Below are 144,179 nucleotides of genomic sequence, written 5' to 3' on the forward strand. Positions count from 1 at the left end.
AAGTTCATCAGGAAACACACCCGTTCCCACATATCCTACTATTGAATTATTTAGACTTGCCATGTGCCACATTACAAAACTTTGCTTCACTTTGTAGCAGCCGTTTGTACCAATTGTGTGTGGTTATGGCAATTTAGATAAACTGCAGTTTGAGTTTGACTCATCTCTCAAAAATGCACCAATGCATGTTGGATTAATTTATTTTCAATGGAGGTCTTGTGGCCACTTTCCCTGTGTGGCTCCAGAAGTCCTCAGCGTTTTTTTGAGGGGACGACGACATATTTTTCTTTTGTTCTTTGACATTTTCAGTATTGTTTTTACACAGAAGAAGTTGTATTGGTGTGGGGGGAAAACACAAACTCCTACTGACTCTACACCAGATTTCTGGGCGTAATCTTTCTCTTCTTGTGTGTTCTTTACTTGGTGAAGCAATGTCTGTTTTAGTTTGTTGAGCATCTAAGAGACGCGGCCATCTGGTCTTCTCCATGTTTTTGTCTTTAACTAAAATCAGAGTTCCCTTAGCTGACTTACTCCTAGCGGTTTGCCACTCCCTGTTCTTCTCTACAAACATGCAGAATGTTATGACTCCCTCTCTGTTTACTGAATCCATCTACTGTTTTCTATTTGCTGTGCGCTTCATTGAATTTGGGCGTATCATGGATTTGAGAGAGAAATTTGTTCAAGGGCAGATTAGGCACACGTACACCTACGCACACACCCTCTTGCACCACACCATTCTATTTTACACACCTACACTCAGACAGACAGAGAGAGAGATACACTCCTCAATACTATTGAAATGCACACAGCTATTGGACCATCATCTGTTTTTTCGACAGCACTGAGAACATAACATAACATAACATTCCATATTCTAAAAAAGAGAATGTTATAGAATCATATTTCAAAACGTGTTAGAACTTGGTAAGGCATCAGAGTGTTTGTTCTCCAGGGGTTCTGTCCGGGGAGTCGGATAAGAAAGTGTGACAGGTATGCATTAGTCTGGGAGACATTCAGCAATAATTATTGTCGCAGGGGCAAGCGCTGTGTCCAACTGAAAACATTTTGCAGCCCTGTTCAAGACATTTAGAGCCCTTTGGAAGAGATCCCCTGCTGACTACATTGTATAGATTGTGAATTCTTTTGTTCAATTGACTTTTTATATTGTATAATAGTGCATCTTTATGTGCAGGATGGGCAAAAATAGTTGAAAATGTATTTTCAGATAAAATATAAAATACCCCAATTTTAAGTGCATCAAAATAAATTATAAAATAGAGTACCACATATCAAATCATATATCAAAATAAAATACTGATTTTTGTATTTTGAAAATACTAAAAAATACTCTGAAAGGGAGCATGAACTCACATTGTAAACCCTCTGTGTATTTAAGCTATTCCTTCATCAGTACACTAACTCTGTTGATTAAGTAGGCAGTGTTAAAGAGCAACAGCTTTCCTCTGCCTACGAGACACACCACAAGTCTGTAGTCAACAGTCAACAAGCAAATGGCAACAGCAAATCAATAGTGAACAGATCAACTATGCTGACCTGCCTGTAACATCTCATAGCCTACCGTAACAGAAATGTGCTCAAGAGGTCACAACTGAACATGTCAAGTGGTACAAACTAATCACCAAACCTACTGAGAGCCACAGAATGTGGTCTTTAAGCAACCCAAGGCAACAACAGCTTCAAACTCATGGCACACTGACATATAACACAGAGAATGAGGTCTCTGACATTGTCATGCTTAGAAAGATATTGCACTACATGTATGTAAAGCTGTTGATCAGGTAGGATCTTGGCCCTTTACATAGGTTTTTGAACTGGGTACTGCGTATCGGAGTTATATTGACGCCAATGAGCAGATATGAGGGACTTTTTTAGATAGTTTTGGAGGGGAACCACATAATGTATTCCACTGATTCAAGAAACTGATGTTCAAGTTCTCAAGAAACTTAAGATTGGTGTGAGATAGGAGTGTAGTGTGAGAGCAACTTACACATTGCTCTTGCATTTTGCACAGGATCTACTTCCCGAATCTCAATATTCTGATCACAGGGCAAATTACAAGGTCAGCACCAGTCAGAGGCGGCATTCATTATTTTGCTCTTTTATGTCATCCCATCACCTACAAAAATAAAATAAAAACGACAACATGCTATTTTGTATTTTAATAATATTGATTAGGCTATGTGTACTGGAATCTGACCTATTGTACAAATACACAGATACAAGCTGAAATGGTTATATCAGTGTTTACATTACAGAAGCTGTGTGTGCAGCACCCTTGTTAGTGTCTGAAGTACAAGACACACATTCATGGTCATCAACAGCTGCAAATGCATGCCTGTAACTTGCAACATTTGTTTGAATCTTGACACTGCAGTCTGCACCAGTGTAAAGGACAGTGACAAACCCTTCACATTAGAGCTGTTTTAAACCTGAAGGTATAGGTCTACTCTACTGTTGCCATATAATTATTATTAAGAAAAAGATTCATAGTAGCTGAATGTAGCTTAATTCATTTAGCAAATGAAATATGATGACAGAAAGACAGCTGAATTATTTTGAATATATTAGATTTCTGCCATGGTAACTGCAGCAAATATTAGCTGTGAGTGAGGGACTATGTGTGGGCTGAGCACAGATGACACGCGACCACTCCCTGTTACACCGTTGATCCCTCCCACCTGACTGAAGAGTCCTGCCCTGCCCTACGCCCGACCATTCTCCATAGCCCGGAGTTACAGCCACATAGCCCTGAAGAACAGACGTTCAAAGTGAGAGGGAGAGAGAGAAAGAGAGAGTTTCAAAACACTTAAGTATAAAGAGGCATCTTTGCCTTGCAGAGAGAGACCGAGAGAGACAAAGAGAGAGAGAGACAAAAAGAGAGAGAGAGAGAACTTAACAAGAAAGTTTTAAACAACGACAATTAAAGAACTAACTTTGGGGCTGTGGCGAAGACGTGTGAAGTGTCAGTGATGCTCAAGCAGTGAAGTTGAGGTCTGGTCTGTTTTCAGGTAAGCTGACGTTTTTTTTTATTTATGAATTAATTGTATCACATTTATAATGCTTCTTGGACTAATTCAATAGCATATGCCTATTTTGAGCATCCATGTGCATTGAATTGAACTTCACAAAGGCAATGTCACATCTTGGACGACATTTAATATTTTATGAATTAGCATAGATTTCTTGACATCTGTAGGGATGCATAAACACCGTTAAACCATCCCGTTTCGCGGTGGCGCATGAACTTGTATGGTTGAACATGTGGAGAGGTGGGTGTGTATCGTCACTCCCAACAAACGGTGCTAGTGCTAATGAAGGCTCCTCAGTCTCGTAAACTTTGTTAGGCTATATGTGTTAATAAGAGACATGTGACTGTTTTCTTGTGATGTACGTTGAACTGTGGGCCCTACTGTGTTCAAGGGTGTATGTCAATTGATGTAAATGTCAGGTAGCTTTATTAAATGTAAAAAGCATCTTTTTATGTTAAATAGAGACGGAATTCCTAAAGAGACACTGAAACCATTTTACACATTGGCGAACAAAAGTTTATGAACAAAACGACCTGCGTCAAAAGAAAAGTTGTGCGCAGGCACATTCCAGCAGACAGTGCATACAAGTTCAGCTTTGCGACGTGGATATTTACTCGCCTTAACTGACTCACAAAGTGCGCAAGCTACTCTGTCGACGTAGTAAGTTCAAATACATGTTTTCCTAAAATGTGCCACCTTAGTTAGATTTGCTTAAATGAGTTTAAAGCTGATGTTTGCATTTATTCGCTGTAAGAAATGAAGAATTTCGGTTTTGTTACGCATGGAGCTTTTTAGGGTGTGGATTTCTTTCAGCGCTTTCCTTTCCTTCCCCCGCCCTCTAGTTAGGGAATATCACCCAGCCCTACCATATGTAGAATTAGAAACCTACGTTTTGTACGTCGGCAGTTATGCACAGTCTCTTTGTGTAAAACGCACGTAAACAGCCTGAAAAGTTTCACTGAAGTGTTGGGGCTCATTGGTTTAACAGACTCATTTTCAAGGCGGGTTGCGAGTACTTACTCTTGAGCTAAAAGTTAAAACTTTTTCTGAGGGGTGGAGTTCGGGGATTCACTCAAATTTGCTTCGATTTTCTTAACCTGGGATCCCAGCCAGAGTGTGGAGAGGGGAGGTGGAAGGGTGGGGGTAGAGGGTAATGGAATGTGGTGGTTTGGAAAGACTAACTAATTGAAACCAGGTTTGAAGCACTAGAGGAAAAGCAAGACGCTCTATGGAGTTGGAAGAATTAAGGGTTTTATCTACATCAGACCTCCTTTCTGTGGTTGGCTTCAGCATGAAGTTTTATTTCTCTAAATTGTGATGGCAAAGTAACAGCCAGTTCCAATGTACAATAGGCTACATATGGACTGATAGGTTGAACGTTGTAGATATTTTAGCAGTTCTTTAAGTTTGTTAGTATATGGATAGCTGTTGGTTTTAGAAAGGCAGAGAAAGAGAGAGAGAAATCCATCCATGGGATGGTTGCAAGGAAACTACAAATTTGGAAGCCCATCCCCCTGCTGCGGCCACACCCTAGACTTTCTTCTGTGGCGTTGTAGGCAAAGCAGTCGACTAGTCAGACATTCTCATCAAATAAAGCTCTAGCCTACATGCAGGATTGCAGTTTTGCCCTCGTGGCACTGTCAGTGTCAAAATCCTGTTGCTGGCTCTGCCATTCGCTAGACATTTGTTGTGATACATACATAAAAGTCTTCTGATTTTGTTTTTAAGCATAGACAGCAAATCCTTGCTTTCCTAAAGCAAATTACGTCACTAAGTAAACAGTTTACAGTAACAGTTTATCCATGTCCATTGTCAAGCTCAGTCATGACTCATGTATAATAGCCTATTTACTGTTATAACAGTACTTTGTCTAGAGTAAGTGGCGTAGGTCGTCATTTCCAGGGATGGTGGGGTCCTGGAGAGGAACCTTGACTTCTCTTGACTTCTCCTGATAGAAGAGACGTGAGTGGTCCACTCATTGAGTGTTTGCTATGGCAGTGTGAAACGGAAAGAGCGCAATCTCTCGCACACTTCCTCTGTCATTTCCTTGCAGGCTTTTTTCAGAGGTTTCTTTCTAAACTAAGTCATGGAAAATATGAGGGAATACTTTCTAGCAAATGAGTGCCACGTTTGAAGGTTTTTTTTTTTTTGTTACTGAATGTTTGTGGCAATGGTCTTAAGCTCCACTGTATTCCAGTCTCTAATATGATGTGTGACATGACCTGCTATTTATGCATTCATCTACAAAATTGGTCTCAAATGACTTGTGGAGTGAACCTCTGTAGATAAGCAAAGATCAGTTCAGAGATATCACCCCTAGAAACAGCTGAGAAAGGGTGGATGGATTTACTTTGACTCACTCAACCATAGAGCTTTGGTGTCGATTTGATACACCCAGATTTCACAACCACCAATTTTATTGTTGCATTATCAGTCGTTGTTTCAGCTTGCCCCTGCAGGGGCTAGGATTGTGTCTAGTTGTTGAGAAAGACTGAGTACAGGAGATGGAATCTGGATGAGCAATTTGCGTCGCCTCTGCCAGCATCCCAGTGAGTCATGCCCCATCAGAACATCCATCTTACCCAATTTTCCGCTCACCACCAGGAATATTACCTCTCAATCACTGAATATGCTGAATTCGTTAGGAAGTCCATTGAATGTATTGAAATAGTGCGGAGGTGTTTTAGCCCACAGACTGTATACATGCAGTTTTATGTAAAGCTTTTTTTTTTTATTATTCTGGACGGCCACTATATCAGACTTAGACCATTCAGTTGGTCAGGTTCCCTGTGCTATGTGAATGTGAGGAAACATGTTGTAATGAAAACTTTGTTGGGAAAGCCACAGGGATTTAGACCATGGGGCACGAGGCATGACATGAGCCTTGTGATGGGGTTGGTCCATCTCGGTGCATGTGAGATAGAGTCTTATGATACTGCTCAGTCAGACTCAAAGACAAAATTAACATTGTTTACACCCAGAGCTGGAAATGGAAGCGACTCACATCTCCCTAAGGTGTGAGTGAGGAACAGAAAACAGCACCCTGCAACAAGCTCTCCTCTGAACATTCTGACCGGGGGTGTTAAATAGTGAATAACTGTGTTGAAAGCAACAACCAAGATAGTTCTCTGTGCAGAATGGGAGTTGCCTTGTTGTGGCAGTAGTGCCCAAATCAATTGGCAAATCGACAGATAGGATTGAGCATGAACGGGTGGGATCAAATATCAGCAGGCGTGTTTCCCATGTGTTTCTCTGATTTGTTCTTGGAGTCTCTAGTTACTTGCTGTCACTGTGTAGCGCTGAACTCCTGATTTGAATAGTTGTGCTCAATATACTCTTTAACAACCTTTTCATAATGTACAGCATTATATCAGTGCTGCATATACTGTACAGGCATGATCATGTCATTAAGCAAACATTGACATATTTGGTAACTGATTAGAATTATTTTGCATTGTAAAACAGACAATTTGGTGGTACTTGAAAGAGGTCTTGTTATCTTGGTTTACTTGAATCAACAATCCCTGATTGAGTTTAGAAAGCGCAAGCTTCGATAAAATGGGATTGCTATGACCTGAATGATCTTATCAAAAGGCAAACACATACTGTCAACCATCAGGTCATTGTGTGGCCTGTGGCTCCAGCTTTATATGGACGTTTCTGTCAGTTTGTAATTCATGCAAATCACCTCCATGGCACCTCGCTCTGCTACTTTGTTTCGACAGAACTTCGTTGTTCTCAAGATCCTTTAAGAGTTCTGCTATTTTGATGCACCACACAGCCTCGCCCATTTTCCTGAATTGCTAGCAAGAATTAAATAAAGGATTTGAAACAAGGAATGCAGCCTTGTGATCACAATGACTTGGCTGTGTTTTCATTTGCCATAATTTGGAGAGTTACACTCATATTACTCTGGGTAAAAATGTACCTACCATAACTTCAAGTTATGTATGTTTCAATGGTCTATTTAGTGGTCTGATAAGACTAAATGTATTATTTAGCATGTGCTTGTTATTGCCTAGAATGCATAGGGTGTGTTGACTCAACAGACTTGAAGCAGGGAAGTGAAAGTTTTGAGAAAAGACCTTTTATGACAGGCATGTTAAAAACAGCCGTTAAATTATGGCCTGTTAGTCAGTAATTGTAAACAGATTATAGACCTTACTGGTGTCACTTCAGGTTGCCAAGTTATTGGGCTGTAATGAAGTCTAGTGGAGAGTGCCTGAAGTGTCAGTGTGAAGCACCTACATGTGTGTTCAGTATATACCCCCAAGGTCAGCAAGCAGTTGACTATCCTGCATGGACCAGTCTGGCTTGTAGGAAGAGTTTACTTTCTCTCAGGCGGTCTAGTCTACATATTCTCTCTGTACCAGACACAGGCTGACACTCCCTCCCCTTTTCTCCGCTCAATAATTATGACCCTAGAGTGAAATCTTTTCCTTTAACCATACCTCTGGTTTTTAGTCAAGTTTCGGGTCTGGCAACATGTTATTTTGACTGACTTTCTCCTTCGTCATGCTGCCTCTGCAAGCCCATTTTAGTCCATGGTCTTCTGTTGTCTCAGTTTGATTTTTTTTTGCATTCAGTCACTTCTTAATGTTGTTGTTTTTTCAGTTTAGGCATGAGTTTGGTCTGAGCAATACACAATTCAATCTTCCTTCTAAATAAGAAATATGCACAACTGTTTCTCAGGGGATTTATTGACAAGGCGCCATTGTTTGGGGACCTTGAATAGATGATGTTGTTTGGAATATTGACATTGAAAAAGACAGGCGTCTTACAATCACTAGCGAACTGTAGCCAGTGCTAGAGGATTATGATGAAGCCGTTTTTTTTCAATGTGTCATCAATTAAAGTCTGACTTCTCTGTAGTGTTACTGTACCTTAATCCTTGGCCCTCGGGTGCTTTGCAATTCTAAGCCAGTGAGGCGTGCTGTTTCGCTCACCTGTCTCAAACCAGGTAGGCCTGAGGAGGTCTAGATTGAAGTTTGAGGTTTGGCTCCACTACAGGTACCTCACGGCTCTTCCACATCCCTTTGGCTCACCTCACTGATTGTGATAACCAACCACCTTAGATCCTCTGTTGCTTGCGCAAAAGCTCGTTTTCATGCCAAAAGCCTAAAAAATGGCCATCCTCTTTTCGAGCGCCCTGCTTTGATACTCAGCGTGAGCAGTGGTGTGGCAGACTGGAGCAGAGGACATATCTGTGGAGTTAGTCACTGCGGGAGAGGCTGGGCACATTTCCAGCTGGCCTGACGGCTCTATCAAGGAATGCGTCTGACTAGAGGCCAGGGTGGGGCCTCCTGCTCTCTCTGTGCAAGTTCTGAGATGGTGCGTCCTCTGCAGTTCTCTTGTTCTACAGTGCAAAGGGCGTGTCCCATTGAGAATACTTACAGAAGAGACATTAAAGGTTTTCTTTTTAAATCGTTTGTTTAATCTGGCAGAAGACTTTCATTTGTTTTCAACTAGCTGGGTGAGAATGTCATATAGTATTTGTCTTTTGAAATGTGTTTTTATGGAAAAGGTTTCAGGTTCTGAACCTTTGTATTCTAAGAATAAGCTCAATAAGGATTATTTGTGGTCTAAAGTAACATTGAGCTCTGTTGGAGTGTTATATGTTTGCCAATTTCATCTTGTTCTAAATTCTATCGACCAACTTTTTCCAAAAGCATCATGCCAGCAGGCCCATTAATTTGGCCAAAATAATGTGCATCATTTAGTCATTTAGAAATAAAATAAAATTATAGGTTTTAAATAGAGCACTTTGGCAGGAATTACTACAAATTTCCAATATGTGTTTTGTTTTGCCTGCCAGATGTGAATGAAGTGTTGAATAATTGAACTTGTATCTTTGAGTGTGCACAGCTGCTTCAAGCTCTGTTGCTCTGTGCAAACACAGTGACAACCTCGACCAGCGTGGCCTTTATCAGCCCTTCTATTTCAGTAACAGCTCTGGGTGACAAATTACTAGCAGCATTATGAAGGTGAAGAATAGGGGAGAGTGATGTTGTTCAAATGAATGTTTGAAAGCTTAATAGTCAGTCTGAAACTCAATTTTCGGGGCATCTTCCACAAACAAATAATAGAAAGCATTCTACTTCAAAAATAAGTCATCAATTTAGAGTTCTTTGACTTCCATACATTTCTCTAATGTAACTGGTATGAGCTTGACTGACTTGAGTCTTTCTATAGCCAACCGCCTTTACTGTTCTATATCTGAAAAATATTCCATAGCTCTTTCGCAACAGAAAGAATTGTTCACCACATTTTTGTGAATCACTCATAAACGTGCCTCTGTATTGTGTAAGAGTCCAGAGATGACTGATCACGGCAGCCATCATTCCTCAGTGGGATTTCACTGCTACATACCTGTCTGGGCTTATTCCAAAATTTGTTCTCAATGGTGTCATGACAAGACAGGGACATTCTGTTTTCACAAATTCCCACATTACCTTGTGCAATGCCTCATCATAGCGCCCGTTTTCATTTCTTTGTGTCAGACACTCAGCCTACCTCAAAATATAACAAAGTTGTAAGAAAAGGTATCATGTTTAGGAAAGTCAGATTGTGAGGGCAGTACGTACCTACAACAGGTCTGAAAGGTATTTTATCTTCAATTGAGGCTTTGATCGTGTTAATCTTTTCAAGCCTGTATCTGTTAATGGCATTGCATCATTGCCTGTCATGCTGCAATGCTTTGTAGTCCCTTGGGCAAGTGTGTGGAACTCCAACATCACGTGGATATGTTTACTGCTGAGCGACAGCTCTAAAACAGCCACATCATTGTTTGCAGATATCTGTGAGAATGTGTTGAAGACTGTGGAAGAGATTGACCTCAAGGAGAAAGAAATACCCTCATGAAAAGTGCAGTTAATATTGTATTCATTCTGCAGGCTTCTCAATAGCTTTTACTCTGACAAATCTTTTGGAATTATTCCAGTGTTGCTGCTTTGTTGAAACTTCATGGAGTCTGCTTTAAAAAGCATTGACTCAGATGGCTTGCATAACGTAAACAATAGACATTTGATTTGATTTTAAATCTGTTCTGCTCTGTCTGTTGATTTCTATTAAAAGATGGCAGTGTTTTTTTTTATCGTTCAGTTGGTCTTTCTAAATAGATAATAAGCAACACTGCAAGAATAACATGGCGATATCTGGCCATGAGGTTTTTGTTTCGCCTGAAGGGAAACTTAATTGACCCCTGCTAGCATCTTGTCTGTGAGGAGAGATCTAACTTTGTGCCCACCATAGACTGACTCTTGTGGAATGGAAGCTATGGCATTTGCAGGCACATATCTCACATGTTTGCAATTCACACTTGTCTTAAATTTCCTTCCCAATACCACGGATGGTTGCTCAACTATGGTTTCGTAATACATTTACAATCAACACTGAAACTTATACTTGCTTTCTAATTGAATTTACTTGTTTACCTTTCCATGTTTACATTTAGGTACTACATATCAAACATTTCACATTTTTTTCTAAAACATACTTGTAAGCGTCATGCAATGAACACATAGGGTCTGTCACACTGACTCTGAAGGGACATGGCTGCAGCTGCCTATTTTGAATGAACATTTGGTTATATTCTAATAGGCAATTCGGGTTTGTTGAAAGGGTCACAACATTGTGTTGGTGATCCCATGGTTTGACTCTCATTGTAAACCTTTAAAATAGTTCTGTTGAGCAGAAATGATTGACTTTTTGTCTGAATATAGTCTTGCTTAAGTGCTTGGATGAATTGACTATATATTTCTGGGTGTGTCACCATGATTGGAACCCTAATCTCTAATCTACAGTATATGTGGACTTTTAAGTTGCAATGACTGATTAAACAACACATTTGACTGTTGAGATTGACGAGAGAGGGTTCTTCAGGTCCAGTGTTATCGGTATTGAACATTTGAGGGTGTTTTTGTTGTCTGCTGGATAGAGCGGAAAATGACATCAATCTAATCATGCCCTTCTCCCTTTCAGAAGATAAAAGAAGACAGAACACTGTGAGCCTGAGCTGGTGCTTGAGCAACCAACAGGTATGTTAATCCTTGTAAACTTTAAGTTTAGTCAAAGCAAAATATGTGAATGTATTGTAAACAACTACATAATCGTGACATTTTCTAACCGTCATCGATGAAATGGTAATATTATATCAACATAGAACAGAGAGTGATGATTCATGAGGAATCTAGTTGAGCCATGGGGCCTCTTGGGCCAAATTCTCGAGCAGTTTTGGAATGATTGTTATTAAAGTCTATGTTTGACTCTCGAAGGTCACTTAGTCTGTGAGCTCTGAAAGGCCTGCTTTGAGTAATTTGACTCCTTGGCCAACGTGTCTGTGCCATGCACATTTGCTATTGCCTGGCCACCTGTTCAGGAGCCCCCTCTTCCCTGAGCTATGGACGTGTGTATCAGCTCTGTTCAGCTGGCTGGGTTTCAGTGCAGATCAAAAACAGCTGCGGCAAACTGCTTAGCAAGAGTCAACACAACTATTACATGAATATTAAGCAGTAGCGGTAGCATGTGGAAACTCTGTAAAGTTCTTAAACAAGAAAACATGCGCTGAACTGGTGTGTGATCCAGATCCTGGGAAATTCCCCTTTTCTCTACAGTTTCCTAGCGGTGACACGCATGAGTGTGGTGTTGCATGATGAGGTTCTTATGCCTTTTTCAGAGTCAGGAAAATTATAGATATTTTCCATTTCTTTCTGTCTATTGCCATCTTCAAGTTGTATATTACATGCCTTCCTTGCTGGGTGAAGGCAACATTTGCACTTTCAGTGTTGTGTGTCAGCTTGTTTTATGAACATAAGGTATTATTATGTGTCTACGCCCAGACTAATGTTGATCATAAGATTTTGGGCTGGCTCCAGATCCTTCCTGTGCAATGCTTAGAACATACAGAGTTTAGTTCATTGTGATCATATATGAAGTAGATGATTACTTCATAGGGGATATAAAATACAGGCCTCTGTTTGAATGAATGAATGATTGGAAATGGAAAGTATGTGATTAGACTTTTAGTTTGAGCTCTGTTAGGTGTTTGCTCTGCGGGCCAGTACTGTGATGTTGTGTTTTCACCCCCACCCTCCTCTGACAGACGGGTGGGATGGTCTTTGGTTATGGGGCATCGCAATCAGCACTGAACCCCCCCCCCCCCCCCCCTCCCCTCCCCCCTCGGCTTTCTTCTCTCCCCACCCTCCCACTCACTCTCATGGGTTCCTCCCTTCACTTGCTGCCAAGAATTCGTCAAAGCTGTGAGAACGTGGGCTGCCCAAAGAGTTCTCAAGATCATAAAGTTTGAGAGAAGTAGATGGGTGGATTATAGAGGCAGTGGGAGAGAGGGGAGTAGGAAAATATGTGCTCTGTGCTCGAGTTTATGTTGTAGCTGCTGAGGGGGGGGGGATACAGGAGATAGAAGGAAAGGGTGTGGCACCACAGTCAGGCCGGAGAACATGCCATGAGGATGGCGAGAACAACTCCAAACTCCTCCCCTTTCCTTGAAAATACATAACTGTTGGTTTTTCCCTCCCAGTGCTTCAGTAAATACCACTCCTTGCCAAAAATAATAATGAGACTTGTTTCAGTGTTTTAGTGCGCCGCTTGAGCTTACCTGGAATTCGATCACTGTGTCTACAGCTGATGGAGCTGCAGACTGCGGGATGACATATGGCAAAAATGTTAAATGTGATTCCCAAAATATGATGGGAAATCTGACTGTGTGAGGCAGATAGGCCTGAATTGATACATAAGGGATATGAGGTCTTTTGTGTGTGGCTTATGAGGCAGACTGAGAGGGAAGTGGGAAAGCATGCATGCTGCGCTTGAGGTTGGTTGTGTGTTGTTGGCTCGGAGATTGCCAAAGGATATGTGCCAGGACCTGTTTATTTCAAACGTATATGACATAACATAGCGCTGATGTTCATGGTTCATAATGAAAACTGAAAAAAATGAAACTTCATAAAGCCTACCTTAGAAATAAAACATGTAATCATTCTACCTCTTGTGAAGGGTTTCAAATAGTTGGAAATAATATATATTTTTTGTGTTCGTCTGTGACTTAAATTGCATCACCCTGGAAAACTATGAGAAGAAGTGGGCATATTGTGTTTGGCATCATCTCTGACAGAAACAGGGCACAGGAGAGATTCCTTTTCACTTGGGAAGAATATGCATTTGCTCCCTGCAAGATTTAAATCATATACTACAAGAGGTCATTTGTCATTAGTTTGGTCAGAGTATTCCTGGCAGTTGATCATATCAGTTAGTAAAAGGGTCAGTTTAAAATGTGTCTCTTGCAAGTAGAAACTGTTCGCAGGGCATTGGGGTCCCACTGAGCATCTGACTGGTTAGAAGGTGTGAGGGCGCTGAGGAACTCTTGGTATCTCTGCAATGCTGCCAAGGTCATTCTGTCACCCTATCTTGCAAAAGACTCTGGGCATGTGTGTTGACATGAAAAGGCTTTTTTTTAGCGCAATTGATTAAGAATTCACTTCAATGTCATTAATGTTACATGTAAACAGCGGTATAGTCTACCTGATACGGAGGACTAGTATACCCATTTAAAAAGCATCACCGTCTCAGTATACCCATACAATAAGCAAGGATACATATTAACATTTGGGGTTGATCACAGTATATTCACTACATATTCAAGTCCATATCACTTTATAAGCTTTGAACCCAAGCCGCTTTAGTATGGGAAGGTCCAATCCCTACTTCACCTACCAGTGAAAAACAAATGCTGTTGAATAATTGTTTTTAAAATATTAATCAGCAGTTTCTTTTGTAGGCCTACATGAACAGTGCAAATCTATTCAGCAGATTATTTTGTTGTGTATGCTTACTGAACATGTCTGCCACCTGTCATTTTCATTCATGTATTATATGAAGTATTTTTTTGGATTTGAGTGGGTTTCAAGTTGAGCGAACTAAGCACCTAAGCTTTTCCTAAGATCATAATGGCATAATGCCAGTGGTGTAACTGTGAGAATGTTTGAAGATCTGAGTCATTCCCTGTTGTTGGATTGTCAACAAAACAAATGAACATTTCACTTTTATGAGTCATATCCTGTTGAGTTAGTTGTACTTTCATTACTTACTGCATAGAGGACTGTTTAACTTTAATTGAATTGATTTTTGATCCAGGCAGTTCCAAGCATGTATTAGCACTGTCTGTTATCTGTAATAGAAACAAGAGATGTAAATGGAGCTAAGATAACATATCATATGAAGCTAAAACAGATTAAGATGTAAATTGCATTCAGTGGTCTTTAATCTAAATATACATATTCACTCCTAATTTAATTAATTGAATGTGTGTACTGTAGGATTGTATTGGCGAGGCTGTATATGCAACATTACAATAACAAACTGCATACAAGTGAACAGGATCATCATAGTTTTCTCTGAAATAAAATATTTTTTACCTATTAACAATTCCATTTCTGCCTCAGGGAAGAGACGCAACGCTGTCACTTTACACCAGGGGACTTAAGAGGAGAATAAGAAAACAAGGTTGGTTATAATCCTAATTCTTTTCTCTCTTATCATACATTGTCTGTGGCAATACCTATTTTTGTATTGTTTTTATATCAATAATCTCCCGGAGCATGTTTATGTTGAATACATGTAAACTAATGCTTTACTTTATGGTCTTGCAAAATCACCACCAGATGTCACTAAGGGGCAAGATTTTTTTAGTAGCATCCTTTGTTTTCCTCCAAGCCACATTATTACCATCACAAATAAGACCATGTCTTATTGTATGATATGTAGACGTGAGGCTTCAGTGAAAAATAAGTGTTTGTTGCCTTCTTCATTTTGATTTGTCCCCAAAGTGAACTCTTTCCATTCTCTGACAGAATGGCTGAAGAGGAGGAGACAAGGGAAGTGCTCTTCCCACAGTGGATGGGTCCTGATAAACATGGCTTAACAATTGAAAAAACGGGCGAGGGAGAGATTTACGTGAAAGATGTGAAGGACGAGTCCCCTGCTGCACACACTGGGAGAGTCCACAAAGGTAAAAGTCATAACTGATAAAAAAAAAAAAACTGATAAAAAATCCCATTTACTAATCAAATATCAGCAATTACTCTGTATTTATTGCCCTTCCTGTCAATTTCCTGTTCAGGTGACCAAATAGTGGGTGCAACCATCTACTTTGACAACATGAGCTCAGAAGAAACAGAAGAGTTACTGAAGACACTTAATCGACATAAAGTTGGGCTAAAACTACAGAACAAGGGAGACAAATCACCCTGCCGGTCTCCCATGGGTACACTGACATGGGAAGGCAAGACAAGATTTGGAGGATCAAGCCCTGACATTATCCTTGTAAGAAAACTATTGCTTTCAGCATTGAGTTCTAATGCTAAACATGTGTATTCATGCATTATTAACATATATGTAAAAATGAATATAATTTGTTGGGATCTTAAACAATAAATGTGAGCTAAATGTGACAACAAGTGTTGCTCTAGTTGTGCTTATAAGACTATGTTGAAGTGTAATATTAAGTTAATCAATATCTATTGAAAGTTAATCTATTTTTGCATACTCTGATCTATATTTACATATTATTATACATTTTTAAATACCAGAGTGGAGATGATGAGGACTACAAACGGATCTACACCAAGAAGATCAAACCTAGACTGAAATCAGAGGACCTTGCTGAGGGTGTAGACGTGCGTACGGAACGTCACAGCAGCACAAGCAGTGATGGAAGCACAATTACCACCATCACCCGACGAATTACTACCTACACTTTGGACATGCCAGAGAGTTCTGGGCAGCAGCAATATGAAATAGGTAGTCCAGAATTCAAGATTCAGGTCCCAAGTGATGTCTCTGTCACAGGCCCACATACCACTGGCCCATCTGAAAAACACTGGAGTGTGGGACATATTAAAACAGCAACTGCTACAAAAGATGTTGAGCACAGTGAAAAAGAGCTTAGATTTAAAATTCCTGCCACTGGACTATCGGGGGAGAGGTCACCGACTGAATTTGGGCTATCTGGAGGGATACATCAACATAGCAGTATTCAGTTACCTGGCACTAATGTAACAGACACTGATAAGATTAATATCAGTGGACCTGGTAGAAGTACTCAAGGTTTCTCAGGTAAAATGGGTGTTGGTTGGGATAGAGGAAATGGTAAAGGAAGCAATGGTCCTGAAGTTACTATAGGTAACCAGCAGCTGAAGGGAGCAGGTCAAGGAATCAACATCAATGTGAATGCTCCTACTGCCAGAATATCTGGTACAGATACCACAATAACAGCAGGTGTAGATGGCAAAATCAGAACACCAGAGGTTTCAGGTCCCAGTTTACAAACTCATGCCACTGATATCAGTTTTAAAGGGGCAAAAGTTAAGGGTAATTCTAATGTGTCTATTTCAGGCATTAAAAGTGGAATTACTGTGCCTAGTACAGACATTGCAGGTGCAGCAGTTAATGTTGAAGGTTCTGGTGTTGACATTGATGGATCTGAAATGGGATTTAAGTTACCGAAATTTAAAATGCCATCATTTGGAGGCCAAGATGTTGATATCAACCTCAAAGGACCCAAAATCAAAGGAGATGTTGATGTTTCACTTCCAACATTCAAAGGAGAGACAAAGGCCTCACCTGAGATAGACATAGGAGGACGTGAGGTTAACATTGAAGGTCCTGAAGGTGGATTCAAAATGCCCAAAGTCAAAATGCCTTCATTTGGTATCAAGGGCTCTGATGTTGATGTGAAGCTACCAGAAGGCAGCATTGATGTAAAAGCACAAGGAATTGACATTAAAAGCACAGATCTTAATGTTGAGGGTCCAGAGGGAAAAATTAAAGGGTCTACATTCAAGATGCCATCTGTTTCTGGACCTAAGATCTCAATGCCTGATGTTGGCTTAAATGTGAAAGGACCTAAATTGAAGGGAGATATCGATGTCTCAGCACCAAAAGTCAAAGGCGACTTAAACGCACCAAAGATAGATATTGAAGGCCCAGATGTTAACATTGAAGGCCCAGAAGGTGGATTCAAAATGCCCAAAATAAAAATGCCATCATTTGGAATAAAGGGTCCAAAGGTGGAGGGCCCTGAAGTTGATATGGATCTACCAAAAGCTGACATTAAAATTAAGGCGTCAGAAGTTGACATAAGAGGTCCAAAGATTTCAATGCCAGATGCCGATTTAAGCCTAAGAGGACCAAAAGTGAAGGGGGATATGGATGTGTCTATTCCAACGGTTGAAGGTGATATCAAGGCCCCTAAGATTGACATTGAAGGCCCAGATGTTGGTATTGAAGGCCCGGAGGGAGGATTTAAGATGCCAAAAATAAAAATGCCTTCATTTGGAATCAAGACACCTAAAGTGGAGGGCCCTGAAGTTGATGTGAAACTTCCAAAAGCAGACATTGATGTTAAGGCACCAGAAATTGACATTAAGGGCCCAGAACTTGAGGTGGAGGGACCAGATGGAAAGATCAAAGGGCCTAAATTCAAAATGCCATCCATTTCCGGGCCAAAGATCTCAATGCCTGATGTTGATTTCAATCTGAAAGGACCTAAAGTAAAAGGAGGTGTGGATGTGTCTGTACCCAAAGTCGAGGGTGACATCAAGGCACCAAAGATAGATATTGAAGGCCCAGATGTTGAAATTGAAGGGCCAGAGGGTGGATTCAAGATGCCCAAAATGAAAATGCCTTCATTTGGATTCAAGGGGCCGAAAGTGGAAGGACCAGATGTTGATGTGAAAATGCCAAAAGCAGAAATTAACATTAAGGCGCCTAAAGTTGACATTGAAACCCCAGATCTGGAGGTGGAGGGTCCTGAAGGAAAGATCAAAGGACCTAAATTCAAAATGCCATCCATTTCCGGGCCAAAGATGTCAATGCCTGATGTTGACTTAAATCTGAAAGGGCCTAAAGTGAAGGGAGGTATGGATGTGTCAGGACCCAAACTCGAAGGTGACATTAAAGCACCAAAGATAGACATTGAAGGCCCAGATGTTGACATTGAAGGCCCAGAGGGTGGATTCAAGATGCCCAAAATGAAAATGCCTTCATTTGGATTCAAGGGGCCAAAAGTGGAAGGACCTGATGTTGATGTGAAAATGCCAAAAGCAGACATTAATGTTAAGGCACCAAAAGTTGACATTGACACCCCAGATCTGGAGGTGGAGGGTCCTGAAGGAAAGATCAAAGGACCTAAATTCAAAATGCCATCCATTTCTGGGCCAAAGATGTCAATGCCTGACGTTGACTTAAAACTGAAAGGGCCAAACATGAAGGGAGGTATGGATGTGTCAGTACCCAAAGTTGAGGGTGATATCAAAGCACCAAAGATAGACATTGAAGGCCCAGATGTTGACATTGAAGGTCCAGAGGGTGGATTCAAGATGCCCAAAATCAAAATGCCTTCATTTGGATTCAAGGGGCCAAAAGTGGAAGGACCAGATGTTGATATTGATCTGCCAAAAGCAGACATTGATATCAAGGCACCAGAAATCAACATTAAGGGTCCAGAACTTGAGTTGGAGGGACCAGATGGAAAGATCAAAGGATCTAAATTTAAAATGCCATCCATTTCTGGGCCAAAGATCTCAATGCCTGATGTTGACTTCAACCTGAAAGGACCTAAAGTGAAGGGAGATGTGGATGTGGCAGTTGCCAAAGTTGAGGGTGATATCAAGGCACCAAAGATAGATATTGAAGGCCCCGATGTTGACATTGAAGGGCCAGAGGGTGGATTCAAGATGCCCAAAATCAAAATGCCTTCATTTGGATTCAAGGGGCCAAAAGTGGAGGGACCTGATGTAGATGTGAAACTGCCAAAAGCAGACATTGATTTTAAAGCACCAGAAATTGACATTAAGGGTCCAGAACTTGAGGTGGAGGGACCAGATGGAAAGATCAAAGGATCTACATTTAAAATGCCATCCATTTCTGGGCCAAAGATCTCAATGCCTGATGTTGACTTCAATTTGAAAGGACCTAAAGTGAAGGGAGATGTGGATGTGTCAGTACCAAAAGTTGAAGGTGACATTAAAGCACCAAAGATAGACATTGAAGGCCCAGATGTTGACATTGAAGGTCCGGAAGGTGGATTTAAAATGCCCAAAATCAAAATGCCTTCATTTGGATTCAAGGGGCCAAAAGTGGAGGGACCTGATGTTGATGTGAAACTTCCAAAAGCAGACATTGATGTGAAGGCACCAGAAATTGACATTAAGGGCCCAGAACTTGAGGTGGAGGGACCAGATGGAAAGATCAAAGGACCTAAATTCAAAATGCCATCCATTTCTGGGCCAAAGATCTCAATGCCTGATGTTGACTTCAATCTGAAAGGACCTAAAGTGAAGGGAGATGTGGATGTGTCAGTACCAAAAGTTGAAGGTGACATTAAAGCACCAAAGATAGACATTGGAGGCCCAGATGTTGACATTGAAGGCCCAGAGGGTGGATTCAAGATGCCCAAAATGAAAATGCCTTCATTTGGATTCAAGGGGCCAAAAGTGGAGGGACCTGATGTTGATGTGAAAATGCCAAAAGCAGACATTGATGTTAAGGCACCAGAAATTGACATTAAGGGCCCAGAACTTGAGGTGGAGGGACCAGATGGAAAGATCAAAGGACCTAAATTCAAAATGCCATCCATTTCTGGGCCAAAGATCTCAATGCCCGATGTTGACTTCAATCTGAAAGGACCTAAAGTGAAGGGAGATGTGGATGTGTCAGTACCAAAAGTTGAAGGTGATATTAAAGCACCAAAGATAGACATTGAAGGCCCAGATGTTGACATTGAAGGTCCAGAGGGTGGATTCAAGATGCCCAAAATCAAAATGCCTTCATTTGGATTCAAGGGGCCAAAAGTGGAGGGACCTGATGTTGATGTGAAACTTCCAAAAGCAGACATTGATGTTAAGGCACCAGAAATTGACATTAAGGGCCCAGAACTTGAGGTGGAGGGACCAGATGGAAAGATCAAAGGACCTAAATTCAAAATGCCATCCATTTCTGGGCCAAAGATCTCAATGCCCGATGTTGACTTCAACCTGAAAGGGCCTAAAGTGAAGGGAGATATGGATGTGTCAGTTGCCAAAGTGGAGGGTGATATCAAGGCACCAAAGATAGACATTGAAGGCCCAGATGTTGACATTGAAGGTCCAGAGGGTGGATTCAAGATGCCCAAAATCAAAATGCCTTCATTTGGATTCAAGGGGCCAAAAGTGGAAGGACCTGACCTTGATGTGAAAATGCCAAAAGCTGACATTAATGTTAAGGCACCTAAAGTTGACATTGACACCCCTGATCTAGAGGTGGAGGGTCCTGAAGGAAAGATCAAAGGGCCTAAATTCAAAATGCCATCCATTTCTGGGCCGAAGATCTCAATGCCTGATGTTGACTTCAATCTGAAAGGACCTAAAGTGAAGGGAGATGTGGATGTGTCAGTACCCAAAGTTGAAGGTGACATTAAAGCGCCAAGAATAGACATTGAAGGCCCAGATGTTGACATTGAAGGCCCAGAGGGTGGATTCAAGATGCCCAAAATCAAAATGCCTTCATTTGGATTCAAGGGGCCAAAAGTGGAGGGACCTGATGTTGATGTGAAACTTCCCAAAACAGACATTGATGTTAAGGCACCAGAAATTGACATTAAGGGCCCAGAACTTGAGGTGGAGGGACCAGATGGAAAGATCAAAGGGCCTAAATTCAAAATGCCATCCATTTCTGGGCCGAAGATGTCATTGCCTGATGTTGACTTCAATCTGAAAGGACCTAAAGTGAAGGGAGATGTGGATGTGTCAGTACCCAAAGTTGAAGGTGACATTAAAGCGCCAAGAATAGACATTGAAGGCCCAGATGTTGACATTGAAGGCCCAGAGGGTGGATTCAAGATGCCCAAAATCAAAATGCCTTCATTTGGATTCAAGGGGCCAAAAGTGGAGGGACCTGATGTTGATGTGAAACTTCCCAAAGCAGACATTGATGTTAAGGCACCAGAAATTGACATTAAGGGCCCAGAACTTGAGGTGGAGGGACCAGATGGAAAGATCAAAGGGCCTAAATTCAAAATGCCATCCATTTCTGGGCCGAAGATCTCAATGCCTGATGTTGACTTCAATCTGAAAGGACCTAAAGTGAAGGGAGATGTGGATGTGTCAGTACCCAAAGTTGAAGGTGACATTAAAGCGCCAAAAATAGACATTGAAGGCCCAGATGTTGACATTGAAGGCCCAGAGGGTGGATTCAAGATGCCCAAAATCAAAATGCCTTCATTTGGATTCAAGGGGCCAAAGGTGGAGGGACCTGATGTTGATGTGAAACTTCCCAAAGCAGACATTGATGTTAAGGCACCAGAAATTGACATTAAGGGCCCAGAACTTGAGGTGGAGGGACCAGATGGAAAGATCAAAGGACCTAAATTCAAAATGCCATCCATTTCTGGGCCGAAGATCTCCATGCCTGATGTTGACTTCAATCTGAAAGGACCTAAAGTGAAGGGAGATGTGGATGTGTCAGTACCAAAACTTGAAGGTGACATTAAGGCAGCAAAGATAGACATTGAAGGCCCTGATGTTGACATTGAAGGCCCAGAGGGTGGATTCAAGATGCCCAAAATCAAAATGCCTTCATTTGGATTCAAGGGGCCAAAAGTGGAGGGACCTGATGTTGATGTGAAACTTCCAAAAGCAGACATTGATGTTAAAGCACCAGAAATTGACATTAAGGGCCCAGAATTTGAGGTGGAGGGACCAGATGGAAAGATCAAAGGACCTAAATTCAAAATGCCATCCATTTCTGGGCCAAAGATCTCAATGCCTGATGTTGACTTCAATCTGAGAGGACCTAAGATGAAGGGAGATGTGGATGTGTCAGTCCCAAAAGTTGAAGGTGATATTAAGGCACCAAAAATAGACATTGAAGGCCCAGATGTTGACATTGAAGGTCCAGAGGGTGGATTCAAGATGCCCAAAATCAAAATGCCTTCATTTGGATTTAAGGGGCCAAAAGTGGAAGGACCTGATGTTGATGTGAAAATGCCAAAAGCTGACATTAATGTTAAGGCACCTAAAGTTGACATTGACACCCCTGATCTAGAGGTGGAGGGTCCTGAAGGAAAGATCAAAGGATCTAAATTTAAAATGCCATCCATTTCTGGGCCGAAGATCTCAATGCCTGATGTTGACTTCAATCTGAGAGGACCTAAAGTGAAGGGAGATGTGGATGTGTCATTACCAAAAGTTGAAGGTGACATTAAAGCACCAAAGATAGACATTGAAGGCCCAGATGTTGACATTGAAGGCCCAGAAGGTGGATTCAAGATGCCCAAAATCAAAATGCCTTCATTTGGATTCAAGGGGCCAAAAGTGGAGGGACCAGATGTTGATGTGAAACTTCCAAAAGCAGACATTGATGTTAAGGCACCAGAAATTGACATTAAGGGTCCAGAACTTGAGGTGGAGGGACCAGATGGAAAGATCAAAGGACCTAAATTCAAAATGCCATCCATTTCTGGGCCAAAGATCTCAATGCCAGATGTTGACTTCAATCTGAAAGGACCTAAATTGAAAGGAGATATGGATGTGTCAGTACCAAAAATTGAGGGTGACATCAAAGGTCCAAAAGTAGACATTGACGTCCCAGATGTTGATATTGAAGGCCCGGAAGGTGGATTCAAGATGCCAAAGATCAAAATGCCTTCATTTGGATTCAAGGGTCCCAAAGTCGAAGGACCAGATGTTGATTTGAAAATGCCAAAAGGAGATCTTGATCTGAAAGCACCAAATGTTGACATTGACACTCCAGATCTTGACATTGAAGGTCCAGATGGAAAGATCAAGGGACCTAAATTCAAGATGCCAACAATATCAGGTCCAAAGATCTCAATGCCTGATATGGACTTCAACCTAAAAGGACCAAAATTCAAGGGTGATGTGGATGTTTCAGTTCCGAAAATTGAAGGTGATCTCAAAGGTCCAAAGGTCGACATTGAAGGCCCAGATGTTGACATTGAAGGCCCAGAAGGTGGATTCAAGATGCCAAAGATGAAAATGCCTTCATGGGGATTCAAAGGTCCCAAAATAGATGGACCAGATGTTGATTTGAAAATGCCAAAAGGAGACATTGATCTCAAAGGTCCAAAAGTTGACATTGAAGGCCCAGATGTTGACATTGAAGGCCCAGAAGGTGGATTCAAGATGCCAAAGATGAAAATGCCTTCATTTGGATTCAAAGGTCCCAAACTCGAAGGACCAGATGTTGATTTGAAAATGCCAAAAGGAGATATTAATCTGAAAGCACCAGATGTTGACATTGACACTCCAGATCTTGACATTGAAGGCCCAGACGGAAAGATCAAGGGACCTAAATTCAAGATGCCAACAATATCAGGTCCAAAGATCTCAATGCCTGATGTGGACTTCAACCTAAAAGGACCGAAATTCAAGGGTGATGTGGATGTTTCAGTTCCAAAAATTGAAGGTGATCTTAAAGGTCCAAAGGTCGACATTGAAGGCCCAGATGTTGACATTGAAGGCCCAGAAGGTGGATTCAAGATGCCAAAGATGAAAATGCCTTCATTTGGATTCAAAGGTCCCAAAATCGAAGGACCAGATGTTGATTTGAAAATGCCAAAAGGAGACATTGATCTCAAAGGTCCAAAGGTCAACATTGAAGGCCCAGATGTTGACATTGAAGGCCCAGACGGAAAGATCAAGGGACCTAAATTCAAGATGCCAACAATATCAGGTCCAAAGATCTCAATGCCTGATGTGGATTTCAACCTAAAAGGACCGAAATTCAAGGGTGATGTGGATGTTTCAGTTCCGAAAATTGAAGGCGATCTCAAAGGTCCTAAAGTCGACATTGAAGGCCCAGATGTTGATATTGAAGGCCCTGAAGGTGGATTCAAGATGCCAAAGATGAAAATGCCTTCATTTGGATTCAAAGGTCCCAAACTCGAAGGACCAGATGTTGATTTGAAAATGCCAAAAGGAGACATTGATCTCAAAGGTCCTAAGGTCGACATTGAAGGCCCAGATGTTGACATTGAAGGCCCAGAAGGTGGATTCAAGATGCCAAAGATGAAAATGCCTTCATGGGGATTCAAAGGTCCCAAAATAGATGGACCAGATGTTGATTTGAAAATGCCAAAAGGAGACATTGATCTCAAAGGTCCAAAAGTTGACATTGAAGGCCCAGATGTTGACATTGAAGGCCCAGAAGGTGGATTCAAGATGCCAAAGATGAAAATGCCTTCATTTGGATTCAAAGGTCCCAAACTCGAAGGACCAGATGTTGATTTGAAAATGCCAAAAGGTGATATTGATGTTAAAGTACCAAATGTTGACATTGACACTCCAGATCTTGACATTGAAGGCCCAGATGGAAAGATCAAGGGACCTAAATTCAAGATGCCAACAATATCGGGCCCAAAGATCTCAATGCCTGATGTGGACTTCAACCTAAAAGGACCAAAATTCAAGGGTGATGTGGATGTTTCAGTTCCAAAAATTGAAGGTGACATCAAAGGTCCAAAAGTTGACATTGAAGGCCCAGATGTTGACATTGAAGGCCCAGAAGGTGGATTCAAGATGCCAAAGATGAAAATGCCTTCATTTGGATTCAAAGGTCCCAAACTCGAAGGACCAGATGTTGATTTGAAAATGCCAAAAGGAGACATTGATCTTAAAGGTCCGAATGTTGATATTGACACTCCAGACCTTGACATTGAAGGTCCAGGGGGAAAAATCAAGGGGCCTAAATTCAAAATGCCAACAATATCAGGTCCAAAGATCTCAATGCCTGACGTTGACCTTAACCTGAAAGGACCCAAGATGAAGGGTGATGTTGACCTATCAAGTCCACAGTTTGAAGCTGACATCAAAGGACCAAAGGTGGATATCGAAGGCCCAGATATAGATATCAGTGGACCTGATGCTGGTCTGAAAAAGCATAGATTTAAAATGCCCAAGATTGGTTTTAAAGGTCCCAAGATTGAGGGTGCTGATGTGGAAGGTAGAAGTCCAGAGGGTGGATTCAAATTGCCAAAATTCAAAATGCCTAAATTTGGTTTCAAATCACCCAAGGTTGAAGGCCCAGATATCGATTTGCCTAAAGCAGATGTTGATATTGGATCTGTAGAAGTTGATATCAATGCACCTGATATGCCCAAGGCTTCGTTGGATCTTAAAGCGCCAAAAGTTGACATTGAAACACCAGATCTTGAAATTGAAGGTCCAGAAGGAAGGATCAAGGGGCCTAAATTCAAAATGCCAACAATATCAGGTCCAAAGATCTCAATGCCTGATGTGGACTTCAACCTCAAAGGACCAAAAGTAAAAGGTGACCTGGATATGTCTGGCCCAAAAATTGAAGGTGATATCAAATCTCCAAAAGTTAAAATTGAAGGCCCAGATGTTGATGTTGAAGGACCTGAAGGAGGATTTAAGATGCCAAAAATGAAAATGCCTTCTTTTGGATTCAAAGGGCCAAAAGCTGAAGGACCTGATTTTGATGTAAATCTTCCAAAAGCAGATATTGATCTGAAAGCTCCTGATGTCAGCATTACAAGTCCAGATCTTGACATTGAGGGCCCAGAGGGAAAAATCAAGGGACCTAAATTCAAAATGCCAACAATATCAGGTCCAAAGATCTCAATGCCTGATATGGACTTCAACCTAAAAGGACCGAAATTCAAGGGTGATGTGGATGTTTCAGGTCCGAAAATTGTAGGTGATCTCAAAGGTCCAAAGGTTGACATTGAAGGCCCAGATGTTGACATTGAAGGCCCAGAAGGTGGATTCAAGATGCCAAAGATGAAAATGCCTTCATTTGGATTCAAGGGTCACAAACTCGAAGGACCAGATGTTGATTTGAAAATGCCAAAAGGAGATATTAATCTGAAAGCACCAAATGTTGACATTGACACTCCAGATCTTGACATTGAAGGTCCAGACGGAAAGATCAAGGGACCTAAATTCAAGATGCCAACAATATCAGGTCCAAAGATCTCAATGCCGGATGTGGACTTCAACCTAAAAGGACCGAAATTCAAGGGAGATGTGGATGTTTCAGTTCCGAAAATTGAAGGTGATCTTAAAGGTCCAAAGGTCGACATTGAAGGCCCAGATGTTGACATTGAGGGCCCAGAAGGTGGATTCAAGATGCCAAAGATGAAAATGCCTTCATTTGGATTCAAAGGTCCCAAAATCGAAGGACCAGATGTTGATTTGAAAATGCCAAAAGGAGACATTGATCTCAAAGGTCCAAAGGTTGACATTGAAGGCCCAGATGTTGACATCGAAGGCCCAGAAGGTGGATTCAAGATGCCAAAGATGAAAATGCCTTCATTTGGATTCAAAGGTCCCAAACTCGAAGGACCAGATGTTGATTTGAAAATGCCAAAAGGAGACATTGATCTCAAAGGTCCAAAGGTCGACATTGAAGGCCCAGATGTTGACATTGAAGGCCCAGACGGAAAGATCAAGGGGCCTAAATTCAAGATGCCAACAATATCAGGTCCAAAGATCTCAATGCCTGATGTGGATTTCAACCTAAAAGGACCGAAATTCAAGGGTGATATGGATGTTTCAGTTCCGAAAATTGAAGGTGATCTCAAAGGTCCAAAGGTCGACATTGAAGGCCCAGATGTTGACATTGAAGGCCCTGAAGGTGGATTCAAGATGCCAAAGATGAAAATGCCTTCATTTGGATTCAAAGGTCCCAAAATCGAAGGACCAGATGTTGATTTGAAAATGCCAAAAGGAGACTTTGATCTCAAAGGTCCAAAGGTTGACATTGAAGGCCCAGATGTTGACATTGAAGGCCCAGAAGGTGGATTCAAGATGCCAAAGATGAAAATGCCTTCATTTGGATTCAAAGGTCCCAAAGTTGAAGGACCTGATGTTGATTTGAAAATGCCAAAAGGTGATATTGATCTCAAAGGTCCAAAGGTTGACATTGAAACACCAGATCTTGAAATAGAAGGTCCAGATGGAAAAATCAAGGGACCTAAATTCAAAATGCCAACAATATCAGGTCCAAAGATCTCAATGCCTGATGTGGACTTCAACCTCAAAGGACCAAAATTAAAGGGTGATGTGGATGTTTCAGTTCCAAAAATTAAAGGTGACATCAAAGGTCCAAAAGTTGACATTGAAGGCCCAGACGTTGACATTGAAGGCCCAGAAGGTGGATTCAAGATGCCAAAGATGAAAATGCCTTCATTTGGATTCAAAGGTCCTAAAGTCGAAGGACCAGATGTTGATTTGAAAATGCCTAAAGGTGATATTGATCTTAAAGCACCAAATGTTGACATTGACACTCCAGATCTGGACATTGAGGGCCCAGATGGAAAAATCAAGGGACCTAAATTCAAGATGCCAACAATATCAGGTCCAAAGATCTCAATGCCTGATGTGGACTTCAACCTAAAAGGACCGAAATTCAAGGGTGATGTGGATGTTTCAGTTCCGAAAATTGAAGGTGATCTCAAAGGTCCAAAGGTCGACATTGAAGGCCCAGATGTTGACATTGAAGGCCCAGAAGGTGGATTCAAGATGCCAAAGATGAAAATGCCTTCATTTGGATTCAAAGGTCCCAAAATCGAAGGACCAGATGTTGATTTGAAAATGCCAAAAGGAGACATTGATCTCAAAGGTCCAAAGGTCGACATTGAAGGCCCAGATGTTGACATTGAAGGCCCAGAAGGTGGATTCAAAATGCCAAAGATGAAAATGCCTTCATTTGGATTCAAAGGTCCCAAAGTTGAAGGACCAGATGTAGATTTGAAAATGCCAAAAGGAGACATTGATCTTAAAGGTCCAAATGTTGATATTGACACTCCAGGCCTTGACATTGAAGGTCCAGGGGGAAAAATCAAGGGGCCTAAATTCAAAATGCCAACAATATCAGGTCCAAAGATCTCAATGCCTGATGTGGACTTCAACCTGAAAGGACCAAAATTAAAGGGTGATGTGGATGTTTCAGTTCCAAAAATTGAAGGTGACCTCAAAGGTCCAAAAGTTGACATTGAAGGCCCAGATGTTGACATTGAAGGCCCAGAAGGTGGATTCAAGATGCCAAAGATGAAAATGCCTTCATTTGGATTCAAAGGTCCCAAAATCGAAGGACCAGATGTTGATTTGAAAATGCCAAAAGGAGACATTGATCTCAAAGGTCCAAAGGTCGACATTGAAGGCCCAGATGTTGACATTGAAGGCCCAGACGGAAAGATCAAGGGACCTAAATTCAAGATGCCAACAATATCAGGTCCAAAGATCTCAATGCCTGATGTGGATTTCAACCTAAAAGGACCGAAATTCAAGGGTGATGTGGATGTTTCAGTTCCGAAAATTGAAGGTGATCTCAAAGGTCCAAAGGTCGACATTGAAGGCCCAGATGTTGACATTGAAGGCCCTGAAGGTGGATTCAAGATGCCAAAGATGAAAATGCCTTCATTTGGAATCAAAGGTCCCAAAATCGAAGGACCAGATGTTGATTTGAAAATGCCAAAAGGAGACTTTGATCTCAAAGGTCCAAAGGTTGACATTGAAGGCCCAGATGTTGACATTGAAGGCCCAGAAGGTGGATTCAAGATGCCAAAGATGAAAATGCCTTCATGGGGATTCAAAGGTCCCAAAGTTGAAGGACCAGATGTTGATTTGAAAATGCCAAAAGGTGATATTGATCTTAAAGCACCAAATGTTGACATTGAAGGCCCAGATGTTGACATTGAAGGCCCAGACGGAAAGATCAAGGGACCTAAATTCAAGATGCCAACAATATCAGGGCCAAAGATCTCAATGCCTGACATGGACTTCAATCTGAAAGGACCAAAAGTCAAGGGTGATTTTGATATTTCTGGTCCTAAGGTTGAAGGAGATTTGAAAGCTCCAAAAGTAAACATTGAGGGCCCAGATGTTGATGTTGAGGGACCTGAAGGAGGATTTAAGATGCCAAAAATGAAAATGCCATCATTTGGATTCAAAGGGCCAAAGGTCGAAGGACCTGATGTTGATATAAATCTCCCTAAAGTTGATATTGATGGAAAAGCACCAGAGGTTGAGATTGAAGGCCCAGAAGGAAAGATCAAAGGGCCAAAATTCAAAATGCCAACAATATCAGGTCCATCGCTCTCAATGCCCGATATTGACTTCAACCTAAAAGGACCAAAAATAAAGGCTGATAGTGACATCTCGGTTCCAAAGTTTGAGGGTGATATCAAGACACCAAAGGTTGACATAGAGGGCCCAGATGTTGATATTGAGGGAGCAGAGGGAGGATTTAAGATGCCAAAGATCAAAATGCCTTCATTTGGATTCAAAGGGCCAAAAGTGGAAGGAGGTGATATTGATGTGAATTTGCCAAAAGCTGATATTGATCTGAAAGCTCCTGATGTCAACATTGCACATCCAGATATAGACATTGAAGGCCCAGAGGGAAAAATCAAAGGGCCTAAATTCAAAATGCCATCCATTTCTGGTCCAAAGATCTCAATGCCAGATGTTGACTTCAACTTGAAAGGACCGAAGGTGAAGGGAGATTTGGATATGTCTGTACCAAAAATTGAAGGTGACATCAAAGCACCAAAGGTCAACATTGAAGGCCCAAGCATAGAAGGCCCTGAAGGTAGAATTAAAGGGCCCGGATTCAAAATGCCATCCATTTCTACACCAAAAGTCTCAATGCCTGATGTTGACATTAGCCTTAAAGGTCCCAAGGTGAAGGGAGACATTGGAACAGAAGGAAACATTGAAGGTCCAGACTTTGACATCAAAGGTCCCAGTTTCGAAAGACCAGAAGTCAAGTTTCCAAGATTCAAGGGTCCCAGTTTTGGGATAAAATCTCCGAAAGGTCCAGAAATTGAAATTTCAGCAAAGTCTGACTTTCCTGATCCTAACATTGGCATTGCAGGTCCTGACATCACCGTAGAGGGGCCATATGCAAATATCAAAGCGCCAAAAGTCAAGAAACCCAAATTCCATATGGGTGGAAAAAGCCCCAAATTAGACCTTCCCGATGTTGATGCTAGTGCTGCCACTCCTGATGTAGACATAAGTCTGAAAGGGAAGAAGGGAAAATTCAAATTACCTAAAGTGAAAGGAAAGGGGAAGAGCAGTGGTGCTGACATAAGTCTCAAAACACATGATATTGAATTAGAGGCAGAATCACCTGACCTGCATATCAAAGGACCCAAAGTAAAGAAACCTTTGTTTGGAAAACTGCATTTTCCAGGTGTTGAACTTGACATTGGGTCTCCTAAAGGAAAAGGGCCAAAGCTCAAAACAGGACTAAGCACCTCCAGTCTAGAAACACCAGATATGAATGTCAGCTTGAGTACACCTGAAATGAATGTTGAGGCCCCTGGTCTTGATGTTAAAGGGCCAAAGTTTTCTGCCCCAGATATTAGTTTGAAGGGTCCAGAAATTAAGGGAGGATTTGGAGAGGGGAGAGTGGGTGCTGAGGGGAAGGGCATGAAATATGATGTTAAAGGTGGAGCAGGTATGGGCATGGAGGCATCTGGTGAGATGGAGTACCCAGAGGGACATGTTTCATTTCCAAAGATAAAAGTTCCAAAGTTTGGTATTGCATTACCCAGACTGGAAGGGCCAGAGGTTGGGGTGGATGTTGGGACTAGTGAAGTTAGAGGAGGGGCTGAAATGGCAGCTCCATCTATGAGTGGTCATATTGGTTCAGATCTGCATGGCCCTGAACTTAAATCAGGTGGGAAAGTGAAGGTCAAGATGCCCAGATTTTTTGGCAAGTCAAAGACTAAGGGAGGAAGCGCTGCTGACCTTACCATGGACAGTCCGGATATCAAAGTGTCAAGAGACCTCAGTTTGAGTTCTGGAGAGTTGCAAAGTGGCAAAATGTCAGTAGGGGGAAGTACTGATCTTAGAGTTTCACCCAAGAGCAAATCTGCATCACTTGATCTTTTCAAAAAATCACGACATCGCTCTTCATCTTTCAGTGATGAAGGAGAACTTGCCTCTCCCGCCTCTGCTTCAGGTCACTTAGATGCAGGCAGTGGTGATATATCTGTAGATATTGGTGGGGGTAAGGTCAAAGGGAAAAAGGGAAAGTTGAAATTTGGCACATTTGGTGGATTTGGAGCTAAATCCAAAGGTTCATATGAGGTGACACTAGGAGAGCAGGGTGAGGGAAAGCTAGAGGGAGGTAGTGATGTGGCACTGTCATCAAAAAAGTCGAGAATGTCTTCCTCTTCCAGTAGTGATAGTGGATCAAAGAGTGGGTTTCATTTTCCAAGACTAGAGCTTGCTGTGTCACCTAAGAAATAAGAAATGGTGATACAAAAGCACTAATGTACTACACATATTGTTATTGTTATATTTCCACTCATAACTAATCTTCAAGCATTTGAAATCAAATAGCATATTCACACCATTCTCTTTGAATCCTCACTGCACAGTCACATAATTACTAATAATCAATATATGTGAGTTGTATTCATTCGCTCTCTTATCCCAGTCCACCAATTTAGAAGCCTCTTGGGGTACATACCATATTTTTGCTATTACACTGTAAATAAGAAAAAAAAACTGTATTGTAATTATTATTTTTTTCTTTTGTACATAGTTAAATTTTATTGAGACTACACCATCTCACAAAAATCAAGCAGTGCCTTAGATAATCCAAACAAGAATATTTGCATTTTGTTTTGAATTTTTATCATTCAATTTTTTTTTAACATGTAATATTTTAATAAACACAAATACTGGGAGTATTTCACAACATATTGCAATCACTGTATTACTGATAAGAATGTCTTTTTGCATATACACTTAGAGCAGTGAAAATCTTTATATTTGAAATTACACATTGTTTTGCAGCATCACATATAATCATTCCTGTTTTCACAGTTACCAAAATGATTTGCAGGACAATCCTTTTGCAAGAAAAAATGAGATTTTAACAAATGTCTAACTTTTGTACAAACTGTAAATAAACTGTGGCTGCTACATCCTACACAGAGATGGGCAGAATTGGAATGCCAATCTATAAAAGAATAGGTATATAATATTCCCACTACAATTTCACCTGGGTTACATTTTTGTCATTATCCAAATTATTTATATTTGGTAAAACGTGTTAATGATAACCTAAATAAAAAATGTGTTTTTCTACAAACTAGGCTATTGCTTTTGAAAGTATATACAATAGTTCATCCATTTCCCATCACACATTACCTTAAATTGAGATGATTGTTTCTCTCTCCCTCTCACTCTCTCTCTCTCTCAGCAACTAGGTAGTGTCTGGTGGAAAAACTAAGGGTGACAATTTGACTTTAATCACTAATAAAATGTTGTTGACTCTCAGCTGCAGATCCTAAATTGTATTTTTCTATGTTTTTTTTCCTGTTACAAAACAAACCAAATAAACTGTACAAGTATCCATGTGGTTTATTGTCATTAATATCACTGTTTTAATTTACACATATGCGTTGCACACACTATATCATATTTATCATTAACCATCATAATCTTTGGCTATAACGACTGATTGAATTTGGTTGATCATGCATTAGCAATATTGTATAGCATTTAAGGTCCAGAAAACAAATGTAAAAAAGTTGAGTATAAGGACTGGAATTCAGACCAGCTCATGATCATTATCAGCTTGTAAGATCCCATAGACAGTGATTTCCTCACATATCTATATTAACACCACACTTGTCCATGAGAACCGCACTGGTAAAACATCAACAAACAAACAAAAATACATTATTCAGTCTTTAGTATGGGTTTAGAAAAAACTATCACTATAAAAGTCTCCTAATTCATTTTATATTTGGCAAAACTGGCTTCATTGACACCGACCATAATGCCAGGATTGCTGCAAGTAACTGAAATTGTCATGCTGGAAGAATGGCATGCAATGCTGGAGCTCCCCTGTGTGGATACTGGAATGACCACACATAAAAGCCAATTGAAATAGATCATGTGGACATTCAGTTTCACACACACATGCCCAGTATTTTTATACGTTCAGTAAACTTGAACATTTTACTGTATATAAAACATATTTAGCTATTTAGATAGTTGTGTTATATGTGCTGGTGATAATGTAAACATGTATACAGTGCATTGGGTATGTATACACTGTATATAGCCTATATCATTTCACATGCAAAATAAAAATGACGTAACCTATTTTCTCAGAAATTAAATAATGACAGGTACTGGTGAGCAAATGTGTGACCATGAATAGTTAATACAGAATTGTTGTTGTAGGCTTTCTATTAAATTGCTAAAAAAAAAAGTGGAACACCAGGAACGCAGGATATGACCCCCAGTTCCTGGTTGTTTCAAAATGATTGTTCAGCTTAGAGTCAAGGAAGGAACTTGTCAGGAATTTCCTTTCCAAGAGGAAAAAGTATTTTTTCCCCTTTTGTATGCAAATATTTGTCAGTAGAATAGAGATGTGAGGTCCAAACAGGGAAACATGCCACTGCTCATTCCTCTCTAGAACTGGCTGTTTTTTCTTTTAACTCATAATTGTGTATTAACCTGGACCCATGTGAAATAGTGAAAAGGAATAAACTCACCTTGCAAGCAGTTTTAAGGTAAGCTTAATTCACATTTTAGCCACCGCTTAAAGGATAGGTTAGTCCCCCCTCATTATTTTTTAGGGTGTTTGTATGGTTATGCTGGGGCATGCAATTCAGAGTATAGTTTTTCTGTCCTTTTTAAGTTTGAATCGAAATAATGATTGTGACCTCCAGACCGATGGCAATATTCTATGAACGTGAGCAAAGTAAAAGCTTGATTTGCTAAATGGATAGCTGGCAGAGTACAGACCGAATATACGTGCATAATACATAAGACTTGAGCCATCCACATCATAGCTGTATCATTACAGATGTGAATTAATTACATTTCAGGACACATTCATTATATAACATGTAATTTAACATTTTAAACATTTGCATAATGTACATATATGCTGCATATTCATATCATATTAGAGTGTTAGTCGGAGCTACTGTATTACGATCAATACATTTAGCGTGTCATTGTCAGGTCAGTGATCATGGTCATGTCAAGTTATGGCAACTACCATGTCATGCATGTGGCATGTCTTTGTCAGTAATGTCAAGCCAGTGGAATCAAAACCAAATAAGATACGCTATGAAATACATAGAAGAGTAAAGATTAGATGTGTTGGATAATAGTGATGTGTTTAGCAAAGGTGGGCAATGGCATGTTGTGTTTAATAGGGACTTCACCAGATGGTGACCATATCACCTGTATGCAAAGGTTACTGAATGCAATATTTTCAATAAGGTTACGTTCTCTCCACATCCTTATACTATAACCAATGTATTACTAGTATTATTAGCCTAATAATAATAATAATAATAATAATAATAATACATCATCTACAATAATAATGATATAATTCAATTTCAATCAATGATCTAAATTCAATCATTTTGACTTCAGACTATTTCTGACAGGCATAGAGTTGCAGACAGACTTCACTAGCGACAAATTCATCTGCATGATTTCAGAAGATGCATAAAGATAGCACACACACACATTATATATTATGTGTTTAGAGGTACTGTGTTTGTCTGAACTTTATCTGAAAGGGAGACATGTGCAATGACTGCAAGAAGATGCAATGAGTATCTTAGTAGTAGCCTTGGGCAACAATACTAATTGCTTTGCCTTGCTAGCTAGGTTAGCATTGGTTGATAAATACTGTAGACAATAAGCAGTAAAGTTGCTATGGCTGACATGACTCTAAAAAAGTCATATTTATGAGTAATTTTGCACCGACATTTTTCAACATGCCTTTTAAAAGGGAGACTTGTTCCATATAGGATTATTTCATATAGTGGCACCTTGAGGTTACTGAATGTATGTGTTACTGTACATGTTATGTTACATGTGCTGCCATGTGTTTTGTGGTGCTGTGCCCAAAATCATTGCAGTGCAGCATTCGGTGATGTGTGAAAGCGATTATTATCCTTGGGGACATTAAAGACTATCTATCTAATCTATCCAATATGTGCAGGTAATATTGATACCAGATTCTGAAAACAGGAAAAAAAAGATATGTCAATGATATGACAGTAAGTTACAAGAGGAATTTTCAAAACCCCAATGTACCCTACCATTCAAGAAATATGTTTTTGAGAGAAATATTACATTACATTCTATATAAGTAACATAATTGAAACAAAAACAACATAATTGATGAAAAATGTTTTGCAGAGATTGTCAAAAATGACCATTAAAGATGAAAATGTCTGATTCTGTGGAATCTCTACATAGGCATACAAAAAAATCACACATAGCTACTGTACTTCTGCATTTCAAAGTTAATTAATCCTGTATCACAACACTGAAAATGACCATTAGTCAATCAAAACTCTTGCAATGTTTGTGTAGTTAAAAACCATTGTGCTTGAGAAGCAATCAAATCGGTGCTGGATGAAACAACTTACAAACAGTACAAACAAATCTAGATTGAGGTATGTGGAGGCCCACAACAAGTTAAAATACACCTCAAATACATCTCTCAAATGCACGTATCAGAAACTATTACATTTATGATAAATTGGATGCATACAATGCTCAAAGCATGCTGAATCTAAGATTCTGGAATTTCCTATGCTAGCAGTATTTTTTTTCAAAACAATAGAAGTTACCTACCAAAATGTTCAATGATAAAACATGAACATAATCATACTAGTTCATGGATGATTTCATTGATGGTTTGTCATAAATTGCTCATGATCAAAACATTGATATTTGCTCCTTCTCTACTTACAACATACTCCAGACAAAAAGGGTTTGGTGGAGATAGCTTGATCCCTGACAAATGGATATATGAATGTAATTCATATGTGGTAGATAGGTGGTACTAGGACTTAAATTATGCTTGGCACACCAGAGTATTTCTTATGCAATCAGTCTCAGCACATTCCCTCGGGTCTAGTTGTTTCAAGGCGTACCATCTTTTTTCTTTGGCAAATCCAACCCTTGTCCCTCACTTACCATAACGTGTTATTCATTGTTGATGTGTCACCACAGTGGCTATCGTGCATAAAGAGGGCAAAATATATGAACAGGCATGCAAGTAAACAAATTTGTCTGAAAGAATGAATCTTAGACGGTTTGGAATAGGAGGACCCAAAGGCAATTGAGGCACCGTTGCCAGCCGGGCAAGTTCATTACCATGCAGCTGAAAACAAAGGAAAATCTATCCGTCCCACACACGTGCCCTCTGCACCCTGTTGGTACTCGATCGCACAGATTTTCTTAAATAATGCATCATGCTACAGAGTTGTCCAAATCATACCTTTCCTCACAAATGCTCAATATCACCAGGCAATTCTGCTGTATTTCAGCTGATATTTTGACACTAAACTGAAATAAAATGTGAGTGAAATACAATTTCTCATGGAAAAAACCTGTACAGTTGCTTTGCTAATGCTGAGTAATACATTACAGTAGTTACTGAATTTATCTAATGCCACTTAAATATAGCCTCTTGAGAGTTAACATTTCACATCAACAACACTGTGCAATGTGAATCCACTCAAAATACTATATATCAGTTTGCCAGCGGCTCACTCCAAGTCTATCCCAACTGAGCAGTAAAGCAATCCAACATCCTCAGTGTGATGCTACATAAGAAATGGGATGATTTTTATAGAATAACCGTTTTTTATTTGTGAGACCTGACAATGGAGCAGTAAGCTGGAGGAACAACATATGAATAAATCATTCACGCTATCAGTGGAACAGGACCTGGAATTCCCTGGTATTCTGCAGGAGCCCAGGAATCGAGTGAGATGCTCAGAGGCACATTTAAATCTACTTTTGCCACCAGTCACTATGTAATCGCAGCCTCTCAGCAGCGCACAATAATACCATTCTATCTCCTCACAGAGCATATAAACACTGAAGGATGGGTGGCTACTGATAATACATTCTGGGGTGAGCAGTTTGAAGGGTTATCATAGTGAATGTTGAGCATTCTTTAAAAATATCTTGTGCCAAATACATGAATTCATTTCATTATTAGTGGGGTTTCTTTTTACTCCTTTTCAGTGTAGTTTGTAACACAGGACTATAGGTGAAACCCAACAATGAACATATAACAAACATCCAATGTATGCTCTACAGCGTGGTCAGTGAATATTGAGGGGTGCATAGCGATATGATACTGCTGTATGAGGAGCATGCATTAAATGAAGGCTTTGTGATGTACAGTACCAGTACAAAGACTTGCCCTCTTAGCTATTGCCCTGCAGATACAGTATGTACAATTTGCACCTTTGAAGAAATCAGACAAAGCACTTGTCTAACAATAGCTCTGAAGGTGTCTCAAAACAATGGTTTATTTCTGTTCCATTTTTTATCACTTGCAATGATAATATGTTCCACGTTCCTTTTCCAATGTCACACATTCACTACCGTTATTATCTCTAATAAAGCCATTACTGCCAGCACATCTAAATGACAGCAAAATCCCTAAACAATAGTAGGGTCCCCAAACATTGCTGGAAAAATTGCAGTCTTCCTATGAGGCTTATTATTGTTTAGCTGTCACTAAGGCTTGAGGAGGATGGCGGGAGAATCATTTTTCTGCATGGTTTCCTGCAATGAGAGATCGAGCCTGGTTCCCCCGGGATCCTGTCAGATGTGGGGACGGTGCTGAACATGTGGGAGGATACCTCTGTGCGCATGTATGTGAGTGTGTGTGTGCGCCTGTGCGTGTGTGTGTGTGTGTGCACATGTGTGTGCACATAAAAGAGAGAGGGGGGAGAGAGAGAGAGAGAGAGAAGGGGGGAGAGAGTGAGAGAGAGCGAGCAGCAGTGTAGAGAGAGGACACTGCTACCAGGAGATAGCTAGCTGGCATTGTTGGCTGCCTTCCTTCCTGTGCCGCACGGCTTACTTGTTTAAGGTTTGACCTCCTCATCCTGTCAGCATGGCACTCCACCTCCTCTGGTAAGAGCGCCTCAGCGTCGTCAGGCACTGGAATCTGGGCTGGGCTTGCATTGGGTTTCTCCTTTCCGCTCTCTCTCTCTCTCTTTTTGGAGGTTTGTGTGGACGTATGTGTGTGTGTGCGCGCGGTGCGCAGGGAGACACAGAGAGAGGGGGAGAGGGAGGGAGGGAGGGAGGGAGGGAGGGAGAGAGAGAGAGACAGAGGAGAAGGGAAGGAGGGAGGGGAGAAAAGGGGAGAGTGTATCATGCATGTGCATTAACTGAGCACCAGGAGTGGCTGTGAGAGTTGGAGGGAGGAAAAGAAAAAAAAAAGAGAAAAGGGCTCTGGCACAGACAAAAGCAGCACCCTCTTTCTCCTTTTCTACCGACTGCACAGAGACGAGCCAGCCTGGCCGAGACGCGAGAGGAGGAGCGAGCGAGCGAGCGAGCGCACACACACACTGACACTCGCGGCACGGGCGCCTCAGCCTCCACTGTCTCCGGGATTTCCATGTGCTAGCGCCTCGGCCGCCGGTTGAGAACAGGGATGTCCGTGTCGGGGAAGAAGGAGTTTGACGTGAAGCAGATCCTCCGGCTGCGCTGGCGCTGGTTCAGTCACTCCTCGCAAAGTTCGGCGGGGAGCGGCGGCTTCCTCCAGCCGGACGGCGGTCACGACCACCGGGGGACACCTGTGCAGGGCCGGCTCAAGAGTCACGCCCGGGACAGAGGCGCGCTCCGGAAGGCCAACAACAGCCCGGCGCACAGCATCCTGGCCCCGACCCCCGGGCCCACGCCTGTCTACGTGAGACCCAGCCATCAATCATGGAACCAGCAACACAACATCACACAGCACCTGCACAGCGGAGACGAGCTGCCCAAGTCCAGCTCGCCGACCAGCATACGGAAGGAGGACGCCAGCAGCGGCCAGGAGAATGTGAAGAGCATCCCGGTGGACCCTTTGGAGGAGGCAGCAAAAGAAAGGTAAAAGCGCATGTCTAACAGAACAGACAGAAGCTGCCGGCACCTACAACAGTACCACAGTACTTCTGAAAATCAAACTCAAATGCTAAAAAAGATGAAATATATATAAATATGAGCTGATACTCTCAACTTTGGTTCCTGAGAGCGTCCTTTCTTACTGTAAAACTATTTACACCAAAAGCAGCATTCTGTATATCTGAAATGATGTTTAATCAAGGCTCTGAGAATGGTGCCGTACACCAAGTTTGTACTAGTATTAAATATGAACAGTGCTATGGTGACTCTTAACACAAGTGTGCTTATGCCTGTCAAAATGAACTCACTAATGAAGGGGCTGCTATCATTTATGTCTGCTGTAAATAATATTGGGTCCCACTGAGCTCTATTAAAGCAAGTCACTGAATGTGTGCTGAGGCTATTGGTTTCATATCAGCTCCACAGGAGCAGGGCTCTATTGCACACCTGGGAATTGTTCAGTGAAATAGTGCACGGGGTAAAAATACAGACCTCTAACATATCCTGAATATTCATTATTCATCAGGCAGACGGCATAACTGCGAGCACTAGCCGGTCACAATCCTGCGCTGTGCTGTTTTCAGACAACTCAAATACGAAGTTGCGATATTTTGGGCCGTGAGTGCTGTCAGTAACTCGACTGCATTTTCATAACCTGCAGCAGGGTTTCTCCCCACACCCCCCCCCTCGTACATCTTAACGTATTCATCCACTGAGTTATAAATGTTACAGGGAGAACAGCATTACATCAGAGAGTACTGGCGCAGGCGCTATAAAATTGGGAAGGGCAAAAGCATGAATTATCCATGCTAGGAATGTTATTTATCTGTGGAGCAGAAGTGAAAGGAGGGAGTTTAATTTGTTCACCAGGATCGATAGAAATTTATGAGATTATGAACTCTCCTCAGCTCTCACGGCTGTTTATGTCGGAGCATTAAGTGCCTTGACTGTTACAGAAATCTGTAAAAATGTACTTCTGTCCAGTCTAATTTCATTTTGCGATGTGACAGGAAGTAAACAGGCTGTCTTGTGAAAGGAAGTGCCATGGGTGACCCCCACTAAAAGGCGATGTCATGTGAGATAGGCTTTGGGTGAGATGGCCTGAGGGGAAATGTAAACTGAAATGTCTTGTCAATGAGCATGATGCCCAATGTGACCCTGCTCTACACATTCATTCATGACTACCAGAAGCACTCAGCAGAGCTGCTAAGCATTACAAAAAATAGCGCAATTTATAACGAAATAAATAAATAAATATATTTGTCTATTTTCTATATTAGCAGTCCTTTGAGATGCAGATCCAGACTCGCTAAAGAGAGGTTGATGAGCTTAGTTTATCCACATTGCTCTTTAAATAGTCACAACTATACATCATTTATTTGAAATACACTCAGATGGCACTAGTTTTTAGGTCACTGGAAGTTTTTGACTACTTTAAGGATATAACATTTGGATGTTGGAATTCTGCAATTTTGCAAACATACTGTGAAAGAATCATACAAGATAGCATGTTACTAAGAGTTCATTCATGATGTCATGTGCAGTGTATGATTTGTTGATTTGTTGTATTATTGGAAATATTGCTTTCCAAAATAATGCAAACAATTGTAGAAGCACATTTCCCTGCTCATGAAGTATGGCATTCCTGTATGGAGGCCTGTGTTGTAGCCACTGGAGATTTGGTTGTATTCACTGATGCAATAAATGACAATTTAGGCAAATTTATATCTCTTCTGCAAATTTGTTCTTGTTAATATGAAATTCAAATTTCTTCTCTTCACAAAAATAAGACCTGGAGTCTTAAAACTACTCATTTCATGGCACGTCTACTTTATGCATTTCTTCAGTACAATCTTAGTTGGGTAGAGGCATGGCAGATTTGTGTTGTACGTGAAGTCAGACTAATGAAATTGCAATTACACCAGGGTTTCTGCACTTGAGCTGAAACACATGTTAATCTCGGTGTCCATCAGGACAGTGAGTCTATTGACCCTCCTCTCAAGGAGTAGCTCTCATTCTAATTTAATGGACGAGGAGGTCAATACCCCACATGTAAATACTGACCTGCAGTTTCGCCTATAAGCAATGGTTCAAGGTAATGGCAAACGGGGCTGAGCCAGTCTTAATGGGCTAAGCGCTATATTTGAGGCATTGTAATATGTCCTTCACCTAAGGTGTAGGATTTTGCACAAGCTTGACAGAAGTGGCATGATGTCACTGGTAGCCACAATTTCTCACATGTATGCTTGCCTCATATGTATCTCATTTTATTATGGAAGAAACAGTGGAGTGACCCAAAAATAGATCACATTTTTGTGTCAATAGAAAGCATTAAATCTCCAGTTGTGTCTAATATTATACTGGGCAGAACTGTCCACGTGCACAATCATAGCATCATACCAGACTATTCAGAAAGAGAGCGAAAAGACAAAGGTGGGAAGATGACTATGCACCTATGCATGATTCTTTGTGTACAAGCAAGCTAAATAGCAATAGAATTCAATGAATTGCTCCAATTCAGGGCAAAGCAGGCTTACAGGCAACATACTGTATAATTGGAATCAAATGTTATGAAAAAGGTGCCCTCTGAGAGGGATGTATAGACGCGTGTGTCCGAGCAGTGTGATGATAATGATGTGTTCATCAAAGCCTAATATGGTCCTCCCGCTGCAGTGCTGTCCACAGGGTGAAAATGAAACTGATTCTCATTCTTGATGAAATAATCTGACGCTGAAATGTATTATTGCCTCTGCATGCCATTTTTACACACACGGGTGTTAATTGAAGTGAGGATGAAGCGAGTGATGGTGCATTGTGATATATGCAATATTGTGTGTTCAGATTCCAAAACATGGATTGTTGCCAAATGTTGCAAAAGGCAGGACGGATTGCTTATTTCAAGCCAATTTAAAAGAGTTTGGTAAGACTCGTAGTGTTTTTGAGATCTGACTAACTAAATTTAGTCAGTGAAATATGCTTGTAATACTGCAATAAGATGAAGAGGCTGCCATGCAGTCGTATAACCACAGAAAAATAATTTCTTGATATATTAATGTCCTCTTTTTAATGTGAAAATGAGCCCAGATATTCACAGATCAGAGAACTCTGCTCATTTTTTAAAAGAGGTTTCCAGAAAAGAAGCAGATTGGTGTGTTTGTCACTCTAAGGTGTGAACTGTGATCACCTTTTCTAACACCTCGAGCCAGCAGGCTTGATTTCCCAGATGCTGCAGTTCTTCTAAAAACCTGTAAGGCAGCCAAATTTGATCATACTACGTAATGAATAAAATATTTCAGGCAATGAATTAATTTGGACTCAGCCTAGTAACACCATCACCATGGCAATGGTTGAAAATGCCAAGTGCTTGTGTTTAGAATATTTCTGTGCCCTATCCCGACAGTATCAAATGCAAATGTTGGGTTTTGAATTGAAGCATGAGGTCAGAGAGTCACCATATTTTAATGTTATAATTCCCTCCGTGAATTAGACAGACAGCAAAAGGGAAAACGAGTTAATCAACAGAGAGTGTGCCTGTGACTGGGAAGATGTAACCTTTATCGTTTTGTCTTGAAGCAAATTCTTCTGGAAACTAATCATTCCAAAACCCCTACTGCTGTATGATAGACTGGCAAATATGAGACACCACTGGATATGACATCATTATGGAATGCACTCATCTGCATTCAAGTTGTGGTCAGACAAACAGACAGACTTTTCAGCGCTAACCTGGCCAAACTACAGTGTGCCCCAGACAAAAACATTCTTGTTATATAACACCATGCGACAAAAAATGTTGAGCCATTAGAAGTTGAATTACTTCAGACACTTTTTATCCTTACATCTTATTAATGCATTGTTTGGTCGGCTGCAGTGTCCTGAAGCACTCTAAACACCCTGTTTAAAACAAAAGCAGGAGAACAAGCCATTGAGTTATGCATATGAATGATGTCAGCATGTTCAGATCGCCCCACCATCCAATTAGAGCAGGAAGCGAGACCTGCTGACTATAAAATTATCAATGAACCAGCAGCTCATTCTGTTACTGTACATGTGAGTCATACTCAATGATCTGACAAACATTGTATACAGTACACATACTCCTCCTCATACAATTTCTCTGCATCTGGCGGTGGTTAGCATTTAAATTTGATCTCGGTTTTTGGGGGTCCCCACTGCCTCTCCCCCGTGAAGTTATTTATCTGTTGTTTGGAAATACTAACAAAGGCAAACTAGGCAGGGCTGCGAGATGAAAGCCTCACTCCTGCCCCCTCTGGAGCAAGACCAGCCCGGGCTCTCCACTGAGGCTGATCCCACTGTCTTTGAATGAGAAGTCAAGTCCGAGGAATCTCTTTGTCTCTGCCTTTTTGTGTGGGTTCATTTTGAGAGGGGGGATTCATGGCCTTACTTGCACTCGCAGCTCCAGTGCTGGAGCCATCGTAACTAGTGTGTGAATAAAATGGACGGATAATAACCTTCATCATCAGGATGGTTTTAACAGGGTGGCGAAACCCTCATCAGAGACCAATTTATATGGAAGTACATTACACAAACCAAGTACGAAACTAATATACACTATAACTGAAACTGTCATTTAAGAATATTTTAAGATTACATCTGGGAAATCACAGTGCTCACTTTCTCGCTCCTAGCTTTATTATAACACCCCCCCCCCACCCCGCCCCCGCAGCACAGGCATATTATTTGCTATTATTTGCACATTGTGGTTATATTCTTAAAACTGTGCAAGGGCCTGAATGTGAGCTATTAATAGTTGAAAGTTGAAGTTTCATTAAGAGTTATTTGATTCTTTGCACTGTTTAATGTGTGAGGAGTCGCTGTATAAACAAAGACTATAACAATAATGTGCTACTCATTTAGTTCTAAGAAAACACTGAGAATATCACATTCAGTTTAGCTCACCTGACCTATACATATTTTAGTTATTGCATGTAAGGCATAAAAATATGAGCAACCAGGATAATACCGTTTTTTTTTCCCAAGCTGTAATAATGTGTTCTCCATATCTTTATGTGGAATTTATGATAGATTTATTTAAATGAGTTTTCCTTGTTTGCTGAACAGATGTGTTGCTGGCAAAGAGGCCCATTCCAATTTGCTTTTACAGCTGAGGTTCCCCATTAAGTTTCCCATCATAAACCAGTGATGCATAATTTGTCACCATCTCAACTGTGGTCATAAGAGGACTGACAAATAGCTCAACACAGGAAATATGACAAGGCACAACGACTATGAAGATCTCACTTTTCATTGTCATAATTACTCTTCCTATACTGACTGCTTCATTTTGAATACCTCAGCAACCGCGCACAACTTAATAGTGGCACTGCAGTACCCTCTTGAGAGCAATTTGTTTGTGTGTGCGCGTGTGTGCGCGTGTATGCCCATGTGTGCGTGTGTGCGTGTGTGCGTGTGCATGTGTGTGTGTCTGTACGTGCGTGTCATTGGTAGACCTCCACTTCTCTGTACTCCATTTAAACATTTCAGGCCGGCCTTTTTTATCTCGAGTCAAGCTGATATCACAGGGAGGATTCTCTTTCCTCATTCCCCCTGCCGGTGGTTGGGCCTGAAATCTAAGCAGCATCTGTGATGTCTGTTATCGTTTGTTTGGCCGGACTGTCAGACTGACAGCAGGTCTACCCACTACAGTGTCACGGGGTCCACCGCACTACAGCATATGGCACGGAGCAAACACACAGCCGCCTCGCTCTCTCCTGTCGCGACACAATCACAACACTTTGATCAGGACGCGCACCACCCAATGCCACATCAATATTAATGTCGGGCCGGCTCAGCCAGTGTGTGTTTGCATGAAGAGATGTTTTTTTTATGTGCTTATCTTTGTTCAAATTGACTTTGTATTACTAGCTCAGTCACAGTTTGTTGACATGGTCACACCTAAGATCAAAAATGCCACCCAAACACACAGCTCTAGCACAGTCATGACGAATGACTCAGATTCAGTGATTGGATTAATCTGTTCTGGAGTAAGTCTTGAATAAATGTAAATAAAACATTCAGTACAGACATTTGACAAATAACAGTTGTTATGACCAGCCATCTTAATCATCACTGTAGACGACTTTAACAAACTGAAATAAATAGTGGTATAATAGTTGGCTTTGTTTGAATTTGGCAAAAAAAAAGGTCAACTATTTCACACTGCAATCTACCCTTGGTTTGATACGCTGATGCAAGGGGTCCTTTACATGTCGTCCCTGACCCCGTCATAAAGGGAATATGGGATAGTTGAGTCAGCAGCGGTTATTTTGAAGGATATCTCAATTCTCACCATATTGCCTTGGAGAGTTATGACAGCAGCATCCCCAGGAATGAACAGTAACTCAAATGGGCTCTAAAAGCTTCATCTCAGCAGTAGACTCATGGCATCTTCATAAACTGTTGACATTGACACCTTGACTCCCATTGTTGCGGTCTGATTATAACCTACTGGTACACAGCCAGACACAGAGGGAGAGCGAAGGGAAGATACAGCAGTATGTAGTATACAATAGGGAAGGGTGACAGTGTTAGAGGGGAGAGTGACCACACATTGTTAGCCTGGTACAGTAGATGTAGTAGCTGTGGGCTGTTGGGCCTGTCTGTCTGTGGATACATGTAGGTGGATGAGTTCAGATCAGGCGTACCCACAGGACGTGTTCCATCAGGTAACACTCCTCGCATCACAGCAATCCTGTGTGCGGTCCACTTCCCTCTGGGTGAACCAGTGGTGCCCAATTATGTGCAGCGTTTCCAATAAGAAGCAAACAACTAAACTGAGTAGGAAAATTGTCAGCAAAAAAATGATTAATGGTGTGCTTTTTTTTTTTATTGCTAGTGTGATTAGGATGTGAATTAAGCCTGCTTATGAACTGCAAATTTGCTATAAATATACTATTTTCAGCTTTTAATTTCAATAAAATTTTTCATGCAATTTCCATAACACTTCATGTTGATTTTTTGGCAGTTTTACTCCATCTGAACTACGTTTAACTGACATACTTAATCTTCAGAGTGCAATTAGCTACATGCTGATGATGTGTGGGAAAAGTTAAACAAGTAAAACCCCATTTCCCTAACGATGCCAGCTTAACCTGATAGTGCATGAGCACAAAGCTCAAATGTGGCATGCTAAAATATGAAGATAGCCCACAGACCACTTTTAAATTGCAATATCTTTCCGTGTGAGATCTCTCTTCATTTTTAAACTTCCCAGAAACTGGTGACTCAAATAATGAGGTACTTTCCACAGCAGGATAGAGAATAGTGCTCTCAAGCCTGTATGAGGTAGCCTGAAAAGTGCCCGCTCCTAAACTATACAGAAATGGCCAATAAATAAATACGAAACCCACAAACTAATTGCTAAATCTGCACATTCAGCAGCATATAAGAAAATCCTCAGGCTCAGCAGTGCAGTATCAGGTGATGGTTCCTGATGTCAAATCTCCACTGGAAAAGGAGTGCATATTTCGCCTCTGCACTTTTCTCTGCAAACTGTGACTGAGAAAATATTAATTTCTTCCCATTAAGGACAACCCCTGTTGTTTTTATAGCCCACCACTGAAACATACACTCGATGTACAAATCTTGAGATAACCCTCACGTTGCAACTTTTAACAAATACAAAACGTGTAATGGGGGATAATGAATCAGTTGATCAAAAATACCTCCTATCATCTATGTGCTGGGAGCAGAATTTCTGCTGACAGGGCTTTGTGACAAGTGGGATTCCTAAATAGATTGCATGGCATGTTGAGGCCATAACTCATTCACATTACTGTAGCAGGAGCAATTTTCATGGGCTCTCAGAGACAAAAGGCGATGACTCTTTCTACCAGCGTGCTATTCCCCTCATATATATCTGAGCTCAAAGGCCCTTGGCTAATACAGATGGCTTTGGTACAGATCATTTGTGCCCTTGGTTATAAAGTGAAAGGGTATTTTATATCTGTATTAAAACACCTTAGACTGCCATGTGTGGCATTGAACTACCTTGACATTATTTCTGAAGCTATTTTTATATAATGAAATAATTCAGTGCATGACAAACAAACTTCTATCAGTGTCAGATCCATCCCTGCTTGTAGTGACATTTTTTCAGTCCTCCTACACCACCACCACCACCACCCCCATGATCACAAATGCTACACGGTATTCAGATGCCACACAACGGTACAGGGCTACAAAGGTGGACAGTCAGAGATGAATGACTCCAGGAATGCACAGCGGTCTCCAAATTCTCTGGCTAGCTGGAAAGTTATCTCATAAACAGACAGACCCCTTTGATTGGTTCAATAAAGTGATTGCACTGAATGAAAAAGAATTCTTTAGCACACAAATCCTGGTATTAACATGAACCGAGATAAGGTGGAAAAAAAAGAGGAGATAGAGTCCCTCTGTAGTCAATCCACCGGACTTAGAGGACAGAGCGAGAGAAATGATCATACAAAATATGTAGTCTTGTCGAGTCGTCTGGGCGTCTAAGAAGATTTCCAAGAAACAAACTGCCACAAGGGACTCTGCTGCTGTGTACTGTAATCCTCTTTGAAAGTAGAATTCATTCAGCTCCTCTTAGGTTTTTTAACCATGGAATTGGCATTGTGGGGAAGCGACGATAAGACATTAAATCCGACTTTTTGAATTAAAAGAGCCATAAAGGTAGAAGGAAGCGGAAAAAAATGTCAATAAAGTTTCCCCACCCTAAAAGAACATTCTAGAACAACATGTGCCGTGCCCTTCACATTAAGGAAGCATTTAACGTTACAGTGTTCTGCATCTGCTCTCTCACTCTCTACCCATGGAAAAGAAACATGCTTGAGCAAAATGATGCAACGTTATCTTATCCAACTTGGGTGAAAATCCTGCCAAACAGAACGAAACCTTGTGGCTGTACTAGTGTTTGATTGGAACTTGCCGTAGGCTGCCTCTCGAAAGGTCAAGCGTATCAGTGCGTAGTGTTGAGGATGTGGGCAGCGACATACAGACTCAAATCCTGGAATATGAACCAGGAATTACATGCCCCCCCAGCATGCTGTCCTGAAATAACACGATTTTGATACAGTTTCGATGTAAATCTGGTGATTATCAGTGAGTTACTGTAAAAGACTCATGTTGTTGTTTCTATGGATACAGAATATCTTGCATAATACATTTCTCAATCAAAGTATCACTCTCAATTACAATTTCAGCTTGTGCTGATAAAGCTTTAATGAGACATAACCTATCAGTTTGACAGGATCCTTAAATTGATTTCTGTATTTTGTAGCAATATGTTGCAACTCCGTGGCAACTCAGTTCAATGCTCTACCGGTGCATAATACGGATGCGTTCATTTTGGAAGCCCTATTACTTTTTGATTTGTTGTGTTACTGTCTGACAATGGGAGGATTATACCTCAGTCGAGATCATTTTCAGAAAGTATTATTAACGCAAAGCCAATTTAGTCCGATGCTGTTAAAGAGATTTTAAATGCCACTGCATATCATGGAAACAATAGCACACAAATGGGCATTACCTGACATTACCTATCAGAGGAACTATTTTATTGAACAAACACTGAATTGGTCACAGCTCTCCTCTACGAGCCAGTCCACCCCTTCAGGCCAGTCACCGCTTCAGAAAGCTGCTGACTCTAGAATGGACAAAATCACCTAAAGCTTTTTTAAAATAGTGTGTTTGGTTTGAACCTGAAGATCTTCCCTTTTTGATTCTTGCCATTGCTAATCTCCAGCGGCACCCCGAGGTGTGTGTGTGTGTGCGTGTGTGTGAGAGAGAGTGTGCCTGTCTGCCTGTGCATGTCCGTCTCTCTGTGTGTGTGTGTGTGTGTGTGTGTATGTGTGTGTGTGTGTGTGTGTGTGTGTGTGTGTGTATGTGTGTGAGTGTGTTTGTGTGAGAGAGAGAGTGTGTGTGTGTGTGTGTGTGTCAGATTCTTCTTTGCTTTCATATCTGAACTGCCCAGAAATTGAAAAGTTAATTAATACCTCTCCGTGCATATAAATAGTGGGACATGGGCAAAATGCAAAACGACTCAACCTCCCCATGATGCCCTGCAGCAAAGACCATGACATGAATCTCCTCAGAGGCTGCTTCTCTGCCTGTGGCGGGGAACCCCTGGGAGTGCAACAGGTCACTGCCTCTAGGCTGGAAAAAAGCTTTTTACCTCAGCACTGGCTGGATCCCATGTCAGAAAGTAGAGCTTGTATTATCGGAAATCAACTCATGGCCTGAAGTCTACGGTAGTCTCTTATACTACATAGCACACATGCATTGATAAATTAATACATGATGTTACAGATCGAGCAATGCTTGCAGTGCATCGGGTGAGAATACTTTGAGGCTGGTGATTCAACTGGAAGCCTCTATTTTAAGCTGAATTCAGCGATGTTGTTTGCTCAAGTGCGCATCCCACAAGTTATTGATTTGAAAATGTGGAGCCCTGCTGTGCAATTCCACACATTTCTAATGTTGCAACTAGGCCTATAACATCATGTGCTCTAAAATACAGATATAGCTACTAGGATCTTCTGTGAAATTATATATATAAGTATTGCATTTTAAGTCTACTTGCAGAATCAATTTCCTTGCAAAAATATTTATTTATTTATGGCTTTTACCAAGTGTTTTGGAGAAAAAAACGTCAAAAACCTTTCTTAAAGTTTCTTACTTTACTGCACTTTTACAAAACTTCACTGTATTTCATAAGATAACTTTAATAATCAAACACCTTCTCCCCTGAGTGTTATGGGTTCAATATCTTTTGCCAGGCGAATGTTTGCTTTGTCTATGAAGAGGAGAGAAAGGCTTTATTGCCTGCATTACCTGTACCTGTAAAGGCAATGGGAACCAGTCATACCACGGGAGAGTTACCAGTCACGGCGTTAGCTTCCTCCAGTAGATGAGGCACAGTGTAGGAGTATGTCACAATGATATAATATGGAGATAAAATCAAATAACACCCACACCAGGAACATAATGCACATGAGAGTGTGTTATGATCTGTACAGAAACTCTGAAAATGTGCACACTCATTCACGCCAGAGTTCGCTGCAGGGTCTAAAAAACATTATCCAGTTTTAGTGGACTCTTTTTTTTTTTTTTACTGCGGGAAAAAGCCTACGTAAACAGCCCCATTCCACTGACAAAAAGTAAACATTTTAAGGAAATTTACAGCTCTTCAGGATGTGATACAAAAGCAATTAAGGTCTGTGAAATTGGTAGACATAAAAAAGTCCTCAGCACATGCCTTGCAGCTGATATAAAGGCAATGCATCTATATTTTACTACCCCTCTCATTCAGCCTTATGTCTCATTCAGGGCAGGCGGTCCTGGGTCAGGCTGGAGCGGTGGCGACAGCCCCGTAAATTACCAGGGTATTTAACATAAAACAAACAAGCCCCCTTGATGGCCATCAGCTCTTTTCTACATTCAGAGTGGAGAATTCAAACTCAGTCTCTAAAACGCTGATCTCTCTGGGGACACTAATACCAAAACTTTACAGTTAAATTATGTAAAAAAGCAAACTCATTTTCAAGGGATTATTAAAGGTATCATAAATGTGTTTGTCAAACATGAAATGCTTATACAGTGTTTCCCTTACTACTGTGCACTTCACATTATCAACAAAAGAAACAACTGAAATAAAGTATCAGCCCTTAAGTTACAGTAAAAATAGTCAATTTAAAATACACTATAATTAATTTCTCAAACCACTGACCACAACTAGATTGGCCCATGAATTCAGACATAATGAAGAACTGGTTTTGTATCTGAAAGATTAATAGACAGTAAGAAAACATTAGTGCTCATTAATACACATTAGATGATGTTGTATGGCTTCAGGATTGAAATCGATTGAATATGCGAGTACATTTAAATAGCCTACTTTGTGTGCTTTTGCCCATGTTAATGTACTTGGGGCAAAAGTGGTATTCATGGGTTTCATCAGGTCCCTTTCCACAGGTGTATTAATCAAGCACTCAGCATTGATAATCAAGAAGCTTGATTTCATACACCTGTGGAAAGGGACGGGATGAAACCCATGAATAGGGACAGCATTGTATATTTGAACACAATCTAGATTCATCCCTACGTCTCCCCTCCTTTCTTATCAGCATTTTCTACTTCTAAGATGCTGTTTGAGGCCATGCTGTATACTCTTGGTGTAGCCATGGCCATTCTTGCAGCACATGTAGCCTTCATGAGACAGTCTAGAGATAGTGAGTTGAGCGTTCTTTTCTGTCGGGTATATAGAGTTCAGACTTTCAGCTCTGGCTCGAGTAAAACCCACACAGTCCTCAGGTGTCCAGTGTTTGGACGTTCCCTTCAAACTTGAAAGGTCCAGACAAGTCCAGCTGGGCCTCAAAGCCCCTGACAGCTGACGCCAGAGATACAACAGCATATTCTGTTTGTTGCTTACCTTAATGACCTTGCTGAGAGGCTGGGTAGGGTCCACTTCAGTCAACTCTGGAGAAGCCGAGACATCATCACTGCAAAAGCAAACGCAAACAGATTTCTCTAGGTAAACAACTGATGTCTGTGCAATTACCAGTACCTCCATTACTTTTCCGTTATACATCTGGCCCCCAATGCAAGGACATAGTGGGGAGGGTTCTTTATGTACTGTCTTCGGAGATGCTACTACAGGTCGCGGACCTATTGATTCCACTAACGCAGCCTTCAGTTGGATATACACAGTAATTACAACTTTATTGCCAGTACATAAAATTAAGAGGATGTTTCTCCTTTTACACAGAGATAAATGTTAAAGTGTTTTGAAGTTCACCTAGAGTTTGTTCAGCTGTTAAATACATTAATCACAAAGACTACTACCATTCTCACAAAGACTACCACTGGTACTGTCTGCTTATATCAAATTTGCAATACACATCCTACACAAAGAGTCAAACATGTCTTTAGCTTAATAATGTAACATACAAAAAATATGTATCTCAGTATAAAATCTAAAACACTACACATACTAGACGATATATGTTATTACTATTTAAGTAAATGAAGATAGTATTTATTTCGAAATAACACTGTATTAAACTAGCTGTACTTCTATTACCCAAGACAGCTTGACTGCTCAAGCTGTGATCCAGACTGCTGAAATGTCAACGAGCGGATTTGTGCTGTGAAGGATACCAAAATAACATGTGTGAATTATTTGCAATGAGTTTGAGGGATTATTTTGATGCTGAACAACAGCATGTAATCTACTGGTCCACAGGGATGGAAGCTCAGAATGAACAGTATCGCAACACTCTGAAGCAATAGCCAGATGCCCAGAAAAAGCCAAGTCTGTGAAAAAAAGCACACATTTTGGAAGGCAGAAGTTGCCCAGATTGTAAGCTGCCCCTTTGGAATACTGCAGTTCTTGATCCTCTTATTTACGGAGTTTAGCTGTAATGGTTTTAATTTCAGCCCTGACAAGTGTGAAGGAAGAAGATACCCGGTGTCATCGACGTCCCTCCGGGCACCATTGTATCAAGTTGTTATTGTATCACTTATCTGCTGGGTGCACAATATACACAGGACTGACGGAGCAACTCTATGGTCAGCCCAACACCCTGGTGTCATTTCAGTTCAGCAATTTTCTTTGGGCCTGCTCTAATATGCCTGGGATCAACACTAAATTATCGCAGGTTCATGCCTTGATACTATGTAATCTCTGATTTGTGTGTTTTATAATGGCGGCTACGGCTTAATGGCAGTTCGATGGGTCCCTGAGGGGCCAATTTGACAGGCGCAACCTATCAAGCGTCAGCGGTGATATACTGACAACCTCAATTGGCTGAGCCTGATATACGAGACAGATGTTGTTGTAAAATATCCTCTATTTTCAGGGTTCTGACATCCGCCGGCCTCCGCGGGACCGGTGGAGGTTTTTATAAGGCATCGTTCCTCCTCCCCATCACTGACATCTGACCTTCCTTTTGTTTTCATAGGTTGGCCCTGAGCACCTATTCCAGAATGAGCACGCACAGTTCCGACGAGTTTTTCCAAGCCACAAATCACGCGGAGCAGACCTTCCGCAAAATGGAGACCTACCTGCAGCACAAGCAGCTGTGCGATGTCCTGCTGATCGCCGGGGACCACAAGATCCCTGCCCACAGGTCAGCTGGGTCATCAATGCAAACAAATGTGGACAGCGTCTACGATCTGATAGACTTATCACAGCTACCCCATATGTTTGACATACTGTAAACATACATATAATATATATTATGAGCTTTTCAGAGGAAAGAAAGAACGGGATACAAACACTGATGTACAGTATAGTGATTACATGATCTGTCTTTCAAAGACAGGTCGGATGATTATTTTTAAAAATCTGATCTGTTTCAAATGACTTCGCGTGCGATGTAACAGATTTTTAATTTTATAGTTCTCAGCATAATTGAAAAACTTATTAGTTCCCTTCTGTGGCTGTGAACCTCAGGCCCCTTTCAGCAGCAGTGTATACTGAAACCTTAAATATGAGGAATCTGAAATACAGCGTGTAAAATAAACTAGGCTGACTTTATTGAACGTGCTCATTCTGTCAGCAGATGTTCTTCATCATTCAAGAAATGTTGAACATACTGCAGCAGGAGCACAGCTGGCACCAAATGTACAACATTATACTCTAGGCCTCAATGTTGTTTTTCTTGTCATTGCAGACTCGTTCTAAGTGCCGTCTCTGACTATTTTGCGGCCATGTTCACCAATGATGTAAGGGAGGCGAAACAAGAGGAGATCAAAATGGAGGGCGTTGATCCAGAGGCTCTGCGATCGCTGGTTCATTTTGCATACACTGGTGAGCCTTCTCGTGATACTTTTAACTTTTATGGTCCGGGGGAGTTAAACAGAATTATCCTCTTGAGGAATATTTGCTTTTATATGCTAACAAGCCCATGAATTCGTCTGAAAGGGAGCAAGAGTCCAATCTTTTAATCACAATTTTGGCAAGTTTTTTTTTTCCCAAGGTGCAGCATGATTATAGACAGAGAGAATGGGAAATGACATTATCTTTTTATTTCAGATCTATCTGTATTTCTCTTCACCCTCTCTGTCTTCATTCACTCGCATTCATCAAAGGTGCTACTCTAACTCTAAGTCTGCAATGAATATAAAATATTCTAATCTCTTGATTTACCTTATTTTTGGCTTGTATAAGATTCCTTAAATTGTGGCAGGTTGGGTGCACGTTCATCCCCTTACACACAGACACATGCCAAGAGGCAGCTCATTCACCCACAGTGGCAGCCATTTTTAGTTACATCCTGTTTTCTTTTGTGCTGAAGGCGAAAGCACTGTAGCGCACCCATCCTTCCGATGAACCACAGTTCCAAAATTATCCATGGGAGAGGTGCACGGAGAAAACAAAAACAAAAAACAATAACGCTAAATTATCGCTCTTCATTCAACAGGGGTCCTGGAGCTGAAGGAGGAGACCATCGAGAGCCTACTGGCTGCTGCGTGCCTTCTGCAGCTCTCGCAAGTGATTGAAGTTTGCTGTAACTTCCTGATGAAACAACTCCACCCATCTAACTGCCTGGGAATCCGCTCGTTTGCTGATGCGCAGGGCTGCATGGACCTGCTCAACGTTGCCCATAATTACACAATGGTAGGGCCTCAGCAAACTCATTGTGCACTCACAGCAAACACTACTAGAGGCTCCGGATGGAGGCATCTAATCCGTCCACACAGAGTCTAATGGCGGAACGATTTCCACTTCAAACTGCCACTAATCATATGGCCTCAGTGCCTTTATTACTTGGAAATAGGCAGAGAACCATTGAGTGGAGGCCAATTAGTTTGATAAGCAATTTAATCCATCAATCCACTCTCATGACTGGAATTATTGACAGGGAGCCTGAGAGGCAGAGATAAAATGGCAGTTATTATCGTCATAGCATGGCATGCCATTGATTCCAGGATGTTTTTGACCATCTTCAGCGTGAGAACACCTAAGCGCAGCTTTCATGAAAGGCCTGAGCTACGTGTTTGATATTCTTCAGGGGGGATCTCGATCCGCAGCCCAGCGTTGCAGGATGACATATCTACCCTGGTGCGGAAACAACTTAGGGAGATGGCTGTTATCTCCTAAAGGACATCTGCAGAGGCTGTTTACATAGGGCTTCCCAGAGAGCCCAGGGGCTAATCTAATCACAGAGCACAAGCAGGATGACTTCCTGTTCAATCGCCTCCATAATGAACGTGGGGAGAACAGGGCTTCCTCGGCCACAGTCCACTGGGCGCAGGCAGAAAAAGTTCCATTTTGATAAGCATATTTTCCAGCGCTTTCTCGCCCCGGCCTCTGATGGTGACATCCTGCTCCTCGTGTGAAGCCATCACTGTGCCAATTACCCAGGCTGTGCCTCGTAGCGGCGATGTTGTAGGTAGCAGTGGCCTCGGATGACTGACAAAAACAGGAGTATCACAGAAGAAAAAGCTTTTTTTGAACAAATCTTGTTATCTGCTGCCATGCAGTGAGGATAAACGCGGTATTAATATCTTCAGTACACAAACGCATCAACCCATTTAATGCTACCCAGATATATAACGCAGGGGCGCGTCGCTGGATTAATTCGTATTTTTGTATTTACTTGGAGCTGGATTAAAGGTGAAACCATACAAAAACACTCTGCCTTTTATATCATCAAACCCCCTAGTCAGCAGGTCTCCGTTGATATAGGTTACTACCTCCTAAGCTCCTTCTTACTGCTGACATTTAAAGCCCCCAGTTATAACATTTACCTCCAAGTGGCTTTTAAGCGATTGTTTCTCGTCGGGTAAGGTTATGATATTCAATTAATTTTTTGGGGTGCATATGGAAGTAATGGCAATAATGGATTGGTACCAATGTCAAGCACCACTGGTGACAGAAGTGGAATCTACTCTAAGCAATGATTGGGGGGAAAAAAGATCAATAAACAGGACTCATTTCATTACATCTCCAGTACGCTTTGAAAAGCATGATCACAAGATGTCGGAGGTGCTCCCATTCTGTAGCTGATTGATGATCAATGGGATGCTTGTGTTTTTAAGTGACACGGACGTATCCTTGGGCCTCTCAGGGCATGGCGACACAGAGGTCCTTGCAATAAGCCCTGTTCACTGGGGCTCAGAGGAACAACGGCTGGAAAGATTTGCTTGATCCTCGCGATATCTTTTATCTGGAATGAAGCCATTATATCAGTAGGCCATCTCCGATGTCCTTGAGGAAGTGATCAAGCAAATCACTGCAGCCCTGCCAGCAGGGGGTCTGAGGCAGTACCAACAGGGTGCAATGCAAGGCTCCCTACCACACTCGATTCACAACCTTCATTCACACTAACTCAGGCTTTTGTCTCGCAGACCCGACCGAGTTCAGTACATTATTAAAACACCACTATTACATTACATTACATTACATTACTAAAACACTACTAAAACACCAGGGGAAAAGAAAGCATTTCGAGCTGTTACAAATGCCTGACCCTCTCTATAATGTAGATCTTATTACCACATTTTGATCAAAATGCAGGTTAAAATTAAACATAAATGAAGAGTTTTATTCCAAAACGCTATATATCCATTTTTAAAAACATTAAAAAGTCATGCTATTTAATTGTGTATTTCAGGAAATATCAATCAAATTACTTTTTTGATTGATTGAGTAGATTGAGTATTGAAGATAAATCAAATATCAATATCCAAAAACATTTCTACTGAAATTACAGGGAAAACAAATTGTAAAAAATATATATATGAAACTTCATTAAAATGGTGGATATAGCATTTTGGTACTAATGTAGTTATGGAGCATATTTGCTCCACAGGCTTCCCCCCCTTAGCTCTGCTCTGCCACTGATCACTCAACACTCTTTCCTCAGGAAAACTTTCTAGAGGTGATCCAGAACCAGGAATTCCTGCTACTTCCTACCATGGAAATAGTGAAGCTCCTGTCCAGTGATGACATCAACGTTCCAGATGAAGAGACGATATTCCAGGCTCTGATGATGTGGGTGCGCCACGACGTGCAGCATCGTCAGCAAGACCTGGGCGTGCTTTTGGCTTACATTCGTCTACCTCTTCTGCCACCTCAGGTCTGCCAAAGACAAATTACATATTACACTTTAATACCTCCACTGAACCATGCACAAGTCAACTGATTTAAGGTAATTGTGTCGGCTTTCAAATAATGTGCTTGCGTTTGCTGTTTCTCTCCGTCAGCTCCTGGCGGACTTGGAAAATAATAAAATGTTTTCGGAAGACCTGGAGTGCCAGAAGCTGCTCATGGAGGCAATGAAGTACCATCTACTGCCCGAGCGGCGGCCAATGCTCCAGAGCCCCAGAACTAAACCGCGCAAGTCCACCGTAGGGGCTCTGTACGCAGTGGGGGGAATGGACTCCACAAAAGGTTAGCGTGGTAGCTAAGGCCATCATTTGAAACTTGGAGCTGTGTTGGTCATTCTCTCTCATTTCCTGTCTTATTCCACACTCCACATAGCCTGGCTAGCGCCTACCACTTCTCAAATGAGACGTGGTCTGGAAACCAGACGTTCATTTTCTCGTATTTGAAAAAATGCCCAGATCCGTTCATTGGGCGCCACGGATGTCTATCAAATGCGTCTGTGCATAGCTCATCATGGTCTTGCTTTCTCCGCTGTTCTGTGATTGGTCGCCAACATCAGGCAAAAATTTGGGTGTTAGTTTCCAGACTGCCTTAGCGGCGTAAATGAAATCACTGCGCAAGGCAGGATGGGAACACCCAGGCTACATTCCACACTGATTTGGACACCTGAATTGCTGCAGTTGTCAAAATGATATGGACACGTGAATTGGACAAATTACTTGTTGTCTTTTGATTACAATTTACACTGGAAGTGTGTTACTTACATACTTTATACTTTGCACTTTTATATGTATCATATACTTAATGTATATGCTTTGGATACATACCTGCATATATTAATAGAAGATAGATGTAGCGTTATGACAGATGTGACATGGGTGATGGAGCTTATTCAACATGTTTGGAAGGAGCGTAAAAGTAAATGACTAGATCTACTGTAGGTGATAGATAGGTAACGTATACTTTATAATGATATTGTAATCTGCAATACTGGAAACTGCAATAATCCAACTTCTGTTTTTGCTCAGGCTCAACTACAATAGAGAAGTATGACCTACGCACCAACACGTGGATTCAGGTTGGCATCATGAACGGGAGACGACTGCAGTTTGGCGTCGCCGTGATTGACAGCAAGCTCTATGTGGTTGGGGGAAGGGACGGCCTCAAGACCTCCAATATGGTGGAGTGCTATAACCCAATCACCAAAGTCTGGTCCACCATGCCTCCCATGTCTACCCACCGGCACGGTCTGGGTATGTTTGTGACCTACTTGTACTTTCTTTGTAGCCTGACTTCTCCTCTTTTTTTCCCACAGCTGACACAGTCATTTATAAGAGTGAGATTTTGTGTTGCGTTTAGGATCCACTGACAAGCTCTCTCCAGAGGCTGTCAAATAAAATTAGTCCAAACAAATGGGTGAAGCCTAGAACGCGACTTGACTCACAATGAAGCGAGAGCCTAGATGCTTACATCTTAGCGCCTGAACAGCAAATTAACCACCTGACCCTAGTTGCCGGCAGAAAACATGTTTCGCCCCAGGTTTCCTCTTTGTTTGTACAGTAGAATACATCCAAGACAATCAATTCGACAAACCATTTTCATTTCTTCTCAGTGGTGGTGTACACAATAAATATCAAGAACAAAAACATTTAGGTCACGACTGCCTGCATGCACAGTTAACCTTGCCTAATTGAAGAGGAGGTTCCCCCGTTGGCTGTGATACGCTCAGATATGATTTATGGAATGAAAAAGAAATGTTTGTTTATTTAAATGATTTATTATTATTTATTAAACGATGTGCCAGAGGCATGTAAATATTATTAAGTGCCTGTCAGTGAACTTGTTGGTTTACAAGACTAAGACTCACCATAATACCGCAATAAAGGCTTCTAAAAGCATCACTGCTGACAAGTCAGACTAAATTAGCTTCCATATAGGGCATTAGGCAGTCTTGTTTTGATCCCCTCTTAAAGGAAACAGTCTGGGAGAACATAAATAACATATGTGCCGATAGACTGAATGCCATTCCAAAAGCTGTGAAATCAAGAGCTACTGGATTCCTCCCACACAGAGCTGGATGTCATATGCGTTGGAAACACAGGGGTATAACACTGGTTTCTCAGCCAGCGCAAAGACAAAATTACACAACGACAGCACAGCCTCTAGAGTGGCCCATCCACTATATGAGGCATTAATACGGCTCATCGCATGTACAGCACAGTGCTGCACAGTGCACAAAACAGCTGTGTTACCAACAAACTGGAAAATGAATAGAAAATGGGTTTTTACGTTGCCTTTAGAGTGCTACACTTTTGAACAGATTTATAGAAGCTGATTGAGTAAGTTGTTAATGAAGTGGTGAGAAAGACGCGGTGACTAAGAGGTATCCATTATAATGCACTATTAGGAAGACGCTGGCTTTCCATGCACTTCTCAAAACAGCTTAACGTCACAGCAGCACAGTCCAATAATTGGTGTTATAAAGAAATGAGCAGTTCAGTGAAGGGAATGATGGATTTGGCTAAATGGAAGAAGAACGGAGAAAATTGAAGTAGTAATACTGAGAGTAGTTTAAGTCTGTATGTGGATTGAAAGTCGTAAAATCACATTTGAAGCTCTTTAACATCTGCACTGCATCAATAATATTGCAGATTATAAAAGATGGATGGTGGACTTGAAACCCTCTCTCTAAATTACATACTCTCCAGACCACTGAGAAGAGAACTGCTGAAATTAAATGCAAATGACAAAGTGTGAAATATCGACAGACTGTCAGAGAATCATTCTTATGAGAGAATCCATAGGAAATGCAACTAATATACAGCAAGAGTCAAAACACTGTACATGCAATAAAGAAAACGGAGATACTGTTCTAGTTTCAACATAATATTTACCAGCCTAATTACAGTATATATCACATTAAAATGTCATTGTGCTGATTTAAAGACATTGCCAATACACCTAGCATTTTCCAGAGCATATATTACACTTGAGAGGCATATCACCATTGGTCTGAAGGCTGCAGATGACCCCACACAATGTAATGTTTCTGCAGTCTGAATAACATGTCAGGATTGCTCCGAAAACCTTTCTTGTGCTGCCAGTTTGGGGTTATTGAAGGTTACACGAGAGAAGGTAGTATATGTTGCAGTTGGTCAAGGAGCTATTTATACATCAAGTAGCAAAAAAAGCAGCATGCCAAGATTTATAGCAGGAGCATAAGGGGGCTCTTCTGCAGAGGAGACAGTAGGATGCAACATGAATACATAATGGAGGGCTCTCACAGCAACCATATTCGGGGGTTGGGGGTTGCAGATTTATTTGGTATTTTAATGTAAGTGGGTGGTCTTTAGTTTCCATTGCTCTGATATTACCCTGGTTTGTATAAACACACTCTGATTGCGCACGACTGTCTCAACGATTCATTTGTAAATACATGAGTGAGAATGTCTTTCTTGTCTCCTACCCTCATTATTACCATCACATCTCCAACCCTCAACTCTAATTTGATTCACCCCTCTATGTGCAAATCCAGCTCGCTCAACCCAGTGACACATAAATGTGTCAGCTGAGATGTATGTGCAGTGTAAATATAATTATGACTTTTCTCTGTCTCTTTTCTTTTCTTCTCTTTTTTTTTTTTTGCCGAGAAGGCATTGCAGTGCTGGAAGGCCCCATGTATGCGGTGGGGGGACATGATGGATGGAGCTATCTGAACACGGTGGAGAGATGGGACCCCCAGGCCAGGCAGTGGAATTATGTGGCCAGCATGTCCACTCCGCGCAGCACAGTGGGCGTCACAGCCCTCAATGGGAAGTAAGTAATTACAGCGCTCACAATTACCGCTGCCACGCGTTATACTTAAGGCCACATTCCACTCGGATATTCAAAGGACGCTTTATGATGAACTCGTGGTGGTCAAATAAGCCAATCTATTTGGTCACTTGGCACAGGGCAGACACTGTGACAACTCCCCAGTACTCAACATGAGCTTTGTCTGAAACTAAAAAAAAAAACCCATCCTCCCATCCTGCACAATGTCGTTATCCTGCTGATTATGATTATAAATCTACCCACCCCCCAGCTTTTTTTATAATGACACTGTCTGTATTAGGTGTCTCATCCAATACATTTTGTTGGCCCCAAATGGCTGCCTGGGAAGGTAATGGGCTCAGAGACCAGTAAGTCTCAAATGTCTTTTACATTAGACCAGTTCTGGAGCAGTATCAGAAAATGATATAAAAAAAAATCCAACTATTTGTTTTTTTATTACTGGGGAAAATGGAGTCCGTTGATACACAGTAGTGAGAGACTGACTGAGCAATTTCCTCTCCATGGCAGGGTCAGGATGTGTCCAGACAACAATTTGCCACCATATAGCCCATTCTAATATCCTAAGAATGGACAGTGGCCTTACTTGCGATGTCTGTGAATTTGGTTAGGCCTATGCTATCATGTGATCACACTGACTTGCTATGTTGTAAGCTAAAACAACTAACTTCAAATAAATTCTGAATTTAAATTTGCAATGTTTAGAATTTCTCGTTTCATTGTACTGTAAGTGTAGTCTGAATAATCTGAAAATCTTTCTCATGTTAGTCTGTTGTTTTTGAGCTTAGCCTACTGTTAAGCACCTGCATTGCTATGTGTGATATGAGCTATTTATTTACCTTGCCTTTCCTTGTCCACAGAGGAGCCTAAAATAACATATCTGTTTGGTCAGTAGCAAGCATGACTGACTTATCCTTGTATTTTTGCAGGTTGTTTGCAGTAGGTGGTCGGGATGGGAGCTCATGCCTTCGGTCAATGGAATGTTTTGATCCCCACACCAACAAGTGGAGTATGTGTGCACCCATGTCCAAGAGGAGAGGCGGTGTAGGTGTGGCCACTTACAACGGTTTCCTGTATGCAGTCGGAGGGCATGACGCACCAGCTTCAAATCATTGCTCTCGCCTTTCTGACTGCGTCGAAAGGTAAACATCAGATCCTGTAACACTCAAAATGCTCTACGGTATGGTATTTCAGGGAAATAATTGTTCAAAGCCAATGGACTGCCAACAGAATATCAATGTCAACACAACAGGCACCTCTGGAGCAGCCTGTAGATTAATCTTCTCCTCAACCGGAGAACTGGCAGGACAACATGGAGGAGTGTGAAATAAACTGCGATTTTTAGGTGTTTGGCGCCATCTACTGGAAAAAAGATTGCACAGCATGATCGTCAATTGTTGGTCCATTTCAGAACCCTGCGATAGCCTGCTATAGCCTACTTTTAGAATGTGGTTGAAAAGGGAATTGCAGTACCCACAAGCTATTGTTCCATAGATAACAAGGGAAGTAAAACAAGTGATGGATATTGTAATAACGAAAAGATAATCAGGCTTAAATAGTAATACAAATAATCAAATCATAATAAATGATTTAGGCCTTATCCTGTTATTTTCAGTCTACCAAGGTGTGAGGGAAAATGATGGTTGACTATCCCTTCCTGTCATGACAGATATGATCCAAAAACAGACACATGGACTACCGTGGCATCTCTCAGTGTTTCCCGGGATGGTGTTGGTGTCTGTCTTCTTGGAGACAGACTGTATGCCGTTGGGGGATATGATGGACAGTCCTACTTAAATACTGTGGAATCCTATGATGCTCAAAACAATGAATGGACAGAGGTAACTCTCACAAATTGGTCCTTTTTCAACGACCATCTGAACATCTGGAAAATGTAGGCTACAGTAGCCTATGTGTTAGTGTACTTGTGCCATTGAAGATCAATTCCATTGGAGTAATATGTGATAAACAACAAAGAATCGACAATTGTCGATCCCTTTATAAGGAGAGAATCTCAGTAACCGAATCTCTAAACCACTTACATTACCTATATTAAAACTGGGGGTGGGATGTGGAGGCTATAGGATTTGTTTGTCATTAATCTTATCTCCTTACCTCTCGTACAGGAGGTCACACTGAAGATTGGAAGGGCTGGAGCTTGTGTTGTGGTTGTGAGATTGCCTTGAGGACTCGTGGTCTTCCTCCTGGGAGACAGCAACTATGGGGAGAAGGACACCGCCATGGACTCTGCTCTGAAAGACAGACACGTGTATGCCTCTCATCAGGCAACGTGTAGACAAGGATACAAGAGTTATACAAATCAAATCAATCCCTTGATTTTTAACACTGATTACAACACAATGCGTCCACTTTGTACAATGAGGATCCAAAAGCCTTGTGTCAGACGGCAGTGACTGATTTCATTGAAGGAAGACACAGTCACTTACCAAAAGGTGAAGAGGGTGCAGCTAAAATGTAAAAGAGAAAAGTCAAAATCTCTCATCTCTAGGAAATCACTTCATAATTACCTCATTGTACATCTTCAAAGGTTTCATTATTCCTGCATTTTAGATGCACACTATAAATCTGTATTTTGAGATAAAAAAAAAAGTACTACTATGTTTACTTCATTTCTAGATGTTTTGTGTACAATGTATTTTAGCCTTTTTAAGAAACACTGTGAATATTTCCAATATTGTGAGCTTGCAACAAAATAACAGCTAGGTTACGCAAAGCACTTGCAAGTAACCATGACATACACAGTTGACATCCTGACGCAGTCTTTGTCTAAAACCCAGATTTAGCACGCATCTCCTGAGTTTATTGTTAATACTATTCCATTTATTTTTTAAAGTAGCTGACAAACACCAAAGTCATTAGCACGCTTTAGGGGTCTTGTCTTGATGTCGATGAAATTTACACAATAGTGAATATGCAACTATATCATATTGATATTTCGCTTTACTGTAAAGATTTTTGAAAGTTTGCCAATGACTGCAACCATGTTCTTCATTTCCAGCCGGTGTTTTGACATTTACAACGGGTTTCTTTTTAGAGCATGCTGCTTTGAGACAGTTTTTATGCTTCTCTGCAATACTTTGAAAATTGCTTTCTATTTTCATATGACTCTAAGGCTGATATGAAGCGATACTTTTGCTGGTAAACTCTTTCTCCCCCTCACCCACTGGCTCTACACTAAAGTTAAGAGGAAAACTACGCGTCTGTTGAAAGGCACAAACGTGCATCAAGAAAACAAGATTCCACAGTGTGATACTGTGAGGTTTAGCTGACCCCACTGCCAGCATCTTATTATGACAGATGAATGTTTGAGCTAAATACCCAATATTTGCAAAGACAATTTATGTCTGTTTGCTTTGACGAAGAACTCTTCTGCACTTGGAGGGGCCTTATTGATGGCTCAGAAATAGAGATCTGTCCAGCCTCGTATTGCGGCGATGGAGTCTTCCATTCTGGGTTTTGAAGATGCTCAAATGATTGGGTGTTATGTCCAGTTATTCTGCAATTTAATGGTAGGGCTTTTACATAATGGTTATTACGATCTGAAGAAGTATTGCAGCCATACAGAAAACATTCTTAAGAAGATGAAGTATTTATAATTGCAAAAGATGTGATGCCTTTAGGAAAGTTTTCAATTGTTTTTCATTATTTTATATAGCATGTGGGCTTACAAATAAACATGTCCATTCTCTTTTCTGAAAATGTTGTCATCATTATGAAAGGACAACTGTTAAAAACAATTATTCTGGATCTGACAACACTGCAAAAAAAAAACTGCTTGTCTAATAAAATCTAATCAAGTGTTTTAATCTTATATCAAGATAAAAAAAAAAAACTAGTTGGTATTGTTTTCAGTACAAAGACACTTGCCTACTGTAGTGCTTTCTTTTGAAATCATTTGAACTAATCTAAGAAAAAATGGTCTTATTTTAAGTCCATTCTTCCTGAAAACAAGTTAAATTATCTGCCAGTGCAGTAAGGATATTTGTCGTAAAACAATCAAATTTATCTGCCAGTGCGGTAAGTAAATTTGTCTTGATAAGACTCCTTAAAATAAATCAAAGTCTTCTTAAATTAAGTGAAATGATCTTTTCAGAGAGCACTAGGTAAGTATATTCATACTTAAAACAATACAAAATAGATTTTTGGTCTTAATATAAGATAATTACACTAGATTAGATTTAATTTTTTGCAGTGTAAAAACAACTATTTTGTATTTTGCACACTGCATATCGCCAAGGACAGCAATTAATCCAACAACATGTCTTGACAATTAGTGTGCTCTTGGTGTAGAACTATGTCCAATAGTACAAGAAAAAGTGAAAAAACAACACTTGGATGGAATAGAAACAGACATTACACTCTCTAGAGAATTACCACTAAAAATCAAAGAAATAGATCCACAAACTATTTCAACTTGTATAGTGAACCTCATAAAATTTTCCCCTTAATATATTCGAAAATGGATAAGTTAGCTCATCTGCATTCTGCAGCTCAGCTTTTCCAGCCCAGCGGTTCCCAGTGTGGGGCCAACAGGTGCAGAGGTGGAGCATGGGAGGTCCAAGCTACTGTAACAGAACACAACCAGATACCTCAACAACCAACTGCAGGTGAATTTCTGCATTGTGCCCTTACATCATAGTGACCTAACCTATTGGGTGTTTTGTTTATAGCCTTATTCATTACGCACACACGCACGCAAGCACACACACACACACACACACACACACACAGCTCACATACAAGTACTTTTCACAAATAAAAAGGCTTTTTGGCTTCAAGGTCGTAAGGACATGGCCTAAACTTACAAATACCAGAATTATTAACTTAAAGAGGTATCCAAGTTGATGAATGAGCTCTACCAGTGGTTGATATTTCAGTAGTTTGGAAAAATAGCACCGTACCAGTGAAAACATTAGCCCACCTCAATACCAAATACAGAATCTGAAGCCTCAATTACAGTTGCAATGTCAGGAGTGTTGGGAATGTTTTTGAAATAGTCACTGTCACATGTGTTACGATGGAACCAGTTCAGTTTTTCAGCGCTGTGCTTGCCGTCATGATTTATTTTCAACGTGTCTGGCCACATTCACACACGCAATATGTAGTCATACTGTGCAGTATAGTGCATTTTGAAATGAAAAAGACCACAGTACTGCAGTCCTACTGTACACCTGTATTCTACATTTTACTCATACCTACTTCATAATGATGACAACAAAGAAATGGCAGAAGAAATACAAAATAAATAGTGTACTGGTCTATGCATCAATATGTCCCAGCAAAGTTTCAGATTGCTAGTACTGTCAAATCTACAGATTTCCTAGGCCTGCAGTACAAGGCACTCAAGAACAAGGCAGCCAAGGCGTAAAGAACCAAGGCAAAGAGACTATTGACATGAGGGTCTGAGATACCACTGTTGAGTCTTCTCGAGGTGTTGTCTAATTCAACTATAACATTCATCAAGGTGCCCACTTGACAACCCCGGTGTAGGCATCTCATGTACTAGGTATCTCTTATTGCTGTTGTCAAAAGAGCTATGCAGTAGGCTACTGTTGTCAAAAGAGCTATGCAGGATTTTGTAGAATTTGAGTCCTGTCTTGAACGCAACCACACAGCATTCTTCACTGACTGGCATGGCACAACATGTTATTATAACAGAGTCAGGTTGATGTTATCTGGTTTGCATGCTAACTTCTTACCTTGACAACACCTAACATAGTTTTTTTTACATTACGTCAAAATGAGTGTTTCTGGATTCTGGAATTATCTTAGACAGACAGACAGACAGACAGACAGACAGATATTAGATATAGATATTAGATACTTTATTGATCCCCAAGGGGAAATTCAAGGCCCCAGGAGCTTAAGAAACCACACACTTTTGGCATCTTTAGGCATAGGTTGGTTTATATATATACTGTATATATATGTATTTTTTGGGATATCTTTGGGTATCTTGTGATAAGATACTTGGTACCACGAGGATAAATATCAAACCTCTTTCTTAACTCAGGTGTTTCTCTTTCTTAACCTTCTTCTAAATGTGTTCTAAAAGGGAGGTGTTGACATTAGCTGACCATTCACCACCATGCATGGTAAAATCTATATCTACAAATTTCAATAAACAAGCCAAGGAAAATGGCCAACTGTGTCAATGCATAAATGAATGCATACTGCATCAATAAATCAATCAACATCTGTCCCATAACTCCAGCATGAGTGGATCAGACTGCTATGAATATGGTAGGCTATATTCCATTACATGAGTGAGTTGCTTAGATGGTGTCTAAAACAATATTAGCTGATAAAAACAATGTACACAATGTAAACAAGGCACGCTGCCTATACGTTTTGTGAAAGGATCTTCCAAGATCCATATGGTGACTCAATTTTGCAAGAGAATTAATTGGTCGGTAGGTGGTGCTTTTATATGTTTTGATGTATCTGAAATACATGTACAACCTCCAGTGGACATTTGCAGCATAAGGCAGCATAGTGATCTTGGCGGATTCAAAGAGCGCTGGCCCTCTAAATCTCCCTTTGCAGTACTGATGTGTCATACTGCATAGGCTAGGAGCTTGAGTGCAAATAATTCAAGGTGACATCTTTCTTTGTGAATCTTTTTTTTTTTTAGTTTTACCGACCCCACTCTCACTTGTGTACTGCTGAAACAAGTACTGTACACTGTACAGTACATGTACATTGAAAGGAATGCATTCCGAAAGAAACACCAACGAGAAAGGATTGCTTTCTAAAAATGTACGTAACATCATCAATTCCTTCTTCTATTATTGCTGAAAAGAAGATATTTTATTGTTTTGTTTGGAAGTTGATTAAATGTTTGCTTTTCAACAAAATGACCATCACCAATCCCAGTGCAACACACCAGTGCCACCCAGTGACCATCTGATGTACTGTGAACTACGCAACATTTCTCTTAAAAATAATTATTCAAAAAAGCACCAGGACTGCCACTGTCTGTGCATGTTGGAGAGACGTGCGGGATTTAAGTGAAATTGAGAGCTAAGAGCAAGATCAGACACGATGATAAAAACAGGATGGCAAAGAGTCAACTTTGAGCACAGATGAGAGCACTGCCAGAGAGTGGACCAGGGGCAGCATTTCAGATGCACAAACCCAACCCCATCATATAGTGCATTATGTGGCTTCTCCTGGGCAGAGCCTGTGATTATGACGTGCCAGATTCCACACCCTCTCGCCCTTATAAATTGTTTATGAAAATCAGATATAGCAGCTGCCCTTGTCTAAACCAAAATCTACTGTAAAAGCAGGTGGATAAAAACAAGAGAAATCACAGTGGCTGGCACAGTGCTGATAAATTAAGTGATTATAACAACAACAAACAAACCATTATATAACAATATGTCATACATATGTGAAAGAAACCCCCGATCATTTCAATTTGGTTTGGATTGTCAGTAGAAATGTCTCTGAAATCACTCTTTTGTTGTTGATTGACTTCATTGTTTGCGTGATCATTTCACATCATGGTTTATCATTGTTATGTGCACTCCATTTCTTTCTTTTTTGACATGTGTTCTTAGTTCGTCTCATTAGGGACACAGCCGATACATCTGCAATCTCTCAAATGTTCTGTAGATGATGCTGTTGCTTCGCAGTTGTTGACGGAGCATGAGATGCATGCTGTGGAATGAAAGAGCTACTTTCCATCTTTGTGTTCAAAGTAGTTGTCAACCAGCATCATGTGGGTCAAGGACAAATAATTGAGTTAACAATTCTGCATAATAACAAGGCTAGCTGATGAAATATTGAGAAATGAAAGGGTAAGCATCCCCTTCAGCCTAACAACCACTTCTATGCCAGAGTTGAGGCGTGACCTAAAGTCTCTGACTAGGAATAATTGTGTATTAATTTGTGTATGTGAAAGACATTGAAGCTATGGTGGAGTTTTCAACAAATCTTCTGGCAGTTTTGGTAGTGTCATACTTGTAGAATGTACCTATAAATGCACATCTCCCTAATACATTGATGGCAAAGGATTATGTCCCAGAGAGCCCATTTCAGTAGTAGTGGCTAAAATGGGTCACAACAGTCCTTGAATTCTGAATGCATTTATTTTTGCATATATCCATGTTGCATATCAGGAATTGTGGTGCTATGCAAAGCATTGTAGCATGAACATAAAAGGACAGAACAAAAGCATTTTTATTTTGGGATTGTCATTTAAAGGCGAAGTTGACAAGCTAGGGTCTTTGTTGGGATTTGCAACCCAAATTTTTGGTGGAGTTGACAAAATCCTACTCATTTCTACTGGGCTTGGAATATGTCTTCGCTTTTTGACATTGTGAGCTCCCTTGAAGTGGATTTGCCAGATGAATCACATCCAGTGTGAGTTTCATTCCTGGAATCTTCGCTGCATAGGTGACAACACGAAGGTCTTGAAATTACAAAATTGTCTTTGATCCCAAATATAGAGCTACATCAGAAACAAAACCAACTCTGTTCCAGCGTGTCTCCCGAGTAACTTTAGAGAGCAGATTAAAGATCGCAGGGATCCATTTTTTGCCTTGAACGCCTCTCTGTATGTCATCAGTGTTTTACTCTGAGAATAGCAATTTCTGGGAGAAAAGCATACACATTTTGTACAGCCACATGACAGTTCCTTTGTGATGAAGCCATTTTCAGACGCAATTAAGGATTTACCCACTGTTTCTGTGTTTTAGTGATTACTATGGTCTTTTTGTTGATTGCACAAGAACATACTCAAGTTCTCATACCAGGATAACGGGCAGTTAGTGAAGGATATCTGGACTTGAATGGATTACCATATTGATTGTTGTAAATATGGCTGCTGTCATGCCCAGCTCTTCAAAACAAAGGCTGTCGGCTGCGCTTTTTGAAGATCTCTCATTACAGCTTGTTGTGTGACAGCTCAAGTGAGCCTGACCATGCCAGCGAGAAAATCCACATCCTGGCGCGGGGAGCTTCACCGTGTCACTCACGGGCAGGCTTGTTGTCAGACCTCCATGGCTTCAGATGTGAAGTTTACGGCAGTAACAGTGCTGCTATAGCCTTGGCCGCGCTTGCTTCTCAAACTCTGGCTCTCAGCCTGGCTTGACAAGTGAGAACGGAACAGCGCTTTGCTTTTGCTCAATCCCATAGTCTCAGCACAAGATGCTGGGCGCTGCGCCCTCTTTGCCAAATGGCTGGGACTTCCAACTGGGAGATTTCCATTACAAAAATAATCTGAAAAAAATAATGTGGGACCAATATCATGATTACTTTATAGAATATCTAAATACTCAGTCCTGAAAGTAATGTTGTGCACTTTTATGTAAACCTTCAAAGTTAAGTATAGCCTCATAGTGCAGCTCTAAAGCATATCGTATGCTTGGGCATTTCTCAACGGTTCTGTACCTCAATGGAAAGAGAAAGGTTCAAACAAGTCCAAGGATTCGAAAATATGGAGACAACAAACTGATCAAATGAACATGTAGAAATGTCCAATGAGTAAATTTAATATCAATGCAAATATATTGTTAATCAGAACCTTGGATTGGACTTATTTTCAACTGGTGAATTATACAGAAAAGTATCTTGATCTTTTTATCTTGAATACAAGAAATATAAGTAGAAGCATATCAGAACAAACTATAGACAGTCAGTACCAGCAGTCTACACTCTGAATGAACTGTAACACTAACAGTTTCAAATGATCCCAAATCTATATTCAACTCATCTATTAGAAAAAAAACAACAACATACGAATATGGATACCATGCACTTAACTTAATAAAACATCAGACATGCAGTGTTCATATCTTATTTTTAATAAAACATCTGACATTTTTCAAAGAATAGAGAGCTATCCACAGTTCACTGTCAATCAGAAATGGCAGTAAATACATTATACTTTAAATATGCCTCCTGCTGTGGTCTGAACTCTAGGAAGAGGGAATTTCTGACTAAGATTTCGGTCTCTCTTGTCCATCTCAGTGCTGCCAACATGCTTTTCATCACAACAGAGACGTGCCTTACACGGTCTGTGAATACATTGTCATCTCATTATCTTGTGAGACACACACAGGGAGCCACACTATGGAGCACATATGGATGCACACACACACCCACACATCCACAGACACACTTGAACAGAGAAGCACACTCTTCTTTCAACTTCTTGATGATCAAAATTCCTAGCTTCATGTTTATGTTTTTCCTTTGAGGGGGGAACATCTCTGATTTAATACAAGGCAGGATTACAAAGACGATTCTTGAAGTACCATCCCCACTCCAGAAAAAAAAAAGAAACAAAAAAAGCAGTATTGACTACGGATTCGCTGGGGAGGAATCCACACTTGGAACATCAGATATTCGAAACCGACCATGTGGCTACTGATTGAATCTCAGGGACTCAAACAGAACGCTAAGTGCCAAGTATTTTAACAAGATGTGATAAGAAGAAAGTGGGGGATCAACAAGATGGGAGGCAGAGGAAAATGAGTCTGCCCATCGCTCGCTGTAGCCGTCTCTGAAATTATGCAAGGGAGGCCTGTCAACAGGCGACAGATGATTCGGACGCTTGCTTTTTGTTTGTCAGGATTTACATTTTTCCTTCTATTCCCTCGAAGGCAGAGCAAAGCCGTCAGATGGCTCGTTGCCAACTCTCCGGAGAGCTCCAAATTCAACAATTGTGGACCAGACTGAATGCAATTAGACTGTTTTGTGGGTGTAAACTGTCCCTCAGTATAAACCGTGACACTGTGCAATCTATCATTTTAATGGGCTTCAATTTTCTTGGGAGACATTCAGCAATTTGGGGTCTACAAGCACATGTGGCGCGATTAAAGTCGTTTGGGTCCACAGGCCCATAGCCAAAGATCCCATCACTTTTAAACCATGATTGGTCTACTTATCCAGAGAGAGATGTAAATGGTCCAAGGTGATTTTGCCACAACAGTGTCAGCAACCACACATGGGCTTTTGTGCTGGCACAGACTGGGCTAACAACACGGTTCAAACAGGGTAAAAACATATGATTGTCTCAGAGAACAGTCAGAGGATAGTCTATCATGATCATGACTGTAACAGTTACAGCTACGCTTCTGCGTGGGTCAGATATATAATGTGAGGTCACAAGTTCAACATCACACTCAGATTGCTGACTTTCCTTAAAATATCTCCGGCAGCATTACTGCTTTCTGTGAGCACATCACTCAGAGCCTAAGGAGGTTAGTCACTGTGCAGAGTCTGAAATTATAAAGATGATTAACAACCCATGACAATTAAATTTCCAGGTCATTACTTTTCCTGACTCAAAGGTTACACTTTCACATTTAACTCCACAGCACAGGAAAGGTGGGACACATGTGGCAGAATATCAAATGTGCCACCTATAGACAATTTAATATTTCATAGTATTACTTTTCTTTGTAAAGTTGAATAATTATAACACTACAGTATAGACACAGTATCCAGTGAAATACAAAACATCTCCAGATTCACCACTGAGGCTTGCTCTAACACAAACCAATTGGGTCAGCTGGAGTTAAGTGGCATTTAGTCATGAAACAGCCGACTTTAATTCTCTTCAGATTTACTTAATGGTAATATCACTCATCTGGAATATGGAAATTTTGATTAACAATGTCTGTGTGCTTTCAAGTCTTTAACAACAGCTTGGATGATTAAATTTACCTTTATAGTACATTACAAAATACCCTTGCTGATAAGAGAACCTGGTGTCTAGTGGCAGAGAGACAAGAATTATACAACGTCTAGCTCTCTTTAGCCTTCTTTCAAAAGGACAGCTGGTGTATTCCATTGTGGAGACAACTGAAAGGTGACTTCAAGGTTATTGACACACACACACACACACACACACACACACACACACACACACACACACACACACACACACACACACACACACACACACACACACACACACACACACACACACACACACACACACACACACACACACACACACACACACACACACACACACACACACTGTACAGTGAACTTCACACAGGCAATCCTGGCATACATGAAACCTGGTCCTTGGCTTTAACTGTGTAGTGTATGAACTTTTGAACTTAATCTCCACCAAAGTGAAGAGAGGTGAAGAACACAATGATTGCGGCTTAAAATCACTGAAACATATCAGATTCAGCCAAGTCCACCAAACCTATTTCTGAGAGATGGACGGCCTTATCTGGGGCCTGAGCCATTCACTCCAAAAAGCCACTGTCCACTTCAGGGGCTTTGTGGCTTTAAAGAATCTTTCCAGGGAGGTTGTGATCTCACTGTGTGCCTGAACTTTTCAGAAATGGCGCTAAGCAGGACTTCCTTCCTGGTACATGTGCAGAATCAACTTTATATCGAAACAGTTCTTGCACCCACTAACTAGAACATATCAGAGAACATATCTGTCTATCTAAATAATTCAATAATTCAACAAGAGACAAAAATGAAAATGCAGTAGGCCTACCTATAGGTAGAGTTGAAAATCTAGTTGTCAACCATTGGTGCTTTCATGTTCCAAGATGTTCAAGGCTAGATCAAAAACAGTCATTCTTTTTATTGATGAGCATGCCATTGCATGCATTCTTATAACAACAATGTTTAACATGCTGAATAATTTCACATATTTTCAGTTTCTTTCATGTAACGCATAACACGCACATGTACAGTGTTCCTTTGGTGCTGATATGTCAAGGTGTATTTCAAATCATGGCACACAAGCAGAGAGCACTCGCACTGCATGCCTAACAATGCGCTATGAGGGTACACCTAATCCCAACAAAGATGCCATAATAAACATGAAACTGAAGGCAATGACAGTCTTTTCACAGCAGGGAACGTTCGAGCTTCGGCAGCGAAAGAGATCTGCACAGTGGCACGCAGCCTTGATTTAATCAATTTCAGAGCGGTTTGTAGGTGGCCTCTCGGCAGGCAACCACATCACATGTACCAGGCCTGTACTCTACATACATTGCCAGAGGGCCTGCCAGTGGCTGAAAAGGCTGCACTCGCCTTATCCCACTGGTTTGTGCTCGGAGTCGGGAATGAAGCCTACCTCCGTTAACAACTTCACAAGATTTATTTGATCTTAGTATACACGTTACAAGTGAGCCCCTGTTGACTTGCGGTATACTGCCAGTTAGAATTTTAGTCGAGCATTTTCTCTGTAGATTCAGCCTTGAAACTCGTCTCTACATCAATTTGCCTTTAAAGAGGCTGGTATTATTGAAGAGAGGAGACTCTATGGTGTCTTTGTGATTCCAGTGCAGATTGCTGTGAACGGAGAGCTCAACTGGACATGAAAATTGATAGCCTTGTGTGAGTGCGTGGCAAGACTTATCCTTGAACAGATGTCCAGAAGACTGACTATAAGCTCTGTTGTTCTTAGAAAACGGTATTACTTGGAATGCTTTTGCCATACAAAAACATGTCACTAAAGTCAAAGAAACGTGGATTCACCTTAAAGAGTATTTAACCATGATTTAACCTTGTGCAATTGTTAGTGCACGCACATAGAAGCCATCTAATCAGATTCTTTTACCTCCCTGTGCTGCAGCAAGAAATTACATTTCTTTGTTCCTTAAAATCAAACTTAACTTGAAAGTCTGATCAAAGGAGAAACTATTTTAATTGAGACTCCATAGCACAAACGCAGCGCAAAATACCATCATCCAGTAACTACTGTTAAGACCGCATGTCTAATGGCCAGTCAAACTCACATACCAGAGCACACAAGAAATATACGGTAGACTAGAACAAAGTTTGGAAATCAATATGAACCGCACATAAAGCTGAGATCACATTTAACTTAGTGCACTAGTATGCTTAGTACATTATTAAACTGTTAGTAATTTATGAATAAACGTAGTAATATTATGAGTGGAGACAGTATTCTTGTCGGACTAGGCCACATGAGGTAATGTTGAACAATGACGTTTGACAGAGGCACTATAAAATGATAACATAACTGTATATTATGGGATTTATGAATCATCCTGCTGCATAACCGGACACATTGAAAGAAGTCCTCAGACTACCAGAGTGTGATTTTGTGCCAATGCTTTTATGCACCGACAGTCTTTTCTGCTCTAGCGCTTTATAGTAGCGATTACTGCCATCAGCTGCTGAGACAGAACAGAAGCTGTGCCTCTCTCCATAAGCATGCCCGGCACAGCATGTTTCGGTATATGCACATTTATGTGAATGTGTGTGTGTTTGTGTGTGTGCGTTTTATGTGTTTTCCAAGAAACAAGGAGAGAAAGTGTGTTTTTGTGTGTACATGCTTATCAAGAGGTGGTGTGTGTGTGTGTGTGAGAGAGAGAGAGAGAATGAGTGAGTGAGTGAGTGAGAGTTTTTCCAGGGATATGTGAGGATGTGTGTTTGTGTGTGTTCTTCAGCGCTTGAGGTGTATATATTATGTGTGTGTGTGCATACATGCTTGTGAGTGTTTGTGTGTGTGTACGTTTCAGGGACTGAAAAGTATGTGCGCGCATGTGTTTGCGTGCGCACGCATGTGTTTTCTTCAGGGCTCGAGGAGTCGTGGCATCCTGATCATGTACAACCAGAAGGAGCCAGTAGCTGCTTTGAAGCTGCCTCAGTCTCCACTGTGGCATGTTAAGCATTGATAATCTGCCGCAGTGCAGACAATAAATACCACTGCATAACTAAGCCTCACCATGACACCACAGCGCACCTGGGTGGAATTTCAGATTGGACAACGTTGTGGCAACTACAAAGTGAGGTGAGGGGGGGAGGAGGTGGGTGGGGGGGCGGACGGATGGGGTGGGGGGTGGCAACCTACCTCCCCTTTTTGTTCCTATTTGAAAAACCCTGTCCCTTACAAAACATCCTCCTGTCATTAGTACAATACACAAAGGGGCAACATCACAGGGATGGGAGCCATGTCTATTCGAAGTATGTGCTCTGTGCTCTAAAACTGTACATAAATTATTTCCCCTCAGCTTACACTGGTATGGATGGCGAGCGATTCATCTCCCCTTGTAACAATTGCAACTCTCTGGAATGACAAATCTGAAGGCGAGGCTTTCTTCCAGACGGATCCCCAAAGCTTAATAATGTGCCATGCCGAGAATGATGTAACGCAAAGACACAGCAAGTTGTGTGCCAGCTTAGAAGGAGGGACTCAAAGGAGTTGATTAGCGCATATCATCCCAAGTACAACATGCACCACCCAAATCTCCTGTGAGATTCTAAATACTGTTTGACTGCGATAACAGAAATGAGAGAAGGCTTTATAGACTCTCAGCATAGTCATAGCCCCACAATGCCTCAGTGTGTTATTATGGAATTTGAGCTATAACTCCAGTTGGAAAAATGTCGCAAGGCATTTCACAAATGTCCCCCCCCCCCCCCCCCCCACTGCAACTTGTACAGAGAAACCACATCAAACACATAGAGAAAGAAACTGGGCATGTGTTTGATGGATGCAGCCTATGATCACCACAAGGATGACTTACAAAAAATAAATAAATAAACTCAAGATATCAAAAATAGACAAGAGCAATCACATTTTAGCAGAACTGGTCTTCAAAAATGCACTAGAGCATGGCTGTAGCCGAATATATCGGACCATTTGGATACACATTCCAAGTACATACTGTATGTATTTCTTTTTAGACTAAACATTGCAGCAAAGTAGTTTTATTGCTACAGATTGACTATTAACAGCACAAGGTGAGGTCAGGATTTAAAACAGGAAGAGTGTAGAGCACTTATGTTACAAGACTGTTCAGCTCTAGAATTGGCACTGATAATGATGGTCTTCTTTTGCTGCTGTGGATCATTGAATGATTTATTGTTGCTATCCACAAGATGGCAATATTGACACGTTTCTATTATTTCTGTGACTACATTTTTCCCAAACGTAATACCTGGATTTCTGATGGATTCAAGGACAACTACAGGGGACATGACTGCACTTATCCAACGTGCCAAAATCTCAGTACCCATAACCCCTTTTCAACTGATGACAGATAAAGTTGACCATCTTCCAGTCAATCTTTTAATTAGATCATATCACGATATGATGCTTTACATTGTATATGTGAGTGAGTGTGTGTGTGTATGTGTGTGTGTCTGTGTGTCCGTATGTGTGTGTGTGTGTGTGTGTGTGTGTGTGTGGTCTTTAATGTCATTTCAGTCATATTTCACAATTACTGCAGTCCACTGAGGTAAGTAAAACAGTTATACAACACAAATATTTTTTAAAACGGAGGATGTTTCAGAAAATTGTCCTTTCAGTAGCAAAGCTATTCTGAAGTGGGAACATACTCTGCTATCTCACAAAATTGTAGCAGTGACAACAAAATTACTGTGTAGAAATCCATGTCCGGGTCCATGCTCACCAAGATTTTTGTGATAAGCTTTGAAATGTGCTGGCCAAAACAAACCACTGGATTGAAAGCATATGCATGCATGCAACACCTAAACACTGAATAATGTCCATGGTCTGTTATCCATGAATTCTATTTTGATTAAAAAAAAAAAAAAAAAAAAGTAAAACTGTTTTTGCAGCTGTGTACCATGTCAAACAGAATGATATTTCAGGTGACAATATTGTTAGGATATATGGATGTTGATTAAGCATACTCATAAAATGCTAAGATACAGCGGGGAACTAATAAACTAAACAGATCTTTCCAATGCTCTACATGAAATAGATTTTTTCCCTTATAGTTGCCAGACATCACATTACTTTTGTGGAGCTACAACCTCAACAGAGAAGAGTTTTACGTGAGTAACAGTGTTGTCACATAGAAAGACAGACGAAAAAGAAGTGGACGATGACAGGTGAAAATGGGCACATGTGCTTGTTAAAGCCACTGGGACAGAAAACCCCCACAGAAACCACGGCCTCTCTCACAGAACTCCATGCATGCTGATGAGCTAAAAAGCAGATCCAGACTGCTGACATTTTAGACTGATTGGGCAATTGTTCCAATGTAAACACTCACTTCGTCCTGTAACAATCCCTGCCAGCGGAAGACATGATTTGGTGTCATTTCCAAGTGGACTCGGGCTACTACCTCCATCACAGGAACATCTCAGGAAAAGCTTTCACTTCATCAAGACATGCTATTAGCATTTTCTTTTGTGCCTCTATCCGATATTATGAGTCCCATTCTTACCAGCATATACTTATGCCTTCTGACCTCAGAACATTACCAGAGACACATTAAGCCCGATTCGTGACTCCGGGGAATGAACAACACAGAACGTGGTCGTGGTTGCTGCTAACATCATTTCAAAGGTCAGTCTCATTTGTAGTCCTTAGAAAATGAGCTCCTCGACTATAACGCAACCTCAATGTCTTGGAAGGCAAGACAAAAATATCCTGCCTATATTTGGGTTTAATAATGAAATACAAAACATATCAGCTAAAGTTGATATCTTGATTACAATAAGATAAGTTGTGTTTGTTGTGCTTGACTACTAGATCTCAAACAATGATTCAACATTATTGCACCCAAACATGAGAAGAAAGCAGCATGCTTGTTTTCAAAATGAAACAGGTTCTGTGTGTCTATGTTGTATTTATTTGTTCTGCTCTTGGGCCAAATGAAAACAACATTAACATTAAAGTGAAGGAGTCATAAGCATAAAGACCTTAGGGGATGAATACACATAAAAATAAAGCATCAAATAAACAAAAACAACACAAACACATGATCAAATATTCAACTCAGACTTAGGCTAATTCTTATAAATTGCCTATTATCCCACATATTCTGGTGATAGACTACTTCCAAAGTGGCAGCTTAATAGTTAATGAAAGATTAAACCTCAACCTTTTCTTTTAAAAAAAATATTGATTAACCTACACTCAAACACAGCCCAAGGCTGAGTTTAACGTGATTCGGAGATTTCGGAGAGGAAGAGGACATTTAACATAGATGAACACCTAAATAATTCAAGGAAACATGAATTAAAGAAATACATTTACACAATCCTTGAAGCTCTGAAAAGTCTAAAGAGGAGATTCAAAACATAAAGCTTGAAAAAAAGATAACTCTTCCAGAGCGCTCCTAAAAGGCCCCATTGTCTAATTCGTCAATAGCCAGGACAGGCAAGGCTGGACCCACATTGTGTATAAAAACCGCTCTCTCTCTCAAACACTGACCCTATTACTTCTCAGCCATTCCTTCTCTGAGTTGAACGCTCGGTAAAGAATCTAGACCTTATACTTTCCGCGAGCTCGGCTCTATTCAGCAGGAGGGAATTCTTTGAGGTTATTTGGATGTGTACAGAAAAGAACTTGTTGCTGCCATGGAAGCCCTCGGAAACCTCTAAGGTTGTTTAACACCCGAAGACCATAACTTTTGAAAAGAAGCCTTTATCAGGAAGTCTTTACAACTGTCTTGTTGTTTGTCACTGAGATGTAGACATCAACAACAACAACAACATCAGCAACATGTGTGGGAGTTGGGAGTGAGAGGGAAGTGAGTGATTGTGAGAGCGAGAGAAAGAGAGAGAGAAAGAGAGAAAGAGAGAGAAATACATTTCTAGGGTTAGGCCAAGTGGAGCGGAGTGTTTATGTGTTTAATAAATGTTTTCTGATTTTTTTTTTCTGTGAGGCCTGAGAGCATTTCATGGAATTTTTTATTTATCAACTTAATGCTTCGGCCTGACGTTGTCAGACTGACTGCCTTCAACTTGGAGCCAGTAAAGAACTTTTGTTTAGTGCTGCTGTGTCTCTCAGACTCTCATTCAAGCAGCCACGACCCTGAAACCTTACATTATATTTCATTATCCTCCGTTTCTCACACAGAGAGGCAGTGAAAAGCGCTGGCGACATTTCATTTCATGGTCTGTCTAATAACCTCCAGATGTTCACCTCTAAAGCTCCCCCACCAGAACAGGTAGCAACTTAATGGCCCGCAAATTGTCAAGAGCTGCAGGTAATGAAGTGCAAGGCCTGTGCCGTTTTAATTGGCCATTCCAATTGAAATCGCAAGATTGTAGACACAGCACATCGCATGTTTTAAAGAACGAGAATATGTCTCGGGCTAATTTGTTTGTTGGAGAGCGGCTCCCCTTGACAACCAGTTGATTCACCACTGAGGAGCAAATGATTTGTCCAAATGGCAGAGTGGCAATATCAGAGTGGTGCGTGGTGATAAAGAAATGGCACCGCAAGTGCACCGTCATTTTTTATGAATTTCTGAGCCTCCGAAGAGGTCAGTGTGGGCAGATTCTTTTCAAATTTGGAGTTTTTAAAAGGTATAACTGTCATTACGATCACACTGCTTTTGTTAAAGCGTACATTATACAAAACATCCTGAATGATATTCCTCAAACTGTTCATTAGTCAGGCTAGCAGGTATTGCGTTCATGTTTTCTCCCCCAAGGTCTAGGTCCGTGTCTGAGGAGTATTACAGCGTAATCATGTCTGCTAGGCCTCTACACATGGCCATGAAAACACGAGACTTTATTATTTGAGAGTCTGCAAAGAGAGTTCATGGTAATTTGGCTCCATTGTCAGGTTGTAAGCCTGTGTGCTTAAAAAACAAGGGTCCAAACACGGAGGTGAGTTGTGGGTCATGGCTACCGTTCAGTGGTGGTCAGGCAGGTTATTGTGAGACGACCTACAATGGTGGCATGACCACACAGAGTGAGTACACCTCTGACTTCCCCCTACAGTACGTAATATCACAACAGTCACAACCCCACAACACTGCACATCCCTTATGAGCACAGACTCATCCACACTCTCTCTCTCTGTTGTGTGCGTTCACATTGGCTGCAAACCATTTTCCATCCATGTATCTTGTGGAAATTATCAGTCACTCTGGAGTTACTGGAGTTAGTTTTGGGGAGTGTCAAAAGGTTTGTAGGGTTAAAATACTAATATTCTAAATTTGACAGAGTCTTGACTTTGAGGGGCATATTTTGAAACTTCACAAAATCAGCTATAAAATCAGCCTTACAGAAAAGCATTTGTATTACCTTATATTTTGTAAACTATGTATGTATGCATGTATCATGCGTTGGTTATTACAGAGTCTGGCACGTATGCCTGTAATGTGAATACGATCCATTTTTATCAACATTTAAAAATATCAAAACAGCACTAACTTGACAGATCTCCCTCTCAGGTCTTGATTTGCATCTTAAATGTATGACAGGGAGATATTTCTTTCATGGCCAACTTGAAATAGTTGAATTAATGACGTGAGCTCAGAGTTCTTCTCTCTGTAGACTGACTCTGTGTGGAGAGCCGAAATGCCCTTAATAAGGTTATTATCCCCTCCCAGAATGCCAGGAAGACATAGCAGTGAGAACGAGTAGATTGAAGGTATTGAGATCCACCCAATAGCCTTGAGTAGAAGGCGAATGTGTAAATATTGCCAGAGGCAGACATTCCTGTTTCCAGAGAGTAAAAGTACTGCCATATATTCTTTCTACCTGTGCTCTTAACACAGATGATATCACTAATTCTACCTGGCAGCTAATTAGGATGAGCTCGTTTACTGAATGGTTGGATCAAATACTTGGCAGGACTTTTACTCTCTGAACGCGGGATGTCCGCCTCTGATTGTTACAAGGCTGATATTTACTGTCGTGGACTCCCTTGAACCTCCCTTAAACCTCTTCAACCCATAGGATGCCTAGGACTTGTGTGGAGGAGTGTAGAAAGTAGCCTGGCATAATATGGCCTCATATCAGAAACAGAGCCTGTGTGTTTGGCAGGCGTAACTGTGATCTTCATCTAAACCACAGGACAATATGTTCCAGTGTGCCACCCAGGTAGAGCACAACAGCCAACAACAAAGCCGCTCTGTGAGGAGAGTCTCTGTGAGTCATTGGAAACGCAGCCACAGGACGGACAGGAAACGGCCCATGTGGGGCCAATGAAATTGAATGATTTTGATACAGTTCCTCTTACCAAGGCATTTCCATAATGACATCAAATGCTGAGGTCTTTCCAGTCTGTCCAGGTGGTGGTTCCAAGGGATGGCAAACGCACACTCTAACGATTTCTGCTCTCTTTCGCAGTGACAGCTGAAGAGGGAGGATTCCTCTTGGAACAGATCTGTATCCACCAGACTGCCACCAACAACTATTGCCACTAAAGACTCTCTCTCTTTCTTGCACTCTCTCTCTCTCTGTCTCTCCCTCTCACCCACACACACACACACACACACACACACACACACTGGCACATAGTGCTGTTTAGTGCCTTCTGGACAGCAATAGCGTGGGATTCCCAACAGTATTGCTGCACATTGGTGAACAAGTACGCTTTGTAGCCTAGCGCGTGTGTGGCCTCGGCTTTGCTGGTAAGAAGGTGGACTTAGAAAGACAGCCTCGTTGGCTTGGCGTCTGGCCATCCTCAAAGTCAAACAGCGATGCTCGACCTCTATCACGGGGCGCAAATAACGGCACACCCTATCAGCGGGTCAATCACCGGGTCATCAACGGCAAACCTCACCACTGGGAGGATGCTGAAACGGGCCTGAGGTCACATGACCTCTGTCCGCACATTAAGGTGAGAAATCCGCGGACCTCCCTCCCCAAACCCCAGCAGCAGCCAAATTACAGACTCCAGTCAGGGCAGCGGTCATGACGAAACCCCACCATCACGATAACGTTGCGCCGCTGTGTTGTTGCTGGGGGGAAGACAGAGGGCAAGACTGGATGGAACTTTCGGCTTTGATGACCCGTTACACTGCCATGCACACTTTTCTCAATGTGACTTTCGGTCGCAAAGACCTCTAATTGTAGGGAAGGATTGTTGAACGTATATATAGTATTATCATGGGGTCCCTCTGTCAGTGCTGTGGCCTTACAATTGTCCTAACCACGCCCCCATCCCCCACAGCGTTGTAAGTGACAAGTAGCAATGTCAAGCCCAGAACAAAATGATATAAAAGCTTGAGAACAGGTGGATATTCGCTCTTTGAAGCATTAATGAAAGAAGTTCAGTTAGATTGATTTAGTAAATCTATCACAAGGGAAAGGAAAAGACAGAAATACTCACTGATAAAAAGTGGATATCTTGAACTGGACCCACCTCAAAGTACAGCTGTACCTGCTCCTGTTCTATCTGGGAACTTTGGCTGCCAAAAGTATCTGAGGGAAACATTACAATAGAAAGTTGTTCTGCGAGAAAGAGCTTTTGTGGTTCTGTAACAAGCTTGCAGGCAGTGCCGCCTAGCACAGCCATTTCAATTCTTCTCTCAATGAATGGCATCTTTTTATGTCTGTTATTCAAATGGTTCTCTAATGCTTTTTTGGCCCATGGGGTCATGCAAAAATGACAAGAATGCATTGCATACTTGGACTGTGTAGTCTTCAGAGGCGACTTCTGCATGCGCCTCCAATTGAGTCGCTTGTAGAGTTGTCCGTGTTGCTTTCAATTCCTGTGAGAGAGAGAAAGAGCGAGAGCGAGATAGAGAGAGAGAGAGAGAGAAAGAGCGAGCAAGAGAGAGAAAGCAAAAAAGCGAGAGAGAAAAACACGATTTTAGGGAGGAATAATCACCCCCATGTGGAAGGGCTTTTGAATGGAGGGAGACTGACTCATCAGTCTCATGCTCCTCCAGACAAATGCTCACGAGGCTTAATGTTCCTCCACCACCACCACCACCACCTCCTCCTCCTCCTCCTCCTCCTCCACCCCCTCCCCACCCCTGGTGGCTGCTGGCAGGGCCGTGGCGAGCCTTGTACCTGTGACAGGCAGCTGGTGACAGACTGAGCCCCAGCTGCTCCGGCTCCACCTCTGCTCAGCTGTCCATGGCAGAGCAGCCTTTGAACAGCCTATTACCTCCGCCGCCGCACCGGGGGAAGCAATCAGCACCAGAGGAGCACTTCTCCATAACCAGATGGTGGGAGAGATGAATCACGCCATTATATTAGGGCTTAATAATTCCTCAGATGAAGCTAATTAAGCGGGCTCAATATCCCTCTTTCAATCATTAAGCGCGGTCACTTCTAGAATGGGCTCGATAACACACAAGTCCTATAGGGCTCAGTGCTGGGGCAGAGGTTTTGGGGCGAGTGTTTGGGAGAGTGTTCCCGGTGGTCATGGGGGGGTGACCGACCGACATCATCGCTGCCTTTTTATTTAAAATACAGGCTTTTGATGAGGAGACCATGTTAAAGTTTAATCAGACAGTTCAGGAAGCTCTCCTTTCTCGATTCCCATCTACTAACTCCACAGTTTACCAAATATGAGAGATAAAATGATAAATAAAACATTAATAGCAATTTGAGTGTTGAAGTGCTTTAACAGCTATCTATTTAGCGGGCGCTTTCATCTAAAGTGATTTACAAATATGGGAGGAATACTTTTCATCAGTGCAATTGAACCCTTAACCTTGGCAACGCTAACACCATCCTAATTTCGGAGGGATATTCTGTCTTGCTTTACTCCAAACCTGTTTATATAGTTCCTGTAACAATGGATATTCGAAACATTTGACTGTATTGAGTTTCAGGGACATTTTAATGTGCAGTCACATGAATAATTTGTCAATTAAAATATGTTCCCTCTATTCCAAATAGGGTCATGCACTATATATAATAGATAACAGAATGACCATGCATGCAATCACATAAATCAGTTGTTAATTACCCAGCCAAACATGTGAGGGTTTGCCTTGGCATGCAAAGCTAACAAACCAGAGGTGGAATTTGGACACTGAACACATGTTTGTAGAGTATAATTAATTTCCCTAAAACAGACTTCTTGCAGAGTTTGGTAAATCTGGTTCTAAGTGTGTGTGTGTGTGTGTGTGTGTATGTGTGTGTGTGTGTGGGTGGGTTGGTGGGGGGCTTTTATAGTCTGTACACAGTCTATTCTATATCCACAGCATTTTTGCTGTTGTTTGGATCAATTTTCTTTTTGTTTTTGATTTAAGCTCTGTTACACTGAAACGCAGATCATCATGTTCTCGTTTGTTCCTCTCCATGTGTAAAGTCAACATGCTGCTTGTACAACAATATTGCAGTTCAATATTAGCTGTAGTTCATTTTGTTCCACAAATGTAATAATGAACTAATTTACTGAGCCGTGGCCTGAAAGAGATCCCCAGTCTGAGCTCGATAGAGACTCAAACACACGATTAAAGTGTCAGCTATGTCAGCCCTAAGAAGCCCATTGTTCTGATAACAGAATTACTTCTAATGGGATTGTGGTTGGATTCTCATTTTATTCCCATTTCTAAAAAGAAATGAATTAGCCAATCATGTTGCCACTCTGTGATTTTGTGTACGTCATACACAAGTATCCATTGTGCTATATTAAGTAGTTTAGCCTCTGCAATTAGTATTCCTACATAGTGTCTTCACCCAGTCTTGTTTCTTTATCTCTGAAATGAGTCCTAATACCCACTTGCATAGAGGCTTTTGCAAAGTAAATACAGACGCCTTAACCAAAACTGAGAAGCACTTACTTTTTACCATTGTGTTAGTGATAATAAAATTATCTAGAATTCTTTGTAAAGTTTTTTCCCCAATCCAGAATATTGATGTCCCAAAATTGGCAGCTTGACATCATTGCCAATACTTAAGCAACGGCGGGCAATTTCTGTCAGTAATAGCAATGGCTGATTTATTGTTGGCTGCCATGGAATGCGACACATAACAGAATAGAAAGAGAACTGCGACTTGGAACCCCCACGAGCCATGGGAATATATTCAATGAGGAGAGCAGATTTTGTGCGACCTGTTTAAGTGATTCCTTCTCCGTGCACGAGTGGAGGAGATGCCGAGGTGCTCTCCCTACATTTCTGACTGTAATTCCGATGACACCTCTTTATTTCAACTCCTTATCACCCGTCCAACCTTTCATAATATTCGCTGGCAGGAAGAAGGTTATCCACATCCGGATGGTTTGACTGTAATCCCAGTGGATATAAATCTACATTGGCAAAAGGACAACAGTAATCACATTCACCTAATCTCCCTTGACAGATTCAGGACATGCTTTTCATTACCGCAAAAGTGGATAACAGAGCAATAAGCACTGTTTCAGAGTTGACTAAAATCCTTCTTTAAAGCTAACAGAGAGATTCGCAGTCCCGGGTGGTCGACGGGGTTCTGCACAGGTCTAAGCCAACACAGGTGCCAAATTTATGAAGCACCGTGTCTGAATCCTCACAAACACTCACCTCCACAGGATGAACTTCAACAAAATAGGATTTGCACAGCTCAAATGCAGGTGAATTTTACGGTGTGATATCCAGGTGTAGTGGAACGTGGAGTGGGCTGCAGTATACACTAAGCGTCTCTAGTCATGTGCAGCAATTCATTTTCATCTATTTTAACTTCATTATTTTGATGAAAAATGGTTTGATTCATCCAGAACAACCTCACCACATCATCCAACATGAACACATTTGAATGCTTTCTTGCAACATGTAATCCCATAATTGGGTCACAAAGGCAACCTACGGATTCAGCCCCTTTGTTGGCCGACAACACTCTTGACCCGCTTCGCGCGCAACCCATTGGTCCGTTTGGGAAGCCCCTGTTTCGATGCTTTACTCCGCGCCAAAGCAAATTAGCATTCAGTGGCCATGATGAGCGTGGATACTCGTACCTATCAAAGTGGCGTACATGACGCGTACATGTACAGTGGGATCAGTTAAGTGTGGGAGTGATTCAAATGAAGGCTGACATGTGGTGCCTTAACTGAGGTACCAGCAGGAACATCATGGGGCTGTCGAAAAGCATCACTCACTCGCTGCCATTATTCCCCAACAGGCATTCCAGCCCAGTACACAACATTTAACTGATGACTGTAACTCGGCGACGTGGATGTTAAAATCCATAGCAGCATCCCGAAGAAGCAGCAGCAGCAGCTGCAACAGCAACAACAAGCTTTGAAATCCTGAAAATCATAACACTTACAATAATATAATCGATTATTGCTTACCTTCGCTATCTGCAGGAAAACAAGGCCACATCTTCAACAGACTGCAAACAAGGTCTGAGGAGAAGGATGTGCAAGAAGACTATCTAATGTTGAGGTATATTCAGCACAGGTGCACAAAGCCATGCCAGGATAAAGGCTCTAAAGTTGTCTATTCGCATCCAATTCTGTTTAGGTCAAGAAATTATCGTCAGTCGCAGACAATGATGCGAGCATTTCCTCCCTGGGCGAATGGCGACTAATGGCACTTGATGATGTGTGATCATTGTGTTGAAGCATTATGCACCTCCAATCAGTACATCTATGGCCCGCAATTTAGAATTAATCTCCAGGACCGATGACCAGGCATGTGATCAGGCCCTGTTTGGTGCCTCCTGGGAAATCTTACAATGTGTCACAACACAAATGCCTTTTGTTAAAGGTTGAGTGGATCTATTTCCGTGGCTGGGCTGGAGCATAATTACACCTTAAATCAAAGATAAGTGAGCCTCACCAACCCTCTCATCCTGCATACTAAGTTCACCTGTGTCAGCGTGAACGTCTTCAACTTTGAAAGAAACCTTGGGTGATGTAACTCTGTGCAAAAAAAAAAAAAAAAAAAACATGCCCTCTTTCAGTTTTCATAGACGAGTAACTTTTTAAGATGCATCTGAGAAATGAATAATTCATGTCACCTATTTCATTTGCAATTAAAAGATGATCAGGCAAGGCAGAATTGAATATTTTGTTTTGACAGATTGATGAAAGTGGGATACGAAAAGGCTTATTTCCTTAAGCCTGGCAAAATAAACTGAACAGTTTGAAACGTGACGGCACAGACTGGAACAAAATGAAACTTAAGACAGTTAGGTAGCGTTATTTAATTCTTTAAAACTAAAACATTTTGCACGATGAATACAAAAACATTCCAGTTGTCATGTTTCATATCTCATCTGACATTATGGACCCCATGATGAATACACAAATCAGCACATGATTGGCATGCACTACTCCTAACTGATATGCTTGCACAACTGCATCGGCACCACTTCCACCCAGCAGACTCTGACACACCTGAAGTATTAATGCTGCTACACCTGTGAGGTGTAGTCTTGAAAAATGTAATTATCTGAGGGTGAAGGACGGGTGTTCTCTGAGGTAAAATGAAACATAACATGTTTCCTCTTTGTAGTACGCAGAGAGAGCGCGCCTACAGTTTTGCTCTCATACGGTGGGAGCCGGCCATCGACTCGGCTGAGGCGGCTCTCTGACCGCCATACTAACTAGCCCGGGCTCTTTGGCCATGCAGCCCGAGTACCTGGCTGTCAGCGGCACGGTGAGGTCGGCTCACTGGCGGCATGCCCGGCGTGTAGAACTGTACAAGGAAGCCCGGGGATATATATATATATATATATATATATATATATATACACACATATATATGAAGTCCTGTGTGATGGACTCTGGTGATGGGCGACGCATGGTGCATCCGTTCGTGGGCAGAGCACACTTTTTGGAATGTGCCTCGCGAGGTGTGTGTGAAGTGATGGGCCACCATAGGCTCCAAATGGAGCACATCACTGCAGAGGGGACTGGGCTCCGGCTCTTACACCAGCGGGGCGGGGGGGTGGGGGGGGGGGGGTTTGGGATTGTTGGTGAAGAGGGTAAGAGCACAGGGCTTGTGTTGTATGCCGAGCCTCTTGTGAAAGGACTGATCTCCCTCGGCTTCACCAGCCGCAGATTCCATATAGCTAGTTATCCTGTTGGGGAATGTTGAAATGGTATAATACCTTGTGCAAACAATTGCTGTAGGAATCTAACAACAGACTTTTTTTTTTTTTTTTGCAAGCAGTGCTAGACATGTCCCTGCTGCTTGCAAGAGGAGACACTCTCTCAGGCAAAATGAACCTCAAAAATTCATAGAATATTGATCAGAGCGCTAAGCCAAACATAGTAGCTGGACATCACATTGACAGAGCCTGTTATATCTGCTTGAAAAGTCCTGCAGTGTTTGGGCGCATAGGAAGGCTAGTGCTGACCCAAAAAGGTCAGCAGATTCAAGGATGTTTTTAGTCATTTCAGGTGGAGTGCCGATGGTACTGTGGATGAACTATAAGGAGGCAGGCCAGTGCAGCAGTTTTCTTTGGCATTAAGGTTGAGGCAAATGCCTTAGAGTGGTCTGTTGAAACACACAGCCAGGAGCAAGCAGCAAGATGGAAAATGGTTGGCAACAGCTCCATACTGGATAAATCGAATTAGAGCTCAACTTGCTCTGTCTATATACGACTCACACACACACACACACACACACACACACACACACTCACTCAGTCCAGTTATTAGATAGGGAATACTGAATGGAGCCTTAGTCTCCACTCTGACTATGATTGAGACGTGAAATTGATGGAAAGTTGCAGCTGTGTTTCCGTATAATTTGCTGAAAAACTCAAACTCCGGTGTAGGTAAGGAGGTTCATTGTTCGCCAAAATAAATGAAATTTGGGATATTGGATACAAATTGTTGTGTCACTTGCAAGATCTAGATTATTGGTCTTAAATTACCATTGCCTACAATGCGACAATTGAGAAGAAGGAAAGCCACTATATTACTGTATGTATGCAAAATGCAATCAGCGTGAGAATGATCCATGGAGCAACCGCACACTTCCCAAAAGGTGTAATTTTCACTCCAATGTGTGACTGCGGCGAGAACTTAGGAAATGAATTGGATTGTTACTTCATTTATTCTGTGTTTTAGCACCTATTTCTTTGGTTTGGAACTGCATAGAAAAGCGAAACTTTCTCAATCCTTATTCTGGGAGGTGCGCAGCAGGATTTCAAATGATCACACTATATTTCAGGCTTGGAAGGAGTTGGTTCTCTTCTAACATCAAGGGTATTATTTAGGAGCTGTTTTGCCCACCACACTGCACACCATCTTCAAGTTGCATCCACTTCAATTATCAAAGCCTGTGAAATGTTGGCTGTCAGGGCAATAAGACCTTTGTTTTCAGGTATTTTTAATCATTGTCTTTGAACGGCGTTCAAAAGAAAAGCTGCCTACTTCCTCCCAAAATATATGATACATTTCTCATCTTTGTCTCTGTCTGAAGAACATCAAATGCACAGAGAACATTTATATTGGACCAGTGTCAAAATCAAATGGGAAAATAAAAACATAATGATTATTAAAGAGTTTTAAAAGTTGGATACAAACCACAGTTGTCTTGACATAATCACAACCTTGATATGCAAATACTTTTTTCAAGTGTGCGCTGACAGACACAGGGAGTGCTGGTTTTGATGTTTATGGAGATCGCACTCCTCTGACGGATGTATTGTTGTCTAGGGAAGTAAGAACAAAAACGATAAAAAGGGAGGGAAAAAAGGACTGTTGATGAGCTTGTCTAGTGCACAGACAGCTTGTGTCTTTTGCATCTGGCCACGCTGCATCCTAAGCATATCAATAGATTATAAGGCTATTTATATTAGCGCAGAACCACCACTCCAACCCCCATGCCGCTAGGTCCACTAGATTTCATTAGCATTGTAGATGCAGTAATGTTGATTCGAGTGAGCATATACATCTCCCTCATCAAAGATCTTGAAATATCATCAGGAACATACTGTAATGATATGAGGTTATGCAAGCCCACTGAAAGAGCACTGTGTGTTTTGAATTTTTACTTTGCAATTCAACTTCTCACCCCGATCATTAAGTCTATGCAAACTTCAGTCTTCCTAGAGAGACACAACAAAACAAAGACAATGTGTCCACATGATGGGATTCTCCACATTGCTTTGGACACATAAAAACCTTTTAAACTTTCTCGGCGAACGCTTCGCGACGCCACCCCCATCCCGCAGGAGAGGAGTCGAGGTGCAACCTTGTCACGTCCTGTCACCAGCCCGACGCACGAGGTGGCTGTGTGATCCCCGCCGCGGCGCTTATGGGAGAGAACAGGTTTCTTTGAGGAGGCTTTTATCTGTTTCCCTGTAGCAGACGGCGAGGAGAGACCAGACTCATTTGAGGGTTGCCAGCAGTGCGCAGGGAAGGGAAAGGAGGAGGGGCAGTTGACACAGCTCCATGCCAGCCCAATAAAATATTACTCATAAGGTATTCAGCCTGAGTTAAAGCACTGTCATCACAGAGCAAAAAAAGAGAGGCCTGAAGCATATTAATTCCAAAGCGTGCGTGAGTGACTTCCGAGGCCTCGCCTCCTAATGAAGAATGTAAATTTGAAATGCCTGCTGCTGAAATTGGAGGAATATTAAGGTAAAATGTGCAATTTGCGAAAAGAAAATTATGGATGAGCTTTCTTTTTAGGCTATATGGCGGCTCCTATTTTCAAAAGAGACATCTTGGTGTTGAGAGATGTATTAGAGATGGAAATATAGTGATTGGCGAATGTCAGAACTCTTTCATTAAGAGGTGAAGGCAGAAGGTAATTTCCATAGCTTCTTTTTCTGTCAAGGTCCGAAAACTGAACAAATGAGTTTGATCAAAATTAAAATACAGACTACACCGTGGAGATAGACAGAATGCATAATAAAAGTTTCCTTCTTTCTATTCATTTCCTTTCCTCTTCTGCCCCATCGTGCGTCTCGTCGAACGGAGAGGCCTGGGCTTAGTTCAGCATCTCAGATGAGAACTTAGACAGTCCATCAAATTTAAAAAGTTAAATCCAGCAAGCCTTTAACTTTCATACTTACACACAGCACAAAAGTTCAGTGGCAATTTAGATAGGAATGGGAGACACTTGGTTAAAGGGAGATTATCTTTGTGCTTTGTGGTACATTCAAAGCATTAAATGCTGGCCAATGATGTGAAATTAAGGAGCATGTGAATTAGCTGCACTCTAAGCTGTGCGGACTTGTTAGCGTTCGCAGGGCCTGGTGACAGAGCCATGGCAAAGGCTGTGCCATCTCTTGCATTTAATTTTCCAATCCACTTCCCCCACATAGTCGAGAGAAGTGAGTTTTGTTCTGGTTTGATACACCCTCTAATGAGCGGTGCTAAGAGCTTGTTGAAATTGTTCCCTCATAATGCATTCTGGAGTCTTAGAACGGGGGGAAATTTCCACTATCTCCATTCGCTTGGTCTAATGTATTCCAGCGTCTCTTTCTGTCTTCCACTTTTTGCCACTTTGTTCACTTTGTAATTATTGCAGAGTTCCAATGAAATCTTGCCGCAAAGTTATTAGAAAAATACAGACCAGATGCCTGGGCATGCTATCACCTATAGATGAAGCACTCAAAAAAATGCTTTGACGACTGTGAAGAATGAAAGGAACCTAATATCAATATATTTTCTCCTGTGTACTTTGTGCTTAAAATGAAAGATTCCAAGATGTGACTAGTTCACCGTGTAGAGAAAAATCTGCATTAATTTTCTTACAATATATTCTAACATAATGTGTAATGGAATGACATAGTGCTGAAAATAATGGCCAGGCATTCACAAGTTTACCCGCCAACATCTATACCTTTTCTATTAACATTAGAGAGCAGTGTTCACTAATCTATAAGGTAGATACAGAAAGCTGCTTTAGCCCTCTCTCCCGGGGCTATATGCATTTGTTTTACTAAACACTAGCTCTGCTTTGAATTCTGGAATTGTGTTTGCACCTTGATGTCTGATTGGATCTTTACAAATGCATATATATGCAAATGTTCCAATATCAGTCCTTGCCCCAGGCAAAATAAGGAGACAGTGGTTGCATTTTTAAAGGGTTTGTAAGCTATCTTCTTCCAGAGAGAATAGAACTGGGTAATGTATAAATTCGCTGTACATTTCCTGTCCTGGCTAGTTGGCATTTCAGACTTTGGATTGCATATTTTCTCTGAGGTAAAATCTACAACCAAGGTTGTTCCATTTTTTATCAAACTCGCTATCCACAAGAGCAAATATCTCATTCACAACATAGTTGAGACACAACACATGGTGCTAAATGGGAAGCGGCAGTTATTCTAGTGAGTCACACTCGCATTAATTCTACTCTTCCAAAACTAAGATGTGAGAGAGATGTACTGTATGAGAAATAGATTGTTTATGAATAAATTTCCCGTAGCACCTGCCCAGTAATCTAAGCCACAGAAAAAGGACTCTCACATCGTCCACACAGCAAACCGGGCAGTAAAACTTTGCTACTGTAAACACAATGGACAATCACAGTTGCCTGCATTTACATGGGAGCCATTTCCCCCCCCCCTTATGCAATTTACTGATGACAAGTCTCCATCTGATTATGCTGAGACGGGGTGGTGGGTGAGCCTGGCAGGGTGCCGCTCCAAAGCAATGGCAGGGGAGGAGTTGTTGTTGTTCACGCAAATATGCTGCTCAAGCACTGATATGCAACTCAATTTAGGGTTTCTGTTTACATGATTCATCACAAGACTGCAGTTAAACGCCGCCATGAATATTTCAAAAATGTGGCAGCAAACAGCATAGCACATTCCTCCGTATATTAATTGCTAGTACCGTGAATATCTAATCTACTGACAACTAAGTGATGATATTAATTACAAAACCAAAACAAACCTTTGCTAATGATATTTGTTTGGGTCTCCAGGGAGACACAATATGCACAGTGCCAGTCTCCTCTCCTTCCCTGTGTTAGTCCACATTTAGAACTGTCTCACAACACAATGCTGTGCTGTGCTACACTGGGCGTGATCAAACTCACTTCCTCTGATGGTTGTATGGCACTGCACCTGATGTCCGAATTACTCCATCCAGTAATTTCGATTATTGTGATTTGTATTTCTGTGTGTGCATTCCAGGGAACCACACAAATCCACAACCTGCTAAACTAAACTGTCTATTTACTTTATTGTTCCCTACATAGGCAATACTCGCATCGACGATCATTGCTGAATATTACCATCACCACTAACGACTGTGTTTTATGTTTACCAATGTAACTATAGTGCACACGATCACACACTCTTTAGAGGCCATGAATGCACTAAGCGTTATGCTCGTACTGTAGTCTGCAACCAATATGGGAAAAAGAGAATACCTCCAGTACTATGCATGGGCAATTTTAAGTGTGATGTTACTGGTGCTGTTTTGTCTCTGGACCATTAGTGACCCATGTGATTATCACTGCGCTAATCACGTGGGTTGCTACCTATAGCGACTGCTACTAATGCAGATATGGATCCCACTGTCTAGCAGAGAGAAAATGAAACACCGGAGCTAATTGCAGTTTTGCCATTTGAAATGCTGCAACCACAACTGCAAAGGCCAAAGCAACATTATTCGCCTTTCAGGTTGGTGTCCTCCGCTTCATAATGTCCTCGCCAACACAACATGTTTGTGAAGAAACGCAGCAAATACCTCATCTGAGGAAAGTGAGAATTCTTCATGTGCTTTAATGCATTCATCAACCCTGGAGAAAGCTTGTGACTTGAATCCAACAGCCAATCAAACACACCCCTCGCTTCAGGGCTGCTGAAGCAATGCTGTTGATTAGTTGAAATGATGTAATACTCGGCCCAAGCCTCTTTGTTTGTTTCCCAATTACAGAGCCAAGACTGTGTAAAACACCAGAGCTGTTTTCCAGTGCGTGTTCATAACAGGCAGATAGACGAGCGTGAGGTGAAGCTAACATGAGTTGACAAAAAAAAGTCTCCTGGATTATAAATGAGAACTGCACCTGGAATCTTTACCAGTTCAGCGAACCTCAGGAGGATCTCTCAAGGCTTCATATCCAGCATGGATCAGCAATATCAGAGTACAAACCTGATATACACATCACAACTTATAGTTTGAACTTTTTCAGAAGTTTTCTTGGTGAAAGGGTTCCATTTGTATCAATGGACAACACTTGTGACACATTTTGATCCGAAGGAAAGAGCAACATGACAATGAAGACTTAATTGTACAGATATGTGGAAGGACAGTGATTTAAAAAGTTTCTAAGGTATACAGTAGAAAGCTCACTAGCTCGGTACTGTATAGTATCTTAAAAAAATGGTACCATTCATTATCTAACAAAAAAGGCTTTCAAATCACTAAATCAAAAGCAATGCTGAAAATTAATGACGTGTGTGATAATTGTTCTTCATAACCAGATGAGGTGTAAAGTTTATCACTAGAAATAGTAAACTACAAGCCAACACTTTCTGCCACCTAAATAGCTTTCTCCCACTCAGCCCCCCCAAAATGTTAATAATACCATGGAGGTTTTGAGTGTGCTTTGATAAACGAGAACATGGCCTCTCAGCCTGGTGGGACTCTCTTCCTCGACAGAAAAACCCTGTTAATAGAATATCTCAGCTCTGGAAATGACTTCACATCCTCTTATATTAATTACAAGTGGGAAATGACTTTGTTCATCAATCAAACAATTTCCCCCTGCCTTGTCAAAAGCAATGCAGCCAACACAATAGAAGGCGCTTCGCCGGCTCTGTTAACAACATTATTGTTATGACAGACAGAGAATGGGAAGCAGCTGCCTCTCGTTCACTCTGCCAGTGCAGAACTACCCTGCTGAGGTAAGGTACATAGAGGAGCCCCACATAAAGTAGACACAAATTAACATGTCAGCGGAGATCAATAGAAAGCACTGTAGAGTTATCATTGGCAGCTAAAACACACTTAGCAACAGAGGCAACTTTGAAACCGTATGACAGTATGAAAGGAGTGTCAAACCTTTAAAAGGAAATATTTCTGCCACACATGGCATGGGTCCTCATCCATCACAAGATAAAAACAACAATAATACAAAACAAAAAAGAAACAGGGCCTTAGTTGAACGTTATGTAACGATTAAGTGATTGAGAAATGGAAATGGGCACCCTTATATATCAAAATAACAACTTTTTCACTTTTAATATTTGAACTCAATCTAAATGTTCAAGCAAAATTGTTGACATTTTAGATAGTTGGTGAGAAAGATGTACAGTACAGGTGCTCAATGGGATGCAGATACATACTCATTGTTGGACACTTAAATCAGTATTATGCAAGTTCTCTATAACTGCTTTGAAGTCATTTTGATCGTTCACCCAAAAGATGGAGAACCAGCCTTTCAATTCAGGTCTTGTTGACTCTGAGACATCTCACAAGAATTATGAAACTACCTGGTCAGTAGATATAGCTCTTTAAAGATTGTCTTTGGCTGTTGCTAGTCCTTCGGCTCCAAAACAATAATTACACATTCAAGCAGTTTTCCACGGCAAAGTCAAATATATCATTTCACAACTCTGGGAAGAGCTCTAGAGTTTCCAAAACACCTGAAACTACATTGGGTTCCTTTTTGAACCATTTCCTCGTGATGTTTTTGATGCCTGATTTGAGTCCTAGTTCAGCTAGAGCAGGGGTGTCAAACTCATTTTCACCGAGGGCCACATCAGCACAATGGTTGCCCTCAACGGGCCATATGTAACTTCTAAGATTTGTAGCACCAGCCACAAAATCTTTAGCATCGGTATAAAACTTCTAAAATCGAGAAGTTGAGAAGAGCAAAAGGTATCAGCATGACATGTTTTTTTGGTTGTTGTGTTTTGTACAAACAAAACAAAAACCACTGTCACAGGCAGGCTAAACCGGGCGCGTAATTTAGGCGCTCCGTTCGCTAAAATAGTTTAGAATACTCTATTTTGTTTTCACACGTAGCCTACGCGTTGCTATCACATATGATGTAGCCAGTTGCACTGAACATGTAAGGTGGTTGATGCGGCCTCCCTGTCAGTCTCACACGCGTGTATTGCAGTGTATTATTGCCTATACACAAAAACTGTATCAGACCTTTTAAGCTCTCGTGCGGGCCACATACTGTATCAGATCCTTTAAGCCCTCACGCGCCATATGAAATGAGGTGGCGGGCCTCGAGTTTGACACCTATGAGCTAGAGGACCATCAACAGAGATGCAACTTTGTCACACTGGATGGAATATTGTGCTTTAAAATAACTTGGCAACACCATGAAGCCATACAGGGAATCATGATATAGCCATGTTTGCAGCAAAGTGACCGCACCATCAGTGACTCTCCTCCATGTTTGACTTCTGAGGATTCATTTCCTTTAAAAGCTTATATTTTGGAGGGAAAAAAATGAGTTTGTGGTTTACTTGTGATGAACTAAAAATCCTCAAACTTTATCTGTCCGGCATGCTCACAGAATGAATTCAGGTTGTTCAGGTGTGCTAAACAGATAGTGGATATCAAAAGGTGTTCTAATTTCAGCGACTAAGACACAGGGCTATTTGAAATGGGTGCATGTGTGGTCAACCAATTTTTTTTGGAGCGCCTCAAGTTTGGAATTTGTGCTTGAAATTGAATTGCAGATGTATTAATCCTATTCTTACAAATGGTTAGGATGCAAATTGGCAACACACCTGACCAGTGCCACGGGGTGTTGGTCACCCCATCCTGTGCGAACCTTTTACAGTCTATGGTGTGAACACCTCTCTCCAAGTCATTTCACTTCACCTACTCACTCCCTCACCCATCAGTGACATGTGCATGGCAGAGGATGGCTCGGCTTGGCTTGATTATGTTGCTCAATAGTTTTGCTGGAAAAGTTATTGGCAAACTATTTCACACCCAAATGCATTATGTGCCAAATTATGTGACCACACTGGGGCTGAATTAATCGGAACAGAAAACTTCGCAATTGCATTTAAAAACTGGGCTCCCCTGTCAAATTTAAGTGGACATCTGTGGTTTTCTTAAACCTTTCATCACAGCACACCGTTGTTTAGTGAGAAAGCAAGAGTGACCACATGAAGTGAAATGAAGTCCTACCACCCGCCAATTGTTTCTGGAGGATGTTGTTAATTGCAATGGGCTAACAGTCTTTTGAATAGAATGATGCATGAAGTACAGCTGCTATGATGAGGAGATACATGTCTGCTCACTCTGCTGTTGAAAATGCAAAGTGGATATGAAAGCAACGATAACACAGATCCTGCTTGAGAGGCGGGGGACAATATTTAATCCGTGGATTTCACAAGAACATGGGACATATAACTCTAACAGAATCTCACAAACGTTTCTGGCTAACCAGAGGAAAGGGCTACACCGGCCTATACAGCTTCCCTTATTTGCCCATGAATCTATATATTTCAGCTCCTCTGTTGAGCAGCTCTTCAGCAAATGGGTCCCCCAATCACTCATGTGACAAATTGACTTGTGCAGGATTAAGTACAGTAATACAACGGTGCAGCAGAATCACCATAATGATGGCTACTGGTGCCGAGGCAGATTCTGAACACACACTTGACCATTTATAAACAAAGAGCGAACTCTGCATACTCACTCATGGAAACCTCCTACAGCCCATCTCAATGAAAGCATGCTCTCAGTGGGCTCATAACGCTCATGAAGACACTACTGAGTAACATTACACAGTGGTGAGATCAATTCAGAGCACACACAAACATATACAAAACGTGCTGCAGCAATCATAAAAGAGCCAAATTATACAGCGCATGCATGCTTTGCATTCCAACATGACACTCAATAATCTATATGTGTGAGGGTAGAATAAAATAACAGTATTATAATGGCCAGAAGAGGCAAGGATTTTTCGAGCATTCGGGAATGCCAGTGTCAAAGAAATGGATAGATTGATACCACTACATAGGCCCACAAGGAATTGATGCAACTATATACTGTAAACTCACAAGGGATTGATACAGCTATGTAGTTACACAAGATCCATCAGTCATTCACATAGACTACACACATTAGGATAGACAGAAACACTAAAAAGAGGGCAACTACACAAAGGCATTACACACCATGCACAGACACATACATCACCAACAGAAGAATTCATGCTTATATAAGACATGATAACAACATGCATACACTTTGAACATGAACATTTAATAATCTAGCAAATCACAGCAATCTGCTCATTTGAACTCACATCTGCAATCTCATTACTACAGTAAACACTACGCCATGTGAGCATGAAAACACCAACTGCCTCCTATGCCAAAATATTACATAAAAAACAGCAAACAGTGCGGTATGGCACATAATGAAGGAATCGAGGAGTATTGTGAATGTAAATTCTAGAACTCCACACATCAAATGACTGTAATAAGCCAAACTTGGAATGTACTGTGATGAACTGTTTGTTTCGCAATGCCAGATGCCAAACAGCGCTCTTCTTTAGCAATGATGACCCTTAGATAAGCCTGACCTCATGCTATAAACTCATCTCATGCACTGTTAGCTCTGCCCAGGCAACATGAAGGTACCCCATCCTCCATCCCCCTCAAGACTCCACAGCAGCCTGCCATAATTGCCACATGCTACCCACATGGCCCAGAGGTCCTCCCCCTCGTATGGATTTCTTCATGATCCACCTCAGACAAACATATAGATAAACAGTCCGATAAAGAGATAGAGAAGGTGTACGTCTGACCACATAGTATTGCTTAAGAAGAGTGGAACACAGTGCAGTAGGGCACAGCAGTGCTCTTTGTACAAAGATGTTGGAGGGAGAAGTTCCAAGGTGGCATAAATAACCACCTTGTTTCTCTCTGTGTGTATTTACAAGAGAGGGATTCTCCCAGGACAGCAATTAGGCCCTACCTGTCCAATCTCTAGAGCAGGCGCTGAAATGGATCTCACATTTAGACTGCTGCTATGCCCAATGTATTTTCAGCACCTACAGCCAAACCTCCTCTGATGCTTCCAAATGCATTGCAGTTTACCCCTCAACAAGTCAAAAGGATGTCACACCTCTTTTCATTACTCCAACTTCATTGGCATCCTATTAAAGTATAATTTCATATGCGCACAGTGTTCAGGTCATATTGTTCAAATGTAGAGTTCAGTTCATATATTTGTTTTACTGCCAACCTTGTTTTGGGATGGCAGCTAAATATGCTAACTGGCCTATGTACAGTACCTTTGTGAGAATAGAAAGTTATTCAATGGGAACTAAGCTCGAGGAACGTGAACTGAAGCTGTTGCATTGTCCACTGGGCGTTTCACTTTAGACTGCCCGCAGTGATCCAGCCTAATCAATTACTATACAGACACTCACGCAGAGAGAGGTAGTGAGGTGAGAAGATGAAAAAGGAAATATTTTCTGAAATATTGATGTAAACACAAGAGTAAAGAAAGTGTTATTTCCAGTGTGAGTGTAACTGTTGCTACAAGCGAACCTCAACTAAATGTAAAAAAAAGTTATTTTAGTCTCCAATACACCCGTTTTCCAAGAATACTCCAATATCTGATATTCGTTTAAAAAAAAGAATTAAATGAATTAAAAAATTCAGCTGCTGAGGTATACAATTCTGATGGATGGCACAAGAGGAGATTGTGCTATGAATCATTGATTATACATCAGCTTAGTATGCCGCACTGCAGACCCCACATTGAGTTCAACTGGAGGAAAGGCAACCTGAAGTCCCCGATCAATATGAGCAGACCTGTGAAAAATCAGTTGGGTCCAGGCAAAGGACTTTCCTCTGCTCCTTGGGGCTGAGGCCTAACCTTTCCAAAAGCAAGGTGATGAAGAAGCTCATCATTTTTAATGAGGAATTAGTGATCCATTGGAGAAATGACTATCAGGGCAGACTCTGGGAGGCTTTCTTTGAGCTCCTGGATTGATAGAAGCCATATTGGGAGCCATTCATCACCGTTAAATGCAGCCATTTGCTTTTCTGATTGGCGACAAATTTTTGAATGGCGCAGAAGGTTCTAGGAATTAACGTGGCCTCAAAAAGATTTCCTCAATGTTCAACAGGGATGTCAGACTGAGGACTGTTTTTTGGGGGCAATTAAGTCACTTTGCACTTAGCAGCCTCTTAGGTTTTGAGGGGCTAAGGCAGATAAAAAACCTATTGAATATTTAGAGTCCTGTACAAAGAAAAAGTTTGAAGCTCAAGGAAACCGACGGTTTATTTAATTTGAATGAATGCATCCTGTCGGATGTGGAACCATATATTTCATGTGAGAATGACAAATTGCTGCAATTGACAAAACCACATTCACAGTTAATTAAAAATGTAATTGCACGCACTCTAGCTATTTGGAGTAAGATGAATGTGAAATCATTAAACACATTTTGAAAACCAGATGTTCGCTAAATCATTCTCTGTGAACAATGTGGTGTCATGACATGCCAAAATATCTGCATATCTGATACTGTAAAAATTCAGAAGAATATTGTATTCTATAATGCATGTGATGAATTTCCAACAATTTCTACTGAGTATATCTGACCAAAGTGACTCTTTCGCCAGCTTCGCACACTTGTTGCATATGGACAAGGCTTGTGCATGCCTTGGGAGAGGAACAAGGAGTCCTTGAAGTCTGTAGTCTACGTTTTTTTGCATGAGATTCACTGCAGGCTACCGACTGTGATTATATTCAAATACGGGCCCTATGTATATTTTAAAATCTCAATTATAGCTTTGTATGTGTGGGTAAATAGAGCCCTGCTGAACTACGCAGGAGGAAAATGTGTGCATAGTGTTTGTAGTTTCAACATTCATTCGCCTACACAGTCTGAGAGCACAGTCAAATTCCCTGCAATTTTTAAGACTCCGACATTCAATATTCAAAGGGAGAGAAATCTTTCAAGACCTCCCTTAGTGGTTAATATAAATATGATTGGTTCTCTGTTTTGAGATCAGATAACACATACTGCGTCAAAGTGGAGGTAAAGATTCATTATCAATGCATTTGCATGCAGAACAGATAACAGCGGCTTTCTATTCCAGTAGTGCGGCTTGCTCCTTCTCAAACACTTCAGGCCTGTCCTGGGTGCACACTGACAACGCCGTTATTATTCTCTGTCAAACACACAAGGATTCTGACTCACATGGGTTTATTTCCATCATAAAAGCCTCTCTAAATAATTTCGATTTCTCCACCTTAGGTACAGCTTTTAGCAAACACACCTCCATTTTCCACAAAACACATTGGCAGAGGGTTCCATATTAATTCGGTAGTTGCAATATTCCCCCGGATCCATCAGGATGACTTCTGAAAGAATGCCAGTCATGCCTACTGTATATCCCATTAAGACGGTGTGTGCAGTTGATGACTGAAACGCCCCTCCCACCACGACATCCCCTACCTCCCCGGAGAACACAGGCAAGCCATTGATCAAGCCAGACAAGCAATCCAGGCTAAAATGACTCAGAGACAATTGCTATGCTGACAGGCTTTTATAACGCAGCGTCCCACCTGACGTTGTGATCTGATTTGTGAGTTTCTTTTCACATTTGGCAGCTTCGCATCAGAAGCATTCAGCATTATCTCAAGGTTGTGCCATCTCACCTGAAAGGTGGAAATGACCTTACACCGACAATCAGGCTGATCTGCTTAATTTGGCTTTACATTATGCAGCTCCACAGAAGATCAACCTCAACATCAACTAACCTGGGTAATTGTACATGCACGATTCTGACCTGCTCTGAAATGTGAAAACATGCAGTCAGAATAGTTTCAATTTCAACAACACTTTATTTTCTGATAAAAAGATACAGAAAGTCAAAAGCCTAAGAAACATACATCTTAGCTGCTGTACCTTATTTAACCGTGATCGAGCTGTGTGATTGAAAATAGAAACTCACAGAGCTAAACGGCTCCCTTTCCCAAATCTTTGTTATTCTTGTCAGAGCTTAAGACATTCCATTCTATTGCCAGCCTCAAGCTTCATCTGGGTTTTCTTGGGTCCCCTGTGGAACCTGGTGAGAAGGCAGTGCCAAGAATAATTTTATCCTCATCCAAAGTCCCTTACTTAATGCATTATTAACATTAGCTTTCCGTTCTGGTTACATCAATAATCATTTTTCGAGATTAATACAGTTTGTCAACCAGTAATGCTCTTTGTCAGGGAATACATTGTCAGCAGGTAAATAATGTATTGCAATCCAGATATTGACTGCTCATTTTATGAGCTGAGCTGCAGCAGGGATGAACTGAATAACACACGTTGCTCGTGCCCATCAGAGCTGTTTACCATAGAAGGGAGGCTAATACAAAATTCAGCAGTCTGGGTATTTGAGCAACTTCAAGCGAAACAAGTAACTGTTCCTCGTGAGCTCCACATCACTCCTTCAACGGGAGCTCGCTTCAAGTGCAGAGCAACTGCACAGAACTCATTTTAATCCAGCAGTGCAAAATGGCAAGTCCATTTCAGCCATGTTCCACAATGTCAACCATCTGTTATCTCCTCAAGGACTTAAGCGAGCATCTCCGAGGTATCACTAGGTGGCAATATAGCAACAAAAATAATCTGTGTTTCCTTCAAATACACCACTGATAGGGAGAACAAAAGCTGCAAGCTGTTTTCTACATTCGAGAAGTCATATTTGGTCACAGCAACTTCTAATTCAGTCTCCACAAGTAATTAACATTAGCTATACGTCTTCTCTGTATATCTTTATAAAAAGGTTAATATCATCTCTTCATTCAAGGTTAATAGCAATTCTGTCAAATATATTGCTTACATGCTATCTTCATCTCACTTGAATTAGATTTACATTAAATAGGCAAGTGGCAAAGTTCATGAGACATACAGTCTTCACCTTATCTTTAACAAGATGTTTCAGAAAAGTATGAGACAACTATAATGAAACAACTCTCCATTACGTGAAAAGGCCAGATGAAGGGGATCTGTTAACACATCCCCAACACGGCACTAACATAGAATTGCCCGCACATGTCATGAAAGCAAGGCCAATTATTTCAATCACCATTAAACCTCTTTTGCCTCTCATGCAGACTACTGCTGGACACAAAACAACAATATCTCCATCTATCAAGTTCAATCGCAATTGCACGGTATTTGCACACAAGGTAAATGTTGAACATGGGAAGACTGGGCTGTTTGACTTCTTTTTTTCCAGCTTTTCTGAAGCAAAACATAGGCCTTGGCTGTCACTTTAAAGAATATAATGTATTACTATTATCTTTGATCGTAATGTAGTCTCAATTAACACACTGTGTTCAGTATCAGTATCAACTTATGTGGATATTCAACACCTTTACTTAGAATTTCATTGTGACATTTTTCATTAAGAGCTGGAAATACATAACTAGTTCACAATGGCTATACAGCCAATCACTCTTGCACTAAAATAAGCCCTAACAGACAAAACACTTTCTCTTATATATTGTCATATCTCAAAGGCCCCAGTCCCATAAGAATTTTATCTCCGAGACAAGTCTGATGGTTTCACACACAATGGTATTCCTATATCTTGGAAGAGCTCTCATCCTGTCTGCACTGTTGAAAATCGTGACAGGTCCCGGGTAGGGAGTTGAACCGACAAGGCATGCCAGACACCGCAGTGATTTCTCCCAGCACATCCTCACATTAGCATGAAAACGATCCTTTACAAAAGGTACTTACACTGATGCATGGAGAGAGGCTATCTGTGTTAAATTCAGATCCAATCTTATTCAGACTCTGGCAAGAGGGAGTCACTAAAGCACTTTCCAATACATAGAAACAAAATGTATGGTTTTACCCTCTGTAACGATCTGTTAAACAATCTGACATTTTGTCAGGTCATAGTCCAGAGTGAACATGTCCCTGCAGCGGTTCTATTCCCTTGTAAATTAACAGAAGACTCTCCTACTGGCACTCATAGTTCTGTGGTCGACTCATTTTCTTTTTGGACAGTCATGCATAACTGCAAAAATTAAAACACATATCTTACTTGTCCTACTCTTGCGTTCAGGGAGCGTGTGTACCAAGACTTTATCACGAGTGCATTATCTCGTGTTCTGCATTTGTGGAGTTCACAGATGCACTCACTCCCTGCCTCGGTGTGGCTGCGGCTTTTAACATGTCTTTGTGCGGCTAGACCCCCCCCACTCCTGCAGAGCGGTAATATATTTCATTGTCTGGAAACAAGCAAAACTCATCTAAGAGCTTTAATAATGCAGATCTCTAAGGACACCGCACATCAACACAGCGACACAGTGAAAGGTGTGTAAGTGCATATGTGTGTGAGTAATATTTTGAAGTGACTTGTGAAGGCAGTATATAAATAGACTCATAATGATGGCTTATCATACTAACAGTCTAAGATGACACGTGAGAACAGATCCGATAGAGAACGATATTGTTTAATAATATCGCTTCAGGCAACGTAAGGGACTGAGACATTCGGCACTGATAATTTTGTGTACTGTTTTTGTTTATGTGTTTGTAGCACAACAACAAACACCTATTTTAGCCTGTCATTACACTGGCTCTCTTATCAGAATTACTGACATGTACAAGAACCTCATTAATGAGGAGAGCGGTGACAAGTTTAGAATTTGCTTAGTAAAGCTCATGACCTTTACATCGCACACTTCGAATTACCAAATGAGATTTTCATGTGAGGCTGAAGAATATCAACCTAAAAGTCTAAATGCCTTGACTGATAATCTCTTCAAATGGCATTTCCTGTCTCTAATAATTCTGTGAAAGCCATTTCCACAGACATGCATTTCTCTCATGAACACTAACACAAAAATGAGAAACATTTTGTAAAATGTGCGCTACAGACATCTTGCTTGACATTGAGACTTTCTTTGGGCGGATGAAGTTCTGTGGTCTCCAAGAAACACTGTGTACTGCATTGGAAAATCTCATACATATCAGATGAGGGAAAAAATCTTTACATACCCTAACCTGCCATATGGGCACCTATATGTTAGAAGTCAAGGCAGCGCGGCAGGTTGTTGAGGGGAGTGCGGGGGGACAGGCTGCGACGGCGCGGTGGCGGCGGCATCTCTGCACTTCTGCTACAGTGCGAAAGAGGGAGTCACTGGTGCAAAGACAGAGCTTGCACTTGAATGATTGAGGTTACCCAGGTGACCTCATAAACCAAAATCTATGGCAGCCTCTCAAGGTGAGTGCTGAATTATGCTGTCATTAAAGGACAGGCTGAGTAGCCAAGGTTAGTATGTAAAGTATACTCATCTCCCGCTCTTTTTCCCAGTCACTCATTAGTTCTTCTCACAGACCCGCAGAGATTACACTTTGAACTTCAAGCGCTATCACTACACCCCTGCTGGATGCGGGTCTATTGGGGCCATTTATATATTGGAATCTCACACAACAGCCTTTGGTGAGGGCGAGATAGCTGAGTTCCATCATATCACTAAACATTATTCCCTCCATATTGCCAGCACCTACAGCCTTTCCCAGAGGGGGAAATATCAGTGTGCTCTGAACACAACTGTTTCTTTTCAGCAGTGTTATCCGGGCATGTTGATATGGGCTTTTAACAGGTGCTACCTCACCGAGAAGGTGGAATTCGCAATTGAATCATTTATTTCTTAAAAAATGTATACGATACCTAGGATTAGGTTAGCTTGTTGGTCTTCGTATTTTCAAACTTAAATTAGGTGCTCACCTGGAAACTGGCGGAAATGGGAACACAATACGCAACAATCAATACTCAACTCACACTAGCTTCCACATGGACATAGCTTCAAAAGATTTAAAAATAATCACTGGTTGTTCATTCCAAGGCTGAATCTTACTTATCTACACCATTCTTATCTATGCCAAACCACATAACATACAAGAATAATGATTACTAACACTAAAAGTAACTGTAGCAGTATTACGGTTAAATACAGGCACTTTTACCCACTACACAAGCTTCCTGTTGTTATTGTCACAGCTATTTACATTCCACCAGATGTTAATGCTAGCATAGCTTTAGGCTACCTGCTCAGCGCTATAAATTCACAGCAGAACATTTATCTCAAAGGAGCCCATATCATAGCTTGTGATTTTAGCTTGTGGCTTACTATTATTACACTTAGCCACTTATCTAACAATCATACTCCGTGCCAGCATACAATATTCTACAGAATTATTGGCACTTTTGGTAAAGTTGACTAAAAACAGGTATAAAAAACAATCTTTTAGAGATGTATTGCAATTGTACTTAACAAAACCACTTAACATAACTTAAAACAATAGCTTACTTGAACGATCTAATCAACTGGAAATCTGACAAACATGATTGGACAAAAGGGCATGCCAAGTAAAAGCCTCTCTATGTAAACAGCTGGAATTACTGAATAGTACACTGACTTTGTCTATCGTCAGATTGAATGAAAATTGCGGTCTTTGGCAACAAACACAGGCGGGTTTGGCATATATAAGAATGACTATACTAAGAAGAACCCCATGCCTAATGAGAATTATGGTGGAGGGGCTGTGATAGTGTGGGGCTGTTTATTCCCAATGGCCTTTGAAACCTTATTAAGGTGCATCATAAACCCCAACAAAAACCTGAATATTTTCAATGGGAAATCTGTCAATCTCTGTCAAAAGTGGGTCATAATTGCATCATTCATCAGGTCAATGAACCAAAACAAACATCCAGATCAAAACAAAGATGATTTACTGAACAAAAATCAAGCTTTTGCCATTGCCATCTCCATTGGTCCATAGAAAAACAGCAGGGTGAGTCAAGGAGAAGAATGTACAAGTGTGGACCTAAGAATATGGGCGATCTATGGAGATTTTGTAAAGACAAATGGCCTTAAATTTTTGGTTTGTATTCTCATATGGGGTGTCACAAGAAAATATAACAAGTAGTTTTATTGTCAAAGGGAGGCTTAAGAAGATATTACAAGCAGGGATGCCAATAATTGTGGGTGATGTGTTTTGGTTGAAAATATTTACTTCTTTGTGAGATATTAATATTTCTCTGAATGAATTTTCTTCCCTTCAAGGCTGGATTTTTCCTCATTGTTTTCATTGTGAGATTCGAATAAATCACCAAAAGATACACACCTGTTTTTAGTCAACTTTACCAAAGGTGCCAATCATTCTGGAGGGTACTGTACAGTATGTGTATACACCTGCAGCCTGTCTCTGGAGGACAGCTCCATGGTCTGAGGAGGCTTCCTTCCAGTAGCTTTGAAAGCCTAATGACATTGGATCAGATTTTGGAGGAGTACACATCAAGAGGAAGATATAGAGGATATAGAGGACCACTTCACGAACAACGACCCATGCTAGCACATTACCAACCACAAGACCAGCAATTACACAACATTAAGACCCTGATGCTTTGCTGGTACAGGAACAGACGTGTTCCTTTCTTTCGGAGGAGAAAGCAGTGGAGACAGACACGACACCTCCTTCACTAGCCTCTAGGGGCTACATCATCACCGTGCAGGTGTATGATATGAGGCATGTGTTCAGAGTTGTGAAGACAAGCTGCTGGCCCTGATGGCGTGACAGCAAGGGTGCTGAAGGAATGTGTGGACCAGTTCTCTGAGGTCTTCACAAAGATCTTCAGCCTGTCTCTGACTAAATCCATCATCTCACCTTGCCTGAAGTCTGTCACAATCTTTCCACTGCTGGATAAGAAAAAAAAAGAAGCGACTACAGCGACTATATAGTCCGGTCACATTTACACTGGTCATCATGAGGCACTTCGAGAGGCCTGTCCAACAGCATCCTCCCACACAAACAAGAAAGAATAAATGCCATCACCACTCTTCACACTGTGCTGACCCCCATGACTTCCTAGACATCACCTTTGCTATAAACACCTTCATCTAGGACTGGTTACTAAATGTACTGAGGGTCAGTCTCTCAACAGGAGAGGAGAAAGCCTACAGGGATAACGATGGGGTTCAGAGAATAATCTTGTCCTTAACTCCTCAAAAACAATCTCCACTATACTTCCAGAAATCTATCATACATCAACAGGAAACTGTGAAAAGGGTCTGTGATTTCAGGTTCCTGGATACACAACTCACATTTAAACCCAAACAAGTACAGCAATGAGTCTACTTCCTGATGATTACATTACATTACATCTGGCTGACGCTTTTTAACCAAAAGGTACTTGCAACATGGTAAAACATTCTAAGCTTTTTAAGAGCAATTCTAACAACAATTTTAGGAAAATATAAAGAGAAGTGAAAGAAGAGTGAAAAAAGTAAAGTGACAAAAAGATGATCCTCAGAGAAAATAGCTTGCAGGAGAAGTTAATGGCCTTATCCTGTATATATAATCTTTTTATGCTTTTTTTTTACCATTATATACTGTAGATAGGACAGTGGAGAGAGACAGGAAGCGAGTGGGAGAGAGATGGGGTGAGACGGAACATGACCGCAGGCCGGGAATCGAACCTGTGTCCCCATGGGCACCCAGGCGTGGAATGGGGCTTCCGCTTGCACCACAGCTCCCCAAGGTTGGTCCTTTTAAATCATAAATAGACAAAGTGAAATACCTATATATTCAAATCAATGGCGATTGTGATCATACAATGTACACTGCCCACAGACTATCTACAGATGCTCAGATCATCAACAAACCATCTGTTGACCAGACTGAACTTGAATCTTAAAAGATGATCTGTTAAGCCACTGTGTGCTGACTATCCAAGTGTTACCATGGTACTGTATCATATGGCTACACACATTTTCAACAGCAAGGACATTAACATCTAAAATTCTATCATAGACAACAAACTCTTATTTAAAGCTAACCTCCATCATGTTAACTGATTTCTGCTGCATTGTGCTGTGTGGTGTGCCATATTTCAGGAACTATAGGATATTGCTCAAAAATAATCTTCCAGCTTCATTCAATAAAAACTTCTGAATCTAACACATTTGTTTTCCATTTACACTTAAAAAATTTCCCAGAATGTTGGAAAAGGGCAAAAGTGAAACGGTTTAGTGTAAACTAAAACTACCACGTTACCACTATCCAAACTTTGTCATGCTTTGCTTTGCTTTGTTTTTTTTCCTCAGTGACCTGCAACCTTTTCCTGCTTCTTACTCCTTACATTCTGCTTGGGCCCCAATAATCACCGTGTGTGGTTATATTGAATTATTTTAAGGTAAGCAGAAAAGGGTCTCGGCAAAACAGCTGGCATGATCAACTCGCATGTGATCTGTAAATAACATCAATATACATATTCCTGTGGCATCTTTACTTTTTAGTGTATAATTGTGAAAGTTCACATTCTGCATTCTGTTGCTCAGCTCAATTTTCTCCAGGCCCTGTGAGCTTTCTGGAGGGCAGCTATGAGCTGTGACCTCCTACTCGTGCAAGCCGGATCAGAAGGCAGGCTGGGTGTGCAGATGAGGCTTGTCCTGTGGGCGTTTGCTAATGCCTATCCTGTGGGAGTTGACACAGGCTTGCCCTGGTGATCAACGATCTAAAGTGAAATAAAGATGACCATTTATCAGGGGAACTTTTCAGTGCATTAAAGGGGATTTCTGTTGACCTGTTTAGTCGATAAGAATACAAGGTACCGACAGGAAGAGACAAACATGCATAGCTGTACGCTGGGGGGGGGGGGGGGGGGGGTCTTCCCTCTTATCCTCTTCTCATTAGCTTCCACATCACACCGCCACCCTGCACTTAGTCTAACCTTCAATGCTGTAGACAATGTGTTGGATCTGCACTGAACAAGTAACCAATATGTCTTTAGTTACTAAATCATTCAGACATTCAACCATGCCGGTTAAATCTTGGGTGTATATTTAAAAACACTTAAATGCATACAAATAATATGCAAGTAAAGTAATTAAACGGCTCATTATTCTCACAGACAAAGTCCAAAAGCAGAAAAAACATTGAGGAAAATATGCTACCACTAGCCACATAACCACACTAGACATCCTCTCCAACAACTCCCTTCCACCAACACTTCCACACTCCCACACTCATCCCACACATAGGACACCTCTTTATCCACATCACTCGACTCCCCAGTGGCGCCTACATCAAGTCAAAGGTCTTGAAGAGGGCCCACAGAGTAGCTTGAGCATACAGCATGCATCCAACTACTTGAACTTCCTCATTCAAACATATCTTACATCCCACTGCTGACTGTAGTTGAACCATGCCTTCAATGCCACAAGGTCAGTCCTGACTTTCTTGTTTTTGAGTCTCTGAGGTAGAGCAGGTTGCCCAACATTACCAGATGCAGTTTAGCTGTAGACACTACAGAAAACATGTAACCGTCAATCCATCTTTTCTGTGATGTACAGTACACATCATGTCTTCAAATTTGACACTTCATGCTGATTGAAACATCTGACATGTATTTACTGTGACCTTTGGCTTGGATGCACATGAATGTTTGCTCTTTAAAATCTGTATCAAAAGCGTATCAATGCATAATTTCATGAAAATACAGAAATTAGACACTGAAAAAGCTGCACATGCTCACTTCAGATCTTCCCTGTCTAATCTTTTGACATAATACATTTTGAAGGTCTCCATTTCTGATGATGACATTTCAGTAATTTGATTGACACTCGTATCAAAAACAACTTAAAAGTATAGTACTATACAAAAAAACTTCAAAGATGCATCCATAATTACAGTGGTGTCTGCTTAGCTATATTCATAACCTTATGATAATTATTGGCACCCTTGTTAAAGATGAGAGCTGACATGTACCTCTCACCTATAGTTTCACAGTGAAAACAATGGGAAGGGGGGGGGGGCTTGAATGGAAGCAAATTGGACTACCAAGATGCTAGACCAGATGCTACTTATATCAGTATCTCTCCAACAGTGATCTGTTGGGCATTTTTTTGCCTCTCTTTTACATCCTCCTCATTGTGTGCAGAGGCAAGACAGACATGGATCATTTTTCCAGGCAAGTCTGTAACAGTTCCATTCGATTAGATCTTAATTACTGTTTTTACTATATGGGCATTTCAGGTAAGTACCTGATTTTCATTGCATTTCTTGGCTTACCAAGGCCAATGCACTTTACCCTTATTTGCATTGTCCATTCTCCTGTCTCATGTTGAAGAATGCCTAGGGCGTTTCACCTCTGTGACTTTATTTTTTATACCTTAATAAAACAAGAAATCAGGGATTAATGCTTGAATGTTAATAAGAACATTATTATGATTATAATAACAATAGGGCCCAATCATTGAGACATGCTTGTTAAAAATATATACAGTATTTCTTGAAATAAATGTTCTTCCCTTCAAGGTTTATTTTTCCTAATTGATTTCATTATGGAACTAAGATAAAACACCAAAATGTCCGTAATGCCTGTTTTCACTCATTGTTAGAGGTGCCGATGAGGGCTCGTATGAGGGTGCATAGGAGATAGAGCAGGAGAATCTGTGGAAGAGCAGCATTTTCATCTTCTGTTCACAATCCTCCTCACAAGCAAATATGATTCTCCTAATTCTCAAAGTCATAGATAGAGTCTGCATTTTCGCTGAGGATCAGTCAAGTGAGGATTCTGTAGGGGTCGAAATCCATATTTTTCCTTCGGGAGGTGGAAGCAGCCCGTTTAGCCTGGAACAGCAACATCCAGGATGATGTGGACCTTGGTTTCAATTCAGCCCTTTCCATGGAAGGGCCTCTGGTGTTTGGCCTGACCTCGTCCCCACTGTCCTCTGGCATGGTTAACAAGAATGGCTGTGCAGTAGGGCCTCTCCTTGGGGAACTTCTCAATGACCCAGCAGGCACAGTGGAGGGGCCATTAGATCTCTCACCAGTGATCTTAGTGCCATTTCAGGAGTGGTCCCAGGGACAGATCAAACAAATCATGGCAAGCTGCTCATATCTCAGGTCAGTTCTTAGTGTCAGAAAGGACAAGGCTTCCATTGGGCATTAGGTATGTTGGTGTTTACATCTGGTAAGAGCACTTTACAAATCTCTGAGTGTAAATAGAAAAAAAAACAAGAAAAAAACACTAAGCACATATAGCCATTTGGAGCTCTTGAACTACGGAATCTCGCACTACTCTTATGGATGGCAAAGTGTAACCCAGACACTCTGACAGAGGTTCACACCTGTCAGGAGTCAGCAGGATGCCAAAGGTACACACACAGACACCACTGCATATGGCAACATTCAAGAGTAACAGGATTTTTAAAAACACTTTCTTAACACATGCCATGTCAGTTTTAAATAAAATCCTATGCATCCACTTAGGGTCATGCTACTCATTGTGAAAATATGGGAAAACATGTCATCAGAAAATCTGGTCTCAAGGCCTGATCCCATGTCAACATCAGGTGTAAATGACTTTGTCTCTGATGTATTTCTGTCTTTGTGGTTTATCTGTGAAATGCTGTCAAGACACTGTCAGGGAAACAGACAGGTGAGTCATTTTAATTTTTAAAATTGCCTGGTGAAAAATGTAGTGTAGTTTTCAGACTTACATGGTGGAAAATATGTGAAAAAAGTAAAACTCAAGACAAAAACAAACATTTGAGCTTTGAGCCTTGTGCTATTGCCAGTGCTCATAGAAGAGCAGTAAGAATGGCCTACATCGATTTAACACACATGTGGGAAACGGAGTTACCCTTAGACTACACTCATGCCTCCAGTGTGTGCACCATGGTGGGGTGTGGGTAGTGTATTGTTTTTGCCCCTAAACTTTCTCTGGTCTGGTCTCAAGTCACCAGAAACAAATTGCCTTTTGACATGCCAAGGTTAAATGTGTAAACATAGCCTTAATTTTCCGTCTCCAAACTGACTAAACAAACATTGCAGCGAGGATAAGTGCTGTCAGTAGGGAGTGATCAAATGGCCGTGGAACATTTCAGAACTCAATCCACAACAAAACCTCTAAATGCCAAAGATCGGTACAACCTTGATTCTGACTGACATTTTACAGGTTGCGTCACTTTTGGGCCTGTGAAAACAAGAAAAGGAACACGGTGCACTCAATGAGGTCACATGACACATCAGACAGCTAAGTGGCGAGGCTCACCATTCACTCACCTGATGACATCATCATCATTTTTTTTTTTAGAGTTTTGAATGACGCTCACAAAACTATGGACTTAATATTGCAATGGCACTAAAAGACCATTGTGGAGTTGCCAGTGTGCATTAAGGGTTTAAATAATCCACAGGCAATTAATTCATTCCTAACATTATGATCTATGCAATGAAAGAAGGTCAAGCGACCAGATAAATATTTTGTTGACCATTCCAATATGATTTTTAGTTCTTATTTTGATGTTATACTGCATTTCTTCTTAGTGTTTTGGCCAAGTTTTCTTTTCTACTACTCCACATGACTCACAAGTTGCTGAACTGCCTACAGGATATTGATGACATGCCATCATTATTCTAAATACTCAGTTACAGTATGACTTAGTATGTTCAAGCGTACTCTGACATGGCGCTCTGTATATTAGAGTACATGTAGCTTTCTGCAAAGATTTCTGCACTTCCCCTTTTTTCACACTCATTTTACAGACCTATATACAGCCCAAATGCACTCTCTCTATATATTTCTCTCTCTCTCTCTCTCTCTCTCTCTCACACACACACACACACACACACACACACACACACACACACACACTGCATTAGCACACATCAAACTTCAGACAGAAGAGATGGCACTCTTCTTTCAAGATGCTTTTAACCATTACCAGAGACTAGACACCGTCAAGGAGCTACAGATAACGTGGCTTCAAAAATCATCCACACATAAAATCTACAAAGCCATAACAACCAATATACACTGTGCTATCAATGTGAGCCCTCTAGAATATTGGGTGGACACTCTTTCCTCCCTTAACTCTGTAAAGTGGTATTTCTCCTGAGATTGAGGATGACAAAGATGACTGACTCATCAATCAAGTGTTTGTTTTGACATGAGTCGCAAGGCATCAGAAGGTTCTGAGAAAGTGTCAAATTGTCATCTTTCTTTTCACTGTGCAGACACAACTGGCTGCCATGATAATCACTTCTGCATTTGCTATTAACTGAGGACTGGCCACAGGTTGCACTTATCTGATACTTTGTGCAGTCTGGATAGAACTGTGCTTGGTGATATGACTCTACAACTGCCAATGTCCCAGATAACAAGGTAAGGGATAAACCCTGACATTGGGTGCCTCTCATTCGGCTTTTATGCATCCTCCCTCTCTCCTCGGGCCTCGATCCTTACTGATGTATAAAGAATGATGGGGCGGCAACAATGGGATAGTCTATCCAGTTTTAGCTATCGATCAGTGGGAACGCCCCTCGAGGATAGAGCATCGAGGATCGAGGAGAGATGTTGAGAGGCACCCCTAGTTAAAGATTTAACTAATTTAATTGTTCTGTACATTTCCTGTCCATAGCAACACTCTGAGATATTAAACTTTTCTGAAGTATGAACATTGGCAACTATAGTACTATAGTATAATATATAAATGTATATGGACTGTCTCAGATATTGTCTCAGATATGATACGCTTACCAGAAATGTTGAGGCCATAGTCAAAAGAACAAAAAACAACCAATTCATTACATCATTATCATGTGTCTTCATTTACTGACTAACACAGCCATGTACAAGCAGCATTTGCAGCTGAAGCTGTACTCATCTAGAGAAGGTTCTGATACTTTCACCCTCTCAGTCTGTGATGACAGTGATTTTATTAACATGTTTATGTCCAACTCCTGTCAAGTGTACTACAAGAGGTCAGAGAGCATTGAAAGGAACTAAGGGACTCTTCAGAGACAGACTTCAGAGACCGTGTGAAAGACCTCTTTAGGGCTTGTAATGATCAAGTAACGGTTTGAACAGCACAGCATACCATCCATAGATATGTTTCCATATGAATATCGTGTCATATCTTATTGCACTAATTTGTCTTCCTTTGTGGAAGAGATTAAAGACCACATCATCAACCAAAGTCACTTATGCATTTATGATCTAATACTTGTCTGCCATCAGCACTGTTGATATGTCAGTGAACACGCAAAATTAATTTAACTTGGCGGAGATAATTATGCCCTTTTTATAATAAACCGTCCCATGGTGATGCTTATATGGTTGTGAGATTATATGATTGTGAGGCTCACTCAGGTCAGTAACCTTCTGTAAAATCTCCTCATGACCTGTCGTGTGCAGCTCAAAGTGCATGCTGTAGCAGCATTCATTCTCTTCTCCTTCACCCCCAACTTCCACACTCACTAAACCACATTTCAATGAACACATTATGGGCTGTTTCCTACTCTGTCTACTCTCTTATTTTAACAATATTCCTGCCTGATTGGCAGGGAAAAGCTCTTCAAACTGGAGGGGATGTCCATCCTATACTAATATCAATCTGGGATATGGTCTGGTGCTAAACTAATGCGCATTTCAGTGTGAAAGCTCTGCTCTTATAGAATATTTCCTGATTCCGGTATTTCATTTTCATTTCACAATATTGTTACTACTTTCTAGCCTGATAAACCAGCCTAAATGGATTGGATGTCTAATTTAGTCTGGCTCCGATGAATGGATACAACGGAACATTGTTGATGAGCACAACCTGTTGTCTTTCAAACCGTGTCTGTGCCTATAGGCCAACGCTCCCTCAAAACCCCGCCCCAGACCCTCTGACCCGCCCGCGTTGATTCAAAACACATCTCTGCGTTGTGATTGGTTTAGTTGCCATCTGCCAGATTCAGGGCAGTGTTTTCAAAATGTACAGTGGTCCGAGGCCAGACCCAAATGCAGGCAAAACATTTTGCCGTCCAGCAGTTGGCGCTGGTTTTCCAGGCTAACTACTTTCATTACCAACAATAAAAAGAAGTGACTGTGATGACACAACAAACTGATACCTTCTGGCGAGTTGGCATTAGTCTCATTGTCTAAAGATGGTGTCCACTACTCTAGGACAGAGGGATTTCAAGCATGCCGCTTTCTTAACATCCAAATTACTCAATGAGAAGGAATGATATAGAATGATGCCCCTCTCCCCTTTCACTGTAATGGCTGATCAGACATCCACAAACTATAAATAATCTAATCAACTTTCCAATGTATGTAGGCTATAAGCTAGTACATATGTACAGTTTCAGTGTACTAATACAACTGCAAGTAAAAAGTATTCAATAAAAACATACGTCTACTCACCAAATGCCTGGCCTCACTGGCTGCAGTCTGTGCACCTTCTTGGTCTTGGCCTAGTCTCTGCCAGAAGAGTAAAAGAATGAAATATGTGTCTGATGTTTGACTGCGGATCATAACGAAGCCTGCAAAATAGCATATTTAAGATAGGTTGTGATACATGGTTGCCAACTCTGATGCATTTGGTGTGTTACACACACTTTTATGTTCCGTCTCATGCCAGCATGGAAAAAAAAAAAAAACTATTGACTTCACTGCATCTCACGCCAAAAAATACTCCTGTGTTGGTCAATCATTGTCAATCTCACACCCGGTCAGCCTTCAAAGTTGGCAACTATGCCAGATACCTCAACATTTCTGAGGATTTTGCCCTGGCAAGGCCAGCTATTTTCAGCTGCCATTAGACCTTGAGAAAAGTGATGCTCTTCAAGAGTCTTGCCACTCTGTTCTACAGGCCCATTCAGATATTAGGCCTAGACTGTTAATTTGTCATCATAGGAAGAACAATGTTTTCCAATATGTTGAATTGATTATTATTTCGATAAAACAATGTTTTGGCATTTCATTCTCAAGATGACATAACGTAGAAAACAAATAACTTGCAAATTCATCACCTCAGCAGCGTCTACAGTATAGCCTCCTGTACTGTAACTTTGTTATTAGAGTGCATGAAAATGCACTCTACTGTTATCCGATTTATTCTTATTAGAGTGCATGAAAATGCACTCTACTGTTATCCGGTTTCTTCTTATTAGAGTGCATGAAAATGCACTCTACTGTTATCCGATATCTTCTTATTAGAGTGCATGAAAATGCACTCTACTGTTATCCGACATCTTCTTATTATAATAGTTAGAGTGCATGAAAATGCACTCTACTGTTATCCGATATCTTCTTATCTTTATTATAGTGCATGAAAATGCACTATACTGTTATTCCAAGTCTTCTTATTAGAGTGCATGAAAATGCACTCTACTGTTATCCGATTTATTCTTATTATTAGAGTGCATGAAAATGCACTCTACTGTTATGCTGTTTATTCTTATTATCGATATTATTCTTCTTCCACACTTTTTCTGCGTTCAATTCAGCTTCAACCGTTCGACGTAGAAACTTCATTCAAACTGCGCTGCGTAGGTCTTACTTAGGTGACTTCAGCTATGTAAATTTCATCTTTGAAAACTTTATTGTTTATTTTATATGAATTTTTAAAAACATTTTTTCTCCCATAGACTTAACATTGGATTATGACATCACAATAAAGTCGTTAAGCAATTAGAATCTTAAGCCAGGTGTTCAAAGCCACCTGGCAGCAACTCTCTGTCTCAGGCTTTCTGGCTCTCTTAAGAGTACATATCCTGTTCAACTGTTTCCTCTACCCACAACTGTTTCAAAATAAAAGTCCTCACCATTTTTGCATTTTCATGCACTCGTAATTTCCTTGGAATTACATCTCTAGTTTTTATTTTTCTTCTAACGTTTTTGTGCGTCCAATTCAGCTTCAACCGTTTAACGTAGAAACTTCGTTCAAACTGCGCTGCGTAGGTCTTACTTAGGTGACTTCAGCTTTGTATTTTTCAACTTTGAAAACTTAATCGTTGAATTTATATTAATTTTTTAAACCATTTTTTCTCCCATAGACTTAACATTGGATTATGACATCATAATAGGGCAATTAGAATCTTATGCCAGGTGGCCAGCCCCACCTGCAGCAGCTCTCTCTCTCTCTCAGGCTTTAAGCATACAATCTCTCTGAAGACTACACATATCCTGTTAAACTGTTTCCTCTGTCCACAACTGTTTCAAAATAAAAGTCCTCACTGCAATAATACACTATTAAATCATTTAACCATTGAAACTACTCAACTATTTAACTGTTCAACAATTCCAACTGTCAGTTATCATCAACTATGCCTCCAGTCAACTACATGAAACCTCCATGTACCTAGCAACCAACATAGCAACCATTAAAATTAAGCGTTTATGACCGTTTCCATAGCAACCAACATGATTTTACTACAGTAACTTCTTTATTCCTGATAGTGGCCACCATAGATACCCCATCAACAAATGTTTCAAAATAAAAGTCCTCACTAGCAAGTTAGCTAGTTAGCATGGTTAGCATTGTTAGCATAGTTAGCATTTTTAGCATAACTGCTAGAAATGGTTAGCTAAGTTAGCTAATCAACCTGGTTAGCATTGTTAGCATAGTTAGCATTATTAGCATAGTTAGCATTTTTAGCATAACTGTTAGAAATGATTAGCTAAGTCAGATAATCAGCCTGGTTAGCATTGTTAGCATTTTTAACATAACTGCTAGAAATCATTAGTTCAGTTAGAACTGTAATGTTTAAGCTTTAAACTGTCTACCTTCACACTATCAGCTTTCTTTAAACTATGCAACCACCATGTTTACCCTAGCTACACCTTAGTAACTATATCTACATTATCTACTGTATCTATACATTTTTGCATTTTCATGCACTCGTAATTTCCCTGGAATTACACTCTCTAGTTATTATTAAACTTCTTCTTCTAACGCAGCCAATTCAGCTTCAACCGTTTAACGTAGAAACTTCATTCAAACGTTGTTGCGTAGGTCTTGCTTATGCCATGCCTGCTTTATATTTTTCAACTTTGTAACTTTTATACTTTTTAAACTATTAGTTAAAAACTATTACAATTTCCCCCATAGACTTAACATTGCTCATTTTGACATCACGGCAGCAATTAGAATCTTAGGCCAGGTGGCCGGCCACCTGGGCACCAACTGTCAGTTTCTCTGGCTTTAAGCATACAGTCTCTCAGAAGACTACATATCCTGTTAACTGTTTCCTCTGTCCACAACTGTTTCAAAATAAAAGTCCTCACTGCAATAATACACTATTAAATCATTTAACCATTGAAACTACTCAACTATTGAACTGTTCAACCATTCCAACTGTCAGTTATCATCCACTATGCCTCCAGTCAACTACATGAAACCTCCATGTACCTAGCAACCAACATAGCAACCATTAAAATTAAGCGTTTATGACCGTTTCCATAGCAACCAACATGATTATACTGCAGTAACTTCTTGTTTCCTGATAGTGGCCCCCATGGATACCCTAGCAACAAATGTTTCAAAATAAAAGTCCTCACTAGCAAGTTAGCTAGTTAGCATGGTTAGCATAGTTAGCATTTTTAGCATTACTGCTAGAAATCATCGGTTAAGTTAGCTAATCAACCTGGTTAGCATTGTTAGCATTGCTAGCATAGTAAGCATTTTTAGCGTAACTGCTAGAAATCATTAGCTAAGTTAGCTAATCAACATTTTAACATGAATAGAAATCATTAGTTAAGTTAGAACTGGAACGTTTCATCTTTAAACTGTCTACCTTCACACTATCAACTCTCTGTAAACTATGCAACCACCATGTTTACCCTAGCTACACCTTAGTAACCATATCTACATTATCTATCTATTTTTGCATTTTCATGCACTGGTAATTCCTTGGAATTGCATTTCTAGTTATTTTTCTTCTAACGTTTTTGTGCGTGCAATTCAGCTTGAACCGTTTAACGTAGAAACTTCATTCAAACTGCGCTGCGTAGGTCTTACTTAGGTGACTTCAGCTATGTATTTTTCAACTTTGTAACTTTTATACTTTTTGAACTATTAAATAAAAACTATTAAAATTCCCCCCATAGACTTAACATTACGATTATGACATCATAATAGAGCAATTAGAATCTTATGCCAGGTGGCCAGTCCAGCTGCAGCAGCTCTCTCTCTCTCAGGCTTTAAGCATACAATCTCTCTGTGAAGACTACATATCCTACATTAAACTGTTTCCTCTTTCCACAACTGTTTCAAAATAAAAGTCCTCACTGCAATAATACACTATTGAATCATTTAACCGTTAAAAATACTCAACTATTTAACTGTTCAACCATTCCAACTGTCAGTTATCATCAACTATGCCTCCAGTCAACTACATGAAACCTCCACGTACCTAGCAACCAACATAGCAACCATTAAAATTATGTTTTTATGACCGTTTCCATAGCAACCAACTTGATTATACTACAGTAACTTCTTTATTTCTGATAGTGGCCATCATGGATACCCCAGCAACAAATGTTTCAAAATAAAAGTCCTCACTAGCAAGTTAGCTAGTTAGCATGGTTAGCATAGTTAGCATTTTTTGCAAAACTGCTAGAAATAATTAGCTAAGTTAGCTAATCAACCTGGTTAGCATCGTTAACATAGTTAGCATTGTTAGCATAGTTAGCATTTTTAGCATAACTGCTAGAAATCATCAACTAAGTTAGCTAATCAACCTCGTTAGCATGGTAAGCATTGTTGGCATAGTTAACATTTTTACATAACTGTTAAAAATCATTAGCCAGGTTAGCTAATCTGGTAATCAGGTTAGCTAATTCAATTTCAAACTGTCTATCTTCGCACTATCAACTTTCAAAAACTATGAAACCACCGTGTCTACCCTAGCAACACCTTAGTAACCATATCTACATGATTTATCTATACATTTTTGCATTTTCATGCACTCGTAATTTCCCTGGAATTACATTCTCTAGTTATTATTATTATAGGCGATTATTCTTCTTCTAACGCTTTTTGTGCGTCCAATTCAGCTTCAACCGTTTAACGTAGAAACTTCGTTCAAACTGCGCTGCGTAGGTCTTACTTAGGTGACTTCAGCTTTGTATTTTTCAACTTTGAAAACTTTATCGTTGAATTTATATTAATTTTTTAAAACATTTTTTCTCCCATAGACTTAACATTGGACTATGACATCATAATAGGGCAATTAGAATCTTATGCCAGGTGGCCAGCCCCACCTGCAGCAGCTCTCTCTCTCTCAGGCTTTAAGCATACAATCTCATTAAGACTACAGATCCTGTTTCATACTTCCTCTGTCCACAACTGTTTCAAAATAAAAGTCCTCACTGCAATAATACACTATTAAATCATTTAACCATTGAAACTACTCAACTATTTAACTGTTCAACCATTCCAACTGTCAGTTATCATCAACTATGCCTCCAGTCAACTACATGAAACCTCCATGTACCTAGTAACCAACATAGCAACCATTAAAATTAAGCGTTTATGACCGTTTCCATAGCAACCAACATGATTTTACTACAGTAACTTCTTTATTCCTGATAGTGGCCACCATAGATACCCTATCAACAAATGTTTCAAAATAAAAGTCCTCACTAGCAAGTTAGCTAGTTAGCATGGTTAGCATTGTTAGCATTGTTAGCAGAGTTAGCATTTTTAGCATAACTGCTAGAAATGGTCAGCTAAGTTAGCTAATCAACCTGGTTAGCATAGTTAGCATTGTTAGCATAGTTAGCATTGTTAGCATAACTGTTAGAAATGATTAGCTAAGTTAGCTAATCAGCCTGGTTAGCATTGTTAGCATAGTTAGCATTGTTAGCATTTTTAGCATAACTGCTAGAAATCATTAGTTCAGTTAGAACTGTAATGTTTAAGCTTTAAACTGTCTACCTTCACACTATCAGCTTTCTTTAAACTATGCAACCACCATGTTTACCCTAGCTACACCTTAGTAACTATATCTACATTATCTACTGTATCTATATATTTTTGCATTTTCATGCACTCGTAATTTCCCTGGAATTACATTCTCTAGTTAGAGTGCATGCAAATGCACTCTACTGTTATCCGGTTTCTTCTTATTAGAGTGCATGAAAATGCACTCTACTATTATCCGAATTATTCTTATTTTTCATAGGTGATATTATTCTTCTAACGCTTTTTGTGCGTCCAATTCAGCTTCAACCGTTCAACGTAGAAACTTCGTTCAAACTGCGCTGTGTAGGTCTTACTTAGGTGACTTCAGCTATGTATTTTTCAACTTTGTAACTTTTATACTTTTTGAACTATTAAATAAAAACTATTAAAATTCCCCCCATAGACTTAACATTGTGATTATGACATCATAATAGGGCAATTAGAATCTTATGCCAGGTGGCCATGCCAGGTGCAGTAGCTCTCTGTCTCTCTCTCTCAGGCTTTAAGCATACAATCTCACTAGACTACAGATCCTGTTTCACTACTTCCTCTGTCCACAACTGTTTCAAAATAAAAGTCCTCACTGCAATAAAACACTATGAAATCATTTAACCATTGAAACTACTCAACTATCTAACTGTTCAACCATTCCAACTGTCAGTTATCATCAACTATGCCTCCAGTCAACTACAAGAAACCACTATGTACCTAGCAACCAACATAGCAACCATTAAAATTAAGCGTTTATGACAGTTTCCATAGCAACCAACATGATTATACTGCAGTAACTTCTTTATTCCTGATAGTGGCCACCATGGGTACCCTAGCAACAAATGTTTCAAAATAAACGTCATCACTAGCAAGTTAGCTAGTTAGCATAGTTAGCATTGTTAGCATTTTTAGCATAACTGCTAGAAATGATTAGCTAAGTTAGCTAATCAACCTGGTTAGCATTGTTAACATAGTTAGCATTGTTAGCATAGTTAGCATTTTTAGCATAACTGCTAGAAATCATCGACTAAGTTAGCTAATCAACCTTGTTAACATAGTTAGCATAGTTAGCATTTTTACATAACTGCTAAAAATCATTAGCCAGGTTAGCTAATCTGGTAATCAGGTTAGCTTATTCAATTTCAAACTGTCTATCTTCGCACTATCAACTTTCAAAAACTATGAAACCACCATGTCTACCCTAGCAACACCTTAGTAACCATATCTACATGATTTATCTGTACATTTTTGCATTTTCATGCACTCGTAATCTCCTTGGAATTACATTCTCTAGTTATAGGCGATTATTCTTCTTCTAACGCTTTTTGTGCGTGCAATTCAGCTTCAACCGTTTAACGTAGAAACTTCATTCAAACTGCGCTGCGTAGGTCTTACTTAGGTGACTTCAGCTATGTATTTTTCAACTTTGCAACTTTTATACTTTTTGAACTATTAAATAAAAACTATTAAAATTTCCCCATAGACTTAACATTACATTATGACATCATAATAGGGCAATTAGAATCTTATGCCAGGTGGCCAGTCCAGGTGCAGCAGCTCTCTCTCTCTCTCAGGCTTTAAGCATACAATCTCTCTGAAGACTACACATATCCTGAAGGCAAAAACTAAGTAACAGGAACACACTAATAGGTGGGAGTAAATCCATAGTAATCCATAGTAAACTAAGGAGTGGGGCTGCCAATATGGCTGTGCCCGCGAGGTTTTCACGTCATGATCCCGAGCACGGCTAGGCTATACCTGTCTAGTTTTATTCTGTTTGTGGCATGAGCTTACAGAATAGGCTACTGAAGAACACTTTTTATTGCGAGGGAATTCAAAAGTAGACCATTGCGGAACACGAAAATGTCTAAATAAATAAATAAATGTAAAAGGATTTTAAATACAGAAAGGTCGACCCTCTGAAAAGTATAATCATACTCAGTAGGGTATTCTACTTGGTTTTGGCCACTTTAACTGCCTCGATGCGGTGTGGCATGGATGCAGCCTGTGGCACAGCGAGGTGTTAGAAGACCAGCCTATGCTTCAATAGCTGCCTTCAGATCTTCTGCACTGTTTGGTCTCATGTCTTTCATCTTTCTCTTGGTAATGCCCCATAGATCCTCTATCGGGTTCAGGTCAGGCGAGTTTGCTGGACAATAAAGCACAATAATTCCATGGTCATTGAACCAGGTTTTGGTAGCCTATACTTTTGTAGCCTATGGGCAGGTACAAAGTCCTGCTGGAAAATGTAGTCAGCTTCTCCATAAAGCTTGTCTGCTGAAAGACATAACAAATGCATGAACAACAAATGCATGAAGTGCGCTAAAATGTCCGGGTACTAGACTTCTGCGTTGACTCTGGACTCAATAAAACACAGTGGACCAACACCAGCAGATGATATGCAAATTAGCAGACTGTGGAAACTTCAGACTTGACTTCAAGCATCTTGGATTATGTGCCTCTCTCCATTCTTTCCCTAGATGGTTTCCAAATGAGATGCAAAATTGGCTCTCATCAGAAAAGAGGACAACAGAGCAGTTTTTTACCTTTATCCCAGGTAAGACACTTCTGACATAGTTTGTTCTTCAGGAGTGGCTTGACAAGGAACACAACATTTGAAGCCCATTTCCAGGATTTGTCGGTGTGTGGTAGCTCTTGATGCAACTCCAGCCTCCAGTCCACTCCTTGTGAAGGCTTTTTCCTACAATCCTCCAGGCTGTGGTCCAGGCATCCCTGCTGCTTAGTGCACCTTTTTCTTCCATACGTTTTCCTTCTACTCAACTTACTATTAACATGCAGAACTTTGAGAGCATCCAACTTCGTTACAATAGGCTATTGAGGCTTTCCCTCCTTGTAGAGTGTCAATGACGCTACTCTACACAACTGTCAGGTCAGGAGTCTTCCCTATGATTGTGAATTCTACTGAACCAGACTGAGAGGCCATCTAAAGGCTCAGGAACCCTTTGCAGGCTGTTTGGATAAATTAGCTGATTAGAGTGTGACACTTTGAACCTACAACTTTGAACCTTTTCACAATATTCTAATTTTCTGATATTTTGAATTTGGTGTTGAATAAGCTGTGTACACCTTAATCATCAAAATTGTCCCAAAATAAAGGCTTGAAATGTCTCACTTTGCAAGTAACGAGTCTATACAAAATATCACTTTAACCTCTTGAATTACTGAGATAAATGAACTCTTTCGCAATATTACAATTTTTCGAGTTTCAAGTGTAGACCTTTATCAGGTTTGATTCCATCCTCCTTCTGTATATCCACAGTTGCAACAAATATGCCTATAGGAAACAGCAAAGACCTTAATTAGAATTCACCATTCCTTCTGAATGTCAGTTGGCTACATTGATGAAATTATTTTATTAACGATTTAGCACTGAACTTTGCATTGTGCTGACACCAGGGATGCGATTGCTAAGCTGTGAAGTAAGCTCTAAATCCTTTTGATTCCTTTAAGCTGACTGCACATCACCATAACTGATTCTGAAGAGTTAAAAAAAAGAGACCAGTGAAACACCACTGTCCAAGAGTCCACCTATAATCCCACATAATGGAAAGTGGAATGTCACCTTGTCTTCAAGACACCTGATATCCTTTTGTAAAAATGTCATTAGCTCAAGTGCAGATCTCATTTAATTAGAAGAGGGGATTTAAATTGCCATGCGTCAAACACAATGGGTGACTGAAAGGGGGAGAAAACCTGGGCTGAGGGCCAGTCGCCATCAGCTCCTCGCAACCCATCAAAATCCCCAGTGCCACGGAGGTCAATAAGCCAGAGCAGAGCAGTCTTAATTAATGATGACCAAAGCACACAACTGAGCAGAATGGCAATGCTCAGTTATATTTAAGATGGGTCAAGCGAAGTGTCTGTAGAGAAATCAGATGTGTACAGATAGGGGGAAAAAAATGTTTTTTTTGTGTGTGTGGAAAAAATCTGCACATTCTTTTTGGTTTCTTCACGTGTGGTCATTATTTCACTTTTCATTTAAAAAAGAGATACTAGTTTCCAGGAACTTTGGGATAGAAAATTAAAGGCTAAGGATGTCATCATCATTTTTCTACATTCTAATTACTGTGAAAAATCTTCCCCTTGATGAAGTTGATTTCAGAGTGATGTCTGGCAAGTAATGCCTGAAACTTGCTCTTCAGTGCCATGAAAATGCTTTGTAGAGCTTGTGTGCAACAGCAGCCTACCTGAATTATACAAGTGACCTTGGAACAAGTCTTGACTGGCGAGAGCCGTAAAATAGGTCTCCGAGAGACGGACAAGCACAAATAGGAGACAACACATCACGGCCAGGTTAACAGGTTCATGATGACCGCAAATAATGTGCAGGCATACTTTTGACACAAAGGAACAGGCAGGAAACAGCATTTTATTGTTAAAATACCTTTTCCCAAGCACTGAAGGAACAGAAGGCTTGCCAGGAAGAAGCTGTGCTCACTGTTTTCAGTGATAGGTGGGATCCTCCACAGGTCTCACCTCATTATGTTTGGTATGGAACAGGTGGAGAACACACTTCTGTATAGAAACTCTATAGAAATATAACAACATAATAGTTTTTAAAAGTAGCTTGGCGTACCTGACCTTATTATCCAGTCACATTTCATAATTTAGCCGTTGCTAATTGTGGGTATTCATTAAATTGTACCATACAATCAAGCAGTTGATATTTATTCATCCAGCAAGCTGCAAAATCATATAATTTAATTCCCCTCCTCATCAATGTACGCTCAGAACTGCATGATAAAAAAAAAACAAAAAGAGGATTTTAGATTCTTTCAAATTTATATATATATATATATATATATATATATATATATATATACAGTATATACACACTGTATATACTGTATATAGATACACACACACACACACACACACATAATATATCACACTGACACATTCTAATTATTGAGACTCTTTATAAAACACTTGAAAATTGAGGTAGGTGCCTCCCATTTCTCTTAATCATTTTGTAGATGTTTCTAAACACTGATTGAATGTAACATCTCTTGTGGATCGCAGGGCTCTCCTCTCCAGGCACAGACAGGAGGTCACTGTAGCCGGGTCCTGCCGTGGGCACGATGACCTCCTATAACGGTACCTATTGCGGTGGAGCTGAAGGAGCCTCCGTCTTGAGGGCACTCCATGGGGATGGAGAAAGACCAGGCAACACAAGAGACATGCAATGCAAGGTACAGCAGCAGAGCTGGAGAAGAGCAGTTTGTGTGTGTTTGGATGAAGTATAAATGACAGAATGTGTGTGTTGGTGGTGGTGTGGAGTACGCTAATGTGCAAACGAAGAACAACTGAATAGCACTTAGTATGTAGTGACTCCTATTTACCAAAATGATCACGTTGATCCTTATGTGTTATGTGACCAGTAACCAGTACAATATTCAGCCCTCATTTGAGTAAATAGTTGTGGAAATCAAACACAGTGTTTGTGAAAATCCTGCCTCATTTCTCCTAATTAGTTCTGCGGGAAAGATAGGGAAATTAAAGTAATCACCATTCTGCTAATTTGTTTAGAGTGAGTACTTCAAAATGTCTGTGTTCATGAAATGTGGTGTTATCATCAGAATGTCTAGAGAGCCATTTTATTTCTTTCTGCTTGATTTTCTTCACTAGAAAAACAGTCAGAGTGATAGAAGATGTCACTGGCATTCTCCATATTAAGTGTCAAAGTATATTACATGGCTTATTGGGTCCTTATTCAGAGTGCCTCCAAGACGTATCACTGTTTACCTTTTATGATCATATTTCATTCTATTGTGCGTGCATTCTGGTGCTCTTGAGAAATTCACATTCGCTTTTGCTTCTGTGCAATAATCGGCAGACTTTGCGATGAAATTGCTGTATCTATAAATAAAAGTACAAATATAAACTTCTGAACATAATAATATTAGCAACCATGGGGGTCTGATTTATGGGTAGGATCATATCAGCAACCTTATCAACGCATACAATTCCAAAGAGTTATGTTAGTAAAAATGATTGTAAAACTTCAAATTATGCCCAAGTAAAAGCTCAGAGAAAATGTGCAATGCACTCTGAGTAATAAAGCCCTTATTTGTTCTGCATCATGAATTGAATAACAAAGCATAACAAAGCATAATTTGTCAAATGCCTATTGACGACAAAAGATAAAGGAAATAGATTCTCTGAACTGAGTGAGCTTGTGTGCCATTATCAGCAATCCAGTTGGAGAATACCAACACTTGACAAGGCTTAAAACTGAGCCTAAAGCAACCACTTACTTATACAAGCAACTTGTCAAATATTACCGTTACGTTGGCCAAATGGTGAGACGCTAAAATAGGTTTGAGCTACAAGTCACTTCAACAACATACATTAATCACAAATTCTCATAGATCGTATTTAGATGTTTTTGCAACATCAGCATAGAGGATCTGACTAACCTTCAGGCGTCAACTCCACAAAATCAGCGGAGCTGACACCTGCTTTTGGTGTCATGCAAAACATTCGGAATGATCAGGTCACCTCCGGCGTATGGTAAATCCTGCTAGGGTCCCTTTTTCTACTGGAGACATATCTGCTGAGAGATCCAAGCAAGAGGGCATAGCCTGAGATTTTTCCACTTCCTAAATTTGCCCTCAATGGGAACTGGGCTTTTGAGGCCTTTTCTTGCACTGAGGAAACATTTTTACAGCTACACAAAATGCTTTTGTAACTATCGCAATGGTCTCATTCTAGCTTTTAACTAATTTCTAGCTATCGACTGCACGTTTCACTTTTTAAAATGATGTCAAAACATGTAATGGTGTTTCAAATGGAAGTTCCACAGGAGACTTTGCCATGCCCCTCTCATATTAATCTCCCATTATGTAATTCAAACGTGCTTCTCCTCATCCTCACCTTGCTTTGGTGCTCACTCTCAACGCACCACCCCTTCTTACATCACCTCTCTGCCTGTGGTAAGGCATGCGGCTGTTTGCATGGATCCTGCTTGACTGGTGTCGTCTCCTGCACAATCCCTGTAAGGTGTTTTAGGATCACGCCTAGAGACTACACCAAACATGCTCATCTGCTTGCACGCTTTTCTACTCCTGAGCTCTAATTGTGCTTATAGAGCAGACCTGGTTTTGTGCTGTCCCAGAAAGATGACCAAGGTCAATGAAACATGGTGATATGTTTGGCTGTGGCTCCAATACTGTGGTCTTATACCACACTGTGACAGAGGTTCAAAGATGGCCGTTGTCTTGGACTTGCAACCAAAGACAGCCAGGGACATGGATAGTGTCGGAAATGTAGAATTAACCATCTCACAATGTAACTGCTACTACTACCTTTGTCTACTTAACCAACTAATGTTAGAAACTAGAGGAATGAACCATGATGCCTATGAAAGTTCAGCCTCCGAACTTTCATAGGCAGCTTAACCAGAGCAGCGGATGTTGTTGATGCAAGCAGGTGGACCCAAACATGATGGACATTAATCACAAGCAGAGCTGTGTCCTCTTATGTGGTAACGTCTCCCCTGTGAACCTGCTCATTTGGACAGGCAAAATTGGTGTTTTCTTTCCAGAGAGAAAAGTTACTTTATTAATTACTCGATCAGTTAAGCTTGTGAAAGATGAATATGTTCTGTGAATTAAGGGCAGTGCCTGACTTATCAGTTGAATAAATTGGGTGATTTTCGCTCAGTTAATACATCGTTCAAGGCAAACTCATTTTTAATACATCTTCTATCGCCTTGGGCAAACTAGTTGCTTTGATCCTTAGCAAGCCTGTGCATAAAGGATCATAAGGAATTGTGCCATTAGGGTGAGGGTAACAGCTTCTTTTATCAATTACATCAAAGTCCAGTTGGTGCCTATTAAACATACACATCTAGGTCTCTGGACACTAGATATGACGGGGAAAATAAGACATGATTTGATGAAATTCTATTTTTTTTTTACTGTGAGGGTCAACTCCAAAGGTCTGCTAGTATTCCAGTACTTCATTAACAGTATAGATCCAGAGTTTAAAACCTTTCACACAGTCATTTAAATGAAAGAGTCAGGACTGAGAAGTGTGGACTGCCTGAAGACTTGGATGACCTGAGATAAGGCATCAGAGTTAGTTTTAGAAGTATTCGTTGTGGTTTAGTGCTAAGATACAAGGATACAAGGAGTTTTATTTGTCACATGCATATCATTACCAAAGCAAAGAATGCAGTGAAATTTTCCTTTGCCTGTTGTGCACGTGGGGGGGGGGGGGGGGTTAGATATCATGGCTCAAAAGTGTCCCTTCTCCATGAGCCTTTATTTGTCCTCTTGAAGCTAGTCTTTGGGAATGCAGTTTTGTTAAGCAAATTGTAGATATAGTTGTCAGCATCTGCCATCAAATGCAGCAATGTGGATTTTCTTTTTGTGTGTAAATGAAGCCACGCGTAGCCGAGTATATTTTCCTGAAAATGAAGTGACAGGCTTATGTTCTATGATGTTACCAAATGAGACCTATTATCAAACCAATTACCATTCAGTCCATCAATTCAGAAAGCCTCATTGACATCACACCAAACTCATTTCCACGCTCTTGCTATTTTTAGTGTGCAAGTCCTCCATGATGGAACCAAAGCACGTGGCCTTTAGAGAGATGTATTGCTCTGATGAAGTTCAACATGTTGAAAACTCATTGAGTCAAATCCCTCATGCCTTGTTAAATGGCACCGTGGCTCTAAAGAGACATGCCCTGTGCTCACAAGGCAGATGTTGTTGCTGTCAGCAACATGGGTCCTCTGAAGCCATATGATCCTCCAGGACCAACCAAAAGCAAACACACAGCAGTATCTCATTGGGGGTTTCGTGTTGTTTGGCTGTGTGGTGCATAGGCTCTCTGAGGCCGATTGGAAGTCCCTAAGTGAAATAACTTATGACGGTGTCATGCAGCAAATCCAGGCAATGGCGGATTAAGGCGCAGAGCTCTTTTTTCACTCAGCCACCTGGATAATTAGACTGCAGGTACTCACAAACACCTGTGGATATTCACCTTAAAAGGAAAAGTAGCTGTCAGTCAGAGCAGAATACCTGGGAGGAAAAGTGTTTTCTGATGTTCCGCTTGCTGTGATGTGTTTTTGCCTATGTTTTGTTTTGAAATAGTTTTTTGGAAGTGATGTTATGTCTTTGAAGCTGACCGTAGCTATGTCAGCCTCAGCCGATCAGCCAGTGCTTTGACTTTATGATCACTTACAAATATCATTTTAAACTACGCAGCGTATGTTGCCTACATCTTTTCCATTTTCCAAAAATTGATACAACATCAAGTCTGAACAGAGTACCTTCCTGGAAGTGTGAGAGCCCATCTAGTTTTATTTCCTGGACTCCGTACCACAAGGGAGACAGAATCATTGGATTCATTTTGAGGTCAACACCCTTTTTTCATCGGAGAGACCCAGATTTGTATGTACTGTACATGTACTCAAGTTAGTTGTTTATTATGATACGAACATGACATCAAAACCATGGATTATTTTAATAACTGCTGGAGGTCGGCCAGTCTGGCTACATCATACGATAGCAATACACTAGTTATCCTCAAAACATTCAGACTGAAATGATCTCCACCAAAAACCTGACAGACGAGACTTCTATATTTTGAAGGAATATTCTTGTATGTTGTTCAATCTGTATCACACAGACAAATTGTAACTATCCTCTGTTGTCTCCTTTGCATGATCTTTTAGTAGGAGACAATTTGCATTATGTGACATTAGTGAAGGATTAGGGAACATGATTTATGCTCACAAGACATTGTTCATTTTAGCAAATGAGTTTCTGTTCCCAGATGAACAAAAGAGCACTATCTTAATCTCTATGAACAAAGCCCATGATTAAACCATTGCTCCCAAATTAACATTAGGTTGGGTCTTTATTAATTCTTTGTGTTATCAGATTTAATCAGAAGGTAAGAGCCAATCAGTGACCAATGGCTTGAACTAGCTTTGACTGGTAGAAGTGTGAAAGTGACACAAACCCATCTTAAAAGCGCTCATTATTTGTAGGCAATATATTAGTCATGTCTACCTTGTATTACACAATTGAGGGTTTATTTTCCCATTTCTAGAGGGTCAAGGTTACAACATAGATACTGTATTTGCTATTGAAATGAAATGTTAGTGACTGCTAACTCACCCCATGTAGAGAGAGTGTGTCTGATTCATCTTTGGTTGATTGCAGCCCCACCTTTGAATTCACCATTCATGATTTTGTTTGCCTTTCGGCTTATTATGACTTTCCCCATCTTCCGCCTTCATCAACTTTGAAACGTAGCTTCAGATCAGCTTGGATTAAAACATGATGAGTCCTTGGTGTGTCCTTGAACTATCTCCTAACTCAGTTTTTTCTTGAAAGCAATCATTACTGAGCAACTGAGATAATGTACTGTGAACGGAATTGGAACTCTCTTGTTACAGTAATCAGTGGTAGGTAAACCACACAGTATTATTTTGTTCCGAAAAGGAAGTCGTACTTTGTGATATTTGCTATTGCATACAAAACACAGACAAAGCCATTTTAGTGTTTGGGCCATTTTGCTTTTGGCATTTGCCAAATCCATCTCCTCCTTTCAAATCTGTCCAATATCACTTCAGTTTGCTTGTCCCTTTCCATCAGGGAGTGAGAATCACAGTGGTCAGTTACCCCCCTGTACTGGCGTGACTACACTGTCTGACACCTTGCCACCATTAACACATTCACACTCACTCAGTCCTCTGGAAGATTAAGTAACATCAATGCAGGGCTCCATCACCCACCCCCCTGCAATAACTGACCTCTGATACAGTTTATTTGGCATCCTCTGTAACTTTAGTTTTAAGATCAAATATCCAAAGAAACTTACAAAACATATCTGAAAAAAAGAGAATGTTGATGGCATTGAGAAAGCATTTAGCATACAATAAAATGAAATCACAAAATGACGTAGCCTACTATATTTGATTATGCTAAAGATAACAATAACATCAATAATATTATAAACAACAATGCTATAAATAAGCATGCACAATTATGTTTTCTTCTTCTTAAATGTACCACAACTGTCACTAGAATGGAAAGTGCTTGATGGGTCATTCCACCACAGAGGTACCACTAATCTGGATTGGGATCTCTCGCTGTGGGGACCGGTCAAAGACAACGGGTGTTTGTTAGAGGAATGAAGTTGTCGAAGAGGGGGAGTGTGAATACATAGAGATGCACACATGCACACAACCTAAAGCCAGGCAGACACTGTGTTCTTTTTTCAGTAGCATACGATATGGTAACACACCCTGTACTGTATGTCTCAATTGGATGCTTTTGCTCTGCTCACAGTGTGCGTTTGACTGCTCACAGTGCAAGACATCCGACCAAAAATTCTGACATGCCAGAAATCCAATTGCATCAGAGCAGAGCTGGAACGTTCACTGTTGCGTCTTCTAATTGGACATTGTCAGCCTGCTCAAACTACATGACAAATCTGACAGGAATTCGGCCTAAGTCAAAAGTTTGTCAGATCTGATTGATTCAAGGTTGAAATTGTGTCAACATCGACTCTGTTTGGCTTTAATCTATTGATGGTGAAAATGCACAAATATTTGTATATTTTTTATTATATTTTATTCTGTAAATATGTATTTGTGATGTTTTAGAGTGTCAGCTGGGGTGCAAAATATAGGTATAGTCCAAGAGAGAGAGAGGGCTGTGCAACAGTTCGACTGGCTGGTGAGACCTCTCCTCTGTTGGCCAGGTGCAGTATGATCTGGGACCTCCCTGTTAACACACCGCCCAGTCCTCAGGCAGCCAGATTAATGGGTTTGACTGCATGGCTGTGGAGTGGCCAGGGATCAGTGAGTATAATTGGTTTAGGGCACGTATGAGCATTGACAGCTGCTCATAGCAGGAGCCAATCACACTTCTTCATCCCTGCCATGCTTCCAGTTGTTCAATTCAAGTTTGAATCCTCCAGCTGATGAGGTGGTGCCAAGATTTGCCCTTGGGGCAATAAGGAGATGGTTTAATCGCTGTGAGGTCAGCTGTTTGTTGGGGGTGTTATTTACTGGTGGTGTCATGATTTTCATCATTTAACTGACAGGATTTATAGAAATCTGACCCTTTGTTGGGATGCTGAGCCATGTTCCTTTTTTGTTTTTTTCTTTATTAAAACATAAACAAAAAAAAATGTTTTAGATTAAAAACAAATCTCCTGTCATAATTGTGATACTCTAAACATCCAAATGTCCAGACTGGATATGATATGCAAATATGGTTTATATATATATATATATATATATATATATATATATATATATATATATATATATATATTTAAGAATGTACAATACCTTGAATATTTTCTTGAGGACGACAGCTTGTCTTCTGCCATCAGAATCCTCTGCTGCCTAAACTTTCTTGACATCCTCTGATTTTCACCAAAGGCACAGATCTTCCAGGCAGATGTACAAGACAATGCAAATTTATTGGTGACATTGAGGCGGTATTTTGCTATTCAGATGAGCCCCGTCTTATTCGGTCTTCTATGGCTCATGCCTTCGGTTGGCTATCAGTCTCTCTATAAACAGCTGTGACCCCGGGTAGGAAGTCAGACATCCCACTTCCTGTGGCAAGCTGTGCCGCTGGCTCTCCTGGCCAGGGATGGCTTTCTAATTGGTGTCCTCTCACCTCTTTATACTGAGATGCTCCTGTTTGACAGTTCTTGGCAGCAGGTGGAATGTCCTTGAAGAACAAAAAAAGTCAGTTGTGAAAACCGCTCGGGTAGAACACTTCACTACAAAGTTCTTTTTTCATCCTCTATGAAGAAGGTAAAAGTGAAACACAATCAAGGCAAGCAAACAGATGGCACATACAGTGCCCGCCATGCACCCTTAAGGCAAGTTAAGTTCTGGGGGAGTTTCTTTCAAATCGGTTAGGTCGCCCTCAGCTAGTTACCTGGCAACTTGGCTGGTCTTTAAATGGAACTTTCACTTCTTACGTCCAGATATCAGCATAGGCTGTCATAAAACAATTATGTCAAAGAACATGATATTCTTAGTTAAGTACAGTAATTTGACGTTTATCTACAGTACATACTGTACATACATGTAGGTATATACAGTAAATTATATACCGGTACATGTGAAATGCGAAACCGAGAGATGCTAATGAGGTTTCTGTTTGACGCTTCAGAAACGTAATTCCTGTGTATCACATTAATAACATCACTTCATGTCTCGGCTTCATTTGACGAGCCTTGTGTTTTAGATGAATAGAACACAATTCAAAGTACAAGACAGGGCTCTGAAAGCTTTTCCATTCTCAAGAGAGTGCAACACTTTCATGATATAAAATAGCTTTGCATGACATTGTAGCTGAGCAAGAAATCTCAATATATCCCATGAAAAAAGTGTTACAGAGTGCATTCTGTAATTTCAGGGAAAGGCTCTCTCTGCGTGCTTTTGTCACCATCCGATAAAACACAGGGGGAGTGGATAGTGTTTAGAAGAAGCCCCCTGGGGCCATCACGCATTTACATGTCACAGTCAGGCTAACGCCACGATAAATTATTCATGTGACCCCGGCAAAGGCAATGTGGAAGGTCATCATACAGCTTCATAGGCAATGAAAGAATTGACAGCAAGCAGCACAAGACTTGTCCTCAAAACCTTGTTTTTTTGAAAGGGGTCGGCTTTGAAGCAGCTGTTCAAGCAAGCAGCGAAGTGACCTGCTCAGTAAACCATAAATAACTTGGGCAGATATGCAAAGACTTTGTTGAAATGGCCGCTTAGTTTATTCACCTTGGGAAATGATGAATGTGTGATGGACAGAAGGCGCCAGAGCAATTCGCTCTCGCCGGAGCTATCGACGTGATTGTTGCCATGTGTGGTATAGGCCTACATGTAGCTGAGGGATGTGTCGGAGAGATGCATCCTATGTGTGCTGAGGATCTAATACACTGCCAGTTTGAGCGCCCAGCCCTTATTCCGTGATTGTAAGCTGTTCTCTCTCTGGTTTAATTATGCATTTTAAGGTTTGGATGAGAATTCACATGTCGTGAACAGATCCAACAATTTATGCTGGAAGCTTCAGTGCCAGGACTTCTGGACATTTTTTTTCTTTCTTGTTTAGATCCCCCCCCTCCCCTCTTTGCACTCCCCATTTACACCATGCCGACGACCAACTGCTGTTTCTGTCCTTGTCTGCTGCTCCAGATTTCCCCCCGTGGAAAGCCCATTTGCACTAACGCTAACGCTCTTATGTGTCTTTGGCTCGGGCTTACTGTGGATTCTCCTCCTCATTGATCCCCCCCTTATTTTTGATATTAGCGCCGGTCTCCGAGGGCATGAAACACTTCTGCACATCCTCAGTGCCCCTCTTGGGGGGGAGTGGAGTGTGTCGCTCCGCTGAGACGGCCAGTGTTTTGGCTCAGGCTGTTTCTCCCAGCTCATCCCACATGCCACTTCATGGTCGGTGGTATTTCCTCTGGCCATGCCTCGTAGCAGGTTCCGCGCTTATCGCCCGTCCCCTGATGTCATGCTCTCGTATCAAAAAGAGTGTTTATTTTTCGCAGGCACGTGAAAGACTGTTGTGATGAGACTATCTCAGCGATATGGGGGGGGGTCATTTTGGAGTGCGATTTATGGAAGGCACTTTAAATTAATCTAGTCAAATATGATGAGAATACTCCCTTCTTGTAATGTTCTATTTAACAAAATGATATATTTCCCCCCATTGATATCTTAGAATGAAATTAATATGTCTTACAAGAATGAAGAATGTAAGCTGTAGAGATTGCAGCAGAATTAGAAGACTCAGTCCTGAAAACTTGGCTCCATGACAAAATTCAGATACATGATAACATTACTATTTCCCCACTAGTGCGGCTGCATACACATTCTGTGGAGGTGGAATGCTTAAAAATAAAGTGCCTCGTTTTGTCCTGGGCCAAACCAACTGTCAGGAAGCACTCTGACAAGGAAACCTACACTGACCTTCAATTAGACTGCGGAATGACAATGCTGTGGGGGAAGGAGAGAGTGGGGGAGAAAAGGGAAGCACAGAAAATCAATACCTCATTTTCTTCTTTTTTGTATAAGGATTTTGATGTTTGCTGAGATAAAGGCTGACAAGACTAAGCAATGGACTAACCTCAACTTGGAAAACATTGAACTTGTCTCTGTCTGTGCCACCATCCTTTGCGCAGCCTATTTATTCAGCTTGTTTTCCGCCTGGTGCTTTAGTTTATGAAAAAGAATAACGTATGTATCAAGAGAGAGTCAGATGAAACCGTATCAGTGCCATATCATGCATGCACCCTCCTGTTTAGTGAGCAAAAATCTGTCAAACTCACACCCACAGCTATGGTGAGGAAGATACCAGCAGTCTTCCTGGGTACAGGATGGGAATGCATGTCGGATATGTTAAAGAGGAGGACATGCTCTAGTTGCAAGACTGTCTTGTCTCAATGCATTCGATTTGCATTCAGCATGATGACATTTGTTCATACAAAATCTTCCCGCCTCTCGTGGAACTGCTGTACTGTAGCTCAAACTGGCAAATTACACTAGCTTTCAATGAAAACATTGCTCTATGTGAGATGTTAATATTTAATAAACCAGTATTCTCTTAACTGTAGATAATATTCGTGCCCCACGTGAAATCAGATTTGAACAGATGTACATTGAAAAAAACGCAGAAAATGAGAAGACAAGAATATTCCCTTCCAATATTATGAAAACCTGTGGTGTGAAAGGTTTCTAGTAATATGAGTTGAGCCTATTGATATTCCGAGACGGATCCTTGAATGAGAACACTGGCAACAGAGCATATACAGTATGTAAAGACGAGCGTGGTCTTTCAGCCAAGCCTTTCCCCATCTCCCCGACGTGTCTATCTCACCGGGTCGTATGACAGCAGCTCCGCGCGCGCAGCCCGCTACCACTCTTCCCCCACAAGAGCCGGGGGAGAGCCTAGTGCTCGTCAGCAGCCAAGCCCCTGATGCATCGGGCGCCATGCGCAGCGAGGAGCATCTACTGTGTGTGTGTGTGTGTGTGTGTGAGTGTGTGTGTGTGTGTGTGTGTGTGTGTGAGTGACTGAGTGAGTGAATTGTGTGTGTGTGTGAGTGACTGAGTGAGTGAATTGTGTGTGACTGAGTGAGTGAGTAAGTCTGTGTGTGTCTGTGTGTGTCTGTGTGAGAGAGAGAATGAGTGAGTGAGTGAGTGTGTGCCTGAGTATGTGTGTGTGTGTGTGTGTGTGTGTGTGTGTGTGTGAGACTGAGTGAGTGAAGTGTGTGTGTGTGTGTGTGTGTGTGTGTGTGACTGACTGAATGAGTGAAGTGTGTGTGTGTGTGTGTGTGTGTGTGTGTGTGCGACTGAAGCCGTTAACTGACTGAACGCCGCCTCATCCGCGGCTAGGTTTAACCGGCCATTCCCCGGCTAGGTCAGTGAGGACAAGAGGTGCGATATTCCAAAGCCGCCTCGGCGTAGGCGTAAACATGTAAGAACTGGGTGTGAAGTTGAACAGTGACGTACAACAACATCGGCGTCGAAGTCTCGTGACACTACACACTACTGTCATTCTCAAAACAGCGGTGCAGCTCTCTGTCAAGTTCTCTGCTCCTCCGTTTGATATTTCTAGATCTTCTGACTAAGTTTACTCTACTTATCCAAACTGACGACATCACCACTGTCACTAGATATAAAGCAAACATTGATTTTCACTCGGTGCTATTCACTGACCGTAAAAAAGTGTCATTAGTAGCCTATGCAGTATGCACCTGTTCTATACAGTCTGGTATGCACTGTTGTTTGTGGCTAGCTAGCTCGATGTGACACAATATTGTAGCGCGGCTCGGATATGCTTGTGTTACGTTCATGCAAGGGGGAAATGTAGCCTACGGCTAAGATGGTTATAAGCAGCCTGTTGTCATAAGATAGTTGACGGTTACGCATTATATAGGTGTACTAGACTAGTCAGCTGATGTGTTGTGGGATAAGGGGTTTATGTTACGGGATGCCACCCATGTTGTGGGATATAGCCACGGGGATCTTAAACAGGCCACTTCCATGTAATGTCATTCCTCATATTCATCTGGTAATAAACATTTCCTAACAGAGTAATTCTTGCCTCGTCACAATATCAACTCTCCACTCATTCCGCTTGGACTATGCATTATGTAAGGGATAACGGCCGACGAGGTGACCGGTTCGATGGAAATAATGGCTAGGTGGAGGTCTAGAACTCCGGCGACGTGCGAAGCACGGAGACGGAGTTACCTCCGCCGTGCCATTATTTCCATCGAACCGGTCGACCTCGAAGGCCGTTATCCCGCTTATCTCCCGTTTGTATTCATAACCTGTATATTTAGAACATAATTTTATTCCACCGTTGCGTCCGTTAACATCGCTAAAACTGTCTTGACTGTGGGACTACTTTCCGCCACATATCAACTTTCTACTTGCAGGACAAAACTGCCGTTACTAGTTCTAAATGGATAGTTGCTATGGCCAAAAGCCAGTCGTTAGTTCTAAATGGCTGGTTGCTACGGCCAAAAGCCAGTCGTTAGTTCTATCTCTGCCGTTGTCAAGCGGGCATTTCCCAGGATTCTGATTAACTTTAACTTTGAAAGATCGCTACTTTTATAGCCTACATGGCATCCAACTAGCTACAATCCACCTCCGTCATATGCTACAATGTTACTATGGTTCTGCACGTCTGTATTTCAGCTTGGATGCAACGTGACAGTTCATTTAAACTTCGCAACGAGTTTGGCGAATTAATATTCAAGTGTGATACGGGAACTACTTCGAAGGTAGCAGGTTATACGAAGTTAATGGCCACCCCATTAGCCAATCAGAGAAGAGAATTCCATTGTTGAGGGAGATAAATACCTTTCACTGCCTCACGTCTGCCAGGTTCCAAACTGTCTTCCTAACAGCAGTTACAATCAGTATTTTTGTGATAACAACAAAACAGCTCTGTAAAGTTTAAACCAACGATGCTAATCGCGACTAGCGATTAGCCATTTAAAATGCAGAGCCTACCCTCATAAGGAGACCTCTCCAATTCAGAAAAATGCATTAAACTAAAATTGGACAACGTTGTTATGTTTCTTAAACCTTAGGGTGGGTATGATATAGGCCTAGCCTACATGCTTTAACGAAATACGTTGTCAATGGTTATTTGAGCAAGCTAGCCAAGGTCTAGCTTTATCCTGGCTGTAGATAAAGCAGGATAGGCTGTTTTCCCAATATGTTAGCAATTAATAAATAAATGCTGAGATGTTTGGCGATTTAATTGACATTTGAAAGAACAGTGTGCTAGATGGACCACAAGGACCAGTGTTAATATGTGAACAGTATGATGATGATCTGACAGCTGTGCTCAGCATACAGTCAGTCAGCTGTTTGCTGATTTTAAGTCTTTCAGCAGTGTGTGCACAACTATCGTTGTTGACAGCTCCGCCCATGTCTCAGCTAGCCGCCGCATAGCCGGCTCGCGTGCTCACTGCAGTCGCCCCGGGAATATGTGTACCCTCAGGGGAGGACAATTGGCAGCGTAAATCACCTCGGCGATCAGCCGGCTATCAGTGAGTACAATCGGGACTAGCCGGCTAAAAGCCCGTGCATCGCCGGCTATCTGTGCAGTCAGTAAACGGCTTGAGTGAGTGAAGTGTGTGTGTGTGTGTGTGTGTGTGTGTGTGTGTGTGTGTGAGAGAGAGAGAGAGAGAGAGAGTGACTGTGTGAGTGTGTGTGTGTGTGTGTGTGTGAGAGAGAGAGACTGAGTGAGTGAGTGAGTAAGTGTGTGTGTGTGTGTGTGTGAGAGAGAGAGAGAGTGAGTGACTGTGTGTGTGTGTGTGTGTGTGTGTGTGACTGACTGAGTTAGCATGTGTGTGAGAGAGAGAGAGTGAGTGACTGTGTGAGTGAGTGAGTGAGTGTGTGTGAGAGCGACTTGAGTGTGTGTGTGAGAGAGAGAGCGAGTGACTGTGTGTGAGTGAGCATGTGAATGTGTGTGTGTGTGTGTGTGAGAGTGACTGTATGTCTGTGTGAGTGTGTGTGTGAGTGAAAGACTGAGTGTGTGTGTGTGTGTGTGTGTGTGTGTGTGTGTGTGAGAGAGAGAGTGAAAGACTGAGTATGAGAGTGTGTGCATGCGTGTGTGCAGTAGCATTTTGAGGATCCCGTTTGTCTCAAGCTGTCGCGTCATTGCCATCGATTGAATGCACGCCGTCGCCTGTGAGCAGTGAGCGGGATTTCCATGTGTCACACGCGCACTCCTTTTGATTTAAGGGCGCGGGGCGCATGCTGGTTCCAAACAACAGAAAACACCTGTGGTATCTGATTAGGGACATTGATGACATAAAGATTAGAATCTTGCAACAGATGCTTCCAGCTTTACCCAGTCTGGTAGACCCCTAATGAATCATGAACTCTGTGAATACTAAGTGGCATATGTAAGGTCCCAGGGTACAGTTGTTTGCAGTCAGAGGAATAGAGTTGAACTCCCTAAACACCTGCTCCATGACAGTTATGTGCCTCCTTTCCAACTGGAGATGGCTGTCTCGTGTGTTGCCAGGGTAGCAGATTGCAGCCTGCACAACATCTTAAAATAAAACCTGCTGCGGCTACAGTGCAATTAAATTGATGCAGATTATATAGTGTAGCAGACCATGATTGAAACTGATATCTATAGATGGGGAGGGATTATGCTACTCTCAATATCCTGGCATCTTTAAGTGAAATTGCACAGGTACAGTATTGACTTGTTATTAAGGGAGGTTTTGCTGTTGGGCAGTTTTTGTAACATCCTCAAATGTATTGTGATTGTAAACAGTTGTATAAAGGGGAGACAAAAAAACATTGGTGTCTTCCAATGCTTCCAAGCTAGTTTACTTTGTTGTGTTCAAAAATGTGAAAACAGTTCTTACAGCAAGTCAACGCACATCAGTGAAATTAATCCGTTAGCGAATCAGCTAGCATTCAGCTGTGCTGTGTTTGGTCTTTGCTTGACACGTCTATTGACTGTTTGTTGAGTCCGTTTTAGATTCCGACTCCATGCTGGGCTAAGCATCTTTAGTACATGAGTAAATGTCTTAATATGGATTATCTCATGCTTGTCTTAGCATGTCTTAAGGCATGTGTTTTGGTTGCTGAATAAAATGTGACTTGTGGTTCAGAGAGAGAAAAAAAAAACATGCTGAGTCAATTGTGCAGAACCCCAGTCTATATGGATGCGATGTAGCTCTTGTTCTATGATTGACTTGTCTTGTCTGTATTTCTCTGTGATCAATAGTATTTGACAGATGTGTCCATGGCATCCTACAGAAAGCCATTTTACACCGCTCCCCAGGGAGAAGGCTCTGTTAGCGATATATTTTTGAATTTGTGGTTCGCAGGCGTGACACATGCCAAAACAGTTACAGAAATGTGACTACGGCATGAAGGAGGGGTGTCAGTTATTGAATGACCTCCCCCATATTGGTGAGAAAAAAATGAGGTGTCAGTGAAAGAAGCTGTAATAACCCAGAATACATTAAATAATGGGAAGTGTCCAGTGAGGTGGAACCAATCTGTTCTTTCGTCAAGGCTCAGGTACCCCAAAACATGGATGATTGCAAATTTGTGTGGAAAGCTCCCCCAAAATTGCGGTCTAGATGTGATTTTTATATTGATTTTAATTTTGAATATGATTATCAAAGGCTATCCGTGTCCTTAGAAAGACAAGCCTATCTAAAACGTAATGAGCTGCAAACCCAGTTTTCACAAGGAAAAGGCAGTTTTTTTTCATTTGTCATCTATAGTGATATTTCAGAAAACATTGAAACAAATAGTCTTCTTAATGCAGAGTGCCTCCTCCAGGACTGCAGAGCTTTTGAAGCTTAAAATATGTTCAGTCTTTTCTCAGTTGTCGAAAGGTCAGTAAATTCATCCTCAAAAGTGAATGAAAACGAGTCACTGTTTTTATGTCTTTGGAATGGGTACAACATAGAATTCACGGTGAGTCAGTTTGTATTTTAAATGTAGGCTGCAGATATTCTAAACACTCTGTGAAATGTATTTTATTTCATTTTAAACTTTTAGAGCATTTTAAAGGCTTTAATATGTATGGTTTGGAGCATCTCTTGACATTATTTACATAATTCACTTTTTTCATTATCCTGATTAATATACAATACATAATGCAGAGTTCATTGTTGCTGATGAGCATGTGATCTGACATCTCGTGCTTCTGAATATCTGACCAACATGAAATTTCCATTTCCAGTGATATAAATATTTAATGGAACCAGGTCCTAATTTACTCTTAATCAGAGGTCTCCAGTGGGAGGCATCATTTACAAGGAGATACACACGCAGAGAGAAGTCTACATTGCCATGTCAGTATAACACTGTATATATTTCAGATGGTTTATTACCATTGAAGATATAGGCAGACCAGTATTGCTTGCATTTGAACAGTGTGGAATATGTACATGCCTTTTGTTACAGCATTGTACTTATGACTATTAAATATGTTTATTAATCAAATGAAAACAATAATACATTAACCCAACATAGTTATATTATTGCTACCAACATATTCTGTTTTAAATTAAAAAACTTTTAATGTTATTTCTTTCATCACCATCATGTAATTCTGGCACAGACACTAACCATTAACCCCACCAATTGAGGGATGCAAGACTGAGACACACAGGGGAATGACTTCATCATTTCAAAAACATTACTACCTCCTCATGGCCTCTTACGAGGATTTGTCTGACATTTCAAAGGCTTTCCTCCGAGTACTGCTCACTGTCTTTTCCTCAGTCATCTTAAACAGCAAATCTCAGAGCATCAGCTCACAAAGCTGCCTGCTTCTCCTGTTGTGTCCTCTTTGGAATTGATGTTTCTGTTCTGCGATCCAAGAAGTCAGTTTGGGGAGAGAGTGAAACAAAGGTGCATATGTTGCCAAAAAGTCCATTGTACTACAAGAGCA

General features: G+C 41.0%; 2 protein-coding genes across 2 annotated transcripts; both read left to right on the forward strand.

The window, feature by feature from the left end:
* The first annotated feature begins 2,752 nt into the window (after positions 1-2,752).
* On the forward strand, positions 2,753-32,462 carry ahnak (AHNAK nucleoprotein). Its single transcript, XM_062524377.1, has 6 exons — positions 2,753-3,029; positions 11,031-11,086; positions 14,507-14,567; positions 14,915-15,072; positions 15,184-15,386; positions 15,653-32,462. Exons 4-6 carry the CDS (start codon positions 14,916-14,918, stop codon positions 31,346-31,348), a joined length of 16,056 nt encoding a protein of 5,351 aa, XP_062380361.1. The 5' UTR covers positions 2,753-3,029; positions 11,031-11,086; positions 14,507-14,567; position 14,915; the 3' UTR covers positions 31,349-32,462.
* A 1,037-nt stretch (positions 32,463-33,499) lies between these two features.
* On the forward strand, positions 33,500-64,662 carry klhl4 (kelch-like family member 4). The gene is made up of 12 exons (XM_062524857.1): positions 33,500-33,633; positions 38,409-38,992; positions 52,972-53,139; positions 53,686-53,822; positions 54,436-54,632; positions 56,884-57,096; positions 57,224-57,410; positions 58,154-58,378; positions 60,779-60,941; positions 61,886-62,098; positions 62,626-62,797; positions 63,083-64,662. Exons 2-12 carry the CDS (start codon positions 38,559-38,561, stop codon positions 63,140-63,142), a joined length of 2,169 nt encoding a protein of 722 aa, XP_062380841.1. The 5' UTR covers positions 33,500-33,633; positions 38,409-38,558; the 3' UTR covers positions 63,143-64,662.
* The last annotated feature ends 79,517 nt before the right edge of the window (positions 64,663-144,179 follow it).

The sequence above is a fragment of the Sardina pilchardus genome, chromosome 21 (genome assembly GCF_963854185.1).
Source record: "Sardina pilchardus chromosome 21, fSarPil1.1, whole genome shotgun sequence".
Taxonomy (NCBI): Eukaryota; Metazoa; Chordata; class Actinopteri; order Clupeiformes; family Clupeidae; genus Sardina; species Sardina pilchardus.

Coding starts and splice junctions, on each gene's coding strand:
- ahnak (XM_062524377.1), top strand. CDS start 14,916: ATGGCTGAAGAGGAGGAGACAAGGGAAGTGCTCTTCCCACAGTGGATG. Junction 15,073..15,183: donor CACTGGGAGAGTCCACAAAG/GTAAAAGTCATA, acceptor TTTCCTGTTCAG/GTGACCAAATAGTGGGTGCA. Junction 15,387..15,652: donor CAAGCCCTGACATTATCCTT/GTAAGAAAACTA, acceptor TTTAAATACCAG/AGTGGAGATGATGAGGACTA.
- klhl4 (XM_062524857.1), top strand. CDS start 38,559: ATGTCCGTGTCGGGGAAGAAGGAGTTTGACGTGAAGCAGATCCTCCGG. Junction 57,097..57,223: donor TACCTCTTCTGCCACCTCAG/GTCTGCCAAAGA, acceptor TCTCTCCGTCAG/CTCCTGGCGGACTTGGAAAA. Junction 57,411..58,153: donor GGGAATGGACTCCACAAAAG/GTTAGCGTGGTA, acceptor GTTTTTGCTCAG/GCTCAACTACAATAGAGAAG.